Source organism: Anolis carolinensis, chromosome 5, assembly GCF_035594765.1.
Source record: "Anolis carolinensis isolate JA03-04 chromosome 5, rAnoCar3.1.pri, whole genome shotgun sequence".
In the NCBI taxonomy this organism is placed as follows: domain Eukaryota; kingdom Metazoa; phylum Chordata; class Lepidosauria; order Squamata; family Dactyloidae; genus Anolis; species Anolis carolinensis.
Window position 1 is genome coordinate 8,389,722 of NC_085845.1, and position 144,179 is coordinate 8,533,900.

The 144,179-nt window shown below is 41.8% G+C and overlaps 2 long non-coding RNA genes across 2 annotated transcripts; one reads left to right on the forward strand and one right to left on the reverse strand.

Annotated features, from left to right (window-relative positions):
- Nucleotides 1-22,697: 22,697 nt before the first annotated feature.
- LOC134299290 (uncharacterized) lies at nucleotides 22,698-101,729 on the forward strand. The gene is made up of 3 exons (XR_010006476.1): nucleotides 22,698-23,492; nucleotides 73,271-73,901; nucleotides 100,069-101,729. It is a non-coding gene; the product is annotated as an uncharacterized LOC134299290 (long non-coding RNA).
- A 26,765-nt stretch (nucleotides 101,730-128,494) lies between these two features.
- Nucleotides 128,495-130,449, reverse strand: LOC134299765 (uncharacterized). Its single transcript, XR_010007018.1, has 2 exons — nucleotides 129,491-130,449; nucleotides 128,495-128,805 (listed from the first exon to the last, which is right to left on the reverse strand). It is a non-coding gene; the product is annotated as an uncharacterized LOC134299765 (long non-coding RNA).
- Nucleotides 130,450-144,179: the final 13,730 nt, after the last annotated feature.

The following is a 144,179-nucleotide window of genomic DNA, read 5'->3' on the forward strand; positions in this document are numbered from 1 at the left end:
TCTGATTGACTTCTTTGCTAGGTTGTCTTTCATGGGAACCATATTGATTTCCCCATAATAATGGTAGCTAGCTACTGTGAAAAGCATGTATGTATGTATGTCCATGCTCTGCTTTGAAAAAGCTCCAGAAACACAAGGTTCTAATGCTCCATCACAGTTATTGGGCTCAATACCTCCTTATTAAAGCTTGGATGATTAAAATACTTTGAGAGAAACCTGCAACAAACCCTGCAATAGCTATTTCTTTATTTTGATAGCAAGTAAATGGCAGACTTTAGGAAAGGGCTGGTCTATAGCAAGCTGGTAAATCACCAGCAGTAATAAGATCTACCAACTGAAAGGTGGCCAGTTCGAAGCCCGGTCGGGGTGAGCACGCGACCGTCAAGCCCAGCTCACTGTTTACCTAAGCAGTTCGAAAACAGTTTAGAGCTGTAAGTAGAGAAATTAGGTACTGCAAATTGTGGGGGAGGTATTTTATGACACCATAAAGAACAAGACCAGAAATGCGGTGACCAAGAGGAAGGTGGAAGGAGGAAGTCCTGATGGCTCTTTGTCATAGAGAATGGAGCAAGAGCACTCTCCTGTGACTGAATCCGAACTCAACCTCCAAGGCATTGAAACTGGACTTCAAGACAACATATCTCCTTCTGTTCTGTCTGTTCTGTTCTGCCTGTCCAAACGGCATTGAATGTTGGCCATGTATGTGTACCGTGATCCCCCCCGAGTCCCCTTGGAGAGATAGGGTGGAATATAAATAAAGTGTTATTATAAGTATGACACAACAAACAAAATAGACATGCTGCATTTCGTATCACAAAATCACAAGTCGAACACTTCCCAAGTTTTTGGATGATGCGCGCAGATCCCAGTAGGGTGGCCTTTTGCAGTTGGCAGATTGTAATTTTGTCAATGTCTATTGTTTCCAAATGCTGGCTGAGATCTTTTGGCACGGCACACAGTGTGCCCATCACCACTGGGACCACCTGTACTGGTTTCTGCCAGAGTCTTTGAAGTTCAATCTTGAGGTCCTGAGTTTTTCCTGTTGTTTTTCATCAATGCGACTGTCATCTGGTATGGCAACATTATTATTATTATTATTATTATTATTATTATTATTATTATTATTAAAGGGATAAATGATGTTTAGTGTTTAAATACAAATGATCTGGAGCACAGCAACTTTTCAGATAGGAAGGCTATAGGCCCATCTTCTATATATATAAAAGAGTGATGGCATCAGGGCAGTGGACAAAACAACAAAAGTACAGGCCCCGCAACCTCAAAATTTGACAACACAACCCATCATCCACGCCTCCAGGTTGATACAACAAAAAGAGAAGAAAAATAAAGTCCTAATTAGAGGGAGAGCAATAATTGTTTTTATCCAATTGCTGCCAGTTTAGAGGGCTAATCTCTGCCCACTTGGTTGCCTAGCAATCAAGGGACAGCCAGGTTTCAGTTAGGGGACAGGCTGATTTAGGCCTCACTTAGGCTTCTTCCACAGATTATCTGATTTTAACTGGATTATATGGCAGTGTAGACTCAAGGCCCTTCAACACAGCTATATAACCCATTTATAATCTTATATTATCTGCTTTGCACTGGATTATCTTGACTCCACACTGCCATATAATCCACTTCAGTGTGCATTTTATACAGCTGTGAAGAAGGGGCCTCATATAATCCAGTTCTAAGCAGATAATTTAAGATTATCAATATACAGTAGAGTCTCACTTATCCAACATAAACAGGCCGGCAGGATAAGTGAATATGTTGGATAATAAGAAGGGATTCAGGAAAAGCCGATTAAACATCAAATTAGGTAATCGTTATACAAATTAAGCACCAAAACATCATGTTATACAACAAATTTGAGAGAAAAAGTAGTTCCATGCGCAGTAATGCTATGTAGTATTTACAGTAGAGTCTCACTTATCCAACACTCGCTTATCCAATGTTCTGGATTATCCAATGCATTTTTTGTAGTCAATGTTTTCAATATATTGTGATATTTTGGTGCTAAATTCATAAATACAGTAATTACTACATAGCATTACTGTGTACTGAACTACTTTTTCTGCCAAATTTGTTGTCTAAGATGATATTTTGGTGCTTCATTTGTAAAATCATAACCTAATTTGATGTTTAATAGGCTTATCCTTAATGCCTCCTTATTATCCAACATATTCGCTTATCCAATATTCTGCCAGCCTGTTTATGTTGGATAAGTGAGACTCTACTGTACTGTATTTACAAATTTACCACTACAATATCACAATGAATTTAAAACACTGACTACAAAAACATTGATTATGAAAAGGCAGACTGCGTTGGATAATCCAGAACATTGTATAAGCGAATGTTGGATAAGTGAGATTCTTCTTTAATATGAAATAATTACTGGGATAGAATAATGCAGAACAATATAATCTCTAAAACCAGGACAGTAAATAAACAGGGGAATTCCACACAGGAAACAATCAGGGCCAGCTAACACCTCCCAACAAAGTATTCCCATCATCAAAGTCTGGCAAATCCTCTGTTTTCTCAGGGCCACAGACAGTAGACGCACATAAAATATTGCAAACAACACCACTCTGAAAACAAGGGAATTCCAGACAGGAAAGAATCAGGGCCAGCTAACACCTCCCAACAAAAAATTCACTCAGGGAGGAAGCAGCCAGGCTTTAAAGCTGCAAGGCCATTACATCCTAATCATTTTTCCTAATTGCAGCATTCATACTTGCCTCACAAGTATGAAGTATATTCACAACCTTTAGGAAATAATATCCCCTGATGGCGCAGCGTGTTAAAGCGCTGAGCTGCTGAACTTCTGGACCGAAAGGCTGCAGGTTTGAATTGGGGGAGCGGAGAGCCCCCACTGTTAGCCCCAGCTTCTGCCAACCCAGAAGTTCAAAAACATGCAAATGTGAGTGCATCAATAGGTACTGCTCTGGCGGGAAGGTAACGCCGCTCTATGCAGTCATCCCACATGATCTTGGAGGAGTCTATGGACAACGCTGGCTCTTCGGCTTAGAAATGGAGATGAGCACCAACACTCTGAGTCAAACATGACTGGACTTACTGTCTGGGGAAAACGTTTACCCTTTACCTTAACTACCACCAGTTCCTCAATACTTTATTTCCCATACCACCATATTTTGCCACAGCAATGCGTGGCCGGGCACAGCTAGTATCATATAAAACAAGAACACATATTTTCTGAAGGCTGACCTCTTTATGTCTTGACTTTGCCTACTCATGTACCAGTTATTTCTCTGAAATGAATGGTAACAATCACTTCTCAATAAAATTGAGAAACAGAGGCTGAGAGCCTATGCTGTACTTTTGCAATATATATCCATTGCACGAACCTGTTATTACACTACAGTTGAATAATCGCTGCCATTTTTAAATACCTGAAAATATTTCATGAAGTAGATAGAAATAGCATGGTTTCTGATGCTCCAGACACTAGGACATTAACCAGGGATGACAAATTATAAAAAGGACATTAAAAACCATTAGAAACTTCTTGAGGGCTATTTAACAGTGGAATAAACTGCCTGAGATGGTAGTAGGCTCTCCTTTGGAGGTCTTTAACTAAAGATTGGGAATATTTTAATTGTTATTGCTTAATGGAAAGAGGTTGGATTCAATGGCTCTTGAGGTCTTTTCCAACTCTATAATTCTGTTCTTTTATGATGCCAAGATTGCTCTTGGTACCAGTTCAAGATTTTGTTGTTTTTCTAGCAGGCAAGGTGATAATTTCATTCCTGGTTGTTTTAAAGCAGAATTGCCCTAAATTAGCAAAATCTGAAAACAGGCATAAATGAGTTTGTTATTCTAATCTCCCTGACCTTTTGGTGATGCTGCCTGTTTGTTCTTAACTCTTTAACATTATTCTGTTTTATCACATTAGCTTTTGTATTGCATTGTTAGATTTATCAAGTTAGACTGTATTAGTGTCTTCTTTGGAAATTAATGCACAGTGCCTTGGGAACTTGGCTTTATTGGAGTCTCATAAAAACAAATAGTAAATCAACACATGCATCATGTAGTTGAATAACTAAGCAAAGCTTAAATGGATATAAAACTGTTTTTTTTCTAGCGACCAAGCGGTGTTGCATCAATTTGACCTGGCTAAAAATGTATCACAAATTCATTGCATTCTCAAAACGAATCTTGAATTGTGGGCTTCATGTGTGAGAGTGGGAGAAAGAGAGAGAGCGAGAGAAGTGCCTTGTCTTGAGAATCAGTTTTGTCGTGCAAAAGCAAACAAGAAGGCTTCCTGTCATTGACCAATATATTTTTGTCACTTTCCTGACAGGCAATTTTCTTCGAGGAGTGAATACCCTAAACCTTTGCTAACCTCCAGGGGAATAAAAGACCTTATTTATTTTGAGATGGCTGCTACAGTTAAGTACACAGTAAGGTGCTTTGGGGTTTCAAAGCCCAAAGGACTTGAACCTTTAGACCTTCTCCATGCATTGGAACAGGAAAGTGAAAGGCAAAGTGGACTCGCAAATACAAAGCACACAGCAGGAGTTTCCACTGCACCAAAATCAAGGAATGAAATTGATTCTCATAGCATCTTTTCTGTTGCAGGGAGAACTCTACTGACTTTTTTGGGACAGCTTCATGCTACTCCCAGAGCTTGCAAGGAACTAATTAGAAATTATAATTAAGATCCTGAAAGCATTGCCAGTTTTCAGGGCTTAGAATTGTCCCCAGTTTTCATAGATTGTCTTCTGTACAATCTCATGTAGATTGCACAAATTCTTGTAAACAATCCTGTACAGAGTTTATAGATTTCCCCATACGATCCCATACAGATTGTATGTATTTCCCCATAAAATCCCATGTGAATTGTGTGGATTCTCCTGTACATATCATACAGATTGTATGGATTCTTGGATTCTCTTATACATTCCCAAATGGGTTATATGGAGAAGCAGCTAAGCAATATAATATAATTATGTGTAAGCCAACCCCATGAACTAGCTGAGGGCAGGCTTTGGGTCCAAAATTATTATGAATTTTGATCTGACCCATAGAAAAGACAAGGATTATTCCATGTGGGCTCTTGCCATTGTTGTGGATCGTCAAGCTGGCTTCAATGTTTGAACACCATTAATGGCAGAGACCAAGCAAAGAGCCATATTTTTCTTTATCAGGCTTCTAACACCAAAAACTCAAAAAGTGCCTTTTCATCTTCCACAAGCTTCTTGAGAACTAAGGGCCCTTCCACATAGCCATATAACCCAGAATATCAAGGCACTTATCCAACACTCACTTATCCAATGTTCTGGATTATCCAACACATTTTTGTAGTCAATGTTTTCAATAGATCGTGATATTTTGGTGCTAAATTCATAAATACGGTAATTACTACATAGCATTACTGCGTATTGAACTACTTTTTCTGTCAAATTTGTTGTATAACATGATGTTTTGGTGCTTAATTTGTAAAATCATAACCTAATTTGATGTTTAATAGGCTTTTCTTTAATCCCTCCTTATTATCCAACATATTCACTTATCCAACGTTCTGCCAGCCCGTTTATGTTGGATAAGTGAGACTCTACTGTAATCCATAATATCTGCTTTGAACTGGATTATCTGAGTCGACACTGCTAGATAATCCAGTTCAGTCTGGATTTTATACAGTTGTGTGGAAGGTGCCTGAACGGGATATTACCGGATGGAAAAGAAGAACTGGGAGAAAACAAGCAGAGTGGATAGAGAGACTTATGCTTACTGAACCTGAAAAATGTTTGCTATGGATCTTCTCTGGTTTCACACAGAAATAAAGAAATGATGAAATACTTTTAAGAGGATTAACTCTACACTTAGTTATCTTGGGTATATGGTGTAACACTATGAACTGTTGGCTGAGACATATATCCCAGTTAAATGGGCATTACACTTAAATAATAGTATATGAAATGTATATATTTGTATATACAGTATTAGGAATCTATTGATTTTTTTGCTGCAGCCAGGGGAACTATGTGTCCTCTAAGTGTTGGATTGCAGCTCCCAGTAGTCTAAACAAATGGAATGAGGAGAAGAGAAGTTGACAAACATTGGTCAAGATCCTGCATTAGGTTGTTATTATTACCGTGAGCCTTTGTTTCTGATTTATGTCAATCCGATGGCAAACTTATCATGTGGTTTTCTTGGTAAGGTTTGTTCAGAGAAGCTTTGCTATTGCCTTCCTGTGAAGCCAAGAGAGTGTAATTTCTCCAAGGTTAAAAAGTAAGTTTTCATTACCAAGCAGGATGCAAACCTTACTCTCCCAGTATCCTTGCTGAACACTCAAACCACTGCAATATGCAAGCTCGCAATATTAAGGCTGTGTGCTGTAAAACCAAAAGATATAGAGTTACAGATTAATACTGCAATGCAGCCCTTACAATTTGGTGCCAGCATGATGTAATATTATGAGCACTGGACTGTGATTCTGGAAACCAGAATTTGACTCCCTGGGCAGCCATACTCTATCAGTCTCAGAGGGAGGCAAAGGCAAGCCTGTTCTGAACGATGTTAAGAAAACACTGTGATAGGTTTGCCTTAGGGTCACCAGAAATGAGACACAACTTGAAGCCATGCAACAACAACAATCCAATCATGAAATTGAACATCTATTCTTGCACAACTGAACCAAGATAAAACATGTACAAGCTAATGGATGGTCACATGTGAATCGATACACAATGGCACAGCATGTACAACTTTGCTTTTGTACTCTTGAACTGGATGCGAGCAAAACTCATCAGACTGAAATGTTCAACCAAAGTCAGAGGAAACCAATAACATTTTGGGTATATTGGACAGGTGGAATGGACTGAGCTGGGGAAGAATTGAGCTGAATGAAAACTACAGGGCCCTCTCAGCAGGGCCGGCCGGAGATATTTTTAAATGTTAAGCGGGGGGCTAAAAAGCGCCCCCGCCACCGGCCCCGCCTCCCACGCCCTGGCCCCGCCCAGCGTGCCCTGGCCCCGCCTCCCACGCTGTGTGGGAGGCGGGGCCAGGGCGAATAGTGCGGGGGGCGGGGCCAGAGTTGGCCCCGCCCCCCGTGCCCTGGCCGCGACCAGGAAGTAAGGCCCGAATGGCCTAGCTGTGCTGTGCGCGTGCGCACAGCACACCTAGGCCATTTTGCCCTTAGTAACAAACTAAGGGCAAAAATGGCTTATCTGGCTGTGTGCATGCGCACAGCACAGATAGGCCATTTTTGCCCTTAGTTTGTTACTAAGGGCAAAATGGCCTAGGTGTGCTGTGCGCACGCGCACAGCACAGCTAGGCCATTCGGGCCTTACTTCCTGGTCACGGCCGGCGATCGCCCGGGCGATCGCCGGCCGCGACCAGGAAGTAAGGCCCGAATGGGCTATCTGCGCTGTGCGCACGGGCACAGCGCAGATAGCCCATTCGGGCCTTACTTCCTGGTCGCGGCCGGCGATCGCCCGGGCGATCGGCGGCCGCGACCAGGAAGTAAGGCCATTTTGCCCTTAGTAACAAACTAAGGGCAAAAATGGCTTATCTGGCTGTGCGCATGCGCACAGCACAGATAGGCCATTTTTGCCCTTAGTTTGTTACTAAGGGCAAAATGGCCTAGGTGCTTGTCGCGGTTTGGCGTGGGCGCGGGGATTGAAGCCCCGCGGGCCCGCGCCAACACCGGAGGCGTCGGTGGCGCTACGGGTCGCTGTCGACGCCTCGACAGCGCCCCTAGCAGCCAGCGCCCGAGGCGGCCGCGTCAGCGGCCGCCTAGTAACAACCGGCCCTGCCTCTCAGTTCACCCAGTCCTGGCATCCTGCGTGGCATCTATTAAAATCCATACTCCAATTCCACCTTCTTGCATTGATATACACAGTAAGCACAGGTTTTGACCAACAAAGTTCAATATGGTTTCGGTCCAAGTTACTGAAGGACCGTATCTCTTTCTATGAACCTGATAGACATCCGCTCTTTTAGCACGTTGCTGGGGAGTTTGTGGGTTGGATTCTGTGTTTTAAAATGCATTTTAATATATTTATGATGTTTTAAATGTATTTTTTAATGAGACACACAATACTATTTCATTGTTTTTTTTTAATTGTATTCACTTTGTTTTAAATTGATTAAAGAGTGTGATAGTTGCACTGTAGCCCTGGAACACCTTCTCACCCAACACCACACAACGTTCAGATAATCCAATAAGTAAAAGTTTATTAGTGAATAAGTATAAAAGAAAAAAAGCAAGTCAAAAAGAAGCATAAAATGTACAAAAAGTAATTCCCAATGTATCAACTGATTTTGACTCAATTTGGCATCAAAGCAGGGTTGGTTAGTAACTGGATTGGAGACCACCAGAGAAACTCTAGCTTCCTTTCTCCTTGTCCTTCTCTCCTTCTCCTGAAAGATTCAACTATTATGGAAATAAAGCAAACATGGGACTCCAGAGAACTATCACATATCTATTCTTGTGCCTGCCATATTTAGCATAGAATCATACAATTATAATATTGGAAGCGACAGAATCTCTCCTTCTCGATGTTTAAAAATTCTGTTGTCTTTTACAATATGCATGATTTCCCATGGCAGTTCTCTCCTATTATCCATTATTTCTGCCTGCAGTTAATTTGTTTTGGGGCATATGGAGAGGATCTAGTGGAACAAAACGATCATGAGGCTGTAATTGAATAACAAGCGCAAGAATTTAGTTTGCAAGTAAAGTGGAAGGCTGTTGAAGGTCGTCCTTTGGCGGACTGATTCAAAACTTCTTGGAATACTTGTAAAAACGAACATGCCTCTCTACGAGTGTTCACGAAGAAAGGAAAAGAGTAAAAAGCATTAGAATTTGATTGTGCAACCTGTCATCGGTTGGTATGGTATTGAAACTGACTAAAATTAGAATGGCATAGAAGAATGAATTGCCTCATGCAAAACAATCAGGCAAAAGTAAACTGTTGCAGCCTCTCTTTGACATCCCTTAAACGGTTATGGCTCAATGTTTTAGAATCCTGGAAATTTTAGTTTTGCAAGATCTTCAGCTTTCTCTGTCAAAGAATGCTTCAACAAAGGCAGAGGTCTGATGGATAAAGACAGCCATACTGTATGTAGGTTTTGCATGTAAAATAATTACAGCAGAGTCTCACTTATCCAACATTCGCTTATCCAACGTTCTGGATCATCCAACGCAGTTTGCCTTCCACCCGATCCACAACTGTTTCTCTAGGCAGCAAGGTTTGAACTTTTTATCGATTTAATTTCTGAAAATGTTGCTACTGTAAGTTCATTTTATGCAACTCTATCTTTATTTGTAGTCAATTTGTTAGCCAATTTTTTAGTCAATGTTTTCAATATATTGCGATGTTTTGGTGCTAAATTCATAAATACAGTAATTACTACATAATGTTAGCATGTATTGAACTGCTTTTTCTGTCGATTTGTTGTAAAACATGATGTTTTTGGTGCTTAATTTGTAAAATCATAATGTAATTTGACGTTTATTAGGCTTTTCCTTAATCCCTCCTTATTATCCAACATTTTTGCTTATCCAACATTCTGCTGGCCCGTTTATGTTGGATAAGTGAGACTCTACTGTAGCAACTGCTAGGATATTCATCCGTCTAGGATTCTCCATATCAGGGTTTTATGATGCTTGAGAAACACATTTTGATGTTTCCCCCTTTTTGGAATGCTGCTAAATATCCTTTCCAACACTCTGATCCTGTTACTCTTCTTAGAACTCATACTTCATAATGGGTTATATTCAAATAGGAAAGAGAGCCTTTCTAATACTCTTGAGTTTTTATTCAAATGTCATTCCAGCCTATTTTGGAAGGTTTGGGCAGGGGGCAGAGCCTATTTCCTGTGTATGGTTAAATTACCACATCTAATCATGGTACCATGTTGATCAACTAATAGTCTATTTTCTGTGAAAAAGAAAAGAAAAGAAAGAGATAACAAAAAACTCAGATCTGAGGTGGCTTTACCAGTTCTGTCCTCTGGAATATAGGTGACAGCTCCTAGTATTATTTATTGGTGGTCTCCCATCCAAAGTGCTAACCAGGGCTGACCCTGCTTAGCTTTCAAGATCACACAAGATCTGATCTGATATAATCTTGGATAGCTTTTTAAAAGTTGTACTAAAAGCCCCGGTGGCAAAGTGCGTTAAAGTGCTGAGCTGCTGATTTTGCAGACCGAAAGGTGCCAGGTTCAAATCCCGGGAGCGGCTTGAGCACCCGCTGTTAGCTCCAGCTCCTGCCAACCTAGCAGTTCAAAAACATGCCAATGTGAGTAGATCAATAGGTACCGCTCCGGCGGGAAGGTAACGGCGCTCCATGCAGTCATGCCGGCCACATGACCTTGGAGGTGTCTACGGACAATGCCGGCTCTTTGGCTTAGAAATGGAGATGAGCACCAACCCCCAGAGTCAGACACGACTGGACTTAACGTCAGGGGAAACCTTTACCTTTACCTTACTTAAAGAAAATGTGGATAGAAGATACCACAGAATGGAAACCATCCGTTTCTGGAAGATTCTGATTTTATGCTTATGAGTTTTGGAAATTTTGCCTCTTGTTTAAAGAAGTATCATCAGAATGCAATGATATGAAAGCTACAAAGCCTTATTGCTGTCAGTCTACAAAACATTTCTTGCTCTCAGTCCCATGGAGGATACAAGAGCCCTTTCCAGACTAATATGGCCAGGTCTTTGAATTCTAGTATCACTGAAAACATGGTTCTTCTCGTGCAACTCATACACTAATTTTGAAAAACTTTACTTTGTCCTAGTTTTGGGGATTTAAGGAGCTGTAAAAATTCCTCCTGTGATCGGTTGGGGCAGAGTAAGGGGGTGGATATAGAGGAATTATCAACACCAACGTGTCCTCCCGGTTATTTCTAGGTGCAGCTATTCCCATTTTTCACACAGATGTTCTTCTCCCTCAGCAAGCCTTCCCTGCAATTATATGCACCTGCAATTTTATGCACCTGCAATTTTGTAGTCACTCAAAGTGGAAAGTCTGACAAGAATCCAGAGGACTCAAAGGGAGGTGGCCAGAATTTCGCTCTGCAGATGGAAGAGATGGAAATTCAAAATGCCTCCTTTCAAAAAGAAGATGGGTTAGCATTTTAGGAAGGGATTTCTCTTTCATTTCCCATCTTCATCTTTCCCTTTATCAGTGCTATGAGCTAACCAGTTACAAAGTCAGGAAAAAGATGATGATGATGATGATGACAACAACAACAACAGCAACAACAACAACAGCAATTTCTTACCAGTCTGGTTCCTCATGGTTTGGGGCAGGCAACAATATATTAAAACATAGCCTATATAATATGTTTAAAAGACACAATATTAGTTTAAAAGAATATATAAAACCAGTATATAATTAAAACACGATTACACAATGTAAAACAGTAGAGTCTCACTTATCCATGCCTCGCTTATCCAACATTCTGGATTATCCAAGCCATTTTTGTAGTCAATGTTTTCAATATATCATGATATTTGGTGCTAAATTTGTAAATACAGTAATTACAATATAACATTACTGCGTATTGAACTACTTTTTCTGTCAAATTTGTTGTATAACATGATGTTTAATTTGTAAAATTATAACCTAATTTGATGTTTAATAGGCTTTTCCTTAATCCCTCCTTATTAACCAAGATATTCACTTATCCAAGCTTCTGCCGGCCCGTTTAGCTTGGATAAGTGAGACTCTACTGTAATTTTAAAATCTTCAAGATACAACTATCAGAAGAAACTGGACTTCAATGTTCTTTTAAATTCAGTCTCTTCTCCAAGCAAAATACCAAGCTTTATAAGCTGGTGTTTATAGGGCTTGATTTCACACTTTTTACCATTTTTATTATCCTCCTCTGGATGTATTCCAGTTTGTCAATATCTTTCTTGAATTGTGGTGCTCAGAACTCGACACAAGGAGATCTAATCAAAGCAGAAAAGAACGGGACTATGACTTCCTTGATCCAGATTCTAGACTTAAAATAATGGAGCCTAGACTGCATTGGCCTTTTCAGCTGTCACATCACAATGTTGACTCATGTTCCCATTTTCTGAGTGTTGTTATTTACTTACTTTCCCAATTTTAGAGTTTTTAAATACTGGTAGCCAGATTTTGTTCATTTTCATGGTTTCCTCCTTTCTGTTGAAATTGTCCACATGGTTGTGGATTTCAATGGCTTTGCTGTGCAGTCTGATATGGTGGTTGTTAGAGTGGTCCATCATTTCTATGTTCTCAAATAATATACTGTGTCCAGGTTGGTTCATCAAGTGATTTGCTATGGCTGACTTCTCTGGTTCACTTAGTCTGCAGTGCCTCTCATCTTCTTTGACCCATGTTTGGGCAATGCTGCGTATGGTGGTTCCTATGTAGACTTGTCCACATCTGCATGGTATACAGTAGACTCCTGCAGAGGTGAAAGGATCCCTCTTGTCCTTAGTTGAATGTTGCATTTGTTTAATTTTTTTGGGTGGGTCTGTAGATAGTCTGTAGGTTGTGTTTCTTCCTCAGCTTCCCTATGTGGTCAGTGGTTTCCTTGATGTATGGCAAGAATAATTTTCCCCTGGGTGGGTCTTGTTGAAGTGGGAATGATTGTATATAGAGTTGTTTAAATGTAATTGTGTTATAGTGTTGCAATGTGAGCTGGAGATTGCATCATGCACTGTCTGCTGTCCACTATGCGAGTGTGTAAAGAGTTAACTGTGTATTGCATCAGACAGCAGAGGTGGTTATAAATAGCTCCTTGTGTTATCTCCCTGCCCTCTGCTCTCTCTGCCTCTCTGAACTCTGTCTGTATATACCGTCTTGAGAGTTTTCTGTTTGTTAGTAAACTTTTTTTAGATAGCCAAACAGGCTTCAGCCTCTTTATTGGTGCCGGTGATTCTTCGTTGATCTTCCGCTACATGTGTGTTTATCCAAACCGTGCGCTCTGACAGGTCTTTGCCTTGACTCTCGTGGCTTGTTCTTGGCCTTGCAGCTCTTCTGATGTCTGTGGTGGAGTCTCCATTGGCCTCCAGAGCCCAGTTTAGGTGGTTCAGTTCATCTTGGAGGAGGTGAGGTTCACAGATTTTTTTTTTGGCATGGTCTGGCAGGACTTTAATTGTGCTTCTTTTCTTTTTTTTGACTTGGGTGTTTTTATGTTGGAGTTTTTATGTAGATATCTATCTGTGTGTGTAGGTTTTCCATAAAGGTCAAATATTATCTGTAATATTTTTTAAAATTGTTAAATGTTTGCAATTTTATTGACCATTTAACAATCTTTTGACTCTAGACATTTTGGACTTCTACAAACAGAAGGTCCAATGTGGCCAATGAATAAAGATGATGAGAGTTAAAGTCAAAAATATCTGGAGGATGAAAGATTGAGAACGATAGCTTTAGCAGACACTTGTTCTCTTTCTCCTCTCAGTCTACAAGCTTGAACTGAAAGATAAATGCGAATATTCACAGCAATCTGAGTTCCCTGCCTGGCTCCCACTCTAGATAATTTCCATCCTGCAGCGACAATTCATATTCATATTCAACCTCCAACCAGTCCTTTTGTGCAGCCCTTTCCCTTCAACTGTTCTCTGCTTAATCTGCCGCAATCACTGCTCCATCCTTTGTTTAGCTGCCTGGTGCATATTTCAGAGTTACAATTAGCACAGATTCAGGGCTGATCATCCCAAGCCAAAAAGTCAAAGATTTTATAGTGTTAAGCTACTGATACCGATACTGTTAAGCTAATAAAACTAAGCTGGGTATTCATTTCAAAATTTTCCATTGGCAGGAAGAACTCAAAAGTAGACAGCTGGATATATTACAATAGTGTTAAAAGCAGTGTCTGCTCAGCAGTGGTTTGGTTGGTAGTGGTGCCATTTCTCCTTTAAAAGTCTCCTTGTGACACTTTTGTGCTCTTGGGTCCCTTCCAGACTCTCTTCTCCATCTGGAATAGGGTGTCTACACAATTCAAGAAGGGTATTCACAAGCTGGAATGTGTTCAGAGGAGGGTGACCAAAATAGTAAAAGGTATGGAAATCATGAATCCTTGTGAGACATACTTTAGGGAGTTGGGCATGTTTAGCCTGGAGGAAAGCAGGTAAAAAGGCGACGTGATAGCCATGTTTAAATATCTGAAAGGATGCCATATGGAAGATGGAGCTAGTTTGTTTTCTGCTGCTCCAGAGACGAAGACACGGAGCAATGGATTACAATTCCAAGATGAGAGATTTCACCTAAACATTAGGATGAACTTCTTGAGGATAAAAATTGCTCAATAGTAGAACAACAGAGTACATACATACAAACATAACTTTATTATGGTCCGTGGACCCACAGCTATCAAGTGAACAACATACAAGAGTTTACAGAACAGTCAAACCAGGAAGATTGCTTAACAAACACAAAACTACGCAATGTCTGTTCAGGGCTGATCATCCCAAGCCAAAAAGTCAAAGATTTTATAGTGTTAAGCTACTGATACGGATACTATTAAGCTAATAAAACTAAGCTGGGTTGTAGCACCCCTTTGGCTGCCATGGCTGCTTTTTTATGGCATTTTGGCAATTGTTTTTAGTACTTGGAATTGTCCCTTGCAAAATTCTAATTTGTGGATGTGGACTGGAGCTCTCTAGTATGCAATCAAATTATAGACCTCAGGATGCCATAAAAAGGAGCCATGATAAAGAGGCATAAAATTGGTATAAATACACAGTTTGAACACAACCCAGGAAACTGGGAACCTCATGCCTCTTTTTACCCCAAATTTATGAAACTGGAAGTAGACTTCTGGCTGCATTCACTGTTCCAAGTTCCTACAGAAGCTCAACATTTACTGTGTTTTCATGCAACTCAGAATAGTTGTTGGAAGAGCAGTTATAAAAGTGAGAGTGGATATGCTTCTCTTCCAATGAAAGATCCTTGCAACTGAAAATTGGCCACCTTGTCCATTTCTTTTCCAAGCAAAGAGGGGAAAGCATTGTCTTCTCTCTGATTCAGTCTCAGGTCACCAGTAGGCCATCACATAGCATTATCATAAAGCCAAGTTGGAGTAAATGCAAGACAACACCATGAAGCCTATTCAGAGTGAAGACGCTTCCGTCCATCAATGTTATAGAGCACAAAAAAGGAGAATGTGATTGCTCTTCTCCACCTATCACTCCCTGTTTGTATTACTCTCTCTTTTGCTTTAATAAAATATAATTCTATAAGTGAGGAACAGTAACAGGTAGATCTTGTATCAAAGTTGGCTACTACACTCAAAAGCCATTTAGGGGAGCCATGTACAATGGCACAGTGAGACTGCAACACAAATGGCTTGTCAGAATCTTGGCAGTCCAGAACACGTGTTTGATGAGCTGTGCTTGGCCTGGTAGACTACAAGTTACACACGATTGATTTACATCCTTCTAAAACAATATGTACTTCCATGCTGGTCACTCATGTCTCCAGCTGGCAGTGGTGGGTCCACAACTAAGCTGTTACATCTTCTGGTTTGGACGTTATCCATCTCCATTCACCACTGCCAAGTGCTGCATAGATGAAAATTTGGCTTTTATCTGCCAAATTATCTTAGAGTTGATGATATATTACTAGATGCCAGGTGGTTAGACTTGTCTTGACAGCAAGCTTCCATAATCTCTGCACAACATATACCAAAATTATTTTTCATTAAGCAATATTGCTGGTAGATGAATAATTCCAGCTACTTACAGGGTCAGTGCTGATGCCGGAGAATACAATAGGTTTAAAGGATTTTCATCAATACAAAGCTTAAACCCCAGATAATAGAAAAATCAAATAATAATAATATGTACAAATAATGCAGCCAATGGCATATTTGGCAATTGATCTGCTTATTGTCTCATAGTGCAATAGTCATGTACCATCCAAAAATGTGCAGCTGCATACTTGGAATCCCATTGGTTTTTTCCAACTAGACAGAGCCCTTCAATCAATTCTTGCTGTGTTGTACCTTCAGGTCATTTCCAACTTGTGGCAACACTAAGGAGACTCTATCATGGCATTTTCTGGGATTTGTGTAAGGTTATGCAGTGGGTTTCCATGACCAAGTGGGAAATAAAACCCTGGTCTCCAGGGTCATAGTCCAAAGCTCAGATCACTACACCATACTGGTTTCCAATATATCATAAGTCAACATATAAGTGGTTCCAGTTGATTCTATGGCTGTCCTCTAGTCTGTACAGACAATAGGATTTAGTTCCATGTGAAATGGTTGTATGTAGGGAACTCCTCTTAAGAAGCCATGAGCTGAATATGTCTGTTGCATACCAACCAAAAAGAACAAAAACAAAGAAATGTAAAGATGTTTAGCAACATCATTATATTTTTCAGCATCCCATTAAAAACTAAAACCATTGGCCTGGATCTTACTGTCAGTCCTGCTAATGCTGGCCCATTGAGTCAATAGGATTTCTCTGGTCATGAACTCACTGTCCAATAACTGAGTTAATGAATTTTACTAGATAATTCACTAGATAATTTACTAGATAATTCACTAGTCTAGTTTTACTAGACTAAACAAAGGATGCCCCCAGGCAAGAGACAAAACCTTTCCAATGCTAATTAGGGTGATTAACTGAAACATTAATGCTGGCTTCCTAGTGACAAAGGACTCTTGCCACACCCTGGACTCTACACAGATATATATTCTTTCCTTTCCTTACCTAGTTTATTCTATACCTCACAACTTCTGAGGATGCCTGCCATAGATGTGGATGAAACGTCAGGAGAGAATACTTCTGGAACATGGCCACACAGCCCGAAAGACATACAACAACCCCGTGATCCTGGCCATGAAAGCCTTTGACAACACAAGATTCAGGCTATTTATTTCAAGAACCTGTGAATAGACAGGATGCTTTAAAGGCTTAGTTAGGCCAGGAAAGTGTTCCAAGAAAAGCCAATCAGATGGCTACAGGAAACTCAGAAGGTGGACAGAAATATATAGGCACTTCCCAGCTCTTGTTCCTCAGAAGCTTATATCAGTCTAATCTATTTAATCTCTTTATCTGGGCAACCACATTGAGATCCACATCATCTTTTGGTTGCAGATATGACCATTTGCAGATTTTTTTTTTTGTTTCAGAATTTCTCATATCACTTATATCATCAAACCATAGAGTTAGAAGGGACTGAAATGTCAAACTTATTTCTCACCCCACCCCCGTCAAATGCAGAACTATATACACCCAAAGCATTCATGATCAATGGCCATCCAGACCTCCAAAGAAGGAGAGTTCAAAACCCTCTGTGAAGTCTGTTTCACTCTCAAACAGCTCTTATAGTCACGTTATTTCTGTTTTTTTTTTGAGTGACATCCCCTTTCATGTAATTTGAACTTATCAGTTTGTGTCTTAGTCTTTGGTCGCATGGTTCTTTTGAGAGAGAGAGAGACAGAGAAAATCATCCGATGGAGAGCCAACCCAAGAAAAGGAGCATCCGAGAGAAAGGGGTAAATTAAATCGCCTTGGGCTGAGGGGAATAGCACCCAAAGCCAACTAAGTTCTTCTGATACAGAGGAATATTCTCTCTGCAATAACTGTTCTTGTGGTATCTGAGGGATAGCTCAATTTGTGACATCTGCTGCTTCATCATCCACTGTGACACCAAGTCCTTGATGGATTGCTTCCTCATTCCTTTCTGCATGCTGCTGGATGATTTTTATGGTGTTGTAAATTAGTTAAATTAGCCTCCCCGCATAAATGGTACCTAAATTTCCTACTTGATAAATGCAACTATTTTTCGGGTTGCTTAGGTCAACAATGAGCTGGGCTATTTTTAATGGTTGGGCACTCAATCTGATGTGGGCTGGCTTCGAGCTCATGACCTCTTGGTCAGTAGTGATTTATTGCAGCAGGCTACAAACTAGCTGCGCCACAGGACGCCATTATCTCTCTCATTCCGAGTCAGCTATGATTACTTAACGCAACCAGAGCCTGACTTCACCAGCATTTCTAAACACAGAGCAACAACAAATTAAATGGGAAAATGTCACTCTTTCATGACGTCGGAGCTTTGACCCTGGATAAGGTCACCGCACTCTGCCTAGTGACAGAGCAAGTTCTGATCTGGTGGATTTGGATACAACAGAAAAAAAAACAACTTTTCATACCTTTTCCATTGAGAATGACAGAAGGAGCAAATGGAACTGTATTGCTCAGTACAAAGTCTACCAACAATTACCATTTTTGCATGTCAGCTCCCAATTATCTCCAGGAGGTGATGCATTAAAATTTGCAATATATACACAATTGCTCTTCTTCATTTATGAAAGGTTGACAGCTTTCAAAATAAGCACAAGATGTGGTGCCTTTGAAATTCCCTGGAAAGGGCTTGTTGTTTGCCTGAACTTGCAAAATGGCACCTAGTTTGCAAAAAACCTGCTTTTTGAATCCCTGGGGTGCTTTGCCTTCTGCAGAGCAGTGTGGCTAATCCAGCAGGCCAGATGATTCATCACAAGAGATCAGCTACGGAGGAAGGATGCCTTTGGAGCCAGCACGCCTCTCCAAGGATGACAGCTTGGAGCTGGAGAGAAAGCTGCGGCGGGTATTTATTATTTAGAAAGGTGTTTGCTTGATCCCACCTCAATCCTTTTCAGAAACCCAAATTAGCTAATGAATGTCATGGGGAGGTGACTTCTCCCACCACGTTTTGGGCTCCCCTGTGGCGTCTTTTCATCCTTCTAATTAAGTGTGGAATGCCAGTGTTGACATTATGGGGGTGTAGTCCTCCCCTTCATTCCACAGCAAGATTAACTTGGGACAATTAAGGAGAACAAAGGAGGGCAAGAAAAACAATAATAATGGAAATGAATGTGTGGTTCATTCTTTCTTTTGGAAGACATGGACTTAGTTTCAAATGTAGCTATCTACCATGGCCAAGTTGTTTTTTTAACTAGATTTCCCAGCCCCACAAGCACTCCCCATTTGTACCTTCTGGCTTATATTCTACATCAAGGTTATATGTAGTATAAACCTCTGTGTATAGAGTTACATATTAATTGTGCTATTTAAGCAATGGCAGCGGCTGGCTTCCATGTCAGGGATGCTGGTAAATCTACTCCAGGTTTTAAATCAAGGTAAAGGAGCTATCTAAGGTGTTGAATCTAATTTGAGATTAGGGCTAAGCACCTTGGAGAGCTCCTTTACAAATATCTAAAACCCAGAGTGGATTTGTCATCCAGTGGATATGAACATCAATTGCCATGCTTTTTGTACAACTGTACAAGGTACATTATAAACAACAGCATTGTGAAAAGAACTACATGCCCACAACTGAATGTGGATGTTGTGGATCAAACAAAAATGTCCAACCACTTGTGTGTAATCAACCACCCTATGCATAGCATGCAAAAAGGACTTTGGCCATTATGAGGAGCCATTTCTCTGCAATGTCTGTAATTCTTCTCTGCCAGTAGTGTCTGGTAACTTCCCATGTCAATCAAATGTTCAATCTGCACTAAATGGATTATAGTCCAGCCTTTAAAGGAATCCAAACTTTAGTCCTGAACTTCAGAACTACTATCAAAAGTGCTCATTTCTATTCCCCCAAATAGGTTAGAGTTGAGATTAAAACCTGTGCCAGAGTCACTGCCTCATCGATATAATACCAATTGATGTAAATTATAAACTAATGGGGATATAAATTGATTTTTTCCAATCTGATGGCCAATTTTGTGTTTTCCATATTTGCTGGCATATGGCATGCATCACCTTGACAGCATCACCTTCCAAGATTTTAAACAGCTCAGCTGGGATCCCATCGTCTCCTGCTGCCCCATAAGGAAGGCTGAGCGAAGGAAGATAGACATTTTTGAACTCTGTTGCTGGAGGAAAATCCTGAGAGTGCCTTGGACCTTGGCAAGAAGATCCAACCAGTCCATCCTCCAGGAAATAATGCCCAATGGCTGCTCACTGGAGGGAAGGATATTAGAGGCAAAGCTGAAGTATGGGCTCGGGCTGTGGCACAGGCTGGAGAGCAGCTGGAATGAATCACTGCAATGAATCACTTGGGCCAGGAGGTTATGAGTTCGAGGCCTGCTCGGAGCCTATGTTTGTTTGTCTTTGTTCTATGTTAAAAGGCATTGAATGTTTGCCTATATGTGTAATGTGATCCACCCTGAGTCCCCTTCGGGGTGAGAAGGGCGGAATATAAATGCTGTAAATAAATAAATATTTTGGCCACATCATGAGAAGACAGGAAAGCTTGGAAAAGATCATGATGCTGGGGAAAATGGAAGGAAAAAGGAAGAGAGGCCAACCAAGGGCGAGATGGATGGATGGGATCCTTGGAGTGACTGGCTTGACCTTGAGGGAACTGGGGGCGTGGAGGTCACCAAGAGTTGGAAACGACTAAACGACTGAGCAGCAGCAGCATAAACTAATGATTGCATGTGTATTAATTTCTGGTGCCTTGCTGTTAATTTTTTTGTGGTAGCTTCACAGTTTTTAAAATAATTTTTGCATAAAGCTCCTGAGTCATGCTTCTGCATTCTTCCATCCCAGTGGTCTCCGTGGTTCCAAACCTTTGGTTCTCCAGATGTTTGGAACTTTCAGTAACAGAAAACATAGCCAGCTTGGCCAACTGTCAGGAATTTTGGGAACCACCATCTTATATCAGTGCAAAATGTGCTTGATTCCTCTTTCATTCATTTTCACAGTTGCACATCTATTAGCTTCTTAACTGCACATTTCCCCTCTGACTACATGTTTTGCATCAAACTGCATGGAAAAATTATACTACCCTCAAATGCCCTGCTCCAATGAACTTAGGCAATGCCATTGCAACATTCACCCTGTTTGAATTCTGTGTTGTTTGGACTCATTTGGAAATTTCCCTGCAGTTCCAGATATTAGCCTGGCCAACCCGACTGATGTGTCTAGTTTTGACCAGCTATCTCCAGTCAGCTATCATTAGTCCTTACTGGTTTATATTGGCCTCCCAGTTTCTCTTTATACTCTTAAAAGATGCACAAAGAAGTTCATGTTCAGCAACTATATCCTTAGCTGGGTAGGTCACTGTGCATTTAAAATGATCCATGGTTCCCTAGACTGACCCAGTGTGTGCACAACTCCATCAGTTAATAAATGACCAATGATCTTGGAAATGAAGACATGTTTGTGATACTTAAAAGTAAACATTATTCCTTCTTCTAAAGTGCAAACTGGGACAACTGCTTTTTATTTGACAACCTTGGGACATAGGAGAAAGTAAGCCCAAGCTTTCCTGGACTATAGTTTCTATTATCACCCATCTGACTGGCTACGTTATTCTTGACATTATAGAATGACACATTTAAAGGTTGCAAAGTTGAAAAAAAATCTTAAGAGAGCAAGAAGCTTCCTACCTCTGAACATTTTAATGTGTTTTTAATCCGTTTTTTTAAAAAAATTCACCACATTAAGCATTTTTGTTTAGAAAGGCAGCTGAAGAATGTTTAAATATATAAAATAACAGTTCAGATCCAGAGCAGAACCTTGCTGGTTATTTTTTTTTAGGAATGAGGTTTTCTTCTCATAAAGAAAGAAACATGAAACTTCTGTTTGAGCGAGAACAAAACAATACATTTCTAATGCGTTTTGCTGCGGTTTGCTTTGTTAGAGTGATGTTACGTGGCATTGTAGAGCAGGGCTTCAAAGCATACTTAAGCTGCAAAAGATTACATTTCTGTATTATGAATCCATATCACTAAGCCAGATGTCCAGACTTTAAGCCACCCAGCCTTTTGAGAGCTGGAAGCTTCTTGCACAAAATATTTTCTCAAGACCCAATCCAGTCCCAGTGTTCACTTTTCTTCATGTCCAATTACCATTATGGATCATTGGTTACAGTTCCAATCTAGGCCAGTGTTAATTGAATTTCAGTGGTTTCTCCCAATAATGGGATGTTTGAACTGCATGAAACATGGGCCTAAATATGACTGATAGTCAGTTACCTGAATCTTAGTAATAGATACTGAGAATAAAACCATGAAATAAATTGGATTTATCTTTGTCATTTACCATTCAAAGTGGGACAGCAGTGTATCTTCTGAGGCTGAGTGTCAGGACCCAGGCTGCGGAGCACCAATAACCATGCGCAGAGACCAGATTCTATCTAATATCCTTATTAAAGAAATATATAAAGTCAATAAAAACAAGTGAAGAATATAGTTCAGAAGTAGACCTTTCAGGAAAGGTCAAATATAGTCCAGGAAAACAATGTCCAATATGAGATATTAGAGTCCAAAGTTATAATCCAATAACCGAAACACACACTTTGCCAAGAAAAGTGTGGGGAGATGACAAGGTCTTTAGTCCATGGAGGCTTGACAACAAGGCTGGAAAACAACTGGATACTTGGCTAAGCAAGACTTGATACGAGGCAACAAAGAACAAGAACTAGGTCCGTGGCAAGGTCCGTGAAACAAGACGGCTTGAAACTTGGTCCGGGAAACAGGGAACTGGAGTACGAAGTCTACACACGATCTCACTCCACAAGCTGACGAATTGACTCCGCAAGGTTTCCTTCGCGGGGAAACACCTAAATAGGGTCTCGCTTCCCGCCAGAATAACATTTTCCCTGGAGAACTAGAAATGAAACTCAACTCTGTCCAGATGTATGACTCCTTAGAATTTCCCAAGGGAAGCAGACCTAATCAGCTAATTGTTTGGCTGCGATCCTCCCTAGTGCCTCTATCTTTATTATAATTGTCTTTTCTAGAAAACGGGGGAGAATTCTGCCCAAGGCTTGTTTGACTAACTTCTTGAGGGCAAACATCCTGCAGGTGCAGGGGCTCCGTTTCTGGCTGAAACGGTGTAAATCCCATGTTTTCCTCTTCGTCTGCCACAATGGTACTAGGAACGGGACTACAAGGCCCATGAGACATCACACTGAGAGAGCACGACTTGCCCAAGTTCATTGGTGGGTTTTCATGCTGAGCAGGGATTGGGACCCTGATCTTCTAGAGTCCTTGTCAATCCAACCACTTTATCAGGTTTGCAAAGTGCTGCCTCTCAGCCACATGTGATTCTCAAGTCTCACTTTTGTGGCTCCAGAAGTCTTCCAATTTTGAATGCTCCCAAATGCTTTTTAAAAATTAAGCTGCTGTTTCCTTACCTCGCCTTAAACATAGAACAAGAATACATTAAAAAGGAACAAATGGCTGACTTTTCATGACACTCCAAAACAGCAGCCTACTCAACCTAATGGTACGGTCAACTCTGAATCACTAGTGGCTTTTGGTGTCTCATCTTTATGTTGCTAAGTAATACCTCCCACTGAAAGGACGGTAAGAAATTTATATGTAGTAGTCAACCTTCAGTAGAGTATGTGACTCACTGGGATTGCAGAAACAGCCATAGTGCAGTCCCCATTTCATGGGGAGATAATGAACCGGCACCTTGGCAGATAACAGAATCCAGTCTCATCTGCACAGGCATGAAACCCAGACTCATCCTGAGTTGGCTTGGTTGTCTTCACAGTGTTCTTCCACTTTTGGTGAGTAAATATTGTGGCTTATTGTGGGTTAATCTAGTTTTGCCCCACTTCAGGCAGAGTCAATGAATGTTCCAGAGTTTGCTTGAACTCTGTGGAATATCTAGTGGCTTCAGGGCAGTGTGGATGGTGAATTGGATCCAGTACAAAGCAACCCACCCTCCACAAGGGACATGTTGCCATCACCTTTCTTTTGTGCTCATCAGCACAGGGCAAGGATTGAAACCATGCTGCTGCTGTTGCATTCTATGTGAGCTCCTGGCTGTTGGTGGAGCCCATTCTTATGTCCTGTTTGATTTGGATGATTGTCTCCCTCCTGTTCCTCTGCTGCTGTTTAGATGGGGGCACTTGTGATAGCCAGGAGCTCACCTGGAGCTTTGTGGCTGGCTGGGAGGGCAATGGTGATACACAAGGTGAGGGGGTCAACATGGTCTTGGCCTGGTTGGATCATGTGGAATCCCACTGACCATTGCAGCAGGTTCATGTATGTATATGTATCTAGAATATTTCTGCTTTGGACTGGCCCTGACTTTACCGAATTGAACGGCCGGTATAGATTTGCCCTTAGTTGCACAATAAATATTCAGAAGGCTGTGCAGTGCAACCATTATAAATACGTGGATGTAAATTTATATTCTGCAGTTATTTCAGGGTTAATATTTCAACCTAAAGTGAACAATGGTGTTTACCTAAACATGCCATGGATACTGATGGGTTGTGCATCTCAGACTTAATATTAAGAAGGCTGTGAATGTCCAGCCTGTAGTTTGAGCTTCAGTCACTAGGTGGCTCTGTTACCAGCACAGCTTAGAGTGATCTGATGGAGGGAGCTATAGGATTGCTATCTTTCTCTGCTCTGAGGCAATAACCTAGACATGGAATGGGTGGAACCTCTCCTTCAGGGCTATAGGATTGTCCCATAGGAAAGAACTCACACAGGGGAGCTGTTGCCCGTGGTTTTATTCAGGCAAATTGGACATGGTATGGCTATCTGTGGGAGCAGAGCAACATTGTTTGGAGGCCTTAATTAAAGTTTATCAATGTGTAGAAAAGGTCTATTCTAACCTTTCAACTGAGTTATTTTATGAGTCCCAAATAGCACAAATTGAAGCATGTTTTTCTTTGAGATTATCTGAAAGTTAACATGGATTAAAAGGGACCTCTGAAAAATTTCATTTATGAAATCCAAAAAGCCAGCATATTGAATATTGGATGATGACTGTGGAGAAGAAGGGTTCAGTTCCCCATTCAGGCACAGAAACCCATGAGGTAACTCTGGATGAGTTGTAAACTCTCAGCCCTAGAAAACACCATGCTCGTTCACCTTAGGATCTCTTGTCAAGACTGTGAGTCCTGACATGTTTCTTTGAGACTCATCATATATTTTTACTCACTTCATTTCTTCATTTGTTCTGTATACTTGCTTGTAACAGCTATGTGTAGGTACGCATACTAAATGAAGGGTTGTCACGACCCAGGCTACAGAGCACCAATAACCATACGCAGAGGCCAGATTCTATCTAATATCTTTATTAAGGAAATATATAAAGTTAATAAAAGCAAATGTAAAAGTTAGTCCAGAAGCAGACCTTTCAGGAAAGGTCAAAATTAGTCCAAAGAAACAATGTCCAATATGAAATATTAAGGTCCAAAGTTGTAATCCAATAACCGAAACACTCACTTTGCCAGGCAAAGTGAGGGGAGATGACAAGGTCCTTTAGTCCATGAACTTGAGCAAGGCTAGGAATTAACTTGATACTTGAAAGCAAGGCTTGAATCGTGGCACAAGGTAACAAGGAACAAGAACAAGATCCGTGGAATTACTTGGTAAAATCCGTGAAACAAGGCAAGGTTTAGTCCTGAAAGGCGAGGCAAGGTCCGTAGGTAAACAAGGCTGGGAAACAGGAGCGAAGGCTTGAAAACAAGAACAAGGCTTGAACAGGAACGAGGCTTGAATCGGAGCGCGCTGTCCAGACACAACTCGCTCCGGAGGCTGACGAATTGACTCCGCAAAGTTACTCCGCGGGTAAAACACCTATATAGAGTCTAACTTTCCCGCCGAGAGCAGTTCTCTGGGAACCAGAAACGAAAGCTAATCTCTGAGACCAGATGTTTGACTCCTTAAAGATTCTCATGGAAAGCAGGCTTAATTGGCTAAATTCTTAGCAATTATTCTAGCACTCCTGCGCGAGGCCGCTTCCAAACCTCTCTGTTGTTTACAAAACTCATGGCGAGAAAACACAGGAGATGTAGCCTCAGTGTTTGTTTGACATACTTCTGGAACATAACCCTCTTGCAGGTGCAAGGTTCCCAGATCTGGCTGGGAAGAATCTGTCTGGGAAGAATCCAGTTCTGACTGGGAAGGTAAAAAACCCAAGTTTTCTTCTTCATCAGGCATCACAATGTCATGAGCAGGACTACAAGGCCCATGGGTCATCACACTATCCCCCTCCTCAAGCCCCCTCCCAAACTGGGACTCTCTCCCCGAGGCGCGAGGTCGCGGCTTGGCGGGATAGGTCTGATGAAAGCGACGGGTTAGATCAGGAGCATGGACTGTGGAGGCGTCTTCCCAAGAGCGTTCCTCAGGGCCAAAACCCACCCAGTCAATGAGATATTGCAGGCGGCGGCGGTGAAAGCGAGAATCCAAAATGTCCTGAACCTCGAACTCGTCCTCCCCATCCACCAAAATAGGGACGGGGGCCGGCCGGTCTACATCTGGCCGCACACCATCCGCCGGAAGGAGCAGGGAGCGGTGAAACACTGGGTGAATGCGCATTGAACGCGGAAGTTGGAGTTTGAAAGTCACGGGGTTTAATTGCGCCACCTGTGATGAACCATGGGCCTTGTAGTCCTGCTCAGGACATTGTAATCCCTGATGAAGATGAAAACTTGGGTTTTTTACCTTCCCAGTCTGAACTGGATTCCTCTCAGCCAGATCCTTCCCAGGCAGATCTGGAAACCTTGCACCTGCAAGAAAGTTGTGCCCCAGAAGTATGTCAAACAACCCCAGAGCCTACTTCTCCCGTGTTCTTGCGCCGGGAGTTTTGTAAACAACAGAGAAGTTTGGATTCAGCTTCGCGCAGGAGTGCGAGGATAGCAGCTAAGAATGTTGCCAATTAACATTGGTTCTCGTGAGAATCTTTAAGGAGTTTAACATCTGGTCTCAGAGTTTAGCTTTCGTTTCTGATTCCCAGAGAACCGCTTTGGTGAGAAAGTTGGACTCTATATAGGTGTTTTGCCCGCGTAGCAACTTCGCGGAGTCAATTCGTCAGCCTACGGAGCGAGTTGTGTCTGGACAGCGCGCTCCGATTCAAGCCTCGCTTCAGCTCAAGCCTTGCCTTGCTATCCAGCCTTCGCCTTGCTTCCCAGCCTTTGTTTACCGACGGACTTTGCCTTGTTTCCCAGGACTAATCCTTGCCTTGTTTCACGGATTTTACCAAGTTATTCCACGGACCTTGTTCTTGTTCTTAGTTACCTTGTTCCACGTTCAAGCCTAGTTTCAAGTATCAAGTTATTTCCTAGCCACGCTCAAGTTTTATGGACTAAGGACCTTGTCATCTCCCCTCACTTTGCTTGGCAAAGTGAGTGTTTCGGTTATTGGATTACAACTTTGGACCTTAATATTTCTTATTGGACATTGCTTTTTTGGACTAATTCTGACCTTTCCTGAAGGGTCTAATTCTGGACTATTTTCTATACTTGTTTTTATTAACTTTATATATTCCTTCAATAAAGATATTAGTTAGATTCTGGCCTCTGTGTATGGTTATTGGTGCCTCTGCCGCCTGGGTCGTGACAGTTTGACTCCGCCACCCATAAGCACCAACTAACCGAGGCCAGGATGTCTACCGGAGCCGCGCCGGCTGGACAGCCGCTCAGCTACACCATCAGCAAGGACGAAGTGGACCGCATCCGTGACAGACTCAACGCGCAGGATGGAGAAATAAAAGGGTTGAGGGAGCGCGGAGTTCGCCTCCCGGCCATGGCGTTGCCTACCAAGTTTTCTGGAGAAGCTGCTAAGGTTCATGTTTTCCGCCGCCAATGTCAAGCTTATCTAGAGGCCCGTGATGCCGAGTTTCCCCAAGAAGACATCAAGGTGGCGTGGGTCTACAGTCTTCTAGACGGACCAGCGGCTAGCTGGGCGACGGCCCTGTTTGATCAAGCCTCCCCCCACCTAAGTTCAGCACAACGCTTCTTGGATCACCTTAAGGAGACCTGGGGAATCGAGGACAATTTGGAGGCAGCCGGTCACAAACTCCGGCGCCTCCTTCAAGGAGACAGACCCATGTCTCAGTACATAGCCGAGTTCCGCGTGCTGGCCCACAACACCGGCTGGAACGATGTAGCCCTCAGAGGACAATTTCGGGAGGGTCTCAACATTGAAATGCTGGAAGAAATCTCCAAGGTGGATCCTCCCCAGACCCTCGAGGCACTCATTGATCAATGTTTACGGGCTGAAGTCATGATTGCCAACAGGAAACAATGGGTTCGAGGCCAGGGCGGTAGAGCCGGGGCAAAACCCCCCGCTCCCGCCAGTGTTCAGCCACGTCCGGTGTGGAGACCCCCGCCGCCAACCCCATACCCCAGAGGAGGCGAGGAGGTGCCGATGCAGTTGGGCAATGTGCGTCCCAGACTAGATGCCGCCGAGAAGGCCCGTCGTCAACGCTTGAACCTCTGCTGGTACTGCGGGAACGGGGGCCACTTCGCCAGAGAGTGCCCAGCCAAAGGGAAGCCTGCCGCCCGTCTTGCGGCGGCGTCCTCCACGGAGTCGAAGGCGTCTGAGCCGACTGGCACACAGCCGGCGGGGGAAGCCAACGACCGGGTGTAGAGAGGCTCGCCAACCCGGTCAAAAAATCCATCCAAGAGCCGCCAACCGGGGTCCTGTTCCTTCTCGTGGTCACATTATGGTCAGCAAAAAGGGGACCCGTCATGATCCACGCCATGATAGACTCTGGAGCTACCAACAATTTCATCGATAGAGAGTATGCCGACTCTCTGGGATTACAATATCATGATTTCAAGAATGCCCGTGTGGTGCAAGCCATAGACGGCCGTCCCCTCAAGACGGGCCCCGTAAGCCAGTGGTCGGAACCCACCAGGATGTGGATAAGGGAACATATGGAAGAGATTTCCTTCTTTGTTACCGAGGTTCCCCATTTCCCTGTGATTTTGGGAATTCCATGGCTGACACTCCACGACCCTAACATCTCCTGGTCCAACAGAGAACTGCAGTTTGCTTCACCGTACTGCCAAAACCATTGCCTCGTAGCCAAGGTATGCCATGCCACAGACTCCGAGCCCATCATCACCTTGCCAAAGAAGTACTCCGAGTATTGGGATGTATTCAATGAGAAAGAAGCCGAAAAATTACCCCCACATAGACCTTATGACTGTGCCATTGACTTGGTGGAGGGGGCCCCGATCCCGCGAGGGCATCTCTACTCCCTGACTGAACCAGAGCAAGAAGCTCTCAGGGAATTCTTAGAGACAAACCTTCGCAAGGGGTTCATCAGACCCTCTCAATCCCCAGCCGCCTCCCCAGTGATGTTTGTGAAGAAGAAGTCAGGGGAATTACGCTTGGTGGTGGACTACAGAGCATTGAACAATATCACCAAGCGGAACAGCTATCCCCTGCCCTTAATCTCGGATCTACTGGACCGACTTCGAGGAGCCAAGGTCTACACCAAGCTGGATCTTCGGGGGGCTTATAATCTAGTTCGCATCAGAGAAGGGGACGAGTGGAAGACCGCCTTCCAGACTAAATTCGGATTATTCGAGTCCCGAGTTATGAATTTCGGTTTATGCGGAGCTCCCGCAACGTTCCAGCATTTTGTCAACGATATTTTTCAGGACTATCTAGACAGATTCTTGATAATCTACCTGGACGATTTTTTGGTGTTTTCCAGATCACAATCAGAACATGAGAACCACGTCAAAATGGTGTTGCAACGACTGCGGGATCATGGACTTTATGCCAAGCTAGCAAAATGCGCTTTTGATCTACAAGAGGTAGATTTCCTTGGCTACCGCATCTCGCCTCTAGGGCTTTCCATGGATCCAGCCAAAGTTTCAGCAGTATTGGAATGGCGGGCGCCAACTAACAAGAAAGAGGTGCAGCGTTTCTTGGGGTTCGCGAACTACTACCGCAAGTTCATTCCAGATTTTGCCCGCTGGTCCGACCCCATCACTAGCTGCATCCGTGGAAAGCAGCCTTTCCGCTGGACTGATCAAGCAGAGAAAGGGTTCCAGCAACTGAAGAAACTATTCACCTCCCAGCCAATTCTACAGCACCCAAATCCTGGAACCCCTTTTGTGGTGCAAGCGGACGCCTCTGATGTGGCAATTGGGGCTGTACTCTTACAACCGGTGGGAGATCACCTCCACCCCTGTGCCTTTTATTCTCGTCAACTAACCACACCAGAGAGGAATTACACCATTTGGGAAAAAGAACTACTGGCCATAAAGGCAGCCTTTGAAACTTGGAGACATTGGCTAGAAGGGGCCAAATTCCCCATTGAAGTCCACACTGATCATCGTAATCTAGAACATCTAAGAACTGCCCGCAAACTAAATCAGAGGCAGCAACGTTGGGCTTTATTCTTTGAACGTTTCAACTTCCAGATCCATTATGTGACCCCAGCTCAAACCAAGCAAGCAGACGCCCTGTCACGTAAACCGGAATACGCTGCAGGACGCAAGGAGACCTTTGAATCCCAACTGCTACAACCTGAGAACTTTGCCACGCTCACAGTGGGGAACACCAAATCCAGTCCCATTGGTTCAACTTCCCCTACTCCAGGACCCATCTGTGCTCAAGAAATCAGGGCTAGTCAGCAAGCAGATGCCTGGGCGCAGGACCAACTTCGCCAAGGTCTGCATTTTCCCTTTTCGCTTAAAGATGGGCTGCTCTGCTATAGAAATCATGTTTATATCCCACCCGGACCGGGCAGGGAAAAAGCGCTTCGTCTGTGTCATGACTGCAAACCAGCAGGACACTTCGGACTATTTAAAACCATGCATTTGATCCTAAGAGATTTTTGGTGGCCCAAGATCCGCAAGGATGTGGAAAAATATGTCAACACCTGCCCAGTATGCCAGCGCTCCAAGATACGAAGGGAGAAGCCCTCAGGGCTTTTGCACCCCCTTCCTACCCCATCTCGCCCATGGGAAATAATTTCCGCGGATTTCATCACTGACCTACCACCTTCCTGTGGATTCACCACGATCTTAGTGGTGGTGGACCTATTCACCAAGTTAGCCCATTTCATTCCCTGCGAAGGCCTCCCCACGGCCAAAGAAACTGCGGATCTATTTCTTCAGCATGTTTTCAGACTACATGGATTGCCCAAGAGTTTAGTCACAGACCGTGGATCTCAATTCACCTCTCGTTTTTGGAAGGCACTACAAAAACTACTGGGCATAGACTCTCGCTTATCTTCAGCTCATCATCCCCAAACAGATGGGCAAACGGAGCGCACCAATGCCACTTTGGAGCAGTATCTTCGCTGTTATGTAAACTACCAACAGGACAATTGGGCTTCTCTGTTACCACTGTCTGAGTTTGCCTACAATAATGGAGTTCAAGCTTCTACAAAAGAAACGCCGTTCTTTGCAAACTACGGTTTCCATCCACGTTTCTTTCCCCCTGTCATTGAAACTTCCGAAGTTCCCGCAGCAGAGGATTGGCTGCAGGAACTCACAGCGGTGCAACAACTTTTGCTCCAGCAACTGGACCAAGCCAAGGAGGACTATAAACGCCACGCTGACAAACACCGCCAGCCGGGCCCCGAAATCAAGGTAGGAGATCGGGTTTTTCTGTCCACTCGCTTTCTGCCCTCCCACCGCCCATGCCGGAAGTTAGATGCCCGCTTCATTGGCCCCTATCCAGTGGTGGCGCAATTAAACCCCGTGACTTTCAAACTCCAACTTCCGCGTTCAATGCGCATTCACCCAGTGTTTCACCGTTCCCTGCTCCTTCCGGCGGATGGTGTGCGTCCTGATACAGACCAACCGGCCCCCCCTCCTGTTTTGATGAATGGGGAGGAGGAGTTCGAGGTTGAGGACATTTTGGATTCTCGCTTTCATCGCCGCCGCCTACAATATCTCATTGACTGGGTGGGTTTTGGGCCTGAGGAACGCTCTTGGGAAGACGCCTCCACAGTCCATGCTCCTGATCTAACCCGTCGCTTCCATCTGACCTATCCCACCAAACCGCGACCTCGCGCCTCGGGGAGAGGACCCCAGTTTGGGAGGGGCCCTGAGGAGGGGGATAGTGTGATGAACCATGGGCCTTGTAGTCCTGCTCAGGACATTGTAATCCCTGATGAAGATGAAAACTTGGGTTTTTTACCTTCCCAGTCTGAACTGGATTCCTCTCAGCCAGATCCTTCCCAGGCAGATCTGGAAACCTTGCACCTGCAAGAAAGTTGTGCCCCAGAAGTATGTCAAACAACCCCAGAGCCTACTTCTCCCGTGTTCTTGCGCCGGGAGTTTTGTAAACAACAGAGAAGTTTGGATTCAGCTTCGCGCAGGAGTGCGAGGATAGCAGCTAAGAATGTTGCCAATTAACATTGGTTCTCGTGAGAATCTTTAAGGAGTTTAACATCTGGTCTCAGAGTTTAGCTTTCGTTTCTGATTCCCAGAGAACCGCTTTGGTGAGAAAGTTGGACTCTATATAGGTGTTTTGCCCGCGTAGCAACTTCGCGGAGTCAATTCGTCAGCCTACGGAGCGAGTTGTGTCTGGACAGCGCGCTCCGATTCAAGCCTCGCTTCAGCTCAAGCCTTGCCTTGCTATCCAGCCTTCGCCTTGCTTCCCAGCCTTTGTTTACCGACGGACTTTGCCTTGTTTCCCAGGACTAATCCTTGCCTTGTTTCACGGATTTTACCAAGTTATTCCACGGACCTTGTTCTTGTTCTTAGTTACCTTGTTCCACGTTCAAGCCTAGTTTCAAGTATCAAGTTATTTCCTAGCCACGCTCAAGTTTTATGGACTAAGGACCTTGTCATCTCCCCTCACTTTGCTTGGCAAAGTGAGTGTTTCGGTTATTGGATTACAACTTTGGACCTTAATATTTCTTATTGGACATTGCTTTTTTGGACTAATTCTGACCTTTCCTGAAGGGTCTAATTCTGGACTATTTTCTATACTTGTTTTTATTAACTTTATATATTCCTTCAATAAAGATATTAGTTAGATTCTGGCCTCTGTGTATGGTTATTGGTGCCTCTGCCGCCTGGGTCGTGACACCACCACTGGATAGGGGCCAATGAAACGGGCATCTAACTTCCGGCAAGGGCGATGGGAGGGCAAAAAGCGAGTGGACAGAAAAACCCGATCTCCTACCTTGATTTCGGGGCCCGGCTGGCGATGTTTGTCCGCGTGACGTTTATAGTCCTCCTTGGCTTGTTCCAGTTGCTGGAGCAAAAGTTGTTGCACCGCTGTGAGTTCCTGCAGCCAATCCTCTGCTGCGGGAACTTCTGAAGTTTCAATGACAGGGGGAAAGAAACGTGGATGGAAGCCGTAGTTTGCAAAGAACGGCGTTTCTTTTGTAGAAGCCTGGACTCCATTGTTGTAGGCAAACTCCGACAGTGGTAACAGAGAAGCCCAATTGTCCTGTTGGTAGTTTACATAACAGCGAAGGTACTGTTCCAAGGTGGCATTAGTGCGCTCCGTTTGCCCATCCGTTTGGGGATGATGAGCTGAAGATAAACGAGAGTCTATGCCCAATAGTTTTTGTAGTGCCTTCCAGAAACGAGAGGTGAATTGGGATCCACGGTCTGTGACCAAACTCTTGGGCAATCCATGTAGTCTGAAAACATGTTGGAGGAATAAATCTGCAGTCTCTTGGGCCGTGGGAAGGCCTTCACAGGGAATGAAATGGGCTAACTTGGTGAAAAGGTCCACCACCACTAGGATCGTGGTGAATCCACAGGAAGGTGGTAAGTCAGTGATAAAATCCGCAGAAATTATTTCCCATGGGCGAGATGGGGTAGGAAGGGGGTGTAGAAGCCCTGAGGGCTTCTCCCTTCTTATCTTGGAGCGCTGGCATACTGGGCAGGTGTTGACATATTTTTCCACATCTTTGCGGATCTTGGGCCACCAGAAATCTCTTAGGATCAGATGCATGGTTTTAAATAGTCCGAAATGCCCTGCTGGTTTGCAGTCATGACACAGACGAAGTGCTTTTTCCCTGCCCGGTCCGGGTGGGATATAAACATGATTTCTATAGCAAAGCAGTCCATCTTTAAGCGAAAAGGGAAAATGCAGACCTTGACGAAGTTGGTCCTGCGCCCAGGCATCTGCTTGCTGACTAGCCCTGATTTCTTGAGCACAGATGGGTCCTGGAGTAGAGGGAGTTGAATCAATGGGAGTGGATTTGGTGTTCCCCACTGTGAGCGTGGCAAAGTTCTCGGGTTGTAGTAGTTGGGATTCAAAGGTCTCCTTGCGTCCTGCAGCGTATTCCGGTTTACGTGACAGGGCGTCTGCTTGTTTGGTTTGGGCTGGGGTCACATAATGAATCTGGAAGTTGAAACGTTCAAAGAATAAAGCCCAACGTTGCTGCCTCTGATTTAGCTTGCGGGCAGTTCTTAGATGTTCTAGATTCCGATGATCAGTGTGGACTTCAATGGGAAATTTGGCCCCTTCTAGCCAATGTCTCCAAGTTTCAAAAGCTGCCTTTATGGCTAATAGTTCTTTTTCCCAAATGGTATAGTTCCTCTCTGGTGCGGTTAGTTGACGAGAATAATAGGCACAAGGATGAAGGTGATCTCCCACCGGTTGTAGGAGCACAGCCCCAATTGCCACATCAGAGGCGTCCGCTTGCACCACAAAAAGGGTTTCAGGATCTGGATGCTGAAGGATTGGCTGGGATGTGAATAATTTCTTTAGTTGCTGGAACCCTTTCTCTGCTTGATCAGTCCAGCGGAAGGGCTGTTTTCCACGGATGCAGCTGGTGATTGGGTCAGACCAGCGGGCAAAATCTGGAATGAACTTGCGGTAATAGTTCGCGAACCCCAAGAATCGCTGCACCTCTTTCTTGTTGGTTGGCGCCCGCCATTCCAATACTGCTGAAACTTTTGTCGGGTCCATGGAGAGCCCTAGAGGCGAGATGCGGTACCCCAGGAAATCTACCTCTTGTAGATCAAAAGCGCATTTTTCCAGCTTGGCATAAAGTCCATGATCCCGCAATCGTTGTAACACCATTTTAACGTGGTTCTCATGTTCTGATTGTGATCTAGAAAACACCAAAAAATCGTCCAGGTAGATGATCAAGAACCGATCTAGATAGTCCTGAAAAATGTCATTGACAAAATGCTGGAACGTTGCGGGAGCTCCGCATAAACCATAATTCATAACTCGGGACTCGAATAATCCGAATTTAGTCTGGAAGGCGGTCTTCCACTCGTCCCCTTCTCTGATGCGAACTAGATTATAAGCCCCCCGCAGGTCCAGCTTGGTGTAGACCTTGGCTCCTCGAAGTCGGTCTAGTAGATCCGAGATTAAGGGCAGGGGATAGCTGTTCCGCTTAGTGATATTGTTCAATGCTCTATAGTCCACCACCAAACGTAATTCCCCTGACTTCTTCTTCACAAACATCACTGGGGAGGCGGCTGGGGATTGAGAGGGTCTGATGAATCCCTTGCGAAGGTTTGTCTCTATGAATTCCCTGAGAGCTTCTTGCTCTGGTTCAGTCAGGGAGTAGAGATGCCCTCGCGGGATCGGGGCCCCCTCCACCAAGTCAATGGCACAGTCATAAGGTCTATGTGGGGGTAATTTTTCGGCTTCTTTTTCATTGAATACATCCCAATACTCGGAGTACTTCTTTGGCAAGGTGATAATAGGCTCGGTGTCTGTGGCATGGCAGACCTTGGCTACGAGGCAATGGTTTTGGCAGTACTTTGAAGCAAACTGCAGTTCTCTGTTGGACCAGGAGATGCTTGGGTCGTGAAGTGTTAGCCATGGAATCCCCAAAATCACAGGGAAATGGGGAACCTCAGTAACAAAGAAGGAAATTTCTTCCATATGTTCCCTTATCCACATCCTGGTGGGTTCCGACCACTGGCTTACGGGGCCCGTCTTGAGAGGGCGGCCATCGATGGCTTGCACCACACGGGCATTCTTGAAGTCATGATATTGTAATCCCAGAGAGTCGGCATACTCTCTATCAATGAAATTGTTGGTAGCTCCTGAGTCTATCATGGCGTGGATCATGACGGGTCCCTTTTTTGCTGACCATAAGGTGACCACTAGAAGGAACAGGACCCCGGTTGGCGGCTCTTGAATGGGTTTCTTGACCGGGTTGGCGAGCCTCTCTACGCCCGGTCGTTGGCTTCCCCCGCCGGCTGTGTGCCAGCCGTCTCAGACGCCATCGTCTCCGTGGAGGACGCCGCCGCAAGACGGGCGGCGGGCTTCCCTTTGGCTGGGCACTCTCTGGCGAAGTGGCCCCCATTTCCGCAATACCAACAGAGATTTAGGCGTTGGCGGCGGGCCTTCTCGGCGGCATCTAATCTGGGACGCACATTGCCCAACTGCATCGGCACCTCCTCGCTCCCTCTGGGGTATGGGGATGGTGGTGGGGGTCTCCACACTGGACGCGGCTGAACGCTGGCGGGAGCGGGGGGTTTTGCCCCAGCTCTACCGCTCTGGCCTCGTACCCACTGTTTCCTGTTGGCAATCATGACTTCGGCCCGTAAACATTGATCGATGAGTGCTTCAAGCGTTTGGGGAGGATCCACCTTGGAGATTTCCTCCAGCATTTCAATGTTGAGACCCTCCCGAAATTGTCCTCTGAGGGCAACATCGTTCCAGCCGGTGTTGTGGGCCAGCACTCGGAACTCGGCTATGTACTGAGACATGGGTCTGTCTCCTTGGAAGAGGCGGCGGAGTTTGTGACCGGCTGCCTCCAAATTGTCCTCGATTCCCCAAGTCTCCTTAAGGTGGTCCAAGAAGCGTTGCGCTGATCTTAGGTGTGGAGAGGCTTGGTCGAACAGTGCCGTCGCCCAGTTGGCCGCTGGTCCGTCTAGAAGACTGTAAACCCACGCCACCTTGATGTCTTCTTGGGGAAACTCGGCAGCACGGGCCTCTAGATAAGCTTGACATTGGCGACGGAAAACATGAACCTTAGAAGCTTCTCCAGTAAACTTGGTTGGCAACGCCATGGCCGGAAGACGGATTCCGCGTTCCTTCAAACCCTTTATTTCCCCATCCTGTGCATTGAGCTTATCACGGATTCGGTCCACCTCATCCTTGTCGATGGTGTAGGTAATCGGCTGGCCGCCCGGTCCAGGTCCGGCTCCGGTAGACATTCTGGCCGAGGTTAATTGGTGCTTAGGGTGGCGGAGTCAAACTGTCACGACCCAGGCTACAGAGCACCAATAACCATACGCAGAGGCCAGATTCTATCTAATATCTTTATTAAGGAAATATATAAAGTTAATAAAAGCAAATGTAAAAGTTAGTCCAGAAGCAGACCTTTCAGGAAAGGTCAAAATTAGTCCAAAGAAACAATGTCCAATATGAAATATTAAGGTCCAAAGTTGTAATCCAATAACCGAAACACTCACTTTGCCAGGCAAAGTGAGGGGAGATGACAAGGTCCTTTAGTCCATGAACTTGAGCAAGGCTAGGAATTAACTTGATACTTGAAAGCAAGGCTTGAATCGTGGCACAAGGTAACAAGGAACAAGAACAAGATCCGTGGAATTACTTGGTAAAATCCGTGAAACAAGGCAAGGTTTAGTCCTGAAAGGCGAGGCAAGGTCCGTAGGTAAACAAGGCTGGGAAACAGGAGCGAAGGCTTAAAAACAAGAACAAGGCTTGAACAGGAACGAGGCTTGAATCGGAGCGCGCTGTCCAGACACAACTCGCTCCGGAGGCTGACGAATTGACTCCGCAAAGTTACTCCGCGGGTAAAACACCTATATAGAGTCTAACTTTCCCGCCGAGAGCAGTTCTCTGGGAACCAGAAACGAAAGCTAATCTCTGAGACCAGATGTTTGACTCCTTAAAGATTCTCATGGAAAGCAGGCTTAATTGGCTAAATTCTTAGCAATTATTCTAGCACTCCTGCGCGAGGCCGCTTCCAAACCTCTCTGTTGTTTACAAAACTCATGGCGAGAAAACACAGGAGATGTAGCCTCAGTGTTTGTTTGACATACTTCTGGAACATAACCCTCTTGCAGGTGCAAGGTTCCCAGATCTGGCTGGGAAGAATCTGTCTGGGAAGAATCCAGTTCTGACTGGGAAGGTAAAAAACCCAAGTTTTCTTCTTCATCAGGCATCACAATGTCATGAGCAGGACTACAAGGCCCATGGGTCATCACAAGGGTGTTGTCATGCTTTGAACAGTCTGATATTTGTTTGCATTGATGCAGGACTTCTGGAAAAAGCTTTCATTAGTCAAGAAATGTTTATTAAAGCCTGGCAGATTTATTACACATTTGGAAGTACTGCCAATCTAGTCTCCAGGCCAATCAGGTGGAGAAAAAGAGTGAGGAATTTGTTAGAAAATGTTTTGGTTGACCAGCTAAAGGGTGAAAAGTACATGGTTGAGGGGCTGATCTTGCCTATTGACAAATGGAATGAAATATTTGAATTGTTTTATCTATAATATATTGTGCAGTTGCCTACCACAATATCTGTGATATAGTTAGCAATAGGGCTGTGCAATCCAGGTAAACCTTGACCCATTTTGTGTCCTGACTTTTGGTGGGGGCCCCGATGTCACACCTCAGGATAGCTTAACCTTGCTAAAGACACCAGGCTGCACACAAGATGTAGTCTTTTATAGTTTATTAGGAAATAGGCAGAAAAAATAGTTCATAAAAGGTAAAAGTTCCGTTCCAAACTATAGTTACAAAACAAGGCTGTAATCATCAAATCCATAGAAGCATAGGCATGAAACAAGGTCCTTTCAAAGGAAGCCAAAATCCCAGAAACGAGAATACATCCAGGCTACGAGGTAATACAGGAATGCAGACTTGATACAGGAAAGCAGACTTGGTTCTTGACTCAAGCTAAGAAGTTGCTTTTGACAAAGATCTCTCTCTCAGCAGACTGTTTTAATAGCATAACATGAATCATTCCTTTGCTTTTTGACCTCACTCTTATTTGCTATTTGGAGGCTTCTACGCAACCCCCAAAATTTCAGTCGACTAGCACGATTGAGCTCAGCGGCCTCGTTAGTGTTATCAGACCTACTCTCCCCTTCTGCTTCTTGCACCTGAAAACCATAATCAGAAACAACATCATTTCTTCCCATGGGAAAAACTCCAGGCTCTTCATCTCCCACAGCAGGAACACTCTGCACCTGAATCCCATAATTCCCATCAGAGTCATCTTGAAACTCATCCTGAATCTGAATCCCATCATTATGCACTTGCATCCCAGAATCCTCATCAGTGTGATGCCTAGGGCACCTTTGGCCCCTGACCCTGTGGCCATTACTGTTCAGGACGAAGAAGACTTTGGTTTTCTCCCACGTCAGCAAGATTCAACTCTTTTCCAGATGCCTTCTGTTGACATCTCCGAGCCAGAGCCAATTAAGGATGCCCTTGAAACAGTGCCGGCTCTCCCAGATTCTCCTGAAGGGTTAGTGTTTGATCGCAGGTTTTTTTTTTTGAAAACAGAGAGATCACACAGACAAAGCTTAAGGAGAAGCGCCAGATTAGCGGAGCGTGGTGACTATGGCTAGGCCCTGTTCTCTTGGGAAGAATTTGGGAGTCAGACACCTGGCGCGGTGACTATGACAAGCTCAGTTCTCCTGGGAAGTTTTAGGGAGTCAGGCACCTGGTTTGGGGGAGCTTATGAACTTCAATAAAAGTATTGCGCTGAGAACTTTCCTTCACGGTGTCAACTTTACTTCTGACTGAGAAGCATCATTGTCTCTAGCTCTTGAAATCCAAGCGGCCTGAATGTGAGCTTACTCTCGAGTAGACCGGGCGCCGGTCTACCTCCTTGCCCAAGTTTGGACTGCGTTTCAGCTCCTGCACATCCAGTTCATGCCTTGCCCTGAAATCCTGCTTTTGGACATTTACTCCAGAGAACTCTTCTTGCCACTTTGCTCTTTTTCCCCACTCAATACTCAAGCTGAGTTTGAGTATGTTTCGGTTTCTGGACTTTGGACTTTAATATTGGACATAAGACTTTCACTTATTGGACTAATTTTGATCTTTCCTGAAAGGTCAATTGCTTATTCAACTTTGCTGCTTATTTCCTTTTGGAACTTTATTTGCTTTAATAAAGATATTATATTGTTACTGGCCTCTGTGTTGGTTTTCAGTGCTCTCTCTGCCTAGGGGTGTAACAATCAGAGTCACACAAAGGCAAAGGCTGAGTCACAACACCAGATCCATTTTTTGAGAGCCTCCTGAAATTGGCAGGGCAGATATCTGGGGTGCCGAAAGATCCATTTTCTATTGGCCCGTTATGGTGGGGGGTCTCCCCAGGCTCCCTTTCCCATCATTTTAGGCATTTAAGGTCTGCTCAAGAGGAGAGGCACTCAGCTGCAAGCAGGCACATGCTTTAAGGAGGCTTCTTACCTGTTTCTTACTCTAGAGGTGCTTGGCTGCAGGCAGGTGTGCGTACTTTCAGTGCCTCAGCTGCAGGCAGGCAAACGCATTTTCTGGGCCTGTATGCCACATGCACTTTCCAAGACAAGGAGGTAAGTTTACTCCAGAGGAGGCACTCAGCTGCAGACAGGTGCACATTCTTTCTGGGCCTGCATGCCACACACTTTCCAAGGCAAGGAGGCAAGTTCTCTTACTACAGAGGAGGTGCTTGGCTGCAGACAGGTGCACATGCTTTCTGGGCCTGCACACCACACACACACACTTTCCAAAGCAAGGAGGCTGCTCATGAAAAGCAGGCAAGGAGCAGAGATTAGCTCCCGCTTGCTTTCCTGTTGAGCTGATTTTTGTACCGGGAGGATGCTTCCCATTACATGCTCCTGATGGTAAACAAAAGTAATAAACAAATGGATGTAACGAAGGAAACTGGGTCCGTACAAAACTCTAGTTAGCAACTCTATTATCTTAAATAACATTCTACATTAGCTACTTTGCATCTCAGTTGAGAGAGAAAAGTAGGCTATAAATAAAGATAAGAATTTTAAGAACCTTCTTTCCTGAATTTAGCTAGCCATAATTTGGAAATGACTTGAAGGCATACAAAAACAAGAACAACCAGTACAAATATTTACAGGTCTACAGCACCAACTAAAGTCACAAATGTCTCCAGTTTTTAACAGCTTGATGGCTTTGGTGTATTGAGTTCAGGTCTTGGAAAAGATACTTTTTCTGAATATGACTAAGAGATTTGTCCTCCAGAAAGGTAACATCACAAAACTCTGACTTCAGGGCTATTCTAAACCATACAAAGCTGAATACTTTTTTGCTAGCATAATATGCAATGCTCACGATGTCCCATCTCCTGGCTCACCTTCTTCAATTTCAGCCTAAAACAGTGTTTACTCAAACAATGATCCTGATGGTTTTAATTGCCATTGTTGAATTTCACTCTCATGTCCTCTTCCTGATATTGTCTTTTGTTCTTTTGGGTGTTTGTGTTATATAGTGGTCTGATGAGTTTGCTTTGCTTTGTTTCATTTTTTAAAATGTAATACTGCATTGTAAATTTGTTTTTCTTTAAATGAAAACACCCAGCATAAACAGCTTAAATAAATAAATCTCCAGCAGAATTATTTTTCCTGTTCTATCAAACCGGAAGTTCAATCTTTCAACAGCTTTCTAAGCTGTTTTTCAGGCCACAGAACATTTACATTTTTTTAAAAAAAAGTGTCATAACAACTACTCATTCTATATGTGTCCAGCACATTTTGAAAACCACATTAATTGTATTATTTATTTAAAACCTTTCTTAATGTTTAGAGTAAAAATTCTGCTAAGATGGCTTATGTAAAAAAAAAGATAAAACATAAATAAAATGACTTTCATAAAACACAGTGGGTCCAAGCAGAATTTTAAAATGTTTACCAATCTAGTAGCAGCAGATTAAATTTAAAATTAGGTAAGATTAGGTAAAACAATTTAGATTTTTTTTAAAAAAAAAATTGAAGCAGTAGGATAAATGTAGTTCGACACCACTTTAATTGCCATGGCTCAATGCTATGGAATCCTGAGAGTTGTAGTTTGGATATTTATTGTGTCAGAAGCAAATTGAGAATACAGTTATAATGTATAAAAAACCACAAGGTTTAAAAATTTGGCATTAACTAAAATTTCCTTTTATTAGAAACTGGCCACTTGGAGTGATGTACCAGCATTCTCTGGCAGATAATGCTAAAGACCTTGTAAAACTACAACTCCTTTGATCTTGCCAACATTTCCAATCCTTTCCATAAGGGACATTGCACATTCATAAGGTCCAAGGCTTTTAAAATATATTATTTGATTTTTGTTCTATATGAAATGTAAATTTTGGCATGAGTAAGACCTACGGTGTAAGTACAGGTAGGAGGAATTAATTCTGCCAACTTGGGTCAGGGTTGGTGGCAGCAGATGAGAGAGAGGACGTGTTTGGAAGACAATTACATGATGGAAGATAAGAGCAAAAATCTACCTGTCAGGTGAAAAGGAGATGAAGAGATCAACAATGCCATTAAGGCCACAAAGAGAATTTCAAAAGTGGAAGGGAAAGAGGTAAGGAAGAGGAGCCGAGCTATCTATAGTTAATGTCTTGCGTGAAAAGAGAGGTGTTCTTTCAGAACATGAATAGGAGGTGACAGCGGCATGGCATATATTTTCTTCTTGACAGAACGAGTACGAATTGTTCTTGAAACCAAAAGATCGGGGGAAATGTGGAAAAGGGGGAGGGGGAAATCCCACCCATCATGTTATGTCATCAGCCTTGCTGATGGGAAAACAGTTTGTCTTTTCTTTTAGTGTGAGAGACTGCCCACAATGGCTTGGAAATAAGTTTAATTCTAAAGTGGAGATAGATGCACGCTTACTTAGTCACAACTCGAGTGATTCCCAGGAATCAAATGTCAAGTGAAGAGTCAATAAAGAGATTGATTAAGTGTCCTTATTCCAGCCAGGACCTGCAATCAGATTTAAGTCAGGATTTTTAAAACAATGTGTATTGATCGTATTAGTATTCTGCCCTGAGATCTCCTGAGAATATATCATGGGATGTGAATTTTAAAATAAAGAATGAATAGCCAGAACATTTAAAGGAACTATGCAAAGCATTGCATGTTGGGGGTATGTTAAATCATTTAATTTCTTTCAAGCTGGCATTAAAACCTGGGATGGATTCATGTGGCTCGACTGACATGGAAGTCACCAGGCTTTGCTGGAATTCATTCTTGGGTCATCTCCTTCCATTGAGTTGTAAAGATCCAGAATGAAGGATGAGCTATTTTTATGTCATAAGCAAATGCCGTAAATACTACAGTTGCCATGTTTCCCCGAAAATAAGACACTGTCTTATATTTTCTTTTCCTCAAGAAGACACACTATGTCTTATTTTTATATCCATGGCCAGTATTCAAGCACTCAGATGGTGTGATTGCCAGATGCCTCCCTCTGTCTGGAGGGAGCTGCTGCTCCTACGAGGGAGGGAACACTGTGGTGCCCAAGCCCTGTGACAGCTAAAGAGGTGGCCTGTTACACCCTAAGGCTACGTGGACACCTTGAAAACCAAACTGGAGCCAGGATCATAAGCAAACAAGTGGTTTATTGAAGGATATATATATATATATATATATATGCAAGTAAATAGTGTTTAAAGTTAGCAGAGTAAAAGGTCCATAAAACACTGTCCTTAACTGTTTGAATGTAAGTCCAATAAAGTCTTCCAAAGTTGTAATCCACAGTCAAAGCTAGTCCACAACACTGTCCAAGCAGGAGCAGCTGAAAGTCACAGGGAACAAGAGCAAAATGTCGGTAATCCATGAACTGTAATCCACAGGAACAAGGAGTAACAAGGTATCACTGAAGCTGGAGTCAACAAGGCAAGAAGAACTCGGAAGATGCAAGGCACAGTTTTGGCAAGGAAGTCATGAAGTGAGGCACTGGAACAAGGCAAACTTGGAGCAAGGTACTGGAACAAAGCAATCAAGAAGCAAGGTACAGGGACAAGGATTCTTCTCCCAAGGATAGCAAAGTTGACACTGCAACAAGAACAAAGAGCAGGGCATCTTTAAAGACTTTCCAAGGCTAAGGCACAATGAAAGTCAGAACAGGCAGAACTTCACATGGGAAACTTACTCATTAGTGCGCCTGAGAGGCAAGTGCCGACTTCTTCTCACACCCTTCGGCTCCTATCCCTCACGAAGGACTCTCTTCTGCGACAGCACTCTCCTCTGCGACAACATCTGAAGAACCCAATCTTGACTGGTCCTTGGAATGTTCCCCAATTACCGGATCCTCTGTAAGCACAACTTCGGGCACCTGCAAAGCCAATGGGCTTTGATCCAAGTCTTGAGCAGGCCTGAAATCCGAATCAAATTCTGAATCAAACTCGGTTTCCTGCTGAAGAGCAAGCTGTGATGGCTGAGCTACAACACGGCCCAGTGAGTAGCACTCTGGCATCCTCCTCCGGCAGCAAGGGCTCTGGGGAGGAGCCCTGCAGCTGTGCTGTGGGCAGGGTGGGGGGCCTGAGTGGGTCTCACCCCCTTTGCCTTCTTGCAGTTTTTCCTCTTACTGGGGCTTACCACTGCTCCTGCTCCCTCCGTTTGGGAGACTTTGGAGTGCCTTGAACCCTTCCCTTGCTTGGGCAGGGAGCAGGGCACACTGGTGTGAGCTGGTAAGTCAGCCATGGCCGTGGCAGGGGGTAGGAGCAGCTGCCTTCTTTATCACTTCGTGCCGGTACGTTGCACAGCAACACCTATTACTATGTCTTATTTTCAGGGTATGGCTTATATTGCGCAAATGCTTAGAAATCCTGCTATGACTTATTTTATGTGTATGTCTTATTTTCGTGGATACACGGTAAAACAAGGGGTAGATACCATGTTGTCACTTTCCAAATCGGCATATAAGGCACTAGTCGAAGCAAAATAAATAGGTTGTCAGAGCACTGACAGCAATCACACTATGGTCACCAGTCTCTAACCATGCTGTTTTGAGTTATTTTTGTTTTTAAAATAACTACCAAGGGCAAATTTCTTATGTAGCTCAGATTGTGTCAAACTGGAAACAAATTTCCTGGGAGTGTATCACAAGAAGATGCATGAATTCATTCCACCCATCTATCAAAATAAAGGGCATCATCATCTATGATGTGACATTCCTACAAAATGTACCATCATTCCTGGAGATTTTGCTCTCTGGCAAAATACAAAAACAAATACAAGATGTGGACAAAAGATGTCCATAAATAGTTTTTTGCTCATAAGGGACAGAACTCTCAAGCTATGAATCATACCAACAAGTTTTGAAATATTAGTAGTTTCTCGGATGATTTGAACATTGACTGAGATTCTCCATCATTGGGGTTTTTCCACATAATATCAATGACGTGCAGTTATATTTGGGGCCTTGGCTGCAAGGGAACAAGATGCCAGGTATGAATTATGCTACACACATCACATGTGTAGCATAACCCATATCTGGCAGGTGTGCAGTTTTGCATAGCCAAAATTGCAAATTTGAATGTATAACCAAATGCACAAGTAAATGCACATTTTATATAAGCAGCTATCTTTGGTGTTGTGAAAGCCTAATGGGAAATCTTGGTTGAGAATTGTTGCAGTTTCAGACTTGTTTTATGCAAATGTGCACTTTTCTGCATGGAAAATAAATAATTTTCTGGACAGGCATCAGCATTTTTTGCAAAGAAAATAGTATTTGGGGCTGAAAGTATTATTTTATCTGTGAAGAAACAAATGTTTCCTGTAAAGAAAGTAATGCTTTTTGTTCAAAATTACCATGTGAAAGTTTTGCACAGAATAAGCCTCCAACAACAGGAGTTTCCAATATTTCTACAAAGCAGTATTGTTTTACTTCAGCAGAGAATACCACCTTCTGGCAAGGCATATATGGCAAAAAGGCCTTTCTTGGTTTCCAAAGTATATGCTGTTGAAGCACATGTTTACACATATATGCACCCATGTAAAACACATACCACAGCCCAACAGAGATGCAGCCTATCCACTTCTTTGGGCACATATACACTGTAGAAGTAATGCAGTTTGACCCCACTTTAACTGCCATTACTGAATGCCATGGTATCACGGGAGTGGTAACTTTTGAAGCTCTATAACCTTCTCTGCTAGTGCTCTGCCAAACTACTATTTCATAGCATTGAGCCATGACAATCAAAGTGGTGCCAAACCACATTAAACTTACCATGCAGATGCACCCCAGAGGCCAGGTGAGTTGGATTTAATTTGCTTTGTTTTTACTTCTTCCCCTTGTCCTATAGCAAAGCAAACCACATCCTCCTTGGATCACAATCATTTTGATGTCCACCAAGACAGGGAGTTTCAGGGGAAGGTAGTGGTGTGGGACATCCAGATCCCGAATTAGAATGTGTCTGCACCGATTCTGCCCTGTCACGTCTTGCAAATGTCTCCATGAAGAATGAAGTCACTGGTGGATCTGACTAGGTGTCAGAAAGCATTGATTTTTATGCCAAGTTATAAAATGTTTGCTGTGAGAAGGTCTCTACTGGGAGTGATATTCATCATGTTGTTTGACCTCAGAGATGAATGAAAATAAGTTCCCCATCCTTTTTTCTCATATTTAGATTTGAATGGAGATGGAATGGAATAATAAAGACAGAATTATCTGTCCCAGCTATCTATCTATTTTCCATCTATCCATCCATTCATCTAGATCAGTGGTTCCCAGCCTTTGGTCCTCCAGGTATTATGGGTTTTAGCTCCAAAACCTATGGTTAAAATTCCCAAAATGTGGAAAACCAAAGTTTGGGAATGGGAACTACTGCTTTAGCCTATGATAGCTCATTGCTGTTATGCCATTGATCCTCCAAGTTGTATTCTAAACTTTAAAGGAGTTATTCAAAACAGCAAAACAGCAAAACAGCAAAAAAGTTTCAACACCTTGGACAGTTCCTTTACAGTCTGGATTCATTGGGCCATAGACATGGGCATCACCATCTGATCTCCCTGTGGTTCAATCTATCTATTTAGGAAGTGATTCCATTTCTAACCCAGCATCTGTCATCAATAATGGATTGGATGAGGGTAAACAACGTGGATGTTACAATGATGTGGATCTGAATCTGTTTTAACTTCATTGTCATCATCATTGTCATCATCAATCTATTTCTAAGTAGACACAAATACTTCTTCATGTTATTCTAAAAAACCCAATTTGAATGTCATAGTGATGCAGTTATGAGAAAAGGGAATGAATAAATTGTAAAATAGGCACCATTGATTTGTGGGTTATAATTATGGAGTTCTGATGCCTGATTGTACTGCAGAATGAGGAATCTTTGGCAAAAGTCTGACTTGGCAGCTGGCGTTATGTGGACTCAGCCTCCTCCAAAAAGCGAGATACAATCACATCTAATCTGCTTTCTTGTTTAAGTGAGTAAGCTGATCTTTATTAAAATAAATGCATTGCGACAGACAGATAAAATAGGTTTTTTTTTTTTTTTTGAAATCGCAATGCTTAAATTTGTCAGCCTGGTTTCATTATATGCCATCCTGAAGTTTCTGGAGAAAAGGTGGGATATAAATATTTTTTTTCAAATAAGGGGGTCCAAATGGGATGCGGATCAGATAAACACAGACAAGAATAGTACTATTGTCCTAACTCAGGGTCCTATGGATGTATTGGATTAAAACTCTTCATCCCAGTCAATGGCCAGTCTGGCTGGGGATGATATGAGTTCTAGTCTAGCCCTTCTGTAAAGGTTTGAGAAAGGCACTTTCAGTTGATGTGGGAAGCAATAGGCAGAGGCCTCTCTGGGCAGTGGAGAAGGCCAAGCAAAGCTGTTCATCATTAAAACCTGAAAAGAACAATAGAGACACTTCTTACTAATCTGGACGATGTTGTAATGGCAGCAATCTTCCTTGATGGAATTTATCACATTTCATACCCAGTGCTATTCATGGCTATTGAAAAGAATCACTTTCCTATTGTGCTGGATGAAACTAGATGAGCGTATTGCCGGAAGCTGCAAATACAAAGCACTCAGAGATTTATTTCTTTGGTCATTTAGAACCATAATGGCCATGGATTTCTCTCTCTCTGAATTCACATTTGTGTTTTCATGCTTGTTTATAATGTTGGTGCTAACAGCCAATATATTGACAAAGCAGGATGGAAGTGTCACAAAACAGAAAGTTGTCTTCCTGTCATATTATGATAATGTCCTCAAAATATTGTCCTTTAATGCTTCTCAGTTTGGAACTCTCTAGATATTTTGGACTGCAGTTCTCATTGGTCCTGATGAGCTGGAACATGTCCAGAGCAGGGTGACCAAAATGGTCAAAAGTCTGGAAACTATTAAGTCCTATGATGAGCGACTTAGGGAACTAGGTAGGTTTAGCTTGGAGAAAAGAAGGCTGAGTGGGGACATACATGGTGACCATGTTTAAATATTTTAAAGGAGGTCACACTGAAATAGAGGCTGCTGCTTTAGAGACTGGGACACTTTGGAACAAAGGATGCAAATTACAGGAAAAGAGGTTTAAAAGGGTAAAGGTTTTCCCCTGACGTTAAGTCCAGTCGTGACCGACTCTGGGGGTTGGTGCTCATCTCAATTTCTAAGCCGAAGAGCCGGCGTTGTCCGTAGACACCTCCAAGGTCATGACTGCATGGAGCCCATTACCTTCCTGCCGGAGTGGTACCTATTGATCTACTCACATTTGCATGTTTTCGAACTGCTAGGTTGGCAGGAGCTGGAGCTAACAGCGGGCGCTCATTCTGCTCCCAGGATTTGAACCTGGCACCTTTTGGTCCGCAAGTTCAGCAGCTCAGTGCTTTAACGCACTGTGCCACTGTGCACAGGAAAAGAAATTCCACCTTAATATTAGAAAGAACTTCCTGATGGTCAAAGCTGCTTTGGTGAAGTCTCCTTTTTTGAAGTTTTCTGAACAAAGGCAGGATGTCAATCTGTTGGTAATGTTTGGATTGGGTATCCCTCTGTGGAAGAAAGAGGTTGGATTGAATGGCCCTTGTGGCCTTGTCCAACTTTATGAGTCTATAACAGACATGGGCAACTAAGGCCCGGGGGCTGGCTGTGCCCCCCTGAGTGCTTACCTTAGGCCCTCCTTATTTTCCCTGTCCTCTTGACATAAATATGCAGTGGCCCGCTGCCTCCTTATGCAGAAAGGATGGGGAGGAAGGCACGCAGTAGCTGAGAGCTCTTGGAATGTTCTCAGCCACCTCATGTCTCGCCCTCCTCCTGGCCTGACCTTCCTGGCCACAATGTGGCCCCAAGGCAAAAAAGTTTGCCCATGTCTGGTCTATGACTATTCCACTTTGAACATGCCCAACTTTTGACTGGGATTGAAGCTAAGTAGAGCCAGATTTAGTGAGTATTTAGAAGAGAACCTCCTCAAACTATGAAATAAGGGATGCTATCTAAACCAGTTATAGGCAAACTTCGGCCTTCTAGATGTTTTGGACTCTGACTCCCACAATTCCTAACAGCTGGTGGGAGTTGGACTCCAAATCACACGGAAGGCCAAAATTTGATCATAAACATTAGGAAGAACTTCTTAATGGTAAAAGTTGTTGAACAAGGAAATACATTGCCTTGGAGTGTGGCGGAGAGTTTTTAAATTGATTAGATGACCATCTGTCAGGACTGCTTTGATAGTGTCTTTCTGCATGGCAGAGGGCTAGATTGAATGACCCTTAAGGTCTCTTCCAACTCTATGGATCAGACACCAACAAGCAATTATAGAAAAAAAAATTATGTTTGAAATCCTATAGAGTTTCTGCCAGCCCAGGTTGATGGGACTGGGTCAAATGGACCAAGACTCTAATTCAGCAGAAGGCAACTTCCTATGTGACTTTCATATGAGCATTGCAGCCGGATGGAAATCTAGAAGACAAAAACCAGCCAGCAAAGAAAATGCAGAACAGGATTTCCAAAACCCATGATGGATCATTAGGAACATTGGCATTTATAGGTTACTGCATAAAATTTACAAGACTGTTTACTTGGAGAAGCTAAGAATAGATCTCAGGGTTGCAAAGCAGGTGCGGGTCTCCTGCAGAAAGACTGCAGGGTTGAATGATTCAGGCCCTTTTGGCAATGGAGCCTCCTCAAAACTATTTTTAGTTTCAGCCAAAGTAGTGGCACTGAATCCTTTTGATATGCCTATATTTTCATTCTCGTTTCTGCAATGGATTCCATGTTCATGGCCACATATATACCTTGCAAATAGATATGCACTGCATTGGTGTGCATGTACAGGCCATCCTCAAGTTGCAAACATCAAAGTTACAAACAACTCATAGTTACAAATGAGGGTGAGACAACAGTCAGGGAGATAAAACTACCTCTTGAAAGGGAAATTCACTCCTGAAAGAGTTGTTATCTTGGGGGAAAGGGGTCCCTGCCGAAGATTTATCACCAATCCTTGTTTCCACAACCAGCCAATTTTTTTTTTGAAAATCCAATTATCACAGTGATAGACAGTGAGGTTGAATCTTTTGAACAGGGACACAGACAGAAAAGGAAACACCATAGGTGTATTAACTCTTCCCTGTGCAATCCAAAGCATATATATGAATGACTGGAGTTCCACTTAAAATGTACCTCTTCTTGTTAGTAACTTCGGAAATGCCTTTATATGCGAGTATGGTTAAATTGCACACCCCTATAATCCACTGATTAGAGGCCATGGTACATTAACTCTGATACGATAAAATTAGGTTCCATCTGTCTAATATCAAATCTTGGTCTTCATTTTGCCATCCTCCCTTTCTTTCTGTGTGGGCAGCGAATGCCTCTAGGACCAGGAATCCTTTGGAACTGAGATGATTGGGTTTGGGACAGACACAGGAATGTAATAAAGGCCTGAGCAGCTGCCACATTCAGATGTTGACCGCCTGGAGCCTCTCCTGCATGTCAAAACCCTCAAATGCAAATGAAATATTAAAATAATTTATGGACCCGGCTGAGATCCAAGGGCTGAAGATCCTATGGGGAGACACTAATCTGCATTGCATGTCATCTCCAGCAAGGAATCAGATTAGTGAATAAAACAATTATGATGCTCTCCTGGCAATTCTACTGGTTGAGCTTCTCACCCCAATAAGCTTATAATAACCACACTGGCAAGGTCCTTAAGCCTGACCATGACACAACATCTGCATTGAGTTGTTGGATTGGTTGATGAGTAGCTCTCATCAATAACTTCAATGTACTGCTTGATTCACTTGTGGAAATGGGCACTGAGTACTAGAGTCGTGCACAGAACCCATTTTCTTTCATTACATTTGTTCTTTCAGACTTTCATTACCTTAGGAAGCCCCCTCCTTGCACGAAAATTAGCTCGGCATGAAAGCAAGAGGAAGCCGATCCCGGCTCCTCCCCTGCTTTTCATGAGCAGTCTCTTTGCCTTGGACAGTGTGTGTGTGGTGTGCAGCTTGCCTGCAGTCGAGCGCCTCTCCTCTAGAGTAGAGAAACAGGTAAGAAGCCTCCTTGAAGTGTGCGCAAGTGCTTGCAGCCAAGCATCTCCTCTAGAGTAAGAAACAGAACTTACCTGTTGCCTCCTTGCCTTGCAGTGTGTGTGTGTGTGTGTGTGCGTGTGGTGTGAAGGCCCAGAAAGTGCTGCCTGTAGCCAAGCACCTCATCTAGAGTAAGAAAGAAAGCTTGCCTCTTTGTCTTGGAGAGTGTGTGTGTGGGGTGTGCAGCTTGCCTGCAGTTGAATGCCTCCCCTCTAGAGTAGAGAAACAGGCAAGAAGCCTCCTTGCAATGTGTGTGTGTGTGTGTGTGTGTGTGTGGTGTGAAGGCCCAGAAAGTGCTGCCTGCAGCCGAGCACCTCTCCTCTAGAGTAGAAACAGCTTAAATGCCTTTGATGGGAAGGGGATCTGGGGAAGCCGCCACACAATAATGAGCTGATAGAAAACAGATCTTTTGGCATATCAGCAGAGGCGGTCCACCGGCGAGGCCATTTAGGCAGTTGCCTGTGGTGCAATCATTCTGGGGGCACAGTGAGGCCCCCGGGAGGATGGCGTCACCCCCGCCTCCTTCTTCGGGCCTTGCGGGCCTTCTTCAGGCCTTCTTTGGGCTACCCAGCCCACTGGAAGGCCCAACGTGTTGGGCCTTCCGGAGCCCGCGTCGGGCACTCAGGAGCCTGCGCTGGGCCTTCTGGAGCCCGCACTGGGCCTTCCAGAACCCACGTCAGGCACTCCGGAGCCTGCATCGGGCACTCAGGAGCCCACATCGGGCACGCAGGAGCCCACATCAGGCACTCAGGAGCCCACGTTGGGCACTCCGGAGCCTGCATCGGGCACTCAGGAGCCCACATCGGGCACGCAGGAGCCCACGTCGGGCACTCCGGAGCCTGCATCAGGCACTCAGGAGCCCACATCGGGCACGCAGGAGCCCACGTCGGGCACTCCGGAGCCTGCATCAGGCACTCAGGAGCCCACATCGGGCACTCAGGAGCCCACATCAGGCACTCAGGAGCCCACGTTGGGCACTCAGGAGCCTGCTGCCATCTGTTGGAAGCAAGGCAATTTGAGTTTATTTGTCTATGGAATAATGTCCAGGGTGGGAGAAAAAGCTCTTGTCTGTTGGGAGGCAGGTGTGGATGTTGTAATTAATCACCTTGAAGGCCTGGCTTCCTCTTGCCTGGGAGAATCTTTTTTTGGGAGGTGTTAGCTGTCCCTGATTGCTTCCTGTCTGGATTCCCCTGAGTGTTGTTCTTTATTTAGGCTTTTCCTTATTATCCAACATTTTTGCTTATCCAACACTTTCATTTTTCAGTGATTGGTTTTTTTTTGGGGGGGGGGGCGCCAAAATTTCTGTTCGCCTATACTTGAAAATTACCTAGGACCTGCTCTGCATATCAGACAAAAACAGATATCTGTTCTCCCAATTTGCAGAGGCTTCCAAAAAACAGATCGCCCCCCCCCCTCTCCCACCACCGAAAGCCAGGACATGAAACGGGTCAAGGTTTACCTCAAAAGCACAATCCTATTGAGTACCCCCAATTACACACTGCAGTCCCACAGCTAGTTGCACAATGCAGCAAAAGGGTGATGCAGCTCAACTATTTTGCAACTAGGTGAATCCATACTGTCTATGTGCAAGCAAGGACACAGGACCTTAGCCATTGTATTCTGCATTAAAACATTTTTTCCCACCAAGATCCATTTTTAATATGACGAAAACTAATTGTGCTTCCATGTGTGCAAAAAACCCCAAAACAAAACACTTTTAATCATTCAAGTGAGTGCCGATTTGCATCCTTAGCATGGACTGATAAAGAGCATTTGAGTCCTTTCATTTTTTTTTATTTCTGCTCTTCTAGCAAATGAACACCATTACAGAGGTGATGAATTGCATCTTAACTGCTAGTTAATTGCTCATTTTTATTACCCTGCAATAGAGACTTTATGGGAAGAACTGCCAGGGATGTATTTTTTTTCCTGTTCAACTTATATATTTTCCTTTCCTAATTTTCTTTTAGTTGGGAGACTTCTCTCTCTCTCCTTGTATAAAAACCTGTGCATATTCTGCCATTTTCCTAACCTAAGCCATTTTAATATATCTTCAATATACATATGTTTATATACTTTCTACATTGACCAGAATGTGTTTGTTTGTAAGTATTTTCAAAGACTCATGTTCAGTATTAATTAAAAATGAGGATTCCATCCATCTCTCTCTTTCTCAATCTCTCCCTCTCTCTTTGTCGATCTCACTTGGTATATAGCTTCCAGGGAGAATGATCCTAAAAATGTAAATAATATCACATACATTTTACATATAATAAGTCTCCACAGACAACATGGTCTGTGCACATCAAAGTTTTTTCTGTACAGGAAATAATATCACTATTGTTTTCGGCACTATTTCCAGAGAGGATCCTACTTTAACAGCAAATAAACAGACATGAATTTTCTGCAGAATAAGTCCTGAACTGCAAATATTCTCATCAGTCCAGGATTATTCTCACAAGGGTTTCATGACACTTGAAAATCATGTAAAGCATGGCCCCCATATCTGCAGAACCACTATACGTGGTTTCACTTATCCAGTTCTTCATTTATAAGTTCTTATATGTAAGCCATATCTCTTCTGTATACCTCTGTTGCATTCCTTTGAAAATAATATGATTTGTTATTATCTGCAATTTCACATATTCATACACAATTCTGAAACATATCTCTGATGCATGTGTGTGTGTTACTGTATTTCAAGAATTTAAAAATACTGTAAATATTCTTTATATTCCTATTTAGCCTTTTGGATAATGCATTATGATGTTCAGATTAAATCTAAAAGTGAATGCACTGTTGTGCTTTCCTTGAAGCCACCACTAGACACAGCCCCGGTGGTGCTATGGGTTAAACCCTTTTTTCCTATAATAGTTTTTATTGTGTTATAGGCAGTATTTACAGCGAAAGTGAAGAAAACATTGTGGTGGTAGTGAGAAGCAGAGGGGGGGGGGAACAATAGAAATAAGAAGGAAAAAAGAGAATATATATATAAAATATAACTTCCCATTGTCCTCTTAAGGACAGTATTCTTCAAGGAGAATTTATCTTCTGTTATATTTTTCCACCAATGGTGGACATGCAAAAAAGTTAAAAGGTACTGGAATAACATCCACCAAATAACTCAAAAAATATTTTAAATAAAATTTCCTCTGACACCCGAAATGTACTTATTGGGTATAACAAGCGCACAATTAAATGAAAACCATGACAAAATGTTTTTTTCATATGCGCACCGCTGCAATACTAATTTTGGCTAAAGTTTGGAAGCAAAAGACAATACCAGCCACCGAACAATGGATTCTAAAACTGCAAGATTTAATACAAATGGACTGTTTGATACAAAAATTAAAAGAAAGAAAAAAGAAAATATATTGGTCAGGTTTCAAGGACTTTATTCAAAACAAAGGAACAATATTCACAATAGATTTATCCGACATATGAAATACAAAAATGAAGAAAGCAATGGGTTAAATCCTTGTGTTGGCTGAACCGCTGACCTGAAGGTTGGTAGTTCAAATCCACAAGATGGGGTGAGCTCCCGTCTGTCAGCCCCAGCTTCCCATGCGGGGACATGAGAGAAGCCTCCCTGCAAGATGGTAACACATCCAGGCATCCCCTGGACAACTTTGTAGATGGCCAATTCTTTCACACCAGAAGCAACTTGCAGTATGTTCTCAATTCGCTTCTGACACAATTAAAAACATCACTAGGAACATTTCAATCATGTTTATTTGCAGATGATGGCTGAAGTCCCACACTAGGGTCCTGTAGCATAAATCGTCCATGTGCGCAGTTATGTTTTGTGACATAGCCTCTTGTGTTGAATGGCAACATTGTGCAGCTAAACCAAGATACTGACAATGCAACTGAATGCATCAGCAAATAGGTATCTATCTACATCCATGCACATTAGCACAACATGTGCAAGTGTGCTTCTGTAAAGCATGATTTAAATAGAGGCATTTAGTATTAGACTTCAACTTATGCCAACCGTGTAAGTATAAGCCATTGATCCATCTTGCCAAAAAAAGGGAAATCTTAAGGGAATTTGGGGACTATACCACACTCACAGTTCAGGATGTTCCATACTGCAATCTTGACTTCATCTTGGGTTTTGTATTTATCTCATGTTAAAGCTAATAGAAATGGGAAGGAAATGGAAAGTGGTGGACATGAGGCTTCTGCCTCTGTGACAAATTATACATGGAATATGGCCACAGTTCGCAAAGGGACACGGTCCTTTTGACTGGAGTTCTCACTCCTCCTCTCCATCTGTGTTTGTCTTGGCATGGTCCCCAGTTCTCACAACCTACAAGTGATGCATCTGTTCTTCTGACCTCCTGTGTCGTCTATTCAGTGTTCATGGCTCCTCTACTGTGGGGTCTCCCTCTCTCTCGGTAGGTTCCCTGCTCTCAGTTTGAAAGGCAGGAAGTGACCCCTGAGGTTTCTGGCATCTCCTGTAAAACATCCCCTTTGAAGAGCATCAATGTGAAAAATGGTGCTAGAAGCCAGTGCTTCTCCATCTGCTGCAGAAGTTTCAGGGGAAAGTCATGTTGGGCTGGCACCCGTACAAGCCTTGACGAGGGAAGGATTTTATTGCATGTTATCTCTTTTTACTGTGTGTATCCAGGCCTAACCAGCTTTATTGGATGCAATGCATTGCCTTTCACCTTCAGTGATCTTGCCCCCAGTACTAATCTTTATGCGTTTCCCATACAAGCAAGCTATCTACGAGGGCTATCCAGAAAGTAGATTACGTTTTGGAATTAAAAATGAACAAAGTATAGGAGAAAACATTTACCATATGCAGTTGAAAGCCAGACCCAAATACCACTTCTCAACATAGTCCCCATTGAAATCTAGGCAGTTCTCATAAAAGTCCTTCCCCACCAAACTTTGCCGCTTGGCTTGTGTCCTCAACCAGGCAGGCGTCCCTTCCTGCAGCTGCGCATGTGCATGCGCTCAACTTTCCCCCACGCTCATCCTGGATCACTCTTCTATTTTGCAAATGCTTGCAAGGAAGGTTATGGTGACTGTTTTTTGGGACAGGAAAGGTGTGCTTCTTGCAAAACCTTAGAAGAGCGATCCAGGACGAGTGTGGGGAAAAGTTGAGTTCATGCACATGCGCAGCTGTGGGAAGGGACACCCACCTGGCTGAGGACGCAAGTCAAGTGGCAAAGTTTGGTGGGGAAAGACTTTTCACACTCTTTTATTGCTATGAGAAGTGCCTAGATTTCAATGGGGACTATGTTGAGAAGTGGTATTTGGGTCTGGCTTTAACTCTATACCGTGTGGCCTTTCACAAACCTTGGTTTTTGCCATTTTGTTTAAGTGATATCCTTTCACTATGTAACTGTATATAATGGCATTTGAGCATCCATGGTCCTGGAACCACATCTCAGTGGATATGACTGTATCATGCTATTCTATGCCTGAGAATTGTGGACGGTCTACAGACATCACACTCAACTCTTGGAATGATTCCACTAGCGTTGCCTCTGAAAAATCCTGGAAATCTCTTGGGAAGACAGGCAGACAAATGTCAGCGTGCTGGAAGAAGCAAAGACCACTAGCATTGAAACAATGCTCCTCCGCCATCAACTCCGCTGGACTGGTCACATTGTCCGAATGCCCTATTACTGTTTCCCAAAGAAGTTACTATATTCCCAACTCAAGAATAGAAAATGGAATGCTGGTGGGCAGGAAAAGAGATTTAAAGATGGGCTTAAAGCTAACCTCAAAAACTGTGGCATATTGAGAACTGGGAAGCCCTGGCCCTTGAACGCACTAACTGGAGGTCAGCTGTGACCAGCAGTGCTGTGGAATTCAAAGAGGCACGAATGGTGGGCTTAAGGGAGAATTGTGCCAAGAGGAAGGCGCATCAAGCCAACCCTGACCGGGACTGTCTTCCACCTGGAAATGATGTCCTCACTGTGGAAGAACATGCGGGTCAAGTGTGCCGTCGCGCCTGGGGCTATAACTCTTAGCGAAAGAGGCATGGACATGACATCTTTCCCCAGGGGATTGCTTCTTGCCCTCCTTTAGGGAAGCTGGAACTCCCAAGGATCAAAACACTGTAGATAACTCAAAACTGGTTTTATTGTTTACAAAAGGTTATCCCAATAAGCTGGAGGTTTCAAAGGGGTAAAGGAAAATATACATTACAGTCTTTGGTTGTTTTAAGTCCAAGGAGCTTTGCAGCTGAGAAGCTTTTCCAGGTCTCTCTTTCTCAATGGCTGTGAATGCCGGAGCAATCCTCAGCCTCAGTTCAAATGGCCTATGTTTGAAGACACAGTCTTCCTCTGATGCCAAAGAACTGATTTGAAGGCGCTTGAGACTCCTCAACGTCGTCCAGGTTGGCCCTGAACATGAAGCATACGTCTCAAGGGTAAGAACCTCAGAATTGGTGCTGAGAGGTAACTTAATCAAGGGCTTTTAGAGCCAGGTCTCTCTTTCACGTCCATCTGGTAGAGAGCTTGATGGTGGAATGAAAAAGGAAACACTGACCCACTCCAGGAAAGGGTGGAGTCAAACAATTGAGCTGAGGGAGCAATATAACTGGTGCAAACAACATTGATTGACAGCTATAAATAACCAATCAATCCAACTACATTTACAGGGTAAAGGCAAAATCAGACATGATACAACAACTCAAATCTTGCAAGTTACAGTTCGACTTATAGATGGTGCCACTCGCGCCATCACATCAAGAATAGGTCTCCACAGTCACCCACATACCCAACACCAAGACGCTACACTTGGAGGGCCAACATCCTTGGACAATGAGGGACCTCCTAAGAAAATCATGTGCTGTCTAAATAGCCATATATGAGCTACACAGTTTCTCTATGTATTTAAGTAGAAATGCTGGCAATGATGCTTATAGAACATTCTGTCATGTAAAATATTGATTTAAAACTGTTATGATCTCATTTTTCTCCGGCCTTTCTATGATTGGGGAAAACCGGTCCAGAGATTGAAAAGTTCGGACAGTTTCATTACTGTTGTGATGAGTGAAATCAAGAGCTGTTGTTGTTGTTTTGCTTCCCAGATCAAGAATAGTTGAACTCACTGACTTCCAGAAGACCTTACTAGAAGTGGAACGTGGAAAGCTAATGAAATCAATTAATTGCTTCAGATAAGTTAGCCTCTCTAAAAATGAAAGAATTGCTGCTATTTTTATAAAAGCTGATCGTTTTGGTGCTGGCAGCAATTGGAATGCTGTCTTCCAAAAAGGGAATTAGATGATTTCTCAAACCCACTTGCAGCTCCCGTAACTGGTAGTTTTCAAAACACCAACATGTGAAAAATCAATGGAATCCTACAGGAGGGGAAAATTAAACAGCGGTATTAATCCATTCGCTTCTGGAAAAGCCGGCCTTAATGGTTTCTTCCCTTTGTTCCTTTCTTTGATTGCTTTTTCAAAAAGCAAGTACCGAGTCTGAAGGATGTGGAGAACGGAGAGGGAAAAGAGGAGAAACAGGGCAACTTATGTAAATAAATGATTCATCGCATCAGGGAGTATAACAGTTTAGCTTAAAGTGTTGGTGCGTTTTCAACTTTCCTCTTGACTGAGGGCAACCTCTTGGTTCCATAGGGTTTTATTAAGCAAAAAATAATCAAAGGCCAGTTCCTTTTTCTGGCACCTGATATTGATTGGTGGTCTCCCATCCAAATAACAACCAGGGAAGAAATGCAACAGTTATTTCTAAAGAAGTTACTGACAACTCTCTGTGGGCTCAGATCCTACATGGAAGAGAAGCACAGCTTTAAACTCAGACCTCTTTTTCAGGCCAAACACCCCCAGCTCCCTGATATGCTTCTCATAGGTATGTAATGCTTTCCAAACTTTAACCATTTTCATCACCTTTCTTTGGACACCTGTCTGATGTTTAGAGAGACAATTATAGAATGTTGATACCACTTTAACTTCTATTGCTACATCTTATGAATTCTTGGGATTCATATTGTGGTGGAACAGAGTCCTCTGGCAGATAATGCATCACTAAATTACATATCACAGGATTCTAGAGGATGCAGAATCATTGTGCTATAAATGGCAACTCCTTGACTACAAGGGTTGAATGAAAAGTAATGCCTCCACCTTTGTAATTCCTCAACAGATGGCAGTCCTGCTCTGCGGCAGGTCCTGGCTTGTTCAGTAGACTCTCCTCTACAATTCTATTTGGCGGGAAGCCTTAGCATTGAACGGTTGTGTTGTTAAAGTGCAAAGTATGGAACCCTGTGCAGACGGGGAAGTCTTAGCATTGAACGGTTGTGTTGTTAAAGTGAGAAGTATGGAACCCTGTGCAGACGGTTGGTCGATGCGACTTAAACAACATGCAGTCACTGAATTCTTGACAGCAGAAGGTGTCACCCCAAAGGAGATGCATCAGAGAATGCAAGCAGTTTATGGGGATTGCGTTGATGTGAGTACTGTGTGTCATTGGGCAAGTAAGTTTAAAGATGTTGAGGTGGGAACATTTGACTCGTGTGACAAACAAAGAGTTGGACGTCCTGTGACAACAACCACCAAGTTTCACAAGCAAAAGGTTGAAAGATTGATTCAGGATGATCGTCGTATCACTCAGAGAGAAATTTCAAGCATAATCGGCATTTCACAAGAACGATGGGTACTGTGAGATGCTGGTTGCAGAAATAGAGTGTCGACTTCTTCTGTGATGGCTTCAGAAAATTTGTTCATTGTTGGTAATAATGTATCCAATTGTCTGGTGATTATGTGGAAAAGTAAATAGTGGTAGTTAAAGAGCACATTCTAAGGATTATTTCTGCATTTGATTTATTGAAATACTCCCATCCAAACCTAAGCAACGAAGGTGGACGCATTACTTTTCATTCAACCCTCGTATATTGCCTTTGCAGACAAGGATGGATAATTCTCAGTTTCCTCCTTATTGCAGAATAGTAATGCTCCTCTGCAGTTCTTTCCCTGTATTTCAGTGCCTCAAAGTATTGTGAAAGAATTATTCCATGGGAGGGAAATGTATGTTTTCACACACAGCTGTTGCAGAGGAAACAAGAGTTTTCTGTGCAAGAAGTCAACCTTTGTTCAGGAAACACCCACACAAACCACATTTTCTTGCACATAATAATTCTCCCATAATACTTTGGGACATCTATATTAAGGGGGAAATGCACATAATAATATAATATAATATAATATAATATAATATAATATAATATAATATAATATAATATAATAAATATAATATAATATCTTTATTTTTATATCCCACCTCTATTTCTCTGAAGGGACTTGGGGTGGCTTACATGGGGATGAGCCCAACATCAACATAGGTTAAAACACAATCCTTGAATTAAAACAATATAACAAAATAAATATAAAATGACATAAAACACATCAAATGCTTTAAAACCTAGACATAAAATACGTGTGCAGAAAAAGAACTTGTGCAGAACTCTGGATAGGGCTCATAAATAGTATAAGGTGATTAAGAAAGGGCGAGAGGACAGTCTTATTAAAACACTCACAACCTATAAAAATGAGGAGTAGTTATAAAGTGCAATAAGACACTGGGTATCTGGCAGGATTGTTTACTCAAAAGCGCATCGGAATATCCACATTTTTAGGTCCTTATGAAATGTAGACAATGAAGGCAATGTAGACAAAAAATTCTCAGTGATCTATTATTCTTCCCAGTTGGGTTTCCCACCTTATAAAATCCATTTTTTGACTTAGTATTAAATAATTATGACCCTTCTATTCTTCTCTATTCTAGTGCAGAGTCCATGATTATTTTCCCTATTCCTTTAGAGATGTCTGCACTTAATTTGGGCCAAGATATATCTCTGCAGACAACTTCTCCAGGAGCTGCCAACTGCAGCTGTTTAACTCCCCAAAAACAGAGCGGGATGGCAGAGTTTGCATTTTTACTAGCTCTGGTTTGCATTAGGATGTTTCAGCAACGAGGGACAAAACACATATTTAAAGAAACCCATGTGGTTGAAGTTGTGTTCTGTTTTCTGGCATTTCTTGAAATGACCTTAGTTGGTCAAACTATGTGGGGTTTAGACATGAAAGGAGAAACCTCCTGGTTGACCGCTTTGTGGTTGATCAGAACTCCTGGGAGGAGAGTTGTCAACAGCCACCCTGGGCTATAGTCCTTGGTGGCTTCCATCGAAGGGAGATGAGCTTGCCAACGAATGTTTTTACTTAATACTTGCATTCCTGAAGGCCACAAAGTCTGCCATATTAGCCAGGTCATGTAGCCTCTCTAACCACTTTGCGTGCCTTGCAAATTGATTCCACGTGGATGTGGCAGGACAAATAGATGCGCCTTCAGAGAAAAGCATGGCAGGAATGAGGTGACAAATGACTGCCGCAAAGACCAGTTTGTGACTCACAGAGCTTAATCCATCTAGCAGTCCAGCAGGAAGACTGCAGTAAAACTCTTGGGTAAGGAAATGCAGCAAACACGTGGCAGACCAAAATAAGTAGTTGGTGGCTTGCATTTGGCTCAGTGACTCATCTGCCATGGCATCTTACCTAAGATGATGGGATAGAATAGAAGTGAGAGAAATCTACTCCTTGGAAGGGAAATAAATCCCTGAAAGAGTCATTATAATGGGGAAAAGGTGTCTTCCTTGAAGCTTTCTCACTAATTCTTGTTTCCACAACAAGTCAAATATCCAATTATCACATGGAGAGAAAGTGTGGTGAAATCCTCTGAACAGGGGCACAGGCAGCAAAACAAACACCACAGGGGTCCCAAGCCTTTCCTATGCTATCCAAAACTAGAAAATATATATTGTTAGCTGGAGTTACACTTTGAAAATGTACCTGTTTCGACTTACATACAAATTAAGAACAAATCTACAGAACCTTTCTTGTTTGTAACTTGTGGACTGCCTGTATATGGATAGAAATATAAGGAAATTCACTTTGAACAAGTGTGGGTGGAAAGAAAGTTGCACTGGATCTCCAATGCCTTCTGTGCTTTGGAAACCCCTTTGACACACCCAACCACCCTGTTTCTCCAAAATGTTTTTGTTTTCATTAAAGAAATGCTTTGAAAACAGCAAATCACAGTTGAGTGAATTGTGTTTATCCACCCCACTGCAAAAATCAGCTAAAGATCAGCTAGAAAAAAGAAAAATACAAACCAGAGTTAGGGTTCTGGTCATTCCTAGTTATATTCACTACCAACTTTCTGATAATTGTGATATAGTAAGCCATAGGGAGGCAAAATTCTCACCACTACAGATGTCCATCCTTGTCTTCAAGCAAGGGGAACCACTGCTCCACCTGGAATTGTATAATCTGAACTATAGATAAGAAGGCATAATCTTCCAGAATATTTTATTCTACTTGCCATCACCCACAGTTAGCCAGTGACCATCAATGATGAGAACTGGAGTCCAGCAACACATTGAGAAGCTGTTACCCTGAGTAACTCTGGAATGAGCTTGTCCTTTCTGACCACACTCACATGGACATTAAACAAGATGAGGATCCAGTTTCTCCAGTCCTACTGTACTTTGGGTTTGCTGGGTATTAGACAGGAATGTTTCCCTGCCCCTGCCTGGGGATTTCAGGAATTGAATCCAGATTCTGTCTCTCATTCTGTCTCCTTATAAATTATATTCTGCTTCAAAGACACCAAAACAGCAATGAGAAGCGATTAAGGCATTAAGAAGGAACACCAGCTGACACCAGACAAAAAAGTAGCAGATGGAAGAAAAAAATGGTTTATAGTCCCATCAAAAACCCTGGAAAAATCACCACAGTATTAGACCTGGAGCAGATCAAGCTAGGCTCATAAGCATTGCTCAAGATATTGAGTTTTTATGGGTGGTCTTGGGCAAATCACCATCTCTTAGGATAGCCTGACAAAACTGTGAGCATAAAATGGCCTAATGTTTGCTTTCCAATCCTGAGTTGGGATACGAATATGAGAAATGGCTAATATGATCCTGTTCAGAAACAATTATTCCTTCTTGTGTTGCTCTAGTGACCAGAACTATAATTACAGACTTGGATTAGAGCAATTTTGCCCTGATGTGGGACTTGCAGTCCAAGAAAATCTGGAAAGCATCAGACTTGCACTTTCTGAACCTGACTTCTGCCAGGTATTCTAGATCTCACCTCCCACAATCTGTCAGCATTGGCCATGTTAGCTATGACTGCTGGGGACCCCAAAGTGTAAATTAAAGAGTGGAAATTACACCACAGATTGGAGAGGTGGGTCAAAACCAACAAAACAAATGTCAACAGATAGAAACGTGAGGCAGAAGAAATGAAATGCATACCTACAGAATGGGTGACAACAGTACAAGTGGAAAATATCTGGGATTTTTAGTAGACTCTAAGTAAAACATGACTGAACAGTGTGATGCCTAAAAAAGACAAGGCGATTCTGGCCTACATGAATAGAAATATAATGTCTAGAATAGATCAATGGAATTAAGAGTACCACTTTAAACAGTTCGGGTCCTGCCTATCTTTGGGACTGCATCTCCCCATATGAACCAGCACGGGCTCTAAGATCCACCCGGGAGGCTCTCCTCTTGCTCCCACCACCATCACAAGCATGGTTGGTGGGGATGAGCGAGAGGGCCTTTTCGGTGGTGGTCCCCTGACTTTGGAGTTTATGTATTTATTTATTTACAGTATTTATATTCCGCCCTTCTCACCCCGAAGGGGACTCAGGGCGGATTACAATGCACATATATATGGCAAACATTCAATGCTATGAGACAAACAACATACAGTATAAACACACCCAGAGGCAATTTAACATTTCCAGCTTCCTGAGGGTATGCTTGATTTCAGCCACAGGGGGAGCTGTTGCTTCACCGTCCATGAGTGACATTGAGTGCTGTACCTCCTCCTCCCTTTCCATGTGTTGCTGGCAGTTTTATGGTGTTGTAAATTAGTTAAATTAGCCTCCCCGCATAAAGCATACCTAAATTTCCTAGTTGACAGATGCAACTGTCTTTTGGGTTGCTTAGGTAAACAGCAAGCTGGGCTATTTAATGGTTGGGGGCTTACCCTGACCCAGGCTACGAACTCATGACCTCTCGGTCAGTAGTGATTTATTGCAGCTGGCTACTAACCAGCTGTGCCACAGCCCAGCCCTCAGATTAGGCAAGCCCCCACACTGTCCTCCTTTCGTAGGGATTAGAAAACCTGGATGTTTCAGGTATCATTTGAGAACGCTTTGTCCGTAGTTATAAATGCACAGTCCCTAGGTTCTCTGATAATGTTTTGTTTTCTGCACTTCATCCAATACTCTGGCCCTATGGTACACTGCTTGCACTATCCCATACCTGGCCCTTTTATAGCCTGGTCATGCTCATTGTACTACTGGCTATTGGTTTTGCTGAGCTTGGTTTGATTGAGTCTCAGCGCTGCTCTTTTATATTGATATGTTTTATTTTAATTGTGTTTTGCTTTAATTGATGTTTTGTATTTATGTCTTGTGAGCATATGTAAGCAGCCCCGAGTCCCTTCGGAGAGATGGTGGCAGGGTAAAAGAATAAAATTATTATTAGTATTATCGATTCTCTTCAGTGAGACGTTCTCTGGAATACTATGTCATGTTCAGGGAACCATAAATCAAGAATTCTGACAAGCTGGAATGAGTGCAGAAGAGGATGGACAAAGGGGGGAAAGGTTTGGAAACCACAAATCTGGGTATGTTTACCCTGGAGAAGAGAAGGTTAAAAGAGGGCATGATGATAGTCATGTTTAAATATTTGGAAGGATGCCATATTGAAGATGGCACCAACTTGTTTCCTGCTGCTCTAGCAACTGGGACACAGAGCAACAGATTCAAACTCCAGGAAAAAAATATATTCTACATAAACAAAACATTAGGAAGAACATCTTGATGCTGAGAGCTGTTCAAACAAAGAAAATGTTCCATTAGATTGTGGTGTAGCTTCCTTCTTTGGAGATTTTTAAACAGAGGATGCATGGCCATCTGTCAAGACTGCTTTGTTTCCTGTATGGCAGGGGATTAGACTAAATGGCTATTGTAGCCTCTTCCAACCTTATGAGTCTGTCTATGTCAGTGGTGCTGGTGAACACTCTGTGGTTCTATATTTATAGGAGCCATCCAACGTGCTGATTGTATTCGACAGTAGTAGCTCCTCTAAAATTCAGACCAAAAGCCCAGAGCAGATTTAACACTCCATGGGAATGAAAGCCATAGAAAAGCAACTAATCCACACCTGGAAATTTCTGGTGGGGAAATGATTGGGAAAATAGGGCTTTGTCTGCAGTAGAGGCTATAAGAGCAAAAGGGGACCGGGAGCTAATGCACAAGATGTGAAATAAAAGGAGTCCAGTTTTGAATCCCTCATCAGTCATCTTTGAGGAAAAGGGTCTCATCAAGATACATTTTGGGCAGGTAAGGAATGAACATCTGTGAACCTTGCTTTGATGCAATTGGCATTTACCGACAAAATTTCTTCTTTCCCCTCAACATCAAAGAGAAGGTCATATGTGATCTAATAGTTTTATTAATGCCCTTTGCGGAAGGGCTGTTAGGTGAATGCAATCAGCTCCCAAAGTCAAGAAACAGCTTTCCATTAGAAACGCTATTACCTAAAATTATGTTACTGCCTTCTCTTTCTTTCTTTCTTTCTTTCTTTCTTTCTTTCTTTCTTTCTTTCTTTCTTTCTTTCTTTCTTTCTTTCTTTCCTTCTTTACACTTTTTGGGAGGGGAGATTGGACCAGCAATTTGTGGCCTTCTCTGAGCAAGAAGTTCCCTCATTAATTCAGCCCACGATCGGCTGTACATTACTAGCTCGAATGTCAGAGCCAGGCCAGGAGAGAGCCATAAAACTTAAATGAAGATTAACTGGAAGGATGAGGTCAAACATACCTTTTTAATGCATGACGACAGTTTTAAATCTTGCCTGTGTATCCAAGCCCACCTCGGTGGCTCTGCATATTTACCTTAGAGCGGATATTAACATTCCACAATTCCAATTTTCCATTGAATATTCTACAGTAAAGTTTCATTTAAATGTAGTTATTTGGTGCAGGGATATTTTCCTCATTGCGACTTCCCCTGTCATCTCTACTGCAGTCTTTTCCTACACCATTGTAACCTTTGGTGTTGGAAATCTGTTAGTCTTCTTTCTTTCGTGTTCCTCAAAATCCTACTGAAACTTTAGCATTGTCATGATTCTATAAAAATAGAGTTGTGCGCAGAATTTGTTCCTACCATTCCTACCATTTCTTTCATGGCTTCCTTTTCTTTGGGAGCACAAAACAAGAAGCCCCCACCCCGCATGAAAATGTGCTTGACATGAAAGCCTGCTCTTGTCTGCAGCCAAGCGCCTTCCAGAACTTTCCCCCTTGCCTTGGAAAGTGTGTGTGGCGTGCAGGCCCAGAAAGCGTGTGCGTTAGCCAATACTTGTAGATGAACACCTCTTACTCTACAGTAAGAGGTGCTCAGCTGAAGGCACTGGTAGTTGCGTGTGCTTTCCACGCCTGCACACCACACACATACTCTCTTTCTAAGGAGAGTGCATGTGTGGCGTTGCGTGGCAGCAAACCCAGAGCCTAGAGTAAGAGGCGCTCAGCTGCAGGCACGCTCTGGGCCTGCCTGCATGCCATGCCACACACACACTCTTTCCAAGGAGAGTGTGTGTGTGACATGGTGTGTTGGGAGGCCTTGAAAGCACACTCACCTGCCCATGCCTGCAGCTGAACACCTTTTACTATAGAGAAGAAACTGCAGGTAAGAAGCCTCCTTAAAGCATGTGCCGGGAAAGGGGGACTGGGTGGGAAGCCCCCCCCCCCATAATGGGTCCAAATTAAAAACTAACAACTACCCTCCCAATTTCGGGAGGCTCCCAAAAATGGATTGGGGCCCCCAACAAAAGCTGTGACACAAAACAGGACAAGGTTTACCCTGAATACACAATTTTACAATGCCCCCGTTTTCTCCAGAATGGAACTGTGGTTTTATTTATGTGCATTTCCTCTCAAGCTGTAACATATTTTGGACACATTTTCTCTTCTTTTTTTTTTTTTTGCTGTTACTGGAATCTTGCTGGTATTATACACATCTATAGGCTGAGATCCTACATTATATCAGCAACATCCACTGATTATGCTACCCTAGCAATACACAATATTTATGCTGAATAATACCATAGCTCAATGTAGGAGCATTGCTGTCACCTTATAGCACAATAGATAATTTACAATGCTTAATAGCACACCATTCAAGATGTATTCTTATGCACCTGTAATGGTTCTGCATAAGGATACGTCTGTTCCAAATTGTATGAGAAAGTCATTCTGCATGTCTAGTGCAACTTACACCTGATAATGTCACCAAAAGGATGCCTGTCATTTGCTCTCTTGCACATGAAGTTGCAGTTTAGTCCATGGTTCTGCTAAGACAGGTAGGCAAGTTGTGGAGTTGACAGGTTGAATAATTGGACACAATCTTAATGCCTACACAACTGATTAGATTTATTTATAATGGGATGGTATAAGCACAATATAACCCATGTTTTAATTGAATCACAACAGGTCATATATTTAGTTCCAGATCAAGTTATAGATGAAGTCATAAATCATGCCATAAATCAATCATTCTTGAGATAGACATCATGCAGAGAAGTAGAGGTTGAGGGGTCACAAGGGCTGGTGGTTTGAAGGCCAACAAATGCACAGAGTGTTTGTAGGTCTCTCTTGGTCGACCAGAGAGTCCAATTGTATGGTATGCTTCCAGTGGTTTCAAGATAAGGACCTTAATAGTTAACTGGTAGAACAATGAACACAGAAAGGGATAGAATGGGAAGTTTAAGGAGCAATATTAAGTTATGGTGATCATATTAATGACAGATGTCCAGGTCACTCTATTATCAACCACCTTGCTCAAGTCTTGCAGACTTAGCACACCTGTGACCTTTACCACAAAATCTGAGAAATCAAATAGAAATTTAAACCAAGAGTGGGGATGCTTTTCAATTGGAAGAGGAGTGTATTACATGATCAGGTTGAAATAAAAAGAAGTTGAAATAAAAAGAAGATGTAAACAACATGTAGAAGAGCTAAATAAAAGAGATAAAGAGGTGAAAGAGGGCCAGATTCATTCAAGGAAGAACCACCAGAAGATGAACCTCCAGATTTAGGCCCCTTTACCCATATAATCCAGATTATCTATGCCCCGGAGTGTGGTGGAGGCTCCTTCTTTGGAGGCTTTTAAGCAGAGGCTGGATGGCCATCTGTTGGGGGGTGTTTTGAATGTGATTTTCCTGCTTCTTGGCAGAGGGTTGGACTGGATGGCCCGTGAGGTCTCTTCCAACTCTATGATTCTATGAATCTGATCAATGCAGATAATCCACATTCCGCTTTGAATTGTATATTATGAGTCTACACTGCCATATAATCCAGTTCAAAGTAAATAATCTGGATTTTATATGGCAGTGTAGATGGGGCTTTAGAAAGTGGAGTGGAACCTGCACTTAGGATTACCAGATCCAGAATCCCTTATGCAGATACAAGAAGGAGGGTTTACTGTTGGAAGAAACAAGGTAGTGAAATATTCTGGACATTAATGCTGGAGACAGTGGGAAACAGTGTTTCTGTTTACAGAAAAAAATTATTTATTTATGTATTTTTAAAAATGTCTATCCTGCCAGTCTCTCGATAATGAGACTGGAGACAGGTTTGATGATTTATAAGATGTGAAGATGCATGTCTGGCTATAAATTGAAATCATTACATCAGAAGTGGGAAACTTTTTGCCCTCCAGATTTTTGAAACTGCCATTGCAGAAGGTCAATTGTTTGAGATTGTGCAAGAAGTCCAATATATCTGGAAGCTGAGAGATCCCACAACTGGATCAGACTATAAGTTGTTACAGGCAGTTGTGACTAGAGTTTCCAATGATTTTCAGAACGTTCCTACAGGCTTGGAATTTAACAAAACGCGCCAGTGAGAAAAGCAATAACAGCTCAGATGTCAATCAGGAAAAACTAAGAGAGATCACAAGGGAAAACAAAATGAAGGTGATGGGCTTTCAATAATGTATATTTTAAAAATGTGGGGAGGGGAGTAAGTTAGATCAATAGAAGGAGCACCTCCTAGGCATATGGAGTAGTCAGATAAAATGAACAAAGCCAACAAATAAAGAAATAAATACGGAGATATGAAATTCAAAAACAAGATTAGCATCTGGAATGAAAGAGTTTAGCTGGGATATGAAGAAAAAGCAGAGACGTGGGATCACTGGGAGATTTAGGTCTAACAAAGACACTTCAAAATGAAGTGTCTTCAAAATGGATAAACTGAGTTTAAATGTAATTGTAAGCGGAGCGAGTTAATGCAAAGAATTATGCAAACGGAGAGGAAAGAGAAATCAATGGAGCTAATGAATTTAAAATAAGATCCAGCATTTAGTGGTGTCGTGTTGCTGAAGCTAAGACTTTACAGAATAGATCAAGCCTTGGATGAAAAAGCCTGTACTGCTGAATAAGTGGCATAATGTAGCATTTGCCTACTGTTTATTTCCTGAAGCAAGAGATATAATACATCAGCATTGCAGGCACATGCACACTCCATCTATACACTTGCATTACAATGTTATATTTTTGCATAATTTTTTTACATGGCTCAATGGTTTTTTTAGTGGCAGCTGATAGCTTCCATGTCAGGAGTGGGAGAAGTGAATCTGCTGTGGGATTTGGTCCAAATTTTAAAAGAGCTATGTAAGATAGTAAACATTATCCCAATAGGTCTAAGTCCAATTACCAGTTTCAAGCAGAGCAGACCCAACAAATCATTGACAGATATGTAACCATTGGCTACCATTACATTGTTCTCTTCTAGTTGAGACTTGGCATTTCATATAGGTCTTAACTTGCTCTTTCTTTCCCCCAAACAGGTTGAACATCTTGGGCAGATCTTCTTTTCTGTTTTTTTTAAATTTGCATATTTATCAAAAAGAACAACAATGCAAATCTATGCGGATGTATATATACATGAGCAAGTGCAATATTTCCTAACATCTATATAATAACTGTACTTAGGGGCTGGGCTTAGCTCAGTGGGTTAAACCGCTAGCTGCAGAAAATCCTGCCAATCAAAAGGTTGGCAGTTCAAGCCCGGATCGGGGTGAGCACTCGCCATCAGCACCAGCTCCCTACCCATCTAGCAGATCGAAAGCAGAAATTTGAGTAGATAAATAGGTACCGCTTTAAAAAAGTGAGGAAGTTATCGACAACACACTTGTGCCAGTGTCTTTGCAATTCGATCTTTAAATCCTCATATTGTGTCAGCTTTTCCAGTTGTTTTTCTTCAGTCCTGCTGTCCCCTGGGATTGCAGCGCTGTTATTTTAAAAAAGGCGACCATAAGACAATTAGATCTGGACGATGTTTAAGGATGACTAAGTTCCTCAACATGAAAGACAGAGTGGCAGCACCTCCCCTGGCCAGAGTTGAGCACAACATCCAGATGCCGGAAATGGAAAAGATGGGAAAAGCTTTTACCTCTGTCTATGTATTGTCTGTCCTTGTTAACTGCATAACGGCATTGAGTATTTGCCATATATGTGTTCTGTAATCTGCCCTGAGGTCTCCTCAGGGAGATAGAGCAGAACATAAATAAAGTATATTATTATTATTATTATTATTATTATTATTATTATTATTATTATTATTTGAAACACAACAAGATGAGTCCACAGCAGACACTCTGCTGGCTGTTGTATTGGATCACACGTCAGACACTTCCCAAGTGTCTAGGACTGTGTGATGTATCAGTGAATATTGCGTGCAGATCCCAGTCAGGTGGCCTTCTGCAGCTGGCAGATGGTAATTTTGTCAGCGCTGATTGTGTTTAAGTGCAGGCCAAGGCCTTTAGGCACTGCACCCAGTGTGCCTATCACCACTGGGACCACCTTGACTGGCTTGTGCCAGAGTCTTTGCAATTTGATCTTTAAATCCTCATATCATGTCAGCTTTTCTAGTTGTTTTTCTTCAATCCTGCTGTCCCCTGGGATTGCAACATCAACAATCCATACTTTGTTTTTTAACACGATTGTGAGGTCAGGAGTATTGTGCTCCAAACCCTGTCTGTCTGAATTCGGAAGTCCCAGAGTAGCTTGACATGTTTATTCTGTGTAACTTTTTCCAGCTTGTGATCCCACCAGTTCTTTGTCACAGGCAGATGGTATTTGTGGCCCAAGTTCCAATGAATCATCTGAGCAATGGTGTTATGCCTCTGCTTGTAGTCTGTCTGTGTGATCTTCTTGCAGCAGCTGAGGACGTGATCTATTGTTTCATCTGCTTCCTTGCAGAGTCTACATTTGGGATCTGTTGTCGACTTTTCAATTTTGGCTTTGATGGCTTAGGGTATCATTATTATTATTATTATTATTATTATTATTATTATTATTATTATTTTATTATGACACAGCAGACAAGATAGATATGCTGGATTTCGTTTCACAAAATCAAAAGTCGAACACTTCCCAAGTGTCTAGGACTGTGTGATGTATTTTTGGATGATGCGTGCAGATCCCAGTAGGGTGGCCTTTTGCAGTTGGCAGATCGTGATTTTGTCAATGTCTATTGTTTCCAAATGCCAGCTGAGATCTTTTGGCACGGCACCCAGTGTGCCCATCACCACCGGGACCACCTGGTATTATTACTATTATTTAACTACGCCATTCTTTCCTCCCTTGCATCCTATTGTACTTCCTGTACTTTGGATTAGTGACAGTCATGTACTGTTCTGCTCTTCCTTTCTATTAAAGCATTTTTTCCATTCTTCCTTCTGGCATGATAATAGTTATTTATACATTCCATACAATGTCTCACAGATTAAATTATGAAGCCTTATATAACCATTTTCGCTTCTTTCTTTCTTTTTACAAAATTGAGAAATGGTTTCCAGACTTTGATAAAGTTTTTGTGTTTTTTCCCTTTGTTCGATATTACCAATTTATCTATTTCTGCAATTCTAAACACTTTTACAACCCAGTCTTCTGTTTATGGAAGGTGTGACTTCTTCTAATGTTGTTCATATAGCAGTGGTTCTCAACCTTCCTAATGCCACGATCCCTTAATAAAGTTCCTCATGCTGTGGTGAGGAACTGTATTATTTATGTTGCTACTTCATAACTGTAATTTTGCTATTGTTATCAATTGTAATGTAAATATCTGATATACAGGATGTATTTTCATTCACTGGACCCAAATTTGGCACAAATACCCGATATGCCCAAATTTGAATACTGGTGGGATTAGAAAGGGATTGATTTTGTCATTTGGGAATTGTAGTTGCTCGGATTTATAGTTCAACTACAATCAAAGAGCATTCTGAACTATACCTACGATGGAAATGAACCAATCTTGGCACACAGACCAACAGAAAATGACCAATAGAAAATACTAGAAGGGTATTACTGGTGGGCATTGACCTTAGGTTTTAGAATTGTAGTTCACCTACATGGAGAGAGTAGTGTGGACTCAAACAATGATGAATCTGGATCAAACTTGGTACAAATACTCAATGTTCCCAAATGTGAACACTGGTGGAGTTTGGGGAACATAGACCTTGACATTTGGGAGTTGTAATTGCTGGGATTTATAGTTCACCTACAATTAAAGAGCTTTTGCTGGAGTCAGGCACCACCTGTTCATCATTTTGTAATTTCTCTCTCTAAAGTCAGAACACTATAAGGCAATAGTCCATATTTTCTGCATTTATCTAATTTTATGTTGTGTCTGACATTTTGTGCCTATTTAAGCATACATTCCTTTATCAGTCTGATTCCATCTTCAGTAATTATATATATATATATATATATATATATATATATATATATATATATTCATTCCAATAAAGTGTTTTTCATTGGTAGATAATTCCTTTTCAAATTCAGACTGTTCTCTTTCAAATCCAATATTTTACTGTCTAATCTAAACCTTTCTTTCGATTGCCTATATCTGTACCACTGTCAATGAAGTTCTTCATAAATCAATTCATTTTGAGTTTTAAATCTTGAGGAAAATGTGAAAGTAAAATTACTTCTCGTAATCTAAATGCTATATTGCTATAACTAGGATCTCAGTTAGGTTCATACCTGCTCTCTCTCTCTCTCTCTCATTTTTCTTTATTTTATTTTGTCCACAGATCCTACTATTCAACTGCTTGATGGTGGTAACCTCTCTTACATGTCTATCAGAACAGTTAATCCACTTTGGTTTAAAGACAGGACTTTATATCCAAGGTGCCTAACTTGACTGGCTTTTGGCATGAACTTTAAAGAAGACAGTCTGTTACCTGTTTTAGGGTTTTGTTTCAGCACTCTGGATAGCTCCTCTAAAGCTTGGAATAGACCTGAAACAGATGCCACTCCTATCTGATTGTGTTTGTTTCTTCTAAGGGTTCATGACACCATCCTAGCATCAAATCATGGTCTCTTTACATCTAGAAAGAAATTATTTATAGAGTCATTTCAGCCTAGTTTTCATGAAAGAGTCGTTCCTGGAACCAACTCTATGCAACAGATTGGTTAGTTAATGGCTTGAATGAAGAAGAGCCATTAACTTGAATGAAGAAGAGCCATTCTTATCTGTGTTGCAGATGACAACAGATGGTTGAAGATTATGGAACAGGATGAAAGACTGGAACTTTAAAGGGAGCCGATTCATCACATCATTGGAATGAAAATGACAACATGAATTCAAGGTGGGAAGAATATAGACCATTCAATGGTCTATAAAGAGATGCTATACAGCAAGATGAATGAGTCTTTTATGAGGTGAGGCTGTTGGGTATAATAAGAAGATGTTTAGACGTATTTTTCTAGCAATAGCAGTTGGAGGCTCCCATCCAGGGAAGTGAATCTTCTTTTGACATTAGTTTGAACTTTAAAGAAATCTATTCAAAGTACTGAAGCCAGTTGAGATTTTCTTATGTGAATATAGTCTTGGGATCACCTGAGGTCCCTAGGAGAGCTTTATGTGGCTCTCAACACATCCAGAATCCCAAGGTTGGCCTTTTTGGAGGGCACAAGAAAAGGTTAAATTGAGATGCTTATGGAATCTTCCTTAAGCAATGATTTGATTTTTAAGGAGGTTCTAAGGCAGTGGTTCTCAACCTGTGGGTCCCCAGATGTTTTGGCCTTCAACTCCCAGAAATCCTAACAGATGGTAAACTGGCTGGGATTTCTGGGAGTTGTAGGCCAAAATTCCTGGGGACCCACAGGTTGAGAACCACTGTTCTAAGGTCGTCTTGTATTATTTAGTGCTTTTAAGAAATCAATGAGAAACAGCAGAAGACTTCCTGACACTTTAAAAACTTCATATTAGTCTATGTGTCCTCTGTGAGACCCTGGGACATAAGGTATCCTCTGAATGTGACATGGTTGCCAATACTTCTTCCATATTATGCTTGTGTGGGATAAATGTACATGCATATAGCCATGCTGGAGTTGTGCTAGACCACTCCCTCTGAACAACTGATTTTGTGCAGCTAATGGTGTATCATTGAATTTGTTTGCCTTTCCCACAATCCCCATGAAGTAAGGATACTTTGAATGCAGTTGGCATCCTGCAATTGAATATTGATGCTATGCATTACCAAAAAGTAAAATTGCATGTATTAAATAAGTTATATACAATGCTTATATAAAAAAAAAACAGAATGGGTTTTTTTTTCGTGTCAAGACCAACTTGAAAAGGATTGGTTGTCTGCAAGGACGCCCAGATGTTTTGATGTTTTTATCATTCTTGTGGGAGGTTTCTCTTATTCCCGGCATGAAGCTGGAGCTGATAGAGGGAGCTCATCTGCACTCCCCCAGGTTAGATTTGAACCGGAAACCTTCAAGTCAGCAACCCAATCTTCAAGTCAGCAGTCTTGCCAGCACAAGGGTTTAACCCACTGCACCACCTCCTGTTTTATGAGCAGGTCTCAGCACCTTGGAGAGCTCATTTAAACCAGAATGATTTCACCACCAAACTGATATGGAACTCACCAACCCTTGCTAATATACCATGTTCATTCTGGTTAAACCAACAAAATCCACCTTGTGATGACCTCATTCTCTTTTGCTAAAGTAATTATTTACATTACAGCTACCTTAAACATAACAGTAGAATGAGTTTTTTGCAACTGAGTGTTCTTAACACTGCTTATTGTGATCTATTAGGACACTAATGCACATTTTTCTAAAAAAAGATAGCATTTGACTAAGGATGCATCTACACTGTAGAAATAACACAGTTTGATATCATTTTAATTGCCATGGCTCATGAGAATCATGGAAGTTGTAGTTTGACAAGATATTTTCTGTAAAAGTGTTAGCCTTTTCTGTAAAAGAGTTCTGGTGTCTCAAAGCCAACTCCCAGCACTCCACGGCACTGAATAATTATCAACTAAAGTGATGTCAAACTGCATTCAGTCTATAGTAAATGCACCTTTAATTATTGTTTTTAGTTACTTCTAGTTTCAAGAAGGATTGGTATAATTCATGAAGGTCCTAAAGGGAGGAAAATGGTTTTCAGATTCTGTGAAAGTGCTTAGAGGAGAGTAGCTTTGCAAGGCATAAAAGTACATGCTCTCTAACATTTCACAGGGGAAGACTGGGGTGCTTGTGTCCACCCCTAGAAAAGTGTGGTCAAGATCACAGGTGTTATTAGCAAGGAAGAATACATTGGCATTGCCTTCCAAGATGGTAAACTTTATCCAGGAGGAGGAGGAAATGTGGAGAGTCTGTAGCAGTTTGCTTTTGCTTGAGCCTACTGGGAAGGGCAAGATTTTGCCCAGTTCTCTTGACTACTGAGTAAATTGAGTGGAAACTACCGTGCAACAAATTTTCCAGCAAATGGAAGGGGAAAAGGAAGTGGGAGGAGGCAAAGAAAACTGGGACATTTTAAAAGCAGATGAAAAAGTGAGATGGTAGAGGATTAATGATGACTGTCCTTGCCCAATTGGGACTGCTGAAGGGTATGTAAGTCTTCAATGGGACATGTTCCAAACGAAGCATGTGCGGTGGGGATGGGCACCAGTTTTCTGTACTTTAGACTCTCCTGTGATGCATGCACAAACACATTTTATTTTTTTATATTGATGTTAAAAAGCGCTTTAAAGGCAAATCATGAAGACTTCCAGGAAAGACTATCCATCTATATATATATATATATATATATATATATATATATATATATATATATATACACACACACACACACACACACACACTAGCTGTGCCCGGCCATGCGTTGCTGTGGTGAAGTATGGTGGTATGGGAAATATAGTATCTTAGAACTGGATTATATGAGGCCCCTTCTACACAGCTGTATAAAATGCACACTGAAGTGGATTATATGGCAGTGTGGAGTCAAGATAGACCAGTTCAAAGCAGATAATATAAGATTCTAAATGGGTTATATAGCTGTGTGGAAGGGCCTTGAGTCTGCACTGCCATATAATCCAGTTAAAATCAGATAATCTGTATTTTATAGGCAGTGCGGAATAGGTCTAAGTGAGGCCTAACTCTGCCTGTTCCCCGGGCTGAGTGGGTTGCTAGGAGACCAAGTGGGCAGAGCTTAGCCTTGTAACTGGCAGCAATTGGATAAAAACAGTTATTCCTCTCCCTCTAATTAGGACTTTATTTTTCTTTTTGTTGTATCAACCTAGAGGCGTGGATGAGGGGTTGTGCTGTCAGTTTTCGAGGTTGTGGGGTGTTTAGTTTTGTTGTTTTGTAGGTCGCCAGGATTCCATCACACACACACACACACACACACACACACGGAAGAAAATGTTTGATTTAGGAAAATCTGGTTGCCTGTCATATCAATCTCCAGTACCATACGTTATCCACTTATGGTGTATAGGATTGCATCTTTATTCTCCACTCAGAAGGGCATCTTGAATTATTCAAGTCAAGGGCTGTTTTTCTCTCTGCTTGAAAAAGAATGGAGTGGCCTTCAATGTCCTCAAGGACTGCATCCCTTTATGCAAATGACTCTCCCTCCAACACCCATCTCTCTTCAGAAAGGTTCTCTGCATATTTATTTACGTTAAAATACAACATCAGGCATTCCAGCACCATTGAATCTGCTATCGATTTTATGAGTCTGCAAAAGGGAGTAATTGCATGGAAACCAGCTGGCATGTGAACCCTCCATCTTTGTAAATATACCTGAAACTTTGGCCTAATGCTCTCTTCTGTGGTCTTTATCTTGGGCAGTTATTGATGAGCTTCTCCCAGTTGTCCTCCAAATGATGGAGCTTTTCTTAAATGTGTGCTATATGTCAGGTGGAGTTTTTCACAATGCACAACACATTCAACTCTGCCTCCACAACCTTCAACCAAATGGGGCCCTGACTCAAAATTTCCCTCATCCAAAAGCCAGTTCTCTCAGCTGGAGGATTCCGGAAACCATCGCCCAAGAAAGTAATGCTTTCAAGCTCTTGTGTGCCTTCAAAGTGTTCCCAACCTATGGTAACCAACAGAGTTTTCTTGGCAACATTTGTTTAAGAGAGAGTATGTCTTTGCCTTCTTCTGAAGCTGAGTGTGTGTGAGTTGTCCAAAATTACCCAGTGGTGTCCATGGACAAGTGAATATTTGAACCTGAGTTTCCAGCGTTGTAGTCCAGTGCTCGAACCATCACATCTTGCAAACTTTAGCCCACCATAAAGAAAGCCAAAGAAACATAAAACAGTGGAAGTACTTTGTACTTCAACGTTTTGTTTGTGCAATGTCTTTGAGCTTAATCCTTAGCACTGATACTTTTTCTTCCCAAAGCTCTGCAAATCCCCTTTTCAAATATTTTGCAGGACCTCTTGTTTAAAGATGCAGGGACCTGGGCAGTTCACTTTTTAACCGTTCTGATCTGTACTGTCTGAAGACATTTTCAGTGCTGGTCTTACTACTTTTTGACATTAGACAGTATTAAAAAAGTTTCATAATCTGCCATATCATTTGGATGCAAAAGTCAGAACAAGATAGAGTTACAAGTGGTTCAATGGTTTTACAAACCCAGATGGTAGAAACACAAGAATTAATATTGCCTTCGTGTTGATACAAAGTTCCAGAAAGCTAAGAAACCAGAAGCTAATACTGGTGCTATATCAAGAGGTCAGAATCATGCCTCCATCTTGATGTGGCTGGACTTCAACTTCCATAATTCTTTACACACTGGTTACACTGGCTGGGACCACTGGGAGAAAAGCTGTGCCCATTCCTGGAGAGGTTGGATCTGGCCGCAGGGACACATATAAACTATTGCCCATTTGGACTACTGTAAGGAACTCTATGAGGAACTGCCTTTGAAAGGTGATGTGAGACTTCAGTTTCTCCAAACCATTGCCACCAGAATAACCACAGGAACCATACAACTCCCTTGTTGGTCCATGTCTGCATTGATTTAAAAGATTGTGACTATTTGAAGGACTGTGTCTATCATTTACTTATATGGGGATCCAGAGTCGTGTAATGGTGGTTTGAGTGTTGGGATACAACTCTGGAAACCAGGGTTTGAATCCTCACTTGTCCATGAAACCTTGGCCAAGTCACATTCTCTCAGCCTCAGAGGAAAGTAATAGCAAACTTATTCTGAACCATTTTACAAAGGAAGCTGTGATAAGTTCACCTTTGAGTCGCTGATGAGAATCCTGAACAATGAGAATATTTCCAGCTTAGGATTTATTCTGCACAAAATTTTCACATGGATTTTTGTGTCTCTCTAGGAGTGCCTTTAGTAGGCCTTTACACTTCAATTCTATGGTCAACTTCCATGGGAAGACCTAGAAATTACTAGAAAAGTAAAAATTAGCATTTTGAAATTAGTGGTTTTCCAATTTTAATGGGGGTTCTGAACTTCTAACTCTAGCAAAAGAAAAGAGCTTAGTCCTTTATCCCAGAGTATGGAAAAACTAACTTTTTGGACTACACTTCCAAGAATTCTGAAGCCAACAGGGCCACTGAAGAATCCTGGAAGTTGCAGTTCAAAAGGTAGCTTCTCTGAGTCTTAAGCAGTTGCGATATCTTTTGAAAAGACTTTAAACAAAGCAAGACATTGGAAACAGAAGACGGAATAACCAGAAACTAATGTTTAAATCATATTTTCTAACTTATGCCTTTGAGATGTGATCCCTGAGTGGTTTTTTTTCTCTCCAAAACAAGATCCTCCGTTTGAGATGCCAAAGAGACAGCAGGAGACGGAGCTGTTGAAGCAGAGAAAAAGGGAGCACCTTCTCCCAAAGTGCCACCCGCAACCCTCGCTTGCAAACATCTCATCAGGAATTCTTTTCTCTCCGCTTGTCACAAAGTCAAGAGCTATCGGGATGATTGACGGGCGCAACTGCCTCTACTTAATGATTGACGTCCTTTGGTTTCTGGATCCCACGTCCTCTTCAAATCTGCATTTGAAATCAACAAAATTCTGATCTCCCCCATGTTGTGTTTGCACCAACATAAAAATGCTCCGAAGAGAGATATGAATGTCTGGGTTTTTGAGAGCAGGCATGATAGGAAGCAGGACTGTGAATGTAAATGCCAACATCCTAACCTTTGCTTAACATACAGTTAAGAGCCTGGGAGAGGACTCTTATGCAAAGTATGTAAAATGTACTGAACTCTGTTTCATGGTAAATGTTCTTCTTTTCATGGAGTCAGAGAGTCTGAAAAATATATATTTTCCAATTCTGAGATGAACCTCACATGGGGTTTCCTTGGTAAGATTTGCTCAAAGGGGATTTGCCTTACCTTCCTCCAAAGTTGACTTGCCCAAGGTTACTCAGTGGATCTCAATGGGATTTGAACCCTGATAGAATATAATAGATTAGCTTTATTATGCTATTGTGCTATTGCACAACAAAATTAAATGCATTCCACAGCACACACCGCAAAACAACACACCCATCCCTCCACACCCCAATCTGCACCCCAACTCCCAATGCCACATCAATGCGAAAGCAAAAACAACACACCGATCCCTCCACACCCCAATCTCCACCACACAACCCCCAATGCCACATCAATGCGAAAGCAAAAACAACACACCGATCCCTCCACACCCCAATCTCTACCACACAACCCCCAATGCCACATCAATGCGAAAGCAAAAACAACACACCGATCCCTCCACACCCCAATCTCCACCACACAACCCCCAATGCCACATCAATGCGAAAGCAAAAACAACACACCGATCCCTCCACACCCCAATCTCCACCACACAACCCCCAATGCCACATCAATGCGAAAGCAAAAACAACACACCGATCCCTCCACACCCCAATCTCCACCACACAACCCCCAATGCCACATCAATGCGAAAGCAAAAACAACACACCGATCCCTCCACACCCCAATCTCCACCACACAACCCCCAATGCCACATCAATGCGAAAGCAAAAACAACACACCGATCCCTCCACACCCCAATCTCCACCACACAACCCCCAATGCCACATCAATGCGAAAGCAAAAACAACACACCGATCCCTCCACACCCCAATCTCCACCACACAACCCCCAATGCCACATCAATGCGAAAGCAAAAACAACACACCGATCCCTCCACACCCCAATCTCCACCACACAACCCCCAATGCCACATCAATGCGAAAGCAAAAACAACACACCGATCCCTCCACACCCCAATCTCCACCACACAACCCCCAATGCCACATCAATGCGAAAGCAAAAACAACACACCGATCCCTCCACACCCCAATCTCCACCACACAACCCCCAATGCCACATCAATGCGAAAGCAAAAACAACACACCGATCCCTCCACACCCCAATCTCCACCACACAACCCCCAATGCCACATCAATGCGAAAGCAAAAACAACACACTGATCCCTCCACACCCCAATCTCCACCACACAACCCCCAATGCCACCTGGGATTTAACATAGCTACAGCTCTAGAATCTCCCAGTATCCTAGTTCAATGCACACATCTCTACATCATGCTGACTCCCAGGGGATACCTGGTAAGAAAAGCCATATTGCTTAAGTATTCTGTAATTTTCTGCTCTGTCACAGGTAATTATACATTGTAAGACATAAATTTTCCTGTGTGTGCCTGTTGAAAGGCCAATTTTAATTGGCAATTAAAGTCTTCATTCATCAATTGCTCCACTGAATTCATTTCAGCTCATGGCTCCACTGTAAACACTGTTTTCAGGCAAACTTGGAGTCACAAGTATTCTGATGAGTGCAGGAGCTCAACTGATCATGACAGCTCTGATATTTACTTCCGAACAGAGTAAGGATGTATGCTGGTATGCTCATCCACATCAACTGAGACATTCTAGTTGTTCTCCTCTCTATCAGAAGTGTGTCTTTTACAAAGCGAATGGGTCTTGATTTTGAGTTCAAAACCATGTTATTCTATACAGGGATAGCTCTCAATGATATATGTATTCTTGCTGGAAAGTCCATTTCTCTTCTAGCAATAGTGAGGATTGCCACCAAGTCCAGATAGGGCTGGGTAGTATGTGATGCAAAAGCCAAAGTGATGCCAAACTACAAAGATCCTCATTTGTTTATCCAATCCCAGTCAGTCCGCTGCGAGTGCCTTGCGGAGATGCCTACTGTCTGGCTCCATCCTCCTGTTCCTCTTGAGTTCCTGGAACTGGTCCAGAGGAAAGGGATCAAAATGGGAAAGGGCCTGGAAGTAATGGCCTATGAAGAGTGGTTTAGGCCTGGAAGAGAGATGGAGAAGTGACAGCATGAGAGCCACATTTAAACATTTGAAGGAATGCCACATGACTGAGATATAGAGCACATAAATATGGAAGATGGAACCAGCTTGTGTCAAACTATTCCAAAGACTAGGACACAGAGCAATGGATTTAAACTCTAGAGGAATATTTCACCTAAACATTAGGAAGAATGTCTGAATGTGCTGCTGCTTCGGAATGTGATAAGTCTCCTTCAATGGAGGGTTTTCAACAGAAACTGGATGGCCATCTGTCAAGAGTTCTTTGATTATGTATTCTTGCATGACAAGGGGTTGGACTGGATGGCCTTTGGGTTTCTTCCAGTTCTATAATTCTATGATTCTAAGACCATAGTAGTTTGGATAGCCTTTGTTTCTTTAAATCATGATAGCTTTTCTAATCGAGGCCCTTTCCATACAGCCACATAATCCAGACTATCAAGGCAGAAAATCCCACAATATCTGCATTGAACTGGGTTATCTGATTCCACACTGCCCTATAATCCAGTTCAATGTGGATTTTATACAGTTGTGTGGAAGGGACCAAAGATTATTTTAGGTAAAGGTAAAGGTTTTCTCCTGATAGTTGTGTCCGACTGGGGGGTGGTGCTCATCTCCATTTCTAAGCTGAAGAGCCGGCGTTGTCCATAGACATCTCCAAGGTGATGTGGCCGGCAAGACTGCATGGAGCACCGTTAGCTTCCCACCAGAGCAGGACCCATTATCTACTTTTACATGTTTTCGAACTGCTAGGTTGGCAGAAGCTAGGGCTAATCGCAGGAGCTCACCCCACTCCCCAGATTCAAACCACCAACCTTTCGGTCAGTAAGTTCAGCAGCTCAGTGGTTCAACCCATTGCGCCACCGGGTGCTCCAAGATTATTTTAGTTTGGTTTAAAATCCTGTTTTCCCTTTCATTTGCTGTAATCACCTTAGGACCAAATGTTCAAGGAACCCTGAGAATTGAGAGATGGGAGATTAAATCAGTACATCTTGAGAAAACTATTAAGGCTTTCTAGTAGAGACTACCAGTGGGCCATCACACTACAAATCTCAAGATGTAGTTCGTTAATAATAAAAGTGACATCAAACTGCTATAAGTTCAGATACACTCCTAGATTCTACTTGTTTGACTCATTATGAGAAACTGGAAAGCGATGAACATGGCTGTGGGCGGGAGAGAAGTTGCTGGTCAGTGCCTTATCCTCTGCGACCTGTGGATGTTTTGTTTCTCAACTACTGGCTGGATAAACAAACAAGCAAACCACTCTTTCCCTTGTACTATTTCCTGTTATTCTTTCCTAATGCTTTGCTTCAGTTCTGGCTAGATTTCATTGCAAGAAATTATGTGTGTTTATTGAGACAATAATTGAAAGCACGTATTACTCTTCTCCTGAATGCAGCTTTAGGATCTGGGCACAACTTTAGCCTCCAACCATCCTAATTTGGCAAGCAAAATACCGATTAATCATCTATCATCCCACTTTCCCAACTTCATTTGAAATATCCCAGGTTCTCTCTCTTTCTCCCATTTCTCCCTTTCTCCTAAGTTTATTTCAATGGCTGCAAATTGTGTTCAAAGTGTTGAAGTAATTTGTGCTCAGTTAGGTCCAAGGGGAAAGAATCTCACCCAGGTAAAAGTAAACTGTGGAAGTCTCTTCAACCTTGTTAGCACATCTTCAGTTAAAACTGTTGATATCTTGACAATCCTCTAAGACACATGCCTTAGTTTTCCTCTGTGAAATATAAGAGAGCATGGCATGGGCCTATTTTGAAAGCAAAGCTAAATATTTAGTGAAATGTGTCATAAGGTGAAGATTAGAAGTGTTTGTTTTCAATAAAACGTTGCCCAAAAAAGGTACTTCTTGGATAAGTTTTAAGGAGTCGACACTGCCTTATAATCCAGCTCAAAGCAGATACTTGGATTTTATCAGGCAGTGTAGAAGGTGCCTAAATGTCCTGATTTGGCAAGCAGAGTCCTGATTCTATCATCCCACTTTTCCAGCTGCATTTGAAATATCCTAGGTTGTTTCTCCTTCTCTCATTTCTCCCTTTGTCCTAAGTTTATTTCAGTTGCTTCAAACAGAGTTCAAAGTATATAAGTAAGAGAGTTGTGTGCAGAATTGGTTCCTACCATTTCTACTGTTTCGTTCATGCCTTCCGTTTCTTCAGGAACACGAAACGGGAAGCTTCCTCGCCACATGAAAATCTGTTCAACATGAAAACCTGCTTTGGTCTGCAGCGGAGCACTTCCCAGAACTTGTCTCCTTGCCTTGGAAAGAGCGTGGATCCGTGGCATGCAGGCCCAGAAAGCGTGCACGCCTGCCAGTACTCCCCACATAATGGTCCGACTTTTGGGGCCCGAAACCAAAAACAGATATCTACCCTCCTGATTTCAGGAGGCTCCCTTATCAGGACCCCCACAAAAGCCGGAACACGAAATGGGACAAGGTTTACCCCGAATGCACAACCCTAATAAGTAATCTGTGTTCAGTTAATTTGGGCCTCTTCTACACTGCCATATAATCCAGATTATCAAAACAGACAATCCAGATTATCTGATTTGAACTGGATTATATGAGTATACACTACCATATAATCCAGTTCAAAGCAGATAATCTAAATGTTATATAGCAATGTAGAAAGGGCGTCAGCCACACATGTCCTAGTTTTCCTCTGAGAAATATAAGAGAGCATGGCATGGACCTATTCTGAACACTAAGTTCAATATTTAGTGAAGTGTGTCATAAAGAGAAGATTGGAGGCATTTGTTTTAAATCAAACATTGCTCAGAAAAGTTGCTTCTTGGATTAGGTTTCTTGATCCTGCAAAACAGTGTGTCCTGGAGTGGGAACAGCTGGAGAGAGGTGGCAAAATGGGGAATGAGCACATGTAAAATGAGCCTCGATATCCACAAAGAATTGGTTCCAGGATTTCTTATGGATGCCAAAATCTGTGGATGCTATGCAGGGCCAACTGTACTTCATTAGCTAAGATAGTCTTATATTCAGTAGTAAATTCCTGTTTTTTCCCCTTCTGTCTGTGATGGCTCTTTTAATTTTTGGAATACAGTTTCATTTGCTGGGATTAGAGGTGAAGGGCCTTTGTGGAAATGGGAAAACTGTGATTTTTTAAAAGATATTTTCCTTACTGGGAAGACTACTTTTCAAGTTATTTTAGATCTTTTATTGCAACTCTGTAGTTAACTTGCTCAGGAAATTGACCATGGAGTTGTATTGGAGAATCTGGAGATGCTAGAGGTGGTATTTCTAGGACTCTCCAGTGGTGCATCTACATTGTAGAATTAATGCAGTTTCACTCCTCTTTAACTTCTCGGGGCTCAATGTTATGGAATCTTGGGCATTTTGTTTGCTTTGGCAACAGAACTCCTTTGCAGAGAAAGATGAAGATCTTGTAAAACTATAATTTCTGGCAGAACCTGACCATAGAGTCATACTGGAGGATATAGAAATTCCCGCATTGATCATTTTAGTCAAATACACAAACAATTGCATCCACAAAAATTACACTTGCAAACATGGAGGGGAAAACCATGTGAGAATTCACTGTTCAATGGAAAGGCCACATGTAAAAATGACCAAGAGGGAAAGACTTAAGGTAATACAGAGTTTGTCTTAAGGACCAATAAAATTTCTCTCCCAAAGTGACAATAGTCTTTTTCTATTGTAAAGAGAACAATTCTGAAAAGTTTTTGTGTTCCTAAAGCTGCTCAAGTTTATGAGTTTATGAGTTATGAAACCCTTTTGAATTTATTTTAGAATTCATTGAACCCTCCTACATCACCACCTAGTGATTGATGTGGCATCAAATATAATTATTATTATTAATAATGTCGATAGATTACAGAGTGGTAAAATCATATTATTAATAGATAGCGGCTGTCACTGCTGACTTTCACATTATAAATGTGGTGAGAAAAGTTTCAGGTAGATGAGAGGGGCATAAAAGAAGTGGCAGAATATTTTTTTTGAAACAACAACAAAGTGAAATAAAGTTACACCTCCATCACTCAGTCAGATTGTTAACTTCCCTATCCAACATAGGCATCTAATTTTAATAGAATTTTTTGCTATCTCAGGAAGGACAAGCTCCCATGTATAGCTGAAGAAGAAATGCAGAAATATGGGGTCTAGTAAGAATCATCAAATTATAAAGTTGGAGGGTATTTTGAGGGCTACCTGGCCCAATCTTTGCCAATACTAAAACAGTCCTGAGAAGGAGATATCTAATGTCCATCTCCAGATCTCCAAAGAAGGAACCATCTTCTGAGCTATTCTATTGTATTGTTGGCCAGCTCTTACAGTCAAGACTTTGTTGTCTTGAATGTAAGACACCAAAGTCTTGAATGCCATCAACTCAGCTTTGATTTATGGTGACCTTATGAAGGACAGACCTCTGAGTCACCTCATCCTCAACAGATCATGTCTAGCAGATTTAGGGCCACTGCCTTCATTCCTTACCAAGCATTACTGGCTTTTTTTGGTGAGTCATGTCTTCTCAAGATGTGACGACAGTATGATAGACTGAATGTCATGATCTTGGCCTCTAGGAAAAGTTCAAGCTTTATTTACACTAGGATCATTTATTTAGGTTTAATACATTAACCATTGAGCTTTTCTCCAACACCACATGTCAAATGAGTTGGTTTTCTTCTTATGAGCTTACTGCAATGTCCATTTATAGAAATGGGAAATATGATAGCATGGAGTATCCTAACTCAGGCATTCCATTATCTGAGTCTTTACAGTTATGTCCATTGCTTCCTTCTTACCTGCCTTTCTGAGTCCTAGCTTTCTTCTCATAGAATCACTGAATCCTAAAGTTGGAAGAGCCCTGAGTCCCTTCGGGTGAGAAGGGCGGGATATAAATGTGAGAAATAAAAAGAGACTTTGGGGGCCATCCAGTCCAACCCCTTTCTGCCAAGAAGCAGGAAAATCACATTCAAAGCACCCCTGACAGATGGCCATCTAGCCTTTGTTTAAAAGCTTCCAAAGAAGGAGGCAGAGAGTTCCACACTCCGGGACACTGCTGAACAGGTCTCACAATTAGGAAGTTCTTCCTCATGTTCCAGTGGAACCTCCTTTCCTGTAGTTTGAAGTCATCCTTCCGCGTCCTAGTCTTCAGGGCAGCAGAAAACAAGCATGCTCCCTCCTACCTATGACTTCCCCTCACATATTTATACATGGCCCTCATAATGTCTCCTCTCAGTTTTCTCTTCTGCAGGCTAAACATGCCCAGCTTTTTAAGTCACTCCTCATAGGGCTTGTTCTCCAGACCCTCGATCATTTTAGTCACCCTCCTCTGGATTCAATCCAGCTTGTTGACATCTCCCTTAAGTTGCAGTGCCTAGAATTGGACACAGTATTCCAGGTGTGGTCTGACCAAGGCAGAATAGAGGGTAGCATGACTTCTGATTTTTTGACTGCAGTCTCCATTGTGATTAATGACTGAGCCAAGGTATGGACAAACTTGAGCCATTTCAATATACTTCAAAGTGATGAAAATAATTTGTTTTTCTAATGTACAGATATAAGCTTGTCTTTGCATTTTCTTCCCTGACTTTCTTCAATAATCACTCAAAATCTTTGCTAGTTTTTTGCTAGTACAGTAGAGTTTCGCTTATCCAACCTTCACTCGTCCAATGTTCTGTATTATCCAACGCAGTCTGCCTCCCATCCGGATCCACAGCTGTTTCTCTAGGCAGCAATTCTATCTTTATTTCTAGTCAATTTTTTAGTAGTCAATGTTTTCAATACATTGCGATGTTTTGGTGCTAAATTCGTAAATACAGCAATTACTACATAACGTCACCATGTATTAAACTGGTTTTTTTTGTCAATTTGTTGTAAAACATGATGTTTTGGTGCTTAATTTGTAAAATTATAATGTAATTTGATGTTGAATAGGCTTTTCCTTAATCTCTCCTTAGTATCCAACATATTCGCTTATCCATCGTTCTGCCGGCAGGTTTATGTTGGATAAGCAAGACTCTACTATAGCATGATGTCATAGAATCATAGAATAGTAGAGTTGGAAGAGACCTCATGGGCCATCTAGTCCAACCCCAGCCAAGATAAACAGCCAAGATACTAATGTAGGTTAACTACACAGCCGTAACATTACTTTTAGGAGAGACTTGACTAAAGCAGTACTTTAGCCTCTTTCTTTGAGTTTTCTTTCCATGTCAGGAGTGACTTGAAAATCTGCAAATTGCTTCTGGAGTGAGAGAATTGGCTGTCTGCAAGGATGTTGCCCAGGGGACGCCTGGATGTTTTGATGTTTTGACCATCCTTGTGGAAAGCTTCTCTCATGTCCCCGCATGGAGCTGGAGCTGATAGAGGGAGCTCATCTGCGCTCTCCCCGGTTTGGATTTGAACTGGCAACCTTCAGGTCAGCAACCCAACCCAAAGTCCTGCTGACACAAGGTTTTAACCCACTGCACCACCGGGGGCTCCGGTGAGATATTTGAGATATTGCTAGATTACAACTTGGAGCATTTCCCATGAGTGGACGTGCTGGCTAGGGTTCATAGGAGTCTGTAATCCAGCATCATTTAGAGGAGCAGTACTTTACCCACTGCTGAGAGAAGAAGCTGTTTCAAAGTTTTGATGAAGAAGATACATTTTGAGAAATTGGAAGGTAGAGAGAGAAAGGGAAAGATAGCGCTACATACTCCTGGAAGCAGATTGAAGGAGAAACGTGTGAATTCATTTTATCTTCTCAAGCTTTCGAATGCTTTTCGACAAACCCATTTTCCAAACCCTTTCACATTGGGCATATTAGGCTGGATTCAATCGCTTCTGTCCCTTTTCTGCTAGAAGCAATTCCATTTTCAAGTGGGAGGGCATGCATGCCAGAGTGGGTTCGACCTTGCTTCTGACAACTCCAGTTTCTATTCTTTCAAACCTATAGAGCTCTCCACTCGCCAGGTGCTCTGTTTTGATCTGATGTGGGAGATCTGGCAGGGATGACAATGCTTTGAGAAATAGCCAAAAGACTGTTCGGAAAGAAAGGACTGCTGTTGATAAAACTGCAGAGAGCCAAAGAAAACTATAAAAATTGACAGATTTCATTTGAAACATTGCTGGGAGGAGATTCATGCTCACAGCCAAAGCCTTGGTAGAAACCGAGTGGCTCGCAAGGAGTGCCACATGGGAGGAGTTCTCTTCAAAAGGCAGCAGCGTGTAATCCTTTTATCTGGGACTGACTCCAAAATTCCTTCTACTTAATTCCTAAATACTATGTCGAAAGCCTGAGACATCAGTGGAAACAAAGTGGGAGCAGCCTAGATTCAGTTACAATGATCTGTGGATGGGTCTTAGGTTGATCCAGATGGATTGATGCCATTGAGTTGGATTCAGAGTTATTCAGAGTCCATCCAGGGACATCAGTGAGACTTACCAGTCCTTGAGCCTGATTAAGCCAAAGTTGAAAGCCTCTGGAGTCTTCCTCCAAACTATCTCAAGTTAACATTCAAACTACATAGCTCTAACATGGACATTTTGCTCCTAATCCTCATGCTATGCTTTGAAAGTGTTTCCTATTGGGGACTGGCCTAGGAAAGGTATTAGAGGTTGTATATCCCTTATCCAAAGTGTTTGAGACCAGAAATGTTTTGGATTTTGAATTTCGTCAGATTTTGGAATTTCTACATACATACATCATGACATATTTTGAGGATGGGACCAAAGTCTAAATTTATTTATTATTTATTTATTCATTTCATTTATATACCGCTTTTATCACCCCTGGGGGGACTCAAAGCGGTTCACATCAAATAAATGGCAAAAATTCAATGCCTCACATACGATTAAAAACAGTATTATCACACATCTAAAACAATAACATAGGACTATAAATTAAACCATTAAAACTATAAACCATCAAACATAAACATGTTATGCAATATTTAAATAAAGTTCATGATGAAGGTTTGGGAATTAGGTATTTTCAATATGCTAACAGCAGGTTATCTTTGCCACCTGAGTCAGAAGTGTTGCAATAATATTTGGGAACAATAAAAAGACTGGGTGAAATTCAAATTTGATATTAATTTATGTTTCATGTAGACGTTTTACATATTTTGTATAATATATACATATTTTTTGTTTATTAAAAAATTGTGTGTGCCGAACCACCAGAAAGCAAAGGTGTCACTATCAAAGCTAGTTACCCATATGGGGCATTTTGGAGTACAGTAGAGTCTCACTTATCCAACAGAACATTGGATAAGCTAAAATGTTGGATAATAAGGAGGGATTAAGGAAAAGCCTATTAAATGCCAAATTACATTATGATTTTACAAATTAAGCACCAAAACATCATGTTTTACAGCAAGTTGACAGAAAAAGCAGTTCAATACATGGTAACATTATGTAGTAATTACTGTATTTATAAATTTAGCACCAAAACATTGCAATATATTGAAAACATTGACTGCAAAAACATTGACTACTAAAAAGCAGACTGCATTGGATAATACAGAATGTTGGATGAGCAAAGGTTGGATAAGAGAGACTGTACTGTATTTTGGAAACCTGGATGAGGGATGCTCAAGCTGTACCAGTATATGGAGCCTGGAATGCAATTTCTATTAGCCATTATGTAAAGGAAGCTTGGAGCACTTAAGAGAATAGCTGAAGGAATGAAGTTGGTAGCATAAGTTTCTGTAGACTCGCTCTACTTCCCAAGATGTACGAAAGGCTTATGTGACCAAATTATTCTGTCAGTCTCTAAGGTCGCTTTGCATACTGAAGTTCCTGATTCGGAGAGCTATATTTTTGAATTATGTTAATCATGACTAGCTTTTCCCTGTGATTTCAGTGTGATTGAATTTGGATCCATTTCAGCATCAGTTTTGTATTTAAGAACTGATATTCCAGCTGCACAGATGCTCCCTAGGCATCCTACACAGAGGAACAAGAAGAGCTGGAGATTGTCATTGTCATAGTAGGCATATGTGTGTATACACTCAAATGCCTTAAAGTTACTTCTTAACATATTTCATAGGGTTTTCTTAAGCAAGGGAAACTCACAGATGGTCTTGCCAGTTCTTCTGTAATATCAACTACAGCACCTGGTATTCATTCCCATCTCAGTACTTTTATTTTATTGTGTCAGAAGCAACTTGAGAACATACTGCAAGTTGCTCTGATGTGAGAGAATTGGCTGTCTACAGAGACGTTGCCCAGGGGACCCCTGGATGTGTTAGCTGGGAGGCTTCTCTCATGTCCCCATAAGCTAGACATGACAGATGGGAGCTCACTTCATCTCCTGGATTCGAATTGGTGACCATCAGGTCAGTAGTTCAGCTGGCACAAGGGTTTAACCTATTGTGCCACCATGGCTCCTATCTCATTACTAATTATGGCTGACTCTGCTTAGCTTCCAAGCTGGGATCTGATGCTCTTGGAGTAGTTGTGGTGACACCCAATTAATGCAAAGTCTGCTTTGCTTCTCACTTATGCCTTTTCAGTGGCTTTTTCTTTATATGAAGCACTACACCCCAATCATAATTCTATCCTCCTTGAAATTATCTTTCAAGTCCATACATTTGGAACAGAATTTTAGCTTGAAGAGAGGTTTAGTGACCTCATATTGCTCTCCTTGTAGCTACTCCCTTGGCCTCTGCTAAATAGTACCAATATGTTTATTAATCTGCCTTCGCTCACTTACTAACAGGGCAATTTGAAGGCTCATGCATACATACCACTGTAAGTTTCAGTTGGGCCAAACACTAGCACAAGGCCCAAGGACTTTGACAACAGTGCAAGAGAGCCAGTATGCTGTGATGGTTTGACCATTGGGACTATGACCCTGAAGACCAGGATTCAGTACTCTTCTTGGACATGGAAACCCACTGGGTTGCATTGAGTAGATTACTTATGCTTAGCCCCAGAAACCCTAGGATGAGTTTGCCTTAGTGTCACCATAAGTTGAAAATAACTTGAAGGCACAGAATAATTACAGCAAAAGGTAATTATGCTTCTCATTCAATTTGTGCTGCCAATACTAGGTTCTCCAGTTTTCACCAAGAGAAACCAAGCACAACTCAGCTTGCAAACTAGTCAGCTCAAACCTCATCAATTTTACCCTTTAACCCCTTGGATTCTACAGTGGAGCTTTTCTGTGGGACTCAAAGGCATGTACGAGGGCTATCCAGAAAGTAGGTTATGTTTTGGATTTTAAAAAGGATAAAGTATAGGAGAAATCATTTACCATTTGCAGCTGAAAGACACATCCCAAAACTACAATCTCATGTAATCCCCATTGAAATTTAGCTACGTATCATATAGATAAATGAGTTTGAAAAGTACTGCCCCAGTAAATTTGCCGCCTCTCTCCTCCGTTTCCAAAAATGGGGGCATGGCTGGCAGCACATCGTTTTGGCTAGGCTTCAGGAAGGGAGAAGGGGGAAGAGCTGAGGACACAAGCGGGGAATTTACTGGAGTAGTACTTTTCAAACTCATTTATCTATAAGAAACGTGGCTAAATTTCAATGGGGGTTACATGAGATTGTAGTTTTGGGATGTGTCTTTCAGCTGCATATGGTAAATGATTTATCCTATACTTTGTCTTTTTAAAAATCCAAAACGTAACCTACTTTCTGGATAGCCCTCGTATTTTACATTGTCTATGTAAAAAGGAGCATAAAGTTTGAGACAGAGCTAAAACCGTTGACAGAACACACAATGATATTTTTTTTATCCATTTGGGGTTGTTAAAAGGTTGCTGGGGACCAAAACAAAAAGTGTTTTTAATGTAGTTTGGGCAGTTTGTTTTGAGACAGAGTGCTAATTTATGTGAATATTATCCATGCCCTTTCAGGGCTTCATGATCATGAATAAGCCTAATGTGTCCAGAGAAAAGAAGGCTGAGAGGGAACATGATGAAATATCTGAAAGCATGTCACATTGAGGAGGGGCAAGGTTGTTTAGTGTTGCCCTAGAGATTAGGCTATGGAGCAATGGATTGAAATTGCAGGAAAATAGATTTCATTTAAGCATCAGGAAGAACCTCTTGATGGGAAGTGCTGTTCAATAGTGGAATATGATACCTTGGGACATGGTGGAGTCTCCTTCTCTAGAAGTTTTTAAACAGAGGTTGGAGGGCCATCTGTCAGAAGTGCTTGAATTGTGCCTTCCAACATAGCAGAATAGGGTTGGACTGGATGGCCCTTGGAGGTCTCTTCCAACTCTAGGATTCTATGACTCCAACAACAAAGAAATTACTGACAGAGTGAAAGAGACTGTGTTATTTGTTAGGTGGATGGGAAACAATATCAGGAGATATAGTTATGGAGACCTGGCTATGCAATATAGATATGCCTCCGGAGCAAACTTCAGTCCAGTTTCTTTCATTACCCTACAAATACTGTTCTCTGTTGATTTTCATCTAACTCAGAAGAATGTTCCAGGGCTTTTTTAGAAACAGACGGCACAGAGAGAGGAGCTCCACATACTGAGGAGTGTCTCACAAGTTTCAAAATCCCTGCTGTTTTTATTTAAGGCTTGGCTCAAATTTTATCGTGTGTTGAATATCCTTCCAATATTCCACCTTTGTGTTTGGAAATTGAGCATTCATGTAATTCCATTTTACATTTCGATTATTCTTTAACAATACTATCCTGGGTCAGAGGGAGGAATACTGATTGGTGGGAGAAATGGGGAAAGAGCAGTTACAAGAAGTAATTGAGTTTAAATTACTGGTTTAATTCTTGCTCATCAATTTCTTCTTCTGATACAGAAGTTTTAGACTCAGTACCTGATGACTGTAGCTTGTATTGTTGTATAATGTCACATCTTTTGTGGTGTAATCAGTCATGCTTTCAGTTATAGTTATGGGAGGGTTGGTTAAGAAAAATATGAATAACACAAGACTGAAGTGTTGGTTTTTGGAGAACTTCCACTGCTACTTTATGGTATACGATTTCAGTGTTTAGGTAAGAACACAATGCATGGGAAGAGGATTTGTTTGGATCACAGGTTCACAGCTTGTACATTATTTTTTTAAATAACTTTAGTTTATGCTGCAGAGGCAAAGCAGGTTAAATTGCCAAGCTGCAGAACTTACTGATTGGAAGGTTGGTGGTTTGAATCCTCAGGATGGTGTGAGCTCCTGCTGTTAGACCCAGCTTTGGCAGGAAGGTAATGGCGCTCCATGCAGACATGCTGGCCACATGACCTAGGAGATGTCTATGGACAATGCCGGCTCTTCGGCTTAGAAATCAGTCAAGTTAAGTCCACAACCATCAATAGCCCCAACTCGCTGTTTACCTAAGCAGCCTGAAAGACAGTTGCATCTGTCAAGTAGGAAATTTAGGTACGCTTTATGCAGGAGGCTAATTTAACTAATTTAATTTACAACACCATAAAATTGTCAGCAGCATGTGGAAAGGAATAAGGAAGTAATACCATCAAGGACTCGGGGTCACAAGTAGACGGTAAAGCGGCAGCTCCCCCTGTGGCCAGAATCAGCATTCCCTCATGATGCCAGGAGCTGGAAAATGTTAAATTACCTCTGTGTGTATCTATATGTCATATGTCTAATGGCATTGAATGTCTGCCATGTAATCCGCCCTGAGTCTCCTTTGGGGTGAGAAGTATTTAAATACTGTAAATAAATATATAAATAAATGGAGATGAGCACCAACCCCCAAAGTAGGACTCAAGTAGACTTAATGTCAAGGGGAAACCTTTACCTTTCAAATATAACTTTTCTAGTTTTTTTTTAAAAAAGAATGGGAGGATAAAGTTTAAAATTCTAAGTCTAATTGCACAATTAGTGTGTCAAGAGTCAGACGCCAATTAGTGAACAAAAATAGAGTTTATTCAGCAGATAAGCCAAAAGGTAATGTTAACACAGAAAAAACCTTGAAACACTTCACTATCAGTGCTTCAAGAGCAGTTCAAACAAAAATATAATTCAGCAACACAAGCAGGTAAAAACAAAGCTAAACAAACTTAGTGCAAACTGCACTTTCTGAGTCCAAGCCCTGCCAGCCGGCTCTGTAGTTTTCAAAGGAACAGTTCCCAAAAGAAAACACCAAATTGGTCAGGAAACAAACAAACAAACAAAGAATGCAGTAGACTGCTTCCACAATGTGGATAAAGCCGAAGGCTCCAAAAGGATGGTGAAAAGACGTCGTCCGGGATTCCAAGGTCAGGTCAGGAGATAACAGCAGTGTCCAAAGAGCAAGCCAGGAGTCAAAAGCCGATAGTAGTCATCAATCACAGGGCGAAGGCAGTAGCAAGGTCAAATTCCGATCCAAGGTCTGAAGAGGGTGCAGTCATCCAAAACAGGTCCACAATAAGACACAGCGAGAGCCAAGCTAGGTGATAACAGCAGATTCAAATCATAGTCCAAGTCCAGTCTTCATGGAAACACAGAGATCCCAATGGCGCCTCAGCAACACCTTGCCACACGCAAAGTGCAGTGGCCAAACATTCCCATTTTATTCCCCTTCCTCCTGGGTGACCAAACACTCACACCCAAACACCAGGTGTCCCAAATCTACTCAGAGTCTGAGCTCCACACAGCTAGAGCTCGTGGATCTGGAGTACCTAGCAATTCGTCGGAGTCCCAATCATCCTGCCCACACTTAGCCCCATGAACACTTAAAGAACCATCTTCCCTTCTCCAAGCATCCCAATTGGGATCAGCTCCTGCAGAAACCCCAGGTTCAGAAGTATCCATAGACCCCAAATCCCCAGACATCTCCGGTGGCTGTGCCCATTCAGTGCCCGCTTCCCCAGCCACCACCTGTTCTTCAGCATCCATCTCCCCATCTGAATCTTCCTCAGAAAATCCCCCCATATAGCTCTCTAAGTCGCTTCCTGCGCAACTCCTCCAGTGAACCCTCATCACGAGGGTTTTTTCTTCCTCTTCGAATTCCATCCCCATCAACCATAATCCCCGAAGGCGCAGTCACAACATAGTGCCCTTAATAATAGAACTCAATACTTATTGGAAATAACTTTTCTGTCCCTGAAGGAGGAAGGAAACTAGAGAAAATAGTTCATTAAATCCAATTGCTAGCTGCAAATCAAGTGGACACTTGATAAGCCAACAATTTTTCCGATGCTTTGATTCTACCATTTATCATGACTTTTGGCAGTTTCACATCAAATGAATAGCAACTTCATGCACAGCTTAGAATAATGACAGCTGGTGACTTTCATGCCAGTGGGTCAGTGCATCTGCTCCAGATTTTAGTCAGAACTTTACTAGAGCGATCAAAGGTGTTGAACCTGGTAAGTAATGCAGGACCTTGAATAATTCCTTAGCAGTTTAGATTAAATCACAGTAGATCTTCTACACCACTGGCAAAAAAGACAACGGCTGTCATTTTTTTAAAAAGAAAAGTTACTTTTATTGACACCACAGCTATTAAAATCTTGAATGAGATTCTTACTCTTAAACACACACATTAATTTTTTGTCATTTAATATGAATTTATATTCTCTACTGAAATGGCTTTTAGTCATATCTTTTCTAAGCCGAACAGTTCTCTTTTTGTGAGATATTATATTAGGGGCACCTTTTTTGCAATTTCTCACTCTTCCTCTCTGCATTTTTCAACCCAGCTCTGCTCTTATTGATTTTAATCTTTTTTATTGATCTCTTTCAAAGGACGACCTCTGGAAATGGCACCGAATGCCAATATTACGTTTGGGGGCAGTCCTAAATAGCTTTTTTTCTCCACTCCCTGTAGATCGAAGCATCTTTTACACATGCTTGGAGTACAAACTATTTTGGCTGCAATGCAGATGAATACTTGTATAATCACAGCAGACTTATTCACTGTCTTGCCAGCTTTTCCAAGCTATTTCAACTCCTGGATAAAGTGTTTTGGAGGATTAATTATTTTATTTGTGCTGAGTTGAATTATGTTTCCATCCTGACATTAGCAGTACATCCAAGAGGCAAGAATCCAAAGCTCATACATACCTAAATAAATAAATAAATAAATAATATGCACAATATTGTTACAATGTGGGAGATGGTATTTTGTACCACCGCTTACCAAAATCTATCTGTCCTCAATGGGTAATTTTTGTATATAGGGTTTGCCACCAGTTGTTTACAGTTTTTGACTTCAGACCAAATTGTTCCAATAAATGTAATCAACGTTTCTGTCGATAACAGAGAATCGATTCCACTTCTGCTAATGAACAGCTCAGTGTAATTAATCTGAAAGGTCATACCCACTAACAGCAGCAAAAGTCTTTCCCATGGTAATTAACTGTCTCTCAGGGCAGGGCAATGAACAGTAGTCAATGTTGTTGAAGGCTTTCATGGCCTGAATCACAGGGTTGCTGTGTGTTTTCCAGGCTGTATGGCCATGTTCCAGAAGTATTCTCTCCTGATGTTTCGCCCACATCTATGGCAGGCATCCTCAGAGGTATATATACCTCACAACCTCTGAGAATGCCTGCCATAGATGTGGGTGAAATGTCAGGAGAGCATACTTCTGGAACATGGCCATGCAGCCTGGAAAACACACAACAACCCAGTAGTTAAAGTTATAGTACCTATAGAAGCAGGAGCCATGGGGCTAGTCAGCAAAGAGTATGTTAGAACCATTAGGAAGCAAAGCCAAAACCAAGGTTGCTCTTGAAACATTTGAAGCCCTAAATAGTTTGGGACCCCAAATGTGCTGGAAGAAGCAAAGACTACCAGGATTTGAGCGATGCTCCTACACCATCAACTCAGCTGGACTGGCCACATTGTCCGAATGTCCAATCACCATTTCCCAAAGCAGTTATTATAATTCCAACTCAAGAATAGAAAATTTAATGTTGGTGGACAGGAAAAGAGATTTAAAGATGGGCTTATAGTTAACCTTAAAAATGGTGGCAAAAACACCAAGAACTAGGAAGCCCTGGTCCTTGAGTGCTCTAACTGGAGGTCAGCTGTGACTAGGAGTGCTGTGGAATTTGAAGATTCACGAATGGAAGGCAAAAGGGAGAAATGTGAGAAGAGGAAAGCATGTCAAACCAACCAGGACTGGGACCACCTTCCACCTGGAAACCAATGCCCTCACTGTGGAAGAACATGTGGGTCAAGAATAGGGCTGCACAGTAACCTATGTATCCACTGCCAAGACACTGCACTTGGAAGGACATCATACTCGGACAACAAGGGATTAACAAAGTAAGTAAGTATCCATGGGGGTGGTGCTGGAACCAAACCCCAGTGGATGCCAAGGATCCACTGCATTTGCTCCCTGTAGTTTGGAGATCATCTGAAAATTTGGTCGCCATGTCTTCTACTCCATCATCTAAGTAAATGGCGCCCCTCTCATCACTTCTCCCCATTGATGAATGGTCTATGAACCTTATCTGTCAAACAGTTTCAAACCCACATAACTGTATCATTGTTTAGCCCACACCAACTTGCCTGTAAGAATATCACAGAGGACCCCTCCAGGAAACAAATTGAAATCAAGATAAACTACATCCACAGCATTCCTGCCATCTACTAAGCTTGTAATTCCATCCAAAAAAATGTTAAAATCAATTTGGCATGGCTTCTTTTTAAGGATCATGTGCTTCAATGCACTTTGTGAGGACATGGGAGAGGGTCTTTTTATCTATGGCACACTGGTTGTGGAACGCCCTCTCATTGGAGACCCAATTTACTACTTCTACTTAGGCGATTCCTCGTTGTTTGAGTATGATGGCCTTCCAAGTGTAGTGTCTTGGCGGTGGGTATGTAGGTGACTTTGGAGCCCTATTCTTGACCCGCATGTTCTTATAATCTCATCGTAATGCCAAATGTGGGCTTTAATAAAAGTCTTTGGAGCCTATTGATTTCAGCCAACATGTTTACACACATGGTTTTTATAACAGTTGAACTTTAACTTCTTAAACTTTGCAGTTGTTTTGTCTGCTTTTAAAATATTAAATTGTTCTATCATTTTTTTAGTTTTATTGTTCTGCACTTCAAATTGTTTAGCTGATTTTCTCAAGTTATGGAATGGGGTAGAAATGTTGTAAACAAACCAATAAAACAAAAGCTGCAGCAACACAGCAGAGCTCAGAGAGCTTCTTATTCAACGAAGGTCTCAAAAGCTTCATCATGCACCTTCCTGTCTATGGATAGAGTTTCCCAAATTCTGATCTTCCAGGTATTTTGAACTTCAGCTCCCAGAATCCTTGATCATTGACTAAGAGAGCCAAGGCTTCTGGGTGCTGAAGTCCAAAACATTTGGAAGTTTAGAGTTTGAAAATCATTGCTCCAGGTCTGGAACCCAGTGACTAGTCTGGGTGGATGGAATCACTTCAGAGAATAATCTACTACACTATAGGTTTAATGCAATTTGACACCACTTTAACTGCCATGGATCAATGCTCTAGAATTGTGGAATTTGTAAGTTGGTGAGGTACCAGCACTTTTTGGCAGAGGAAGCAAGAGATGTATAAAACTACTACTCCCAGAATTCCATAGCATTGAGCCATGGCAATTAAAGTGGGGCCAAACTGCATTAATTCTAGAGTGTAGATGCACTCTTCGCTTGACCAAATTCCTCAGTGTAAATGTGCTCCTTGTTGGAAAATGACTACATTGCAGTTCAGCCTTCACTCCATGGGGCATCAGTCCAAAGACTTTAGCAACTATTGATGCTAATCTTGATTTTGTCTGATAAAAGGGTTTGAAGTCTCTTTGCTCTAAAGTGTTGACAAAGCAAACTAAATTCTGTATCTTGTGGGGTGGAGGTGAATTGGGAGAGGCACATTTCTCATAGCATGATGTTGGTTTTGTTTGACAGTCACATTTTTTGGGGAGGAAGGGGAGTGTTTGGAAGCTTTGTGGTAAACAAAGAAAGTACTTGACTCACCATGCCAAGAATAACTTGAAAAACTGCACTTCCAAGATAATTCTTAGGATTTTTAAAGGGGCGGAGGAATAGAGATTAAAGGGTGGCAGGGCTGGCAATTGATCAGTTGGAACTGAGAAAGGCACACATGTATCCGCACCGAGACGGAGCTACAAGCTGATAAATTTCTGGAGCTGCTTCCAATTATTGCAAAACGTCACTCAAAATCCTCAGCTTCAGAGACAGGCCTGCAACTAGTTTTGATTTTGCAAGGGTGGATTTGGGTCAACATCTATTTAGATTTCTTTGTAACAAACAACTATTCCCAGCACAGCTGTTTCATGAAATTATCAGTGAATGGCACACCATATTAATAACTCGTATTTTGACTATTTTCTCTCCAGGAGTTTGCTGTGTCGGGAACAAAAATAAATGCTTGCACAAGCAGCCTTGATTATGTTGACATCTGAGTCAGTCCAAACCTTCATCACCCATCGACCCCTCCATGCAGCTGCTTTCAGCTTCCTCAAGGAACGACATATGTTTTTATTGACTGCCGCTCCGTCAAGCCAGGAAATGATAATACGGCAACATGACATGGTTGGAGTCAAGCAAATAAGGCTGGTTTGAAAATGTTTTATACCTCGTTGCTAAAGGAGATGGAGTGTGTACAGATGTTTACTCAGGATGTTTAGAATATCTGCTTGACTTGAGGATGGTGTCTTGAGGACTAGCAGCCATGTTTGGACATGGGAATCACAGAATGTTCTTGGCTAAGTAACCACTGGCGAATACCAGGACTGTGTTACATAGTCTCTGGGTTCTCTTCCAGGCCCAAAACTTGTGTATGAAATACCCCCCAAAACCCCTTCATACTAGGAGCTATTTATTACTCTTTTGCTTTCATTTAGAACTAATCTTCAACTGCTTCTGCCTCATGACCATTGATTTCTCTATTTCACTCCCCTTCCCAAAAGATCTTAGCCAATCACAAACTAAGATTTTATGATAGTGGACAGATTATATGATAATTGAGACTCATATAGTCCATTTCAACCTGGGACCAGATCCTGGGATATAAGAACAGTGTATAAGGGGTCTAAGTGCTGCTTAGCACAGTAGCATCTAAACACTACATAAAGAACTAGATCATCTGCTGATGTTATCAAAGGCAACAAAACCTATGTTGTGAATGAGTATTCTGAGGCTGTGAGTGATAATGGTAGGATCAGGAGGGGAAGGAAGAATCCTCGCCAGGAGGGCTCGTTGGAAGATTTACATAGGAAGAGAGTCAGGGAGATAGATGAGGAATCCTCAGATGAGGATTCATTTGGGGAGTTGAAAGGGAATCCTGAGGTGGAAATGACTGTTGAGGACCTGGTGGTGGCGGAAGGGGTTGGCATTGACTGGGCACGGGCTCCGGAGGATCTTGGGGAGGAAACTGGGCTCATGGATGCTGAGGACGCAGGAGAAGTTTGGGGTTCTTCAGAAGCAGACCCCACATGGTCTGCCTGGAGGAATGAGGGTGATTCCTCAGGTGTGGACAGGGTTGGGCGTAGACAGAGTGATTTTGACTCTGATGAGGAACTTGGGACGCCTGATCCTAAGGCGTTGGCTGTTTGGAGCTCGGATTCTGATGAGGAGCTTGGGACACCTGATCCTAAGGCGTTGGTTGTTTGGACGCCCAAGGAAACCTAAATAAATTGGGTTTTTTTTGGCCATTGTTCCTTGCGTGTGGCAAGGTGTTGTTGGGCGCCATTGGGTTTCCTGTATTTGACTCCGAAGACTGGCTTGGGACTTTGCAACCGATGTAAGTTTGATCTGGGTTATTCTACGACGGAGGGCTGGAACTGAGTGGGTTTTCTGTTTGGACTGCATTGTTATTACTATTTTGCATTAGCTGCTGCTCGCCTCCGTTGTCTTGGCTCTTTGTGTTATCCCGCAACGTGGACCTCGCTGTGACGACTTCACCCTTTGGACCTTGGACCGGAACTCGACTTGGCATATCTCTTCGCTCTTAAACTCAGCTTGGCATCATTCCCGTGTTCGTGGCTGACTTCTATTGCTGACCTTTCAACTCCGACGCTGTTCTCCAATCCTGACTCCGGACCAGTTTGACTTCACTACAACGTTTTGTTCCCCTGACATCTGGCTTGGCTTTCGACTCCCCAGCAGCTCGTCGCCATTGCCTCAGCGTTTTCCAACATTGTTTGTCCGCGCCACTTTTGGCAAAGAACTTTAGCCCGGTTTGGGCTTTCTCTTTAGTTTTGGGCTTTTTGCTGTACTTTTGGGTTTTGGGGAGGTTTTATGCCTTTGGGAATTCTTGCCCTTGTTTGTTTTTCTGTTTTGACTTTGCCTTGCAATTTTGAGCTGTTTTCAAGCACTTTGGTTTTAATCTGGATTATATCTCTGGATAATCCAGATTATATTCCGGTTAGCATTTTTGAGGTTTCTTGCTCTGAACTGTTTAATCACACTGAAGTTAAAGTGTTGTGAGCTCTCTGGACTTTGTGCGGAGCTTTTTTGAGTTATTTTTGAATAAACTATATTTATCTTACTGGCTGGCGTCTGACCTTTGACAACCTATATGTTGTAAGGCCAATGCTTACTATACGCCTAACCAGTTAGGTATCACAAATGATCACACAATCTAATATACCCTAAAAAGCTAAGGCATTTTGGAGTCTTTCAAGGATTACAATTTTTTTCCTCCAATCCATCTTGTCTTAGCTGGAATGAGGACAGAAGTATATAGTGAACCAAGGAACTAGGAATGGAGATGGAGAGCAGTCAAGAAAAGAGAACAAACCTGAAGGCAGAACTAGTGAACATCTCAGGTTCCACAACAGGAGGAGGAGAACAAAGAAGAGGAGAAGTTCATTGTGAAGGAGGAAGAAGACAAGGAGGAAGAGGAGTGGGAAGAGAACACACAGCATACTGGCACTTATACAAAAGGATCTTGTAGAACCATTGAGAAACATGCTGGGACACAAGCTTTCATTGACATAGGTCTACCTCTTCAGATGTATTGTGTGAAATGCCCAGGGAATACTTAGATAGCTATAAATGAGCAGGTGATATATGCAAATATAGCAATAGAAATGCTATTGTGGGTATGTTGATGAAGTGACGATAGCTGTTGGGGACAAAGGCAGGAGAAAAAATATTGCCTAAAGCCAAGATGGGAGGGGGGGGGGGGGGACACAAGGCCTGTCATAGACACATACTCAACATGCAGCAGAAGAGTGATGTAGGGCAACCATTATGTAATTTGGTGTGTGTAGATTTAGACTACACAAGACAATGTAGGATCTTGGACTTATTGTTTTTCAAAAGTTGAGGTGGATCTTCAGTTGCTTCTAATTTTATTATGTTTTTTAATGGCATTTTGGAAGTCCATGCGGCCCAGGGATATAGTCCTCGAATTTGCTGGATTTTCCCACTCCCCATCTTCAGACATTGCTGACAACTTTCCAAAGCTTTCAAACAGCACTCTTTCCCAGTCATAGAATCATAGAGTCATAGAGTTGGAAGAGACCTCGTGGGCCATCCAATCCAACCCCCTGCCAAGAAGCAGGAAAATTGCATTCAAAGTACCCCCGACAGATGGCTATCCAGTAACTGTTGAAAAGCCTCCAAAGAAGGAGCCTCCACCACACTCTGGGGCAGAGAGTTCCACTGCTGAACAACTCTCTCACACAGTTAGGAAGTTCTTCCGAATGTTCAGGTGGAATTTTAACAGGAGAGACCATAGAATGAACTTGAAATCTTGTGTGGTACTGAGATCAAGCTCTTTTGTCCACATACAATAATATAATGTTGGAGATTTTAAGTGCAATTGCCCATAAGTTTGCTATTCTAAAACATGAGAGAAAGAGATGGAACATTGGATCTGGTAGAGGAAAACCATGCTCACTGCTGAAGAAGCAGATCAAATAATAAGGATGACTATCTAAATATGAAGTATACTTTTCTTCTTTCTGTTTAAAGAAAAATGGGAGCAAATTCTTAAATTTTCACTTTGAAGGAAAAGCAAGTGTTGTACTAACTGAAACAAACTTTTCCACAAACGCTTAAGGTATTAACATTATCTAAGTTGGGAGAAGCAATTAGTGAGTGAGGCTGTATGGCTGCAGAAAGGTCTCTTGGAGAAGCGCTGGTGATGTGGGCGTTTGTCTAAAATGCTATGAGTGTTAATTGGGCAGGATATTAAAAATGTTGAGCATCAAGATAACAACTTGAAAAGGCTTCTAATCTGCATTAGTATTCCCTTTGCAATCTGTTGGCCAACTTTATTATCGTTTGCTTGCTTTAAGTAGCTGCTTTTAGCTCATATCCCATGACAGAATCGAGGATCCCAGCCAGACGTTATTAGGGCTTTTTTTCTTGTTCCTTCATATTGCCGCTGGGAAAAACTCGTATTAAAAAGAAAATTTTAGAGTGTTGTTACAAATTCTGTTTCTGACTGGGGGTAGTGGAAAACCTTTGAAGTCCCACTCTTAGGTGGCATCCTACAATAGCCGCAATCCCTCAGGCAATTGTGCATTGATTGTGCTGCATAGCGGTTGTGTTGTATGGCAATGTTCTGCAAATGAACACATACACACATTGACGTAGGGAGTCAATAATGTAAAATTTCATCTGGCCCTCTGGGTTTTTGTTTAATGACTTCCAAAACCACATGTTTCTGTGAAACAACTAAAACAGAGTCCATCATTATATTTTAAAAATAAAATGTCTCAGGATATTCTATTTCAGCCATTATTCATCACAGGAAATACAGAGCAAAGGCATTCCTGAGTGGATAAAGATATCCAGTAAGGAGTATGGCTAGGTGACATAATTTGGAAAAACACATGGGGAACTGTTTTCTTTTTTAAATATACTCTTTATTGAGATTTTATTGTTAAAAGGTAAAGGTAAAGGTTTCCCCTGACGTTAAGTCCAGTCATGTCTGACTCTGGGGGTTGGTGCTCATCTCTATTTCTAAGCCGAAGAGCCGGCGTTGTCTGTAGACACCTCCAAGGTCATGTGGCCATAGGCATGACTGCATGGAGTGCCGTTACCTTCCTGTCGGAGCGGTACCTATTGATCTACTCACACTGGCATGTTTTCAAACTGCTAGGTTGGCAGGAGCTGGAGCTAACAGCGGCCGCTCCCGGGGTTTGAACTTGGATTTCGTTACAATAATAAAATATAGTTAGATTTAAAGAAATAGATAAGAGATGGAAATTAAAGTGATAGAAAGGAAAAGACATCCTAAGTACCAATTATATTGTGTGTGTGTGTGTGTGTGTGTATAGATAGATAGATAGATAGATAGATAGATAGATAAGATTGTATTTACTGAGTTGTTATTACAATATATGGTGTATATTTAACTTTAGGTATGAAATTGTATAAATAGATAATGTACTTATCAGAATTTAGTATTAGGTTTAAAAGAGAGAAAAAGTAAGAAAGAGAGAGTAGACATAAAAATAGGATAGAGAAAAGTATTTTGTTTTTGACTTCCTGGTATCTTCTTGAGGTCTTATCCTTTTCTTTCTTTTTTAATATTCTTTTTTCACCTCCCTTCCTTCCTTCATTGATTTTTTCTTTACGTCATCTTCTCTTTTAGATCAGAATCTTTTTATTCTTTTGTATGAAATATTCAGTTACTTGTTTCCAATCTGTTTCTTTCATTTTCATTCCCTTGCTCTTTGACACGAGGAAAGTTAAGTCTATCCATATTTCTAATCTCTAATATTTTTGTTATCCATGTATCTTCTTCTGGTATATCTTCTTTTTTCCATGTCCTTGCGCAACATATTCTTGCGGCTGTGGTCATCAAGAATAATAACTTATCTGTGTTTTTTCTATCTTCATCTCATGTATTTCTAGTAAAAAGAAATTCTGGTCTCCACAGTATTTGTATATCTAAAAAATTTTTGGATCTCACTTTGTATTTTTCTCCAGAATTTCTTCGCACTGTCACATGTCCACCATAAGTGGAAGTATGTTCCATATTTTTCTTTGCATTTCCAACAACTTGTATTTATGTTTTTATAACATTTTCCAAGTTTCTTAGGAGTCATATACCATCTATATGCTGATTTTAACCAATTCTCCTTTAGGTCTGTTGCATTGTTTTCTTGCCTAATATGTGATGCCTTCCAGATAGTAGCAGTGCAAAAATATTTGGAGAAGGACTTGGCACATACGGTCAAAGTGGCTCTAGCTATTCTCACTTAAGCAATTCTATAAATAAGGCAAGGAGACAACACTCTTTAGATTCCTGTGTCTCTCTTTCTTTGGGCCAGCTCCGAGATTCAGGCTTCCTTTCTTTTAACCTGGAGATAGGTCTGCGGCAGGTCCTGGCTTGTTCAGTAGACTCTTCTCTACAGTTAGTTCCATTTAGCGGGAAGCCTTAGCATTGAACAGTTTGTTACTAGGGTTTGGATGGGAATATTTTAATAAATCAAATGCAGAAATAATCCTTAGAATGTGCTCTTTAACTACCACTATTCACTTTTCCACATAATCACCAGACAATTGGATATATTTCTGCCAAGGATGAACAAGTTTTCTGAAGCCATCACGGAAGAAGTCGACACTCAGTTTCCGCAACCAGCGTCTCACATACCCATCATGCACAGATCTTCCGATAGCCAAGCAAAGCAATAATGTGACCCACACGTTCTTGAGAAATGCTGATTATGCTTCAGATTTCTCTCTGATACGACGATCATCCTGAATCAATCTGTCATCTTTTTGCTTGTGACACTTGGTGGTTTTTAAACTTACTCACCCAACAACGCACAGTACTCACATCAACACAATCACCATAAACAGCTTGCATTTTCTGATGAATCTCCTTTGGGGTGACACCTTCTGCTGTCAAGAACTCAATGATTCCATGTTGCTTAAGTCGCAGGGTTCCATACTTCGCACTTCAACAACACAACTGTTCAATGCTAAGATTTCCCGCCAAATCGAGCTATAGAGGAGAGTCTACTGAACAAGCCAGTACCTGCCGCATACTAGGACTGCCATCTGTTGAGGAGTTACGAAGGTGGAGGCATCACTTTTCATTCAACCCTTGTATAATGTTGTTTGGAACTGCATTGAACTGTGTTATATGAGTCTACACTTTCATGATGCAGTTCAAAGCTGCATTTTATGGCAATGTTGGTAGGGTCACACACAAAGAAGCAATAGAGAAGGCTGGATGTCAGCAGTTGAGGGATTTGTCCAGTATTTGAGTCACTCTCTAAGCAAATGAAAAATTATACAGCTTAGTTTGATTTGCATATGTATGCATTGCAGCATTTTGCTTTCAGTGATGCAAAATCTAGTCCCCCCCCCCCCCCCCCCCCCGCTTTTCAGCATGGATATAATACAGCTCCAGGCTCATTCTTTCTTCAATATTTCTACATGGAATTAGAGAGTTCTTAAAATGCCATTGTATCCTGCTTAGATGTGGAAGCAAATCCCTCACTTTCTGAATTTTGAATTGATGCAGAATTTCTAGCCTTCCGCCCTCATCCTCCACCTGCACAGAAAGAAAAAAAAAAAAGCACAGGACTGTTGGAAAGACTAAATTATTTGAAAAGCCTCCAGGCAAATGAACATTTAAATGTAAAGGTAGATCCAATAAATATTCAGGAACATGGGAAATTACCATCTTTTTGCTGTTGGGAGAGAAAGAAATTCCACACTGCCAGAACTAGGAAGAAGAGCCTCTGTGTCAGTGTGTGTGTATTGGATTAAAGGTCAAGAAACAAAACATTATTTACTTCTAAGGCATTTCCCCACATGTCGGCACTGTGAAATGTATGCAATTTTAAGGCAAGCAGCAGAGTGCTTTTTAATCAAAGCACCGAGAATAGAGAATCTCCCAGGGCAGGGAGCTATAAACGGAGCTCCACAATTTCCCTCCTGTTGTGCTCTAAAGGTCAGAATATCTTCTTGGGCCACTGTGTAGAGATATTTCCTTCTCTGTTCCATATTTTATTAACATCCTACAAGTATCTCATATGGAACTGTTTTGCTGGATCATGAAGGATCCATCGGAAGGCCTTCAGATAGAATCATAGAGTTGAAAGAGACCGCATGGGCCATTAATTCATCCCCTGCCATGCAGGAAAAGCACAATCAAAATACCCCTGACAGATGGCCATCTGTTTAAAAACTTCCAAGGAAGGAGCTTCTACCACACTTCGAGGCAGAGAGTTCCACTGTTGAACAGCTTGTATGGTCAGGAAGTTCTTCCTAATGATCAGGTGGAATCTCCTTTCCTGTAATTTGAACCCATTGCTCCAAACCCTAGTTTCAAGGGCAGCAGAAAACAAGCCTGCTCCATCTTCCTTATGTCATCCTTTCACATATTTATACATAGCTGTCATGTCTCCTCTCAACTTTATTTTCTGGAGGTTAAACAGACCCAGCTTTTTAAGATGCTCCTTGTAGGGATTCATGCTCTCCAGATCTTTGATCATTTTAGTTGCCGTCCTCTGGACACCTTCCACCTTGTCAATATCTCTTTTAAGTCATGGTGCCCAGATTTGGACACAGTATTCCAGGTGAGGTCTAACCAAAGAAGAATAGATAGGCACCATGACTTCCCTTGATCAAGATACTATATTCATTCTGATGTAGATCAAAATCTCACTGTCCTTTTTAGCTGCAGCAGCACACAGTTGGCTCTTGTTCAACTTGTTGTCCACAAAGATTCCAAGATCTTTCTCACATGCCGCCTTGTCACATTGAGAGGGAAAAGCATGGGTGACCATCCTTTTAAGAGTAGGTAGTCACCTCTCTTATTTTGTCAGTGGTCCTGTTTTGAGTTCTGCCTCCCCATCACACCCACGCTCACACATAGAAACTTAAGAGCTGACAATACATTCATCTTACATTCATCATAAGGTCAGAATTACTTTTTTGTTTTTAATCAGAGGAAACAACCACATCCAAAAACCAAGATATTCTTTGCCCTGCCCAAAGCCCTTTACATTAAAAGAGTCTGACACCAGTTTAAAACCATTTCTTTCAAAAAAATTTTTTCGTGTCAGGAGCAACCGGAGTTGCTTCTGGAGTGAAAGAATTGGCAGTCTGCAAGGACGTTGCTCAGCAGATGCCCAAATATTTGATGTTTTACCATCCTGTGGGAGGCTTCTCTCATGTTCCCTCATGGGGAGCTGGAGCTGACAGAGAGGAGCTCACTCCACTCTCCCCAGATTCGAACCGCCGACCTGTCAGTCAGCAGTCCTGCCAGCACAAGGGTTTAACCCATTGCACCACTGGAGGCTCCAGATCAGGAGTGTCAGCCATTGATATGGTTTACTTGGGTTACTTGGGTCTATCACGTTCTCTTCGGGGATGCTGGATTCCATCAGCTAAAAAACTGTAACATTCCCTCTACTGCAGACTCTTACTGCTTCATTCAACAGCAGTCAGGCTTATCTTACAACAGTGACAAGTGTCAGTTTTCAGCACCGAAGAAGGTCTTGAAGAGGTCTGGAATCAGAAAAGGTTCCATCTCAAAACCATCTCCTCTCTTAGGCCCCTTCTCTCCTCTCGGCAGACTGATCATGGGAACTCTTATCCTAAAATCAATTTTATTCTTATAGACACAATATCTTCTGGGGCTTTTTGTCTTTTTCCATTCCTCTCTCTTAGTTGTTGGGTAGAAATGATAAAGAGGGGGAAAAAAAGATGAAATCTATCAAGTGCTCTCTAGTGAAAATGAATGGCTGGCACACAGACAGAGTGCAGAATGTCTCCAACTGCCCCCATTGAGAGGTGATGGCGAAAATAGATTAAATTCAGTTGTTTCCAGGCTGGGAACATATCAGATCTTTTTCTGTCACTTGATGTCATGCGGTGACAATCTTCAAAAGACGGTGGGCTTATGGGAGGCCTATTGTTCCTTCCTAGCAGATTTTTTAGCATCTCCTCCAGCCATTTTTCTCTCCCTCATGGTTCATGGCAAACAATGTTGTGCTGATGTCCAGAGAGATGAAACATTCATGTTCCAATTTACTTCTTTGTACAGCAACAGCATTTGTAGGCTTCCTGATAACTAGGCACTCTGGGTGGCTTACAAGACCGAGAGCAATTCAAAAACATTAAAGTGCCATTTCTAAACCAGAGGAATGTGGTTATATAAATGCAGTGCAAGAAACTTCGGTACTAGTGGAGACAGAAAACAACTATATAACTTTCACTATGTAGAATGGATTCATGCAGCTCTGCCCCCAAATGCCTCATTGCAAACATATCCAAGGGCTGCTGCTGCCATTTGGAAAAATTGATTTCTTAATTTGTCCATGAATATCAATTCGATGTCTGTATCTGCTCCAAAATGCCTAAGTATTGTACAAGCAAATCAGAACAAATGTTTTTATAAGAAGAAACAAATTTTGTTTCTGCAAAGTGAGACTATTGCTTGTTAAAAACGATGGAAATCTGGATTCTTTTTTAAAAAGACCATTTTATCAAGCAGAATACACTTATATACATAATAAAACAAGAAATGAAAAAGAATATAACACATAACATAATGATGAATTGTATTTTAATCTGTAGTTCTCCACCTTGATTCATAGGGAGAGGCGAATTAGAAGCAAATATATTATAATTATTATATATAACATATAAGGCATAAATACACTAGAGTCTCACTTATCCAATATAAACAGGCCGGCAGAACGTTGGATAAGTGAATATGTTGGATAATAAGGAGAGATTAAGAAAAAGCCTATTAAATAATAATAATAATAATAATAATAATAATAATAATAATAATAAAACTTTATTTATACCCCGCCACCATCTCCCCAACGGGGACTCGGGGCGGCTTACATGGGGCCATGCCCAGGACAATACAATATAGCAAAATATAAAAACAAAATATCATAATACAATTACAACAATACAATAAATAATCATGTATAGTACAACACAAAATCAAAAAAGCAATATAACAGGGCGGGCCGCATGAACACTCAGTTAAAACTTGGGGTGAGAAAAAGATAAGAATAAAACCACGGGGAACAGAGACATAAGATAGCAAACAGTCTAGAGGATAGATGATGGGGGGAGTAACAAAAAAGTGTGTAACAGTTACTCTCCGAAAGCACACCGGAAGAGCCATGTTTTTAAATCTTTCCTAAAGGCTAAAAGAGTGGGGGCTTGCCTAATTTCAATGGGCAGTGAGTTCCACAAACGGGGAATGTGTTTGATTAAACATCGAAATAGGTTATGATTTTACAAATTAAGCACCAAAACATCATGTTATACAACAAATTTGACAGAAAAAGTAGTTCAATACGCAGTAATGTTATGTTGTAATTACTGTATTTGCAAAATTAGCACCAAAATATCACGTTATATTGAAAACATTGACTACAAAAATGCATTGGATAATCCAGAACTTTGGATAAGCGAGTGTTGGATAAGTGAGACTCTACTGTATAGACATAACTACTAGGTTCACCAAACACTAAAATACTAACACTTCTAAACTATGTATTGTCGAAGGTTTTCATGGCTGGAATCATTGAGTTTTCCGGGCATTGAATAGCCTGGCCAGCTAACACCTTCCAGCAAAGGATTCCCCCAGGCAGGAAACAGCCAGGCTTTGAAGCTGCCAGGCTATTCAATGCTAATCAAGGTGTCCAATTGCAACATTCACCCCTGCCTCAAACAGCCAAGAGTTCATTCTCCGACCCTGGACATTCCACAGATATATAGACCTCACTTGCCTAGTTTCCAACAGACCTTACAACCTCTGAGAATACCTGCCATAGATGTGGGCGAAACATCAGGAGAGAATCCTTCTGGAACATGACCATACAGCCTGGAAAACTCACAGCAACCCACTTCTAAATTACATTTCAAAATTATTAATAAGGTATAAATGGAATATTAACATTTACTTCATCTTATAATAATTATTTAATCTTTCTTTCTACTTCTTGCTAATTTTTAAGATCTGCAAGTATTGCCCTCTCCATCCTATTGCACAAAAAGGACCCCTCTCTTCCAGAAAATGTATCCATTGATTTTTTCTCTCTCATTAAAGTAGTTTTATCTTTTTCTGCCACGTCAAACATCTTCAAGGTCTAGTCATCAATCGATGGGAAAAAATATGGGTTCTTTTTAATATATTCCCTAGGTACACAGCTGAGCAAAGAAAGAATGACAAAGTCCAAAAGGCACAAAAATTTGGATTCAACTTAGAAAAGTGTGATGAGAGGAAGGGTACAACATTGACCTTCCCAGAAGGATCAGGCCAAAGCAAACTGTTGCAACCTCTACTAGATTGTTGTTAGTTCATCATTAATAGTTGCTATCATCTTGCTTCCATGTACATATGCTTTGTTTCATGCACAAAATTATTAAAAAGTATGTATCGTATTGTCTTCATGCTATGTGTATAAGATGTACATGAAACATAAGTGCATTTTGTGTTTAGACTTGGCTCCCATCTCCATGATATCTTGTTCTGGATACGCAAAATTTCCAACGATCAAACTACAAATCCGAAATTCAAAGCACTTCTGGTCCTAAGCTTTTGGAGTAATGGATACTCATCCTTTATATTATTTTAAAATTGCAATCACTGTGTACGTGAATGCAAGTTGCTTAGAGATTTTGCTATGTGAAGCATTATACAAATATTGTTAATATGTAAAATGATCACGATATACAGGATGTCCCTTAAGTATTTATTGGTAAAGGTAAAGGTTTTCCCCTGACATTAAGTCTAGTCCTGTCCGACTCTGGGGGTTGGTGCTCATCCACCTTTCTAAGCCAAAGAGCCGACATTGTCCATAGACACTTCCAAGGTCATATGGCCGGCATGACTTCATGGAGCGCAGTTACCTTCCTGCCGAAGTGGTACCTATTGATTTACTCACATGTGCATGTTTTTGAAATGCAAGCTTGGCAGAAGCTGGAGCTAACAGCGGGAGCCCACCCTTATCCTGGATTCGAACTGCTGACCTTTCAGTCAGCAAGTTCAGCAGTTCAGTGGTTTAACCCGCTGCACCACCAGGGGCTCCATATATAAGTCTTTATATATGGAAAAAAATAACAAATAAATTGTCTTACATTATATATTTTTAAAATATTTATATATTGGTATATATTGGAGCCCCAGTGGCGAAGTGTGTTAAAGCACTGGGCTGCTGAACTTGCAGACCGAAAAGACCCAGGTTCAAACCCTGGGAGCGGCGGGAGCAACCGCTGTTAGCTCCAGCTTCTGCCAACCTAGCAGTTCGAAAACATGGCAATGTGAGTAGATCAATAGGTACCGCTCCGGCAGGAAGGTAACGGTGCCCCATGCAGTCATGCCGGCCACATGACCTTGGAGGTGTCTATGGACAACACCGGTTCTTCGGCTTAGATGAGCACCAACCCCCAGAGTTGGACACGACTGGACTAACGTCAGGGGAAATCTTTACCTTTACCTATATATTGGTTTATATTTTTTTAGACTGGGAGAATTTTGTAAATTTTTGTAATGAATATTTTGTAAATGTATATTTAGCTACAATTTCCCATTTTTTCTATGTATGGAGACTTTTGGGACACACTGTACTTAGCACTATGAATAACAGGAATACTATCAGTTTTTGTGACTGAAAATACATTTTTCTAGAAGACATTTCTTCAAAACAGGGATAGACTGAGTCACTTGGATTGCTTCTGGTTATATGTTCTGAAAAGTATGATTAGGTGGAGGAAAGAAGGAGCCATGAAAGACATGAAGAATGTCATTCCGAGAGCAGAAAATCACCCCTGAATGTAAAAGAAGAACAGAAATTGGTTTAGAAGATTTGCAGTATATTTGAGAATAAGAAAATGAGGCCCATGCTTCTGGTTATGTGTAATAGTTGCTCTTTTTGTACTCAGATTGTTTTACAGAACTCAAAGTCCAAACACTGTTTGATGGATTGAATAACTGTAATCGAAATTTGATTTCCTGAACTGTTTTGACCAAATGGTGCCATGTGCAGGATGAAACAAGATGAAAGGAAACCGGCCTTGAGAGGCTACAAAGGTTGCCTTCTTAGGAAAGAAGAAATCATAACTGCGCCTCTTCATTCAATATCATCATCTCATTCCAATACGAAGCCGTTCATATAGGAAATGGAAAGAGTGCAGTCATTCTTCCACATTGGTGGTTTCGACTTTTCACTTTCACAGAGATGTCAACCTTGACTTGTCAGAAAATTTGGGTTTGAACAGAGAGATTCAATCCCAAATTTTAAAGAGTTAAGCTCTTGAAGCCCTAAGGTTAGACAGATTAATATGCCAGTGTTGATTTCCCAAAATCTAAGGAAACATGCAAGTGTTTGTAAATTTTCATAAAAATATTAAACTGAACTAAAATTCTCACCTGTCTCCAATTTAAACTCAGATGTCCTTTATTGTGGATTTGTGCCCAAACTGTTACTTCATTCTGGTTTCCCTAATGGTCAAAGCCCAAGAAATGCCACATATACTCTGCTGTCAATGTAACTTTGAGTGACTTCATTGCTCTGAAAAATTGTGTATTTTTGTGTTTGGAAAGACACAAGACTTTGGAGCGGGCGAAAAAAAATCACTCACATTATCATCACTTCTAATGAGGAACTGTATCTATTTTTAATGTCACATTTGACTTTATTGCTTTCACTAATCGTTAGGATGGAAGGTATTTCCAAACAAACCCAATCAAGACAAGCAAAATGTAAAAACATTCTTGATAAATGGTAGCATCGGAGGATAATTACATTGATAATTCTTCTTGGGTGAAGGTTATCTAGTTAGTGGGCTGTTGTATTTCCAAAATGTTGCTAAGCGCTTGCTGCACTTCCAGGATCGCAATGATTCACATATTTGCTGTTAATTGTCCGGAACGGTCTTCCCACAATAGTCTTGCAGAATGTGACACTTTTATGACCTTTTTCTGTTTACCACATTCCACCCTAGAGAAGTCCAGATCAGGCTGAGGATTATCAAAAGGAGGAAAAAATAATAACTGTCCATCCATTGCATCTCTCGATATTTCACATACAGCATTTTACTCAGAGAATCTGCACATGCCTTTTCAAACTTACACATGGTCAGTCAAAATAGGAATATCATTTTACATCGGGTTCTCTTGGTCACCAAAATACTCTAAAGGGGTTGTTTCCAAACCTTGATCCTCCAAATGCTTAGGACTTCTGCTTCCAGATGTCCCAGATAACCCAGCAAACAGTCAGGAAATATGGGAGCCGAAGTCCTAAACATCTGGAGGATCAACATTTGGGAATCACTGACCTTAAGGGACTAGATCCCATCTGATCTTGGAAGTTAAATAGGGTCAACTTTAGTTATTTCTTGGATGGGACGTAGACATCTAGGCTATATTTCAGAAGAAGGAAATTGCTAAACCATCTCTGAATATTCGTTGCTGAAGAAATCTCTATGAAATCCATTGGGTTACCTTAGGTCAATAGGAGTAAGATCTCCGTAAGATAGGAGATCTGAAGGCACATACACACAAATACCTATTTCAAGAAATGAAACCTATGTGTCTGGTGGTATGACGATATATATGGGGTCACCATAAGTCAATAGGTGATTTGAAGGCATATACACACAGACACCTATCTCAAGGAATAAAGCCTTTGTTCCTGGTGCTATAATGATACCAAGGTTGGTTGGTTGGTTGGTTGTCATTGTTGTTGTTGTATGCTATCAAGTCACTTCTTTCTTACATATGATGATTGTATGGCAAAACAATCATGGCAAGTTTTATTTGGGAGGTGGGGAGTTGTCTTCTTCTGGAAGTTGAAAGAATGACTTGTCTAAGGTCTTCCAGCAGATTTCCATAGACAAGGGAATTTGCAAGTTGGGATGCATCTACACTGTAGAATTAATTTAGTTTGACCCCACTTTAATCACCATAAATTTTAAATCAGAGCCCCATCTTTGAATACCCTCAACTCTGGAGCTTACACTGCTTTCTTGGTAATAAGTTTCTTTTCTGCAGAACTCTGTTCCACGTCTCTTTGACTGACACTATCTTTAATGCCTTGTAGAAACCAGTTTAAAACATGGCCAGGATGTATACCACACACACACACATACACACAATATGTGTGTGTACACATATATCCAAATGTGATCTATGATTTCTTCCTTGCTTCGTGATAGTCTAAACTGTGTTCTCTACAGGAGTAAATAGTCCTTATCTACTACATGCTGGCATTTCTACATTTTAGTCCAAAACATATTTATGAAATCTGCCAAATTTCAATATCAAAGATATCTATTCCTACTGCTTCCTGGAACATGTATTATCAAAACGTGTATCTCCCAAGCACAGTTTTCCTCTTGAGTTAACATTAATCTTTGTCTGCTTTTCAAACCTCTGCATTCTCATGTGAGAGAATGTTATACATTTCCATTCCAGAGCCATATTTCCACTGTTTAACAGTAATGGCTGATGGATTTCATATTGGGAAGTGGACTGACTTTGTTCCAGGTTGTAGTCTGAAATCTGAAAGCACTATCAAATATAATGGACCAGTTTTGAGGGCAGTGCTCATAACCTTGGGTAACTCCTTTCAATTTTGGACTAAAACCTGGAACGGATTCAAATGATACTGAAATCACCCATTGCGTATCATGGTGTCTAATTTCTGCTCAGTTTTTCAACTTCCCCTCTATATAATTCCCACCCAGAGCCGGTCCAAGGTAATTTTCAAGTGTAGGCGAACAGAAATTTTGGCATCCCCCCCAAAAAAAACAATCACTGAAAAATAAAAGCATTGGATAAGCGAAAATGTTGGATAATAAGGAGGGATTAAGGAAAAGCCTATTAAACATCAAATTACGTTATGATTTTACAAATTAAGCACCAAAACATCATGTTTTACAACAAATCAACAGAAAAAGCAGTTCAATACATGGTAATGTTACGTAGGAATTATTATATTTATGAATTTAGTACCAAACATTGCAATGTATTGAAAACATTGACTACAAAAAACATTGGCTACTAACAAATTGACTGCAAATAAAGATAGAATTACATAAAATAAACTTGCAGTAAGAATCTTGTCAGAAGTTAAATCCGTAAAAACTTCAGTTCTTGCTGCCTAAAGAAATAGCTGTGGATCCAGGCGGGAGGCCGACTGCGTTGGATAATCCAGAACATCGGATAAGTGAAGGTTGGATAAGCAAGACTCCACTGTACTAACTATGGTGACAGCTCCCAAAATCAGATGGGAATTGGTACTTTTAGGGCACTTAGGTCCTAAGATGTATATATAACCCTCAGTTACCAAGAGTAAAATAAATACAAACTAAAACTTTAGAAAACAAGAGTCAATAAAAAGAAACACTAATGGGGGATTAACATTTTGAGAAAGCAGTGTATTTTTTGGATTGCTGTAGGTTTTCGGGCTGTAGGTTATTCCCCAGTCTCCAACAGACCTCAACCTCTGACGATGCCTGCCATAGATGTGGGCGAAACGTCAGGAGAGAATGCTTCTGGAACATGGCCACACACCTGCAATATTTTTCCTGAACAGCACATTTATGTTTAACTGGAAGCCACTACAACCACTATTCCATTGACTGGTGTGCTCAAAAGTCTTTATGGAAAAGTGGGAATACATATTTTCAAGATATTCATTTCAATAGGGTTTGCTACTGTCTCTGGTATCACTTTCCCACGATAATCCAGGAACATATTGGATCTGGAGTTTGTACTGTAAACTAAATGATCAAAGGTCTGAAGTGGTGTGATCTGCTTGGAGGCATGGAGAAATAATGAACCTTGCGCTTTACACAGTTTGTTGTTGTTGTGTGCCTTCAAGTTGCTTCTGACTTATGGCAAACTTATGTGGTTTTCTGAGCCTAAGAATGGGGTGACTTGTCCATGGCTATCCAGTGAATTTTCACATCTGAATACAAAAATGAACCCTGGTCTCCAGAGATGTACTCCAATGCTCAAACCACTGTACTGTGTTGGCTCCATAATTGCCCTAATTCATGGCAATAAAGAAATGTTGTCCTACTATATCGAGAAGAAGGAGCAAGCTGCAGAAGACTTGGCATCATTTCATATGATTACATGCTATTATTTTATTACAAACCATTGTGGTTTCTTGATGAGACTAATGCGAGGTAAGCTGTGTCAGAGGCTGGGAAACCTTTGGCTCATGAGTGGTTCAGCAATTATATAAATGCTGATTACATGATTCCGTTGAACACCTTTGGATCTCTTGAACCACAGAGGCATTGTAATATGTCCTCGCTTCCATTATCTACCATCTCGCTCTCCTCTCTTGACCTTCAGCCCTCCTCCCTGCAAAATGTTCCAGTGTACCAACACAATCTGATAGTATTGTTAATGCGATCGGACATGCCTCAGGACAGCATGGAACATTCATCTTCAAAATGGGAAGAGAAGAGAACAGAACAGATGAAAATACATTTGTCTAAAAGGAGGGTGAGAGGAAACAAACCATAGAAGATTCCCTACCTCACTAGAATTGGACTCATCAGTTGGGCTAGGCTCTGCAATGCTTACTCATCTTTCAAAACTTCTGCTTGGGGTGGAATTGGGGACTCACCCTCATGAATATCAAAGTCCATAGATGTGTAAGTCCTGTTATATACAATCTATATATATATATATATATATATATATATATATATATATATATATAGTATGTTTGTAGGACTGAGTAAACAACAAAACCACTAAACCAAATCACACCAAATTTGGCCACAATACACCAACACATCCAAGGTATGTCCTTCACTCACCCCCCCAAAACCACATTGGCCTAGGTATAACACAGCCAGGCATTGAAGCTGCAAGGCTATTCAGTGAAATTTAACCAGATCAACAAAGGATTGGTAGAAGGTGGCCAGGTTTTGAAGCAGTGATACTACTCTGTACTATTGAAGTTGGCCAACTAAAGAGTCCCCTAGGTAACAAGCAGCCAGGCTTTGAAGCAATCATGCTATTCATTGCAATTCTAGCAGCCCAAAAAACCATTCACTTAGAAAGCGCGTACCCAGCCTTCCAAGAAGCAAAGCTTATTCCATTGCATTCTAACTCACCAAACAAGGATTCCCATAAGAAGAAAACTGCCAGGCTTTGAGGCTGCAAGGCTATTTACTGCTACTCCACCCAGCCAACAAAGGGTTTCCATACACCACAGCAACGCTTGGCCGGGCACAGCTAGTGACATACTAAAATGGTTCCCCTTATAGAAAATGGGAAACAATTCAAATGGGTCCCCAAAAGAGCCTGAGAATTTGCAAAAATATGAGAGGCTATAGCAAGGATGCCTACATATCAATGTAGTGCTCAGGATGTGTAATGCCTACATATCAATGTAGTGCTCAACAAAATTAAGTCTGTCTTTTTGGATTTAAAAAAAATATCTCAACCATGGTTCATTGAATTTTTGGATGTGGAACCTGTGAATATGGTGGTCTGATTATAATCAAGTGTAGTTGGTCCCATAGTATTGAAAAGAGATGGCTATGCTTAATATTGGATTGATGTAAATGGTGAAAGACAGTTTCCTATCAGTGGGCCAATGATTGGAGCATTAATGTGTTGGCTGGAATAACACGGTTATTGTGTGTTTTTGGGCTGTATGGCCATGATCCAGAAGTATTCTCTCCTGACGTTTCACCTACATCTATGTGGGCGAAACGTCAGGAGAGAATACTTCTGGAACATGGCCATACAGCCTGAAAAACACACAACAACCTTGGAGCATTACTTTGAATGCTTTAATAGTATAACCAACTAGAGCATATGTGACAACAGTTATGAAGAACACAGCCAAGTTATGGAGTAGTTTGCTTTTTTCCTGAGCCTACTGGGAAGGGCAACATTTTATCCCCTCCTCTCCTTTCTCCTTTGTTGAGTTAACTGAATGCAAACTCCTTTTGGCTTTTAAATTCAGTTTGCAGCAAATGAAGTAAACTGAGGACAAAGTAGGAAAGTGGTGGTGGTGGGAGAATGGGATATTTGAAAGGCGAATGAAAAAGTGGGACAATGGAAGAGTAATATGACCTCACAACCTCAGAGGATGCCTGCCATAGATGTGGGCAAAACATCAGGAGAGAATACTTCTGGAACATGGCCATACATCCCGGAAAACATACAACAACCCTGTGATCCCAGTCATGAAAGCCTTTGACAACAATATGAAGTGTCTTTGACAAATCAGGACAGTTGGGGTATATGTATATTTTAAATAAATTTTATCATTTTCTTTGTCTCTAGGATAGTTTTTGGTTCAGAAGAAGACTTTCTAACTCAGGAAATATAACAGCCTTCCTGATTTCAGCCTGGCAGATATATTTATGTATGTGTAAGTGTGTCTGTCTGTCTCATCATGCCCATTTATCACTCTTCACTCACCCTGCATGGATCTGCAGCCTAGAAGCTTGGATGCTTCAGTAAAGTTCTGGACTTTACATCAAAATGTATCTCTAAAGCTAAACAAAAACAATGTTGCTGCGTATGTATTATTCATTTCCGAATCCTCCTTGAAACATTAGGTTAAAGGACTCCTTTGCTGAGTCCTTCCAAAGCTGGGAAACACTGTATGAAGAGGAAATAAGGGATAACATCAGTTTAGTCCATATATTGTGCATTCAGGATAAAGACATCAATTGATGAAAAGCAGTGAAAGGCAGTAGCCTGCAGTTTAGCTAGACTTCTAATACCTCAACTGTATTTCTATACATCCCAGTGAATATATTAACTTATTCCAACTGGGAGTCAGTACTGAGAAACAGTTTGTCAGTCTACAAAAGCTTATTTGGGTGTGTGTCTTTGGATGAGCAGGAAGGAGGAGAGCTTTTGCATCTGGCAGATTTGGAATGACTCTGCATTTAGCTCTCTGCAAACAACTTTTCAATCTCACCCTCAGCTTTTTGCATACATCTTTGCTCTATTTCAACCCGGTAACCCCCTCCTTATCACTTCTAACTCTTTTCAAATGTGTGCACAATTTTCTATTCCATTGCTTTTTAGATGGACTGTCAGACAAGTAGGAAGAACGCCAAGTTTCTTGGGAGATGAATAAATACTATATAGCTTTAGGAAGCTGTTCCCAATTTCCTTAAAAGAACAGTTCTGTGTCTACTCAAATGTAAGCCTTATTACCTTCAATGATACCTCTTTTTGGGGAAGTGGATGTGCAGAGGCCCGACAACTTAATCATTTCCTTTCCTTTCCACTCTATGTATTGTTTGCTCTCTCTGATCAATGAGGCATGGAAGATAGCTTGGAGTAATCCTCCTATTCTATTATCCCAGCTGCAAGAAATTTATACTGTTATAGGGTTGGAGAGAAAAACTTCTTAGGTTCCTAATCTAGCAAAATAATTGCCAACATATTTCTGTACATGAATTCTCTATTAGCATATGCTAGAGCCAATGTAATGTAGTAGTTTGAGACCAAGGTTCAAATCCCTGCTTACATAGTGTGTATTTCCAACCTATGGTGACCCTAAACCTTTCATAGAGTTTTCTCAGAAAGATTAACCAAGAAAGGGTTTGCCATTGCCTTCTGAGGCTGAGAAAATGTGAGTTCCCAAAGGTCATTCACTGGGCTTCCATTCAGTGAGAATTTCAACTCTTGTCTCTCAGAGCTTGCCTACACTGGCCAGGAACCCTGAACTGGAGTAGAGGTTGATCCTGGATGTCCAGAAGACATCGAAGTACTTATGGTTCATAATGTGGAGTAAAAGTGATCAACCTGGTTTTTCTCCACATTAAAAGAAACCAGGGAGTGCTCCAGAGTATCCCCCAAACTCCAGAGCATCCTGCACTTTGGGGGTGGCATGGACAGCTGGACTATGTCTTTTTCAAATGGGTCCACTGTCCACATAGGAAAGTGCTGTCATCTCCTTTTTCTGTGCCCTGTTACACAGGGAAAGGGGGGGGGGACTTATCAGGGTTGTAGTTTATCATTGTGTCAGTGGCCACTGAGCTCTGAAAAACTTGTGGCTGTCTCCATGTTTCCTTGTCAAAAAAAGGACCAAGGAATGGACATCTCCGGCCCATCCTCTGTTTGGATACCAGCCAGCATGCCAATGACTTAAATCAAGAAACAGCTTGTTAAGATTTACAGAGATACTCACAGGAACACCACAGCAGACGAGAGTCCAAAAATGACTGGCCAAAATCCAGAACCTCAATCAGTGGCTGACGCTGGATGAGAGACTCCCTCCTGGGCACGCAGAAGACTGGGCGACTTGGAAGGCACAGAACAGACTGCGCTCTGACACCACGAGATGCAGAGTTAACCTTAAGAAATGGGACTATAAAATGGAGTCCACAACATGCGAGGGTGGGGAAGAGCAAACCACAGACCACTGACTACAATGCACCCTGATCCCTGCCACATGCACAATGTGTTGGGGAATTGATGAGCTGTTAAGCTCAAATCACCCTCTTTATGAGGTAAATTCCCATTAAAATAGCAGAGTGTATGGAAGCGTTTCTTCCAAGGCAGCAGTGAGACTTACGCGGTGTGAGTTTAGGAAAGCCTTTGTTTTCTTTCCAGGATGGTGAAGGACTGCAAAGCCAGCTTCAAAGTTTAAAAGCATTTATTGAGGTAAAAAGAAATCCATTGATGGATAGAAAGGTTTGGAGCTAACTAGCTAATCTAATCTGATCTAATACACATAGACAGATCAAAATAACAAAGATCTAGATAGCTACATCTTGACTACAAGAGGGGACAAGATGCGTCCTCTCTGGAACAAAGCAGGAAGACCAAATGGCGACCAACCTCGTGGGGATCTTTCTTCTCTAGGGCCATAAACATTCCAAAAGCCAAATTGGGGAAGTTACGTCAACCCTAGGAGAGATCACATTTCTAAAGCATCAAAGGATGGGGTTGACCTAAACAGGACAGGAAGGAGGAAACAATAGTAAAGCATAATCAAAGCATGCATAGGACAGTGGGAAGGTGTCCCTAACTCTTTTCTAGGCTTCCTATCTAACCATAGAGACTTAAGTAGTGCAGGATGACATTTTTCTCCAGCACAACGGAGGACCTTCTCACAGTGGCACCAGAGGCACTCCAAGTGACTACCTTCTGGTCAAAGAAAATTTAGTATAATGCCAAGTTTTTAACTTTGTGGTTTTTAAATACTTTATAGTTGTATTCTCAATTTGCTTCTGATAAATAAATCAGTAAAGGTGAGCAAGTTAACTTGGGGAAAGGAGGGGGATCACCCCTTGATGCCAGCAAAGGTGTCCACCAGCAATGGCCACGAGCTCTCTGGAGCTTTGTGGCTGTCTGTTGCAGGGACAAAGGACAGCCTAGGTAAGGATGACCATCAAGTGAGGTCTGGCTGAACTGGAAGGTCTGGACTCCACTTCCATTGCTACAGCAATCTAGTGGGGTGAGGTGTATAAATAATTCCGCAGAATAAGAAAAAATATATGCTGACAAGTTAGTGTGACCTACTCAAGGTCCTGCAGTAGTTTTCTGTGGCCACGTGAACTCAAAACATCTTGAGGTCCACAGGTTGTGCAGGCCTGATTTAGACACTATTGTCCTACTGATGCAGCTTTTTTGGGTTTCCACATTGTACTCTTGACTCATATTAAATAAATAGTCTACTAAGAACTAGGATCTTTTCCCCTTTTACTGCAGTCGGGCTTGATATCACTCATCTATCTGTTTATCTTTTCCTGCTCCCTAATATTTATCTCAGTTAAAATTCATGTTGTTAGTTCTGGCCCTGCTCTTTGATCTGTTCTCGACCACCATGCTCTTTTTAAATTCATCACCAAATTGTTATGCATTTACTTCTCTCTCCCTCCACTTTTCAGAACAATACCAAGAAAGCATGATTCTGAAATGTATGGTATTTGAGTCCCCATCATTTAGCAATGGGAGGCTGACTTCCCTTGAAGGTCAGCATCTGCGCCTGTCCTCCTGTTACCTCTTGAAAAGCATCTGTGATTTGTCCAAAAGGTTTTCCACCAACTGACATTATATTTTAGTCCCTTTCCAACCTCGTAAATTGGAGGGGACTAGGAGTAAAGCCCTTGCTTTTGTTGGCAAAGCTGTGGCATTTGAGAATTATGACAGGGCCAATCTGAGTCATACCTGGTCAGAGCTCAATGGTCTGCCATAAAGACGGGAGAAAGGGATCTTCCAAGAACATAATTATCTGAACAGTTAGAGCTAGCATTTTGAAGTTCTGCTAAAGAGAACAGAAATCATGTTCTAGGAATATATAGCCACTTGCTGAAGGCCTGGGAAAGTAATTGGATGGAATTCAGTGTGGGACTTACATCTATTTTGATGGACTTATGGATGCAGAAAATAGAATTGAATAGTTTCACAACCATATTCAGCAAGGGATGTTGTTAAACTGCATAATCACATATTCTACATAAGAGAGTCAGTGAGGAGAACATTGCACACTAATCCTTATGCACATTTGTACATTGATTATAGAGTATCAATATGCATCAGTAGTGTTCAATACACATCGAGACACACTTGCCAGTACCCTGATGTGGAGCTTCACAATTAACTATCTGGTTCTATAGCACTATTGCAATGCTACATAGTCAATGATGCATTCAGTTTGAGAACATAGACCATGATCAAAACCATTCTAGGTGGTCTTCCACATTAGCACATGTGACATTTATGGATTTGATCATTCATGGGTTTGATTAATATGTTTTCTTTAGATATCTAAGTCTCCAACCACTGCTGTAAGTTGACAAAAAAAATCCTACTGGAAATTCTTGAGGTATGTGTAGGTCCTCCAGCACAATTCTACGGTCAACTTCTGGCAGAGGAAATCCACTTTGCAGTTTATTCACAACTTTAAAGTAGCTAGCCCAGATGCAAAAGCCATGCCTCATGATAATGTTTAGCATCTTGGACAACACCTTTATAAATCACACTAAAACTGTATATGGTGTAGTCTACTTCTTCAGATGCATGGAATGAAGTGCTTAGGAACATATACTTATGGGCAACTTGTTACTTGTGAATAACTATAGAAATGTAATATATGTGGACATAGTGAGCAGGTGACCTGTTCAGTTTTAAGGATGAGGGACAAAAGCAAAACAAAAGATGTTTGCCTAAAACAAAAATGAGAAGATAATCATATGACTAGTGGCAGGAGTTATTGGAATGTAGTAGGTTTCTGACTGAGAACCAGAAAGGAATTGACCAAGAGGGCCACTAATGTTACAATATGTGTCAGCCCACTGTTGATGGATTGGAGTTTGTGGATATTGCTGTAATCTTTGTGGTCTAGTCCTTAATGGGTCAAAAGTAAACTTGGAAACCATCTACAATACAGAACTATAGCAGTTTGGCATCACCTTTAACATTCGTGGCTCCATCTTATAGTGTCTTGGGATCTGTAGTTTGTTGTGGCACTGTAACTCTTGGAAAGAGAAGGGTAAATAACTCACATAGGTACATACTTCATAATTCCACAGCACTGATGGCAATTAAAGAGGTATCACATTGCTATAATTCTGCAGTGTGGATACAACCATAGTCTACAATATTGTATGCTACCATCTTCCCTGTTATTCTATAAGGTGTCTACAATATCCCTTTGCTTTTGGCTTGTTATTGTCATCTGTTCCGTAAGAAAAAGTTTAGGGCCAACCAACTTTGCCAATGGGTTGAGGAGGTCCAAATTGTCTACCTGACTCCTGAAAGTGAGTGGCTGAATCCAACCAATAAAGCAGAAGGTCAATGTTGGGGCATCTTGGGGATGTGCACCTTGGTCCAGCTAGTTGGCTGATGAAGCCAATGCTGTTTCTGTGCCCACCTCCTTCTTTAGGGCACATAAAAGTGGTCTTGTCCCATGAGAAGACTTATGGAGGTGGAATGGGATCATGAAATAAAGGATTACGGTCACCAGCATGATACAGCATCCTTGCAAAATATCAGGAAGAAATGTGTGTCAACAAGGAAGCTGATGAGGGCAACCCAGAGAGGGAGATGAAACCTTCTCTGGTCTTCAGCTGCCGATGAATAATTTGGCCCAGCACAGTGAGAACCCAAAGGTTGCTTGACCTCGGTATTCAGAGGAGACCCATGAGATTAATAATAACTCCAGAAGACAAAACATAGGAAGACTGGCTGATAGCGATGATGTCTTGTGAAATGCAAGGAGTGGGAAGACTGTGGATGGATGTGTGCTTACTAAATCCAGAACAAAATGTTCAACATTTTCCATAAGTTCTCCCCTGCCAATTTCCCTTGGATGTCTACATTTTGGGCAAGGGTTATTGATCACTGATGATCCTTAGAGTAATGCGGATATTTGAGGGTGTTGGGCAACTGACATCTAGTGGCAGTTTCTAGTTGCAATGTTTTTTAGGTTAGGAGGTCTGAGCTTTATAAGAACAGTGGAAGAGGGATGAATTAGATGGTCCTTAGCATTCTCCTCGATGTTATAATTCCATAATTTTGATTCTATGGAAGTGAGCAAGTGCCATTGGCATTAGTGTCTGGTGAAGTTCATAGCATTAGCAATGTCATCCTGTCACTTCAGGAGGGAGGGAAAATAAAATTATAAAGTCATATTTCCTTTGAGAAAAATTCCATTTTAGACCCATTCTCTCAGACTGCATTGAGCAGCTGAGCATTTAGAAAGAGATTCTGGACATAGAAAAGGACTAAGTGGAATTAGGAATTCAAACATAACAAACAGAAGAGTTTTAGGTGTGAACCATTTTCAATGTTACGGTCTCTGCAGTGCTTGAAATTTGGATACCGAAGGAACATTTCATGGTTGAAACAGGAGTCTTATTTAGAGGAATGCAGATTGACCCCACTTTAACTTCCATGGCTCCATGTTATAAAGTCATGGGAGCTGTATTTTAATGTGGCCTCTCAGCTTCTCTGCCAAAGAGGGCTAGTGCCTCACCAAATTACTCCCAGGTTTCCATAGCATTGAGCCGTGGCAGTGAAAGTGGTGTCAAACTGCATTCATTCTACAGTGCAGATACCCCCTTGGAAACCTGCAGACACCACTGTCTTTTCCTATTTTCCTTTTCTTTCAATGGCTAGCACTCATAATTAATTTCCAGATTTGTAGCAGGAAAAAGTGACTGCTGGTTTTAAAGAGAGTTGTGAATAGATGTGTATGTTAAGCAAAGTAACAATTTCCCAGTTGGAATGGCAAGATTTAACCCTGTCTCATGGCTGAGAAGCAAGACAGATGGTGACTTTTTCCTCTGCCATCTCTCTTCTGAATAGTCTCTCCAAAAAAACTCTCCCAGTATCTACAGTCTCCTTGCGCCTTTCCATTCCCGTCACATTCCAGCTGTCAAAGGGAGCCACCAGCCCTGCGGAAAGCTGTACTAAGCTGAATGTTTTTCATCCTTTTCTCCCCAGAGAGTTTGTCTGCTCCCTCAACAGCAGGAAACCCATCCCAAGACACTCCTCCAGGGATTTGAGCTGGAAAGGAAATCGCTGGTATGTGTTGCTGCTCAGCTGTGTGTGGGAACAAATTGCAAAAGAGAAGCGATGTGTTGTGTTCACTGAGGAAAAAATCAAATTGCAGGATAGTTAGTGGTGGATAGGGTTGTGCATTTGGGGGTAAATCCTGACCCGTTTTATGACCCAGCTTTCGGTGGGGCCCCAATCTGTTTTTGGGAACCTCCCAAAATCAAGAGGGTAGATACCTGTTTTCACTCTCCTGTGCCAAAAGATGTTTCCTATCAGCCCATTATGGTGGTGGGGGTGGGGGTTTCCTACCCAGGCTTCCCTTCCCGGTGTGCACTTTAAGGAGGCTTCTTCTTACCTGCTGTTTTTGCTCTAGAGTAAGTGACGCTTGGCTGGATGCAGGTCCTGGCAGGCATGGCCTCTATGGGCCTGTCTGCATGCCACACATGCACTCTTTTGAAGGAGTGTGTGTGTGGCATGCAGGAGTGCTCACACCTGTCAGGGCCTGCAACCGAGCACCTCTTATTTGGTGCTTGGCTGCAGGCTCTGGCAGGGGTGGGTGCTCTGGGCCTACTTGCACGCCACACACCCACTTTCTTTCCAAGGAGAGTATGTGTGTGGCGTGCAGGAGCACCTGCGTCTTCCAGGGACTGCAGCTGAGTGTCTTTTACTCTGTGATGGCAAAAAGCAGGCCAGGAGCCGGGACCTGATCCCGTTTGCTTTCGTGTTGAGCTGATTCATGTAGCGGGAGGGGCCTTCCTATTCAGTGCTCCCAAAGAAACAAAGACACGAAAGAAAGAAATGGTAGAAACGAATTTCACGCACAACTCTAGTGGTGAAGGTGGAATATGGAGAGCACAGACTACAGCTCTCATAATCCAGAATGAGCATTGTACATTTTCCAGGATCCAGTATACAGGCCCACCTCTCTCTTTTTTTCATTAATTGTAATCTTTTAATCTGTCTGTTAGATGACTTGAAGGTTGGGTTGCTGACCTGAAAGTTGCTGGTTCGAATCCAACCCGGGGAGAGTGCAGATGAGCTCCCTCTATCAGCTCCAGCTCTATTTCTGGAAGCTGGCCATAGAATTCCACTGGAGAACCTAGAGATTCTTAAAGAGAATTTGCGGATTTGATTATTCAGTGAAATCCATGAATAATCAAATACATAAAAATCAATACGAATGCAGACATTAATTCTCAAATTGCTCTAATTCATAAACTAATTCGAGTCTCATTTTGGGGTGGGGTAATGTAGGATATAAATAGAGATCATCATCATTATCATCAACATCTGCCAGAAGAATATCTCTGTTGGCTAAATCAAGACTAGAAGAACCAAAAAGAGCCAAGGTGGCAACAGAGTGGGTTTCAGATGTGTTCTTTAATTCATGATTTTTTCTTCCTCATTTCCTGAGTTTTCTTTTCCTTTTATATTTTTGATGTCCATTGGAGGATCCTTTTGTCTTTAGTGGACTTGATGCATTTGTGTGGGAGTTTTGTCCAGATGGCTGGAAGAGTTTTGTGACCTTCTGTGCAACTGTGTGCTGGGCTAGGCTTCCTTCCTGCCTTCCAAAAACGTTAGTGTTTTCCCACTGTTTTCTATCACTTTCATGTAGCTCAAGCTGAAGACTGGAAACCTCATAAAAGTAATGTGAGACTGCTGTTGCTTGAATCTGAATAAGACAGAGAAGAGGTAGCATGAAGGAAGAGACTCTATTGCATCAGATATAACCTTCTGCAAGCCCAGAGATACAGCATAGTGCCACCAAAAACTCAGTCCTGGACTGACATAATTCTAAATTATTTCTTACACTTCAAAATGAGAAAGTTCCTAACAGCTGGCAAACTGGCTGGGATTTCTGGGAGTTGAAGTCCAAACCACGCGGAGGCCCAAAGGTTGGGAACCACTGAACCAGAGGAAACATGAACCCCTTGACAGAAATCATCCATAACAAGTTTGATATTTGAAAAGTTTTCTATATCTTAGGATTCAGAAAAAGGCATTTCAGTTTGAGAAATCCCAGCTTGCAGCTAAGTAAAAGGGAAACAAAAACAAAACTTCTCTCTCTACTCCTGGTATTTGGAAATGACAACTTGTTGACCGTATGGACTTTGAAAAAGAAAGCCGGTGGCAAAGCAATGCAAACAGGGTCAAAGCAACCATCTACTAGCTTAGAAAGCAAGATAAATCCCTTCATCACCACAGACTTGTGAAAGACAGTTGAAAGCTAGAGGTGGGGAAAAGATAGAGATGTCGCCACTGTGCATGGAAAAGGCAGCCAAGCAATATACCCCAAAAACCCTTATTAAAATGGTATATAAGACCATTTTATATTAAAATAAAATATTCTTGGATACCAGAGTGCCTCTTTCTCAAAGATAGGTGTGGGCTCCAAACAGGAATCTATGATATTCATCAGTTTTGGACAGAATTTATCTCCCCTTTCCTGTTTGATAACATTGAAGGAAGGTTTGCCCACATTCTGTGCTTTCTGATATATAGACAAGGCAATCTAAATTGAGACAACAAAAAAGAAAAGGAGAAATGTAAATCTATGGTTGGCATCCTATGAGTCATTTACCATGTCATTCCTTAGACCTAAGACAATGGAACTATTTTCTATTCATATATAAAATCATGGGTACCATGGTGATGATTGCAAGTGTCCCTAAACCAATCTTAAAAGCCACTCAGCCATTCTGAATGGAGTTCTGGGAAGCTGGCCAGGAGGGTGCTGCATGGTGGCACAACCAGCTTCCTCCCACCAATGAGAAATGATGCAACAGAGAGTTGTGACTACCGCACAGGGGTTTCTGCTTCTTCTCTTGACACCATTGAAGTGGATTGTGTCATCTTGCAGTGTCTTGTTCACCTGTACTGCAACACACCATTGTTCAGAATTACCAACTGGTTTTAAAAGCAGGTTTCAATGTTTGGATTAGGAGAAGATCATAGCTATGATAAATTAGCTGCACCTTTGATGCAGAATGAAGCCCCGGTGGCAAAGTGTGTTAAAGCACTGAGCTGCTGAACTTGCAGACCGAAAGGTCCCAGGTTCAAACCCCAGGAGCGGCATGAGTGGCCGCTGTTAGCTCCAGCTTCTGCCAACCTAGCAGTTCGAAAACATGCCAATATGAGTAGATCAATAGGTACCGCTCCAGTGGGAAGGTAACAGCGCTCCATGCAGTCATGCCAGCCACATGATCTTGGAGGTGTCTATGGACAATGCCAGCTCTTTGGCTTAGAAATGGAGATGAGCACCAACCCCCAGAGTCAGACATGACTGGATTTAACGTCAGGGGAAACCTTTACCTTTTTTTTTTTTTTGATGCAGAATAGCCTGTCTCTCCATCTCTATATCTACATCGATACCTATGTCTCTTACTTAGGCGATCCCTCATAGTTTGAAGATGATGGTCCTACAGGTGTAGTGTCTTGGCGGTGGATGCGTAGGTAGCTGTGGAGACCTATTCTTGACCCACATGTTCTCTTGCGGTGACACGGTTGGCTTGACACCTTCCTCTTGGTACGTTTCTCTCTTAAGCCCTCCATTCATGCCTCTTCAAATTCTGCAGCACTGTTGGTAACAGCTGACCTCCAATTAGAACACTCAAGGGCCAGGACTTCCCAGTTCTTGGTGTCTATGCCACAGTTTTTAAGGTTGGCTATATATGCCTTTATATTTCTATGTCTCTAACTTTTTCTATCTCGCCTATGTCTCTGTTCCTATGCCCAACTCTATATCTATGTGCATGTTTATCTCTATCCCTGTTCCTGTGTCTATCTTTTTGTCTATCTCTATTTATAATCTCTAACACTATCATCTCCATCTCAATTCTGATGCCTATCCATATGTTTATATGTTCACACCATTCTTATTATCTCTATCCCTATAATCCAGGCCCTCCAGCCTGTTAGGAATTGTGGGAGTTGAAGTCCAAAATACCGGGAGGGCCAGAGTTTGCCCATGCCTACTATAATCCCCATCATCTCCATCTCCCTCTCTCCCTCCCTCTCTCTATATCTTAGGTGTAAGCAAAGCATTACCAGCAGTCATATGTTGCCTAGAAAAGTGGCTTCAGAAACCACAGGATTTTCCCAGTCTCCCAAAATTTGAGCAAAAGAAGCACCCAATGTTTTGCTTTTATTAGCAATGTCCCTCCCTCTTTAAATGGTTTGGGGAGAAGCAAAATCATAAAAAGGAACACCAGTCAGGAAAAAGCCCTCAGCTTAATGTGTTTTGGTACTGAGCCTCCCAAGCTTAAAAGACAAAAGTGTCATTTTTGGCTGTGCTTTCTCAACAGATTTATTGCAGCTGATCCTCCCAGGGAGGTCAAAATACTTCTAAGCAGTCTATGGGCATTTGCTATAAGCGATATGTTTTCGTAACATGGATGTGATCCAATGTCTCCAATTCACTGTCTGTTCTCTAATATATCCGGGCCAGGATGATACAGCCTGGTGCATGGAAAAATAACATTTATGAGCTACAGTAATCATGCTGCCACAGACACAGCAACCATTGGCCCCATTCTTTGTAGATTTCTTGGAATTTTGAATAATACCTTCTCCTCCAAACCCAAAAGAAAGAAAGGTCCGGTACAGGCCAGACTTTTTGCAGAAAAAGGTTTTGGTTTAAATGTAAATTTCCACCAGGGTCTAACTTCTAGTTGGGAGCAACCAGTAGGATTCTAGGCATGGGTGGGATGATCAAAGTGGCCATTTCTTAATGGTTAATGAATGCAGTAGAATTTCCATGCATGATCAGGCCATGCTAGTTCCAAGACTCCAAGTTTATTAGGCTCATGATCCCTTTTGCATATTTGCTAGGAAGAGAAGGGAAGGCATAGAGACACATGCACATCTACAAAAGAAGGGAAAGCAGAGAGGCATTCATGCATGAGAGTGGCGAGAGAAAGCAGGAAAGGCAACCCGAACATATAATTACGGCAACCGTATTTGGGGTCCCGAGCCTTAGTTTTAAAAACCGTGAGCTAGGGATCCTGCATCAGAGACAATGCTGGAGTTATGTTGCAGAAACGGTAAGCTAACATGCTATTGAATGGTGATGGTACGCATTGGGGCACTATGCAAAATGTCCTATTTCACAGAGAGGGCTGCCATTGCACAACAGGACAAGTTGGGACCATTGTACAACATCAATGCACCTGGCTCCCCTTGCACAATGGCTCCAATGGCACGGTCACATCTAGGCTGGACTATTGCAACACCCTGTATGTTGGGCTTCCGATGTCCACGACCCGAAAGCTCCGTATTGTTCAGAATGCGGCAGCCAGGCTACTCACAAGAACACCCATGAAATGCCACATAACACCAGTGCTGCAGCATCTGCATTGGCTTCCAACTGATTACCGTGGTCTATATAAAATGCTAGTCCTGACTTTTAAAACTCTTTACGGCCAGGGCCCATCGTATCTTAGGGACCGTCTCTCCTTCTCCCATCATCGGAGGTCACAACAACCATCCCAACGAGACTTACTCTATGTACCGGGTCCTAGAGAAGTGCACTTGGAGAGGACCAGGCGCAGAGCTTTTTCTGTTTCTGCCCCTGCCTTATGGAATGCCTTGCCGCCCTATATGAGAGCCATGCGTGAGTTAGGGCCTTTTACCCTAGCACTCAAGACATGGCTCTTTACTAGAGCTTTTAATCTATTTTAATATTTTTAATCAATATTTGTATATATGTATTTTTATCCTTTACAATTTTATCTTGTAAATCGCCTAGAGCATCGTGGATGGAGGGCGATTAATAAGTAATTAAATGATGATGATGATGATGATGATGATGATGATGATGATGATGATGATTGTTATGTTTCTGCTCCACTCTTAAAAATATCAACACACTCAATTCAATTTTGTGTAATTGTAAATGAGTTTATGATGAAGTACCATCACAACAGGATGCCAGTCATTGTGCGTAAAACATGGAGCTGATGAAGTGGACCAAGTCTACAAATGCTCCAAGTTAATTTCTCTCAGTTTCAGAGGAGTTACAGACCAACACGTTTATGCTATTGAATAGTGCTGCTATTAGTGAAGGTATACAATGCTTAACAATCTTTCTATGATGATATAAAGCAGCTCCATATCATGTTCAAATGTAGTACGTTTTCAATGGAACTTCTTGACATGGTTGACCTCTGTCTCTCATGCTATTATATCCCTAAGGAATACTTGGCACATATGGACCTGTCCATGTCCTCTTAGGAAGCCTTCTCTGTTCAACTGAAAATCATAGCTCAAAGTGGTTTCTAGATTTAGTTTAGAAGAGTAATACATTCAATAAAATCTGTTGTGAAGACTGATAACTTGCAAATGGAGACAGTTCCACAATCCGACAGAGCTCTCCCTTGATTGCAGACTCTCCGGGGATTTGCAGCGCTGGAAATACACGCAGCTAGACTTCATCTTCTTGCACCAAGATGATTCATACACACTGAGTCACCCTGGACCATTATTTTTCATGAATGAGTTTCTAAAACTAATAATTTGCCAGGATATAGACAGAGAGGGGTGGGGAGATAAACAAGGGAGATGATAAACCAGGATCAATGCGCAGATGTAAATTTTTCAGAGACACCATGAAACTGAAAGAACATAAATCATTTTTGTCTTCTCCCCCAGAGTTCAGGTGGTGGGTGAACCTGCATTGTAAAGTGATGTTGCTTTTCATATTCAGGAAGAAGAAGTCCACTTTGGGAACCAGTTCACGGTTCATCTGAGAACAGCCCCACACCAACATGAGCCAAGAAGTGATTTGAAGCTTGGTTGCCAGACTTGTAGTTCAACACTGAAACCACTATACCTGACTGATTCCCTCAGTACAAACTTACTTGAAATCTTTATGCTTGCTTTTAAGTGGTGTAAAGGATTTGTGTGCTTTCAGTTTCACACAGTATAAGGTTACAATGGAAAGTATTGCTCCAACTTCAAGAATGATGTTGATTTAAATATTTCTTCAATTTAGTCATGACACATCCATGGATCCATCTCATACCAATTTGCTAGGTGCTGACACAACTCGCAACTGGGCTTCGTTCTGTTTTCAGAGCTACAAATACAAGAAAACAGTCGTTGTGATCTGTTCCCTTGTAACCTAAGCAGTAACTGACTGACATTCTCAACTGCATACTATGATCACTACTATTATGACAGTTGACACCATGAATTTTATACAGTTTTCTTATGGAAGGAATATCCAGAGGCCAGTTCTTTCTTCTGAAATATAGCCTACATCACCTAGATTCACTGGTGGTCTCCCAAGTACTAACCTGAGCTGACCCTGCATAGCTTCCAGAATCAATGTGTTGTTGAAGGCTTTCATGGCCGGGATCACAGCGTTGTTGTATGTTTTCCGGGCTGTATGGCCATGTTCCAGAAGCATTCTCTCCTGACGTTTCGCCCACATCTATGGCAGGCATCCTCAGAGGTTGTGAGATATGGAGAAAACTAAGCAAGGAAGGTTTATATATCTGTGGAAGTTCCTGGGTGGGGGGAAGAACTCTTGTCTGTTGGAGGTCAGTGTGAATGTTGTAATTAATCACTTTCATTAGCATTAAATGGCCTTCCCAGCCTCACATCCTGGACTGGGGGAATCCTTTGTTCAGAGTCGTTAGCTGCCCCTGATTGATTCATGTCTGGAATTCTTCTGTTTTTAGAGTGTTGCTCCTTATTTACTGTTCTGATTTTGGAGTTTTTTCAATAAGGGGCAGCTAATGACTCTGAACAAATGATTTCCCCAGGCCAGGATGTGAGCCTGGGAAGGCCATTTAATGCTAACAAAGGTGATTAATTACAACATTCCCACTGGCCTCCAACAGATAAGAGTTCTTTTCCCCCACCCAAGAACTTCTACAGATATATAAACCTTCCTTGCTTGTTTCTCCATGCCTCACAACCTCTGAGGATGCCTGCCATAGATGTGGGCAAAATGTCAGGAGATAATTCTTCTGGAACATGGGCATACAGCCTGGAAAACATACAGCAACCTTCCAGAATCAAATCTGGTGTCTTTAGGGTATTCAGGCCTATATCCAGATATTTGCAAAGTGCAATCATGTCACCTCTCAATCTTCTCTTCCAGAGGCTAAAAGTTCCCAAGTTACTTATAGGACTTGGTTTCCAAATCTTTTATGATCATAAGTGCCCATTTTTTGACATGGTCGAGCTTCTCAATGTCCTTCTTAAACCATAAAGCAGACTGAATTAGAAGTATGTTATCCTGGAAACCAGCTAGCTCCTGGAATTACCTTCTATTGGAAACCAGTTGCAGTCCTGGGGAATGGAATGTGTTTCATTCCATGTTTCCACCAGCTTTCATACTCTTTTCCAGAATTAAGCAATATTTCACGCAGAACTGAACTGATCCATAATTTTAACTACTTCCAGCAGCAACAGCAGCATGCAATATCTTGGAGCTCACCATGGCCAGAGGATGTATTATCTAAAATGGATGACAACGTCCCCGCTAATATCCGATAAGTAGCTGGAACATAAAATAAAATAATCTCCCCAAAGGCCCTGTTCTGACATCTGGGTTTATGAAGAAATAATCTGTATGGGGCTGTAATTAGGCTCTCATTTGAATTACAGCATTTGTAATGAATGATTCTTGTGACTTTTCATTAGGAAGAGGCATTTTGCAAATATCTCTGTCAGCTAATCATGTAGAAGATACATGCCCCCCCCCCGCTCCACGCTTGTTTATTGAAGTAATTCACCAATATTAATATTTGATGTGGATGATATGGATGTAATGAATAATTGCATGTTGCCCAATTTATCAACACAAGCTTGGGTTTCGGCCCTACATTCTCCACACCATGATGCAGGAGACAGGATTTCATCCTCTTTCCTTTCTGGAATGGAGAAATATTTTTTTTGTAATTCATGCAATAGCTTTCTTGCATGGTCTGGTGGAAGAACTGCATGAAAATAAGATTATATTTACCCTAATGGGGTGTAAGGTTTAGCCACAGAAGGCTGGAAACTAGTACTGTAATTAATTTAGATATTTATTCAAGTTACTGCAAATAAAGGCATAATATACAAGAGATGAAGGCACAATATACCAGAAATCGGAGGGAAATCAGGTGAAGAACCTACTACACTGAGACAGTATGATTTTACACTCACAGAATTTCATGGCAAGTGTATGATGCTCCTTTGTTAGAGAACCATGCAATGAAATGTGCAGTACATTTTAAAACTCATGGATGTGAAATATGTGAATCAATATACAATGCACAATCATGTGCAATGGTACCACACACATATCTATTTTGCAGGCTTGAACTGGATACATTCTGCCTTGAACAAAATTGTCCAACAGCTCGTGTAGAGCAATGCATGCCTATCAACAGGATGCCAGATTGTATGAATATCTGAGAAGCACAATATAGCAATTATGGGAATCCAGATCCTTGAGTCAGATGGAACTGCCTCTTACATCCAACATTTGCAGGATGAAAAATTACCCACAGCAGGCTCTTTATAAGATATGGTTTTGCTTCTAGACTTCCATCAGCACGTTCCCAGCTGCTCATCCGTTTGGCCTAAGAAATGGGAAAGCATGACTTACAGCCTCCTATTCCAAGGCAGAAATGCCTGAAAATAGAATAATAGAACCGTAGAGTTGGAAGAGGACATAAGGACCATCCAGCCCAAAACCATTCTGCCATACAGAAAGACACGACTAAAGCACACCTGACAGATGGCCATCCATTCTCAGTTTCAAAGAAGAGACTCTACTACACTCCAAGGCAGCATATTGCACTATTGAAGAACTCTTATTCTTATGGTCTTCTTAATGTTTAGGTGGAATCTCTTTTCCCTGAATCCAAATCATTGTTCTGTGTCTTAGTTGTTGGAGAAGCAGAAAATCAGCAGGCTCCATTTTCAATTTGACATATAATCAAATATTTAAACATGGTCAACGTGTCCCCTCTCAACTTTCTTTTATTCAGGCTAAACACTCTCATCTCCCTCGGCTATTTTTCATAAGGCTTGGTTTCCAAACTTTTGACCATTGTGATCACCCTTCTCTGGACATGTTCGGCTCATCCATGTCTTTCTTGAATTGTGGAGCCCAGAATTGAACACAGTTATTCCCTGTGAGGAGGTCTGACCAAAACAGAATGGAGTGGGACTATGATTTCCCTTTATCTCGACACTAGACTCCTATTGATGCAGCCTAGAATAGCATTGGCTTTTTTAGCTGCCGCATCACACTCTTGCCTCATGTTTAGCTTGTGGTCTCCTATGTCGCACCTCAGGTTAGCTTCACCTTGCTGTATACACCAAACCGCACACAGGTTGAAGTCTTTTTAGTTTATTAGAAAATAGAAGATAAAAAGTTCATTAAAAGCAAAAGTAAAATTCCAAAAGATCATTGCAAAATAAAGCCTTAGAGAATAATCCAAGAAATTACAAAGAATAAACAAAGTCCCATTACAGCATGACAAAGTTCCATGAACACAAAAGCTGCAAGGTAATCCAGGAAAACGAGAGTTTACTTCTTGGTTGAACGAAAGTTGCTTTAACAAAGGTTTGTCTCCAAACACATTGCTTTAATACCCTTTGCAAAGCATGAAAGCGTTTCTCTGGCCCCTAACCTCCCTCTTGTTTGCAATTCTCACACTCCTCCGAACCCTGAATTCCAAACGGTCAGCTTGATCTAAGGAACTGTCCTCCATTTGGACCTGGCTAGTTTCAGTATCATCAACACCATTCCTTGCTGTGGGAAAATGAACTTGCACTCTTTGTTCCTCATCTTCTACAACAGGGACATTTTGAACCTGATTTTTAACCTGAATCCCATCATCCTCATCAGAGTCCATCTGAGGTTCCAGCTGAGTCACAACATCCTAAGACTCCTAGAGCCCTTTCACATGGACTTCTTTCAAGACAGATCTCACCAATTCTATAGAGCTGTGGTGGCGCAATGGTTAAACCCTTGTGTCGGCTGAACTGCTGATCTGAAGGTTGCCGGTTCAAATCTGCGAGATGGGGTGAGCTCCCATCTGTCAGCCTTAGCTTCCCATGCAGGGACATGAGAGAAGATTGGTAACACATCCGGGCATCGCCTGGGCAATGTCTTTGAAGATGGCCGATTCTCTCACACCAGAAGCAACTTGTCTCAATTCGCTTCTGATACAACAACAACAACAACAACAACAAACCATTTTATATCTCTGCATTTCATTTTTTTGCCTAAGTGTCAAACTTTCTCCCTGTTTAAATTAGACTAATGCAGGAAAATCCAGATAAGAAAAATTAGTGCAAGTTGAAATTAGGAAGCAGGTAAAATGGAACAAGAAAACACTTAGAAACAAATGCGGTCATTGCTAATAGTCAACACGGATTTACCAAAAACAAGTCAAAAACAGGGCTCCGTCCTGGGCCCGGTTCTGTTCAACATCTTTATTAACGACTTAGACGAAGGGTTAGAAGGCGCGATCATCCAGTTTGCAGACGACACAAAACTGGGAGGGAGAGCCAACACTCCAGAAGACAGGAGCAGAATTCAAAATGATCTTGACAGACTAGAGAGATGGGCCAAAACTAACAAAATGAAGTTCAACAGGGACAAATGCAAGATACTTCACTTCGGCAGAAAAAATGGAAATCAAAGATACAGAATGGGGGACGCCTGGCTTGACAGCAGTGTGTGCGAAAAAGACCTTGGAGTCCTCGTGGACAACAAGTTGAACATGAGCCAACAATGTGATGCAGCAGCTAAAAAAGCCAACGGGATTCTGGCCTGCATCAATAGGGGTATAGCGTCTAGATCCAGGGAATAATAATAATAATAATAATAATAATAATAATAATACTTTATTTATACCCCGCCACCATCTCCCCGTGGGGACTCAGGGTGGCTTACATGGGGCAGAGGCCCAAACAACACAACAGTCCTGCTCCCCCTCTATTCTGCCTTGGTCAGACCACACCTGGAATACTGTGTCCAATTCTGGGCACCACAGTTGAAGGGAGATGTTGACAAGCTGGAAAGCGTCCAGAGGAGGGCGACTAAAATGATCAAAGGTCTGGAGAACAAGCCCTATGAGGAGCGGCTTAAAGAGCTTGGCATGTTTAGCCTGCAGAAGAGAAGGCTGAGAGGAGACATGATAGCCATGTACAAATACGTGAAGGGAAGTCATAGGGAGGAGGGAGCAAGCTTGTTTTCTGTTGCCCTGCAGACTAGGACGCGGAAGAATGGCTTCAAACTACAGGAAAGGAGATTCCACCTGAACATCAGGAAGAACTTCCTCACTGTGAGAGCTGTTCGACAGTGGAACTCTCTCCCCGGGGCCGTGGTGGAGGCTCCTTCCTTGGAGGCTTTTAAGCAGAGGCTGGATGGCCATCTGTCGGGGGTGCTTTGAATGCGATTTCCTGCTTCTTAGCAGGGGGTTGGACTGGATGGCCCATGAGGTCTCTTCCAACTCTACTATTCTATGATTCTATGATTCTATGATTCTATGAGTGTCGCTGGAAGGAATCTTTTTAAAAAATAAAATTGACATGTCACTACTTCTCTTGGAATGTGCCTGCCTGATCCAAGACATGTATCTATGTTTAAAGCCTGACAGATAGATAGTGAACTCCTCACTAAACTGCTTGACATGTTTACATTACAACCTTTCAAAGGAGTGCTTATTATTATTTGCTTGCATTGATCTTTTAATTTGTGCTAAAACATTTTTCTGGTTACAGAAGGTTGCAATAGCCCTTCAACATTTCTGATTTACTCTGACACTTTACCCTTTCTGTTTTGTTTGTCGTTCAAATAAATATCTGGCTTTAAGTGGATTAAATGGATTCTTCTGGGATCCAGAACAAATTTGTTTGAAGGGCTGTTCCATGCTTTGAAATTTCTTTCTCTCTTTGTTTCTGTCTGTCTAGCACTGAAATGAAAGAATATTTTGGCACTAATTAAACCTTTGATTCATAACACTCACATATCACATTACTATTTTCAGGATGCATATGGGGAAAAAATCCTAAACTCTTCTGATCTATATTTCTGATGCAGAGCTAACACTTTGGTTTTGATGTTTCACGGGCAATAATAGAGCAATTGTCTTTAAACAAAGAAGTGCGTTAGTACTAATTATATACAACAAATTATATCTATCCTTTTAAAAAAAGATTGCACCAACTTTGGAATAAAAACCATCAGGTTCCTTGGGTAGATTCAAACTGGAATTGAGGATGGGGAATGTACACACACACCTGATGTTAAAAGTTAAATTGTATTGATTGATATTGCATTGTTAAATGCAGACAATGGACTGAATTGTATTGATATTGTATTGCTATATCCACACACTGGATTAGTGAAAACCCTGCAATTGTTTTTATTATACAGCCAGCATGGAATAGTGGTTTGTATGTTGGATGATGATTTTGGAAAATAGTTCAAATCTCCACTCAGTCATGAAAATAAACTGGGTTACTTTGGACAAGTCACAATCTCTCAGCCACAGAAAATCTCATTTGTCTCACTTGAATGAATCTAGCCTAGATTAGTGAATTGTGAGTTTACCAGGCTGTTTTACAGACTGGCATATTGTTGCACATTATGACCACTGTGCAAAAGCCACACTGCTCAATCCAATTGTGCAGTAATACCAGTGCCACAGCTACAACAATGCTTGCTTTCTGGGTATATGTGCATTGCCATAATTCTAAACTGCACATCTGTAAGTTGGTTCATGATTTAAGCTCACAATAGGATGCCAGCCAAGCTGTGCAGCCAATTAGCCTGTTGTTGTTGTTGTTGTTGTTGTTGTTGAGCGCTCTAATTGGAGGTCAGTTGTGACCAGCAGTGCTGCGGAGTTCGAAGAGGCACGAATGGAGGGCTTAAAGGAGAAACGTGCCAAGAGGAAGGAGCGTCAAGCCAACCCTGACCGAGATCGCCTTCCACCTGAAAACCGATGTCCTCATTGAGGGAGAACATGCAGATCAAGAATAGGTCTCTTCAGTCACCTGCGGACACACCCCCAAGACCCTATAACTGGAGGACCATCATCCTCGGCCTACGAGGGATCGCCTAAGTAAGTAAGTAAGTGTTGTTGTGTGCCTTCACATTGTTTCTGACCTATGGCAAGCTTAAGGTGTACCCATCCCTGGGTTTTCATGACAAATTCATTCTAATTTTCCCCATTGTCTTCCTCTGTGGCTGAGAAGATATGATTTACCCAAAATCATCCAGTGGGTTTCAATGGCTGAGCCGGGATTGGAAGCCTGTCTCCTAGTCCAATGCTCAAACCACTACACACGGGTTCTCTGACTAGCCTGGTTGGTGGAGAGAAATAATAACACCAGCTGATGTATTTTATGAATGTTTATTTTATTGTTTTAATTTGTGTTCTGTTTTTATCTGTTGATTCTTGGGCTCAGCCCCATGTGAACCTCTCCGAGTCCCCTCAGGGAGAGGGAGGTGGGTTATAAAGAAAGTTGATTATTATTATTATTATTATTTTATTATGACACAGCAAACAAGATAGATATGCTGGATTTCATATCAAGTGTCTAGGACTGTGTGATGTATTTTCGGATGATGCGTGCAGATCCCAGTAGGGTGGCCTTTTGCAGTTGGCAGATCATAATTTTGTCAATGTCTATTGTTTCCAAATGCCGGCTGAGATCTTTTGGCACGGCACCCAATGTGCCCATCACCACTGGGACCACTTGCACTGGTTTCTGCCAGAGTCTTTGAAGTTCAATCTTGAGGTCCTGATAGTGGCTGAGTTTTTCCTGTTGTTTTTCGTCAATGCGACTGTCACCTGGGATGGCAACGTCAATGATCCAAACCTGTTTCTTTTCCACAACTGTGATGTCTGGTCTGTTGTGTTCCAGAACTTTGTCAGTCTGGATTCGGAAGTCCCACAGTATCTTTGTGTGCTCATTTTCCAATACTTTTGCAGGTTTGTGATCCCACCAGTTCTTTGCTGCTGGGAGATGGTACTTGTTTTTTATTATTATTATTATTATTATTATTATTATTATTATTATGTTTTTTTCTGTAAGAAGAAGCAATAAATAAAGGAAAATAATTAGAGTATTTTTTTAAAAAAATGTACAAACTTCATTTCAGCTTCATTGATCAGAAAATCTTTCTCCCCAGCTTATTTTGACAGAAATACGTGGCTCAGATTTTCAGCTGTGCAGCCGTGCTTATTAACAAGGAAAATGCCAGCCAAAGGACAGTTTAATTAGAAAACAATGCAAGACAGAAGAGTTCAATCACACAGAGGTGAATTAGATCTGGATTCGGCTCATGCACAGATTTGTACAATTGTAAAAATGATGAAGAGGTATTAATACATCACTGTCACATTTTTTATATTGTATTCTAAGAGGGATTTCTGAATATGTTGCCCTCTGGTCCTCTACAGACTCCTTCTTAAGTACAGTTATCCTTAACCACCCACCTTGCATCTGTCTTTTTGGTCAATAATTAGACATTGATGGAAACTACACATCCAGCCTCCCAAGAGTCAATTGAGAGTTCTCAAATCCTCTTCTCGGGTATTATTTTTACTGACAACATTGTATATGAACTCTCTTCTCTCTCCCTAAAGTTCCATAAACTAACGCCATACAAAGTCAAAGGAATCATAAATTTTCTCTGGTAGCTTCTCATGTAGTATTTTATCACTTAGAGGGTATTATTTTCACTGCCATTCTGAGAAGAGGTTTTCTTTTTCCTGTAAAGGGCAAAGAAGTTGGAACAGTAGAGGTGACTACAGCTATATTAACTCAAGTATTTCATAAATGTCAGGTAAGACCTCTCCCAGAATATTGTGTTTTGTTCTGGGCACCAAAGTTTAAGAAGGCTATTAACAAGAAGGAGAAGGGCAACCAAGATGGCCAAAGGTCTGGAAATTAAGAGGAATGGCTTAGATGGTATGCTTGGCTTCAAGAAGAGAAGATTAAGAGGTGGCATGATAGCATCTTTAAAGAACTGATGGAAGATAGAGAAAGTTTGTTTTCTATCCTGCCTCAAGCTGCAAAGTGAGATGGGTAAAAAGAACTGATGGGATCACAAGCCGGAAAAAGTTACAGAGAATGAACATGTCAAGCTACACTGGGACTTCCGAATTCAGACAGACAGAGTTTTGGAGCACAGTATTCCTCACCTCACGATCGTGTTAAAATAAAAAGTATGTATTGCCGATGTTGCAATCCCAGGGGACAGCAGGATTGAGGAGAAATAACTGGAAAAGCTGGCATGATATGAGGATTTAAAGATCGAACTGCAAAGACTCTGGCACAAGCCAGTCAAGGTGGTCCCAGTGGTGATCGGCACACTGGGCGCAGTGCCTATAGACCTTGGCCTGCACTTAAAAACAATTGGCGCAGACAAAATCCCCACCTGCCAGCTGCAGAAGGCCACCTTACTGGGATCTGCACGCATTATTTGCCAATACATCAGACAGTCCTAGACACTTGGGAAGTGTCCGACATGTGATCCAAAACAACAGCCAGCAGAGTGTCTGCTCTGGACTCATCTTGGTGTGTTTCAAATAATAATAAATTTATTTATCATGTCAGAAGTGAACCAAGGGTACAGTTGTAATGTATTTAAAAACACAGTATTAAAAACTTGGCATTATACCAAATGTCCTTTGACCAGTAGCTGGCCACTTGGAGTGACTCTGGGGTTGATATAAGAGGGTCCTCCTTTGTGTATGTGGCAGGGCTCAGGCTGCATTGTAATAGGTGGTCTGTGGTTTGCTCTTCTCCACACTAGCATATCATGGTAGCATATCATCCACTTTGTAGCCCCATTTCTTGCATTCAGTCATGAATATGCATGTGCATGCAGACATAAATTCCATTGTGCAACATTGTGGTTCAACACAAAGATTGTGTGACACATTCAGTGCATAAATTTGCATGTGGCGATTTCCTTTATGCAACTTCAACATAGGCTCTCACATCATCATAATGATAATGATATAATAATGATAGTAATTATTATACCTCACAACCTCTGAGGAGGCCTGCCATAGA